Source organism: Opisthocomus hoazin, chromosome W, assembly GCF_030867145.1.
Source record: "Opisthocomus hoazin isolate bOpiHoa1 chromosome W, bOpiHoa1.hap1, whole genome shotgun sequence".
Lineage (NCBI taxonomy): Eukaryota > Metazoa > Chordata > Aves > Opisthocomiformes > Opisthocomidae > Opisthocomus > Opisthocomus hoazin.
The window spans coordinates 29,670,336-29,814,514 of record NC_134453.1 but is presented as its reverse complement, the minus strand read 5'-3'; the positions used below and the strand labels follow the sequence as shown (position 1 = coordinate 29,814,514).

At 45.8% G+C, this 144,179-nt stretch overlaps 1 protein-coding gene across 16 annotated transcripts; it reads right to left on the bottom strand.

Moving 5' to 3' along the window:
* Positions 1–53,108: 53,108 nt before the first annotated feature.
* Positions 53,109–104,420, bottom strand: LOC142365701 (AN1-type zinc finger protein 5-like). Of its 16 annotated transcripts, XM_075446763.1 has the most exons (6): positions 104,258–104,419; positions 103,834–103,918; positions 96,317–96,480; positions 95,804–95,915; positions 94,902–94,999; positions 66,074–66,823 (listed from the first exon to the last, which is right to left on the bottom strand). In XM_075446763.1, exons 3-6 carry the CDS (start codon positions 96,471–96,473, stop codon positions 66,681–66,683), a joined length of 510 nt encoding a protein of 169 aa, XP_075302878.1. In that variant the 5' UTR covers positions 96,474–96,480; positions 103,834–103,918; positions 104,258–104,419; the 3' UTR covers positions 66,074–66,680. The 16 variants fall into 16 exon arrangements, 14 of the variants coding, with proteins under 14 accessions (XP_075302874.1, XP_075302871.1, XP_075302876.1 ...); XM_075446759.1 differs by lacking the exons at positions 103,834–103,918; positions 104,258–104,419 and adding an exon at positions 53,109–54,026 and having other exon boundaries at positions 66,008–66,156; positions 96,323–98,966; XM_075446756.1 differs by lacking the exons at positions 103,834–103,918; positions 104,258–104,419 and adding an exon at positions 54,037–55,844 and having other exon boundaries at positions 66,008–66,156; positions 96,323–98,966.
* Between the last annotated feature and the right edge of the window lie 39,759 nt (positions 104,421–144,179).

Sequence of the window (144,179 nt, the reverse complement as noted above, 5' to 3'; positions counted from 1 at the left end):
AGAATGAAAAAGAACCTGGAGTTATTTAATTGGATATTTTGTGAATTTATTACATAGTCACATTGTGGGGTTTCTGGAAGAACAGGGACATATTGTGAGCAACCCAGACACTCTGAATATGGACTCGATCAGTTTGCTGCAGCACAGGCTTCAAGCAGCACAGGCCTCAAGGCCTTTCTCAGGCCGGCTGTGGGAAAACAGACCTTTCTCAGGCCGGCTGTGGGAAAACAGAACTTTCCCAGGCTGGCTGTGGGAAAGACAATCATTCTCAGGCCAGCTGCAGGTAAACAGTCATTCTACGAATACTGACCAATCATAGTTTGAGTATTGCTTATGTAACCGGGATGTTTTATTGATAGATGTTTTTATGTATAGTGACCAATCATAGCTGAGTGTTGTACCGAGTGTTTATGTATAGTGACTAACCATAATTGAGTGCTGTCTATATAATCCAGATTCTTTGCTAATAAAGTTGACTGTTATGGATCATATTGGTCGTGTCCTAGAACCTGCCGCAACAAATGGCGCCCAAACAGGGACCCTCAGATCGGCATTAGCATCTACGGGTGATTTTTCCAGGAAGACCGAACCCTGAGGGAGCAGACGCCGGCCGAAGGTGAGTGCTGCCCCGGCACTCGGGAGTCGCTAGCGCAAAAATCGGAAAGAGAGAGCCCGGGAAATCCTGCCCTGATCAAGCAGGTGGCCGGGGAGGAGATGGGGTCCACACTGACAAAGGAAGAGTCAGCAGTGGTTAAGATCCTCCAACACATCCTCTCCGTGAGAGGGTTACAATATGACTCGATACCTTGAAGTCTCTGTTGCTGTGGGCATGGAGAAAGGACTTAATCCCCTGTGTTAATGCTGCCTTTGATGTTCAGACATGGGCTGATATAGGAGCCAAACTGTGGGAAGAAATTAGGATGGGATCCAAGGAAGCGAGCCAATTCCCCACGTTGTGGAGGCTAATACATGAGACTTTAAAAGCTATGATAGCTGAGAGGGGAGCCGCCGCTTCTGCTTTCGATGCGTTAACACCCGAGGGAGGGTCCTGCTCAGCGACAAGTCTGCTGTTTCAGGGTCCTAGTATCCCTCTGCCACATGTGAAAGCAGGAGGGGGTCCGAGTCGGCGGCCCGTGGAGGCAGGGGAACCTGCGGTCCAGGAGCAGGAGCTCGCGCGGGGCAACCCGCTGGCGCAGGAGTTTCCACCCCCACCACTAGAGTCGTTGCCACCGCCACCGCGCCGCGGAGAGGGGTGTGCTGAGGCGCCACCGCCCGCAGATCGGCCGGGCGCCACCACCACCTCTCCCGATCGTCCCACGTCACCGGATCCTGTGCCGCGACTGTATCTTTCACTTCCTCCGCCTACGCCGCCATCTTCTGGATCTTCAGTGGCTCGTTGAGTAGACGAGAAAGCGGCCATCCGGGAGGTCTGAGAGGACCAACTCAGCGAACTGATATCTAAGCTAGAAAAACTGCAAATGTACCTGGACCAGTCTCCCAGGAAGGTTACGAAACTTTCCTTGCTGGAGCCACCAGTCCCCAGCCCACATAACCCATTTTCTCTTCCAGCCCCACCTTGCGCCGTGCCGTGGGATGAGGGGTTGGGAACTGGGGGAGGGTCGGGGGTACGGTGGAGAGGGATAGCTACTGTGATGGCAGTTGCAGTTGAGGTGGCGGTGCGACCACTGGTCGCAAAACAGAAAAGGGAAAATCAGGCCAGGAGTTGTTTTAATAGTGGAAAAAAGGGTCACTTTCGGAAGGAATGTAGAGTCAAAGGACCGGTTAGCCAAGGGGGAAGAAAGTGGTGTGTGAACTGTAAGCCGGATAACCACAATACCAGCGAATGCAGAAAATCGGGAAACAGATCAGTTGTTCGACTTGGATGTGTGGCAGAGAATCGTGGACTCTGTGCATGCAGGTCGGCAACAAAGAGGAGCGATAATTAGCTCCTGTTTTTTGAGCTGTTGTTAGCCTGACTCAGAAGTAATGGAGTGCTCGCGGAATCACCGCATGTTTTTGATGTTTTAACTTGGAAGGTGTCAGGAGAATTACCTTTTAAACATACTTCAAGGGGTCACGTGAATGCAAGTCGGGTATTAACAACTTGGCGTTTGGTTTATGAAGCGTTAAAAGATGTGCAAGCAGAGAAAAAAGTAGCCAGCGCCATTCAGAAAAGTCCTTTTGTTGCAAATGTACCACCTGAAGAAAGCCGTGATCCGGGGCTGGGTCCAAAAGACCCTGAGCAGGAATCGGGTCTGCCCCCCCTCGGCTTGCTGAAGGATGGGACATTCACCTAGAAAGGAGCGAAAGCTCCATCAAAAGATTTTACAGTGAATTTTGAAAGAACAAAGTCTTGCAGCTTACAATCCCTGAGGAAATCATTACTTGGAAATCAGTGCATACAGCTTTAAATGCTCTAAAACTCGCAGAAACTACCTTAGAAGCGGCTGCTACTCCTCCACCGTTATCTCAAAAGCAAGGACAGAGCTGCAGTCTTTTGAAATTTAACCCTACATACGATGAAATTCCTAACCCAACACGAGAAATGTGGGAGGTAAATCCACCAGAACCTGACAATCCTTTAAATCCAGAGAAATGGGAAGTGGGGTGCAAAATCCGGCATCCCGAAAGTGCACAACAGGGTCCCTCTACAGCAATTGGCATACCCGACCTGAGATCAAAACAAGGTGAATTCCAACATAAAACTGCACAGTCCCTCCGACGCAGTACAGCCACCGTGCCAGCAGCCACCGCATCGGACGGGTCAGCAAACCTTACACCTGCTTGGGTACATGGCCTCCCCCCGGGCAACTGGCGGCACGGCCCGCGCCGACGCGGCGAGAACCATCTTTCTGACATTCAACGCCTTGGTTGGGAAAAAGTGTGCATAATTCAGTTACTGCAGATGGTCTATCTAGATGATGTTATTCACTCTGTTGAAAGGTGAAAGTATTGAAATTATGACTGAAGAGCTGTCCCCTCTATTTACTTTGTTAAAAAGGACTCAGATTTATTATTTTACCGAATATCAATGCCAAAAGCAAAAGCTGTTTTACAAAAGATTTCAGATAGAATTGCAATTGCCTTTACCTCCAGAATTAATGTCAATTTGCCAACAAATTTGTATATAATTTGTGAGGTTTTTTGTTTTCCAGCCTTATCCTATTTAGGTCGGTGATGTGCATATGCGCAGGAGTTGAAGACTCTGGAATGGATCTTTTGGTATCGTATGGCCACGAAAATATTAACCACTTCTCGGAAATGTAATGATCATGTATGTTAACATGGCATAAATATCTAGTAAGAGTGTCTTTTCGGTACACACATTTGGGTAGAACTATTCCCTGTGCGTTCAGTACTGCAGTAAAGAATGCCTGCTTTCTAGAACTCCAAAATTAAGTTTTAGAAAGTTAATTATTTTGCTGCTTTCTAGTAATAGATTTTGGGTACCCAGGTAGGACCCTGCTCTTGAACATCAATGGTCCGAGGGATTGCAGGACCTCCAGCCGGCACAGAGGGATTCTCGGGGAGAGCCTCTGATCACTGGACCAAAAAGTTCTGAGCAAGGACCATTATTAAGACAAAGGCATTCTTCCAGTATTATTTCTTGTTGCCTACTTGTTAATCGTAGTGAAAGCTTCAACATTAGGTTATATCCCTGAGTAGAAGGGAAAACGCCCTTCCTAAAACAGAATTGAAAAGAGAGTACTCTTCCTGAAACTGAAGCTTGTTAATTTGTCTGTTAAATGTTGAATATTGTTGTAAGTCCTTTCTTTGCAATATTTGGATTTGTGCTGAAAACTTGGTGTGCCTGTGTGTGTGTGTGGTCATGACCATGAACGTGTGGTTTTATGTTACAGTGTTTGTATTTCTGTGATCTAATGGATTTGTCTGGACTAAGTAACAGGTTTTGTGTCTTCCGGTTTGGTAAGTTCTGTAGGTATTGATTATTTCCTGGTTTTCTTTTTCTTTGGCTTTAGACTCTTGTGTTTGGACTCTGATTTAGCAGGACTCTGCAAGAATTTGATGCAACAGGGGTTAGCTGTGCTGATGTTTGCAGCTTTGTGCTTTTATGTACATTAATTTTAGCCTATATAGTTAATGAGTCGCTAGGTGATTAATATGGTTAGCCAATACTGAATGTTAGAGACGTTTGTATGTGTGATAAGTATACCTATAACCCAAGTGCAAATTTACTGAGCTCATATTACTGATACACTGTAATTTCGATGCCTGACGCGGTGAGACGCATCCCCTCCAATTGACAATAATGATATGTAATGGTCAGGCGGTGCTTCGGTCCCACCATACACACAGAAAGAAAATTGGATGCAAGTAAATCAATCTACACCCATATGTTAGGTAACAAACTGGCCATCAGTACGTGTCTCATGACCCTGAAAGATCAGCGCGTCCTGCGCCTCCCTTCTCTGTTCTCAGGAGATAAGCTGTTTTCACACATCCAGCTGCAATAGATCCTGGAAAACAGCAACTGTGAACTGGCACTCGCAAAGCCACGAATCCAAAGCTGATTGGCTCTCGTAACTATTGTATTAGTATGTAAGGTATTCACTTGAGCAATATGTCCTCTTACTAACATTTGTGTTCTTATGTTTGTCTTTTCTATTACACTGTAACAGGGCTGTTACTGGACCATAATACCAACAGTGATGCTTACGCATGTCAGTTTAGTGCTTGCTTTAAATTCATTAAATAATAACAGGGGAGATGTAGAGGAATGGGACAAAAGCAGATTGCTGTAACAAACAGAAGAAAAAAAAATGCTGAAGTAAACAGGACTTGTGGATGTGCTGAAGGAGCCAAGCACATGATCAGGAGTTAAAAAAACAGCGATTGTGTACTGCCAGCCAGCGCATGGGCAGTGCAACCTCATCATCATCAGCAGCAGCAACCTCATCGGTTGACCTGGCGTGTGCTATGGCTACGGATTGGATAGAAGTAGAACAGAGACCCTCGTGCGAGTAGCTGCCTGATTGGGATAGAAAGTTCCCAGGAACTAATGTCCGGAATGCTGATATATGGACTAAGGCAAAGGTTCTGGCACGGGATTTGCAATCGGGAGCTTGGACAGGCCTGTGGGAACTATTAATGTGGGGGCGCAGGTATGCTTGTGTTTCCACAGATGTAGGACCTAAATGGTTCCCTGCAAAGTGCGTTAAGCTGGCGCTAGACAAGCAACAGACAACCACAAAAGACCCTGAAGCGCCTGCTGAACCGTCAGAAGACATTTTGAGTGATAACACACTGTTTGATGGGAAGTGATTTGTTTGAGACTGTAAGGAGTGGTGTATCAGGCCTCACTAGGCCGCAGGTGTCTATAGGTTTAGTCTGTAAGCGCTGTTATAGATATATTATTGCACATTGTATATTTCACAAAAGGTGTTTGATTTATTTTAATGGTAATCAACACATTTGTCTGAGTCGTGCCTTGACACCATTGTGCATTCGCTGTAAAAGAATCGATACCGTGAGTAAGATCTATTCAATCCGCTGTTTTGCTGTAACACAGACCGGTATATAAGATGGAAATAATAACGATCCTCTTAAGCTTGATTGGGTGTATACAAGCAGTATGGGTGCCACCACAACCAAAATGAGTGTGTGGGTCACGCTAGCAGACCTGACAAGACCAGATTCGATTTGCCTGTCCATAGCATCTCCAGGGAACCCTCTTTTCCACATGCCTTGTTGGTGTCCCTTTAGATGCATGGCCCATACCACCGGCACTGACCAGTGTGGTCCCTCCGAACAACGGCACAGTCACTAATATGTGGGACCTATGGACTGTTCAACTACCATTGGCCCAGTTAGAGCCTCAGGAGATAGAGTTACTTGACTCTATACCAAAGGACTTTTTTTTGGTTTTTAGCTGTACAAGGAGAAATCTAACACATGCATGGAGCGTTAATACAGTGAACATTATATAATGCAGTGCAAGCACTTGGCGCAACGATACCACAAGCGGCTTATCTAAATCGATTAATCAACCACTTACTTTACCCCATGGAGTATTTCTCATTTGTAGGGACCATACTTAGCTGTCCATCCCATCCCATATAAAGGAAGGTCCCTGTAGTCTAGGGAGATAAACACTTTTAACACCAAATCAGATCATGATAATTGGCCACCGAAATGCATGATACCAAAGGAAAAGAGCAATTCATGCTTTTACCTCAGATTGCAAAGACAACATCTAATTTTGGAATAGCAGTGAAATAACCACTGCATCATTTTTAGTTCCCAGGACTGCAGCCTTTGAGGCTATAGCTACCCCAAAGAAATTGGGATGTTGGTTAACCAAAAAGACTAATGCTGCTTCTCAGGCCTTAAGTAGTTTGTCCTTAGATGTTGATTTGGTTAGACACGCAACTTTACGAAGTCGTGTAGCAATTGATTTTTACTTTTAGCATAAAGACATGGGTGTGGAGATTTTGAAAGAATGTGTTGTATGAATTTGTATGACCACTCAAAATTGATACATCAACAATTGAGTGAGCTACGCAAAAATTTGAACATTATAAAGGTAGAGTCAAGATTGACAGAGTGGCTTAATCACTTAAGCATCCGTGGGTGTTTGGCGGTTTTCGTCAAACAGGGAACAGCGACGCTGGTTACGAATCTGATCATGCTATGCATTTTTAGATGTTTGATAAGTTGTGCCATAATGGTGGTTAAGAAGACGTTTAACGGTGTCTGGGTTGCTCAAAAACAAAAAGGGGGATTTGTGGGGTTTCTGGAAGAACAGGGACATATTGTGAGCAACCCAGACACTCTGAATATGGACTCGATCAGTTTGCTGCAGCACAGGCTTCAAGCAGCACAGGCCTCAAGGCCTTTCTCAGGCCGGCTGTGGGAAAACAGACCTTTCTCAGGCCGGCTGTGGGAAAACAGACCTTTCCCAGGCTGGCTGTGGGAAAGACAATCATTCTCAGGCCAGCTGCAGGTAAACAGTCGTTCTATGAATACTGACCAATCATAGTTTGAGTATTGCTTATGTAACCGGGATGTTTTATTGATAGATGTTTTTATGTATAGTGACCAATCATAGCTGAGTGTTGTACTGAGTGTTTACGTAGAGTGACTAATGATAATTGAGTGCTGTCTATATAATCCAGATTCTTTGCTAATAAAGTTGACTGTTATGGATCATATTGGTCGTGTCCTAGAACCCGCCGCAACATCACATGTTTGGAATTTTACAACTTTTTCCAAACAAATTGCCCTTACTAATTTTAAGAAATAGTCTTTGTGGTCTTTGTATAATTCAAACAATGAAATGTACAAAAATACATAGCCTTAAGAATGCATCATCAGTATATATTATTTAACTCTAAAATTCAGTTCATGACAAAATTAGGTATTGGATGGAATTCCACTGATGGAATGGATTGGAAATTACAGTTTCCATAGTGGTAGCATGGCCAGACAGCTATTCCTCTACCCTCATAAACAAACGTATAAATATTAGTAGATTTGTTGCTGACTTTCACTTAAATGCATTATTTGTACAGTTGTAGCTACAGTAAAACCAGACAAAACAATATAGTCCCATCTAATATAATGTTCATATTATTTATTTTTATGTGCTGATGCCGTGAAAAGCCGGAGTTGAAGACTCAATAGTCAGAGGGCTATTAAGCAGGTATTCTTTATTGCGGCGCCGGACACACGGGGGATCTCTCCTCCAAACGTGCGTGCCAAACACCCTGTCATTTCAGGTTAAATACAATCACAATATACATATTCATTATATTTCTGAGAAATGCTTAGCATATTCATGACTTTTCCAAGAACAAATTAGCATATGTTAATATCTTTCACGCATGTCGCCTGCTATAGGTGATCCTGCTTCGGCAGTAGGGTTGGACTAGATGACCCACAGAGGTCCCTTCCAACCCCTACCATTCTGTGATTCTGTGATTCTGTGATATGTCTGTTAGCGTCCTCGGGTGGTCTTTGGGGGTCTCAAGATGAAGGCTTATACTCCTCATCACAGTGTCCGCTGGTTGACCTTTGTTTCTGCGCAGACTCAGTTCTAAGATTACGTATACCGTGTCCTTCCAGGTTGTTTTGCTCCGGTCTTGTTGCCCTCTTGGTGCCTCTTTATCTCTGTAGCTTGGTACATCTGCCCTCCCAAGGCTGAGCTGTCTGGGGTAGAATTATTTAGGAGCCTCTCTATCTTAGAGCTTTCCTGTCTTCTGAAAACAGCAAGTCAAGTTTGTCTAAGTAGTGTTATTGAGGAGCCTCTTTATCTTAAAGCTTTCCTGTCTTCTCAAAACAGCAAGGATCTACTTTAGTTTAATTACAATCACTCTGGTAAGTGGAAATTTTACATTTACAGGTATCAGTGCTTTCACAAAGCGAAGAAATGGGAAAATAAATCATGAGATTAATATTGTTAAACATCTCATGCAATTTGTCTTTCAGAGCTTCTTACATTGATTATCCTTCCATCCAGAAACTGTTTTCTGTGATGGAATATTTTAAATTGCATTAGGTGAACCAAAAATGCAATTCTCCAAACAGCGAATATTTCTGAACTGAGTACTAAATGTACCTATAAATTTGCTTAGATACTGACATCTTAATAGCCCCCCTTGACTTAATGTGAACTTGCATGACTTTTCTAGATAGATAGATGACCTTGCTCTCATAAATGTTCTTCCTGATCATTGCAATTACAGCACTTGGATATCATATAATTTCCTCTCAAAGAACAGATATTCCTGAGTAGAAACAGATCTTTCTCTGCTTTTTGCAGAAATATGACATTATTCTGTTCCACTATTAATTAAGTCCCCTTGGCAATGCAGGACATTTTACAAACAGATGAATGAACAAATAGGTTTCTGTTTCTAAGACAGAAGAAAGAAGATATTACACAGTGAAAAGTTGCAAACAATGCACGTGCACAAGGAGGAAGAGTTGCTATGGATGGGTAAATGTGCTTAATGTCAGTTAACTTTTTTTAAATTTTTTTTTTCCTTTGATTTCTGAAAAGAAATTGACTATATCTATTCGGTTGATAAACTGAAGGCCAAAAGAGCTGGTAGTGATGAAAGGTTGAAAAAGGGAAGTGAGTCTTGTGAAAAACAGACAGAAAAGCACAGGGGTGCACAGACAGCAGACTCCAGCCTGATATTTTAGTTATATCAATGCTTAGAATTACTTGTGAGAAAAGAATAAAATGGAATATATTCCAGCGTACAGTGTATTCTAGCATGCAAGCTTTACCACTTGTGAATCATGTTCAGAGGAAGGGTTAATAACAAGACAGAGGCAAAAGCAGGTTTATTAAGGGGCCATGAAAGAAACAGAAGTTTCAACGTTAGAATCATAGAATCATAGAATGCTTTGGATTAGAAGGGATCTTTAGAGGTCATCTAGACCAAGCCCCTTGTAGTGAGTAGGGATATCTTCAACTAGACCAGGTTGCTCAGAGCCCAATCCAACCTGGCCTTGAATGTTTCCAGGGATGGGGCCTCCACTACCTCTCTGGGCATTCTGTTCCAGTGTTTCACTACCCTCATGGTAGCCAGGAGGGGACACAGCCGGGCGGGCTGAGCCAAACTGGACAAACAGAACAGGGTATTCGATACCATGTGACATCATGCTGGGTTCCGGTGGGGGGGAGCTGGCCGGGGGGGGAAGGCAGTAGCGGCTTGACTCGGGAGCACATGGGGCACCAGGCAGTGAGAGTTGCTGTGAGCATTTCACTGTTTGTTTTGTATATTCTCCTTATCTGTATTGTTGTTGTTACTGTTCCCTTCGTTGGCTGTTCTGTTAAACTGCCCTTACCCGACCCACGAGTTTTTTGCCTTTTTCATTCCATTCTCCTACCCACCCCAGTGGGGGAGGGGTGGCAGAGCGACCACGTGGCCCTTTGTTGCCGGCCGCAGCCAAACCATAACATCAAATTTGGCGCCCAACCGTGGGGCGGGGATAACAGCCGGGCTGAGCAGAGTGTGTTAAAACAAATTTCTTAGAATTTCTTAGAATTTGTTATACGCATTTATTGTGTTAGTTAAATAGTTGCTGGTAAAAAATGTTACTGTCTTTGGTCTAATGGTTATGGTATGTAAACCCTTACTTGCTGTATGTGTTCCCTGCAGTGTTGTTCATCATCGCTGGGAAAAGGATCAGGATTGTGATTCTGCTGTACTGTATAATACCGACTTATGATAACATCACTGTGCATGAAATTAGGCTTGTATTTGCGTGCAACACTGCAGTCATCTCCATATCTTGGATGCTATCTCTCGGATTTTATTAATAATCGAACACACTCTACGGGGAAAACCGGAGGGGATGCTTTCCCCCACTCTTTCACCCCTCCTCTTCCTTCAGGCTAGTCCTAACAGCTTTTGAGAATTTCAAGTATCCATGGGATGCTCAGGCCAGCATGCTCCTACTGCTATGCCTCCTGAATGAGTTTCAGGTCTTAAACAAGGTTCGGGTTAAACAACTAGTTAACAGCATCACCCAGAGATCTGCCCCGAGGCTGGATAGCTATGAGTGGCTGGGTGTGTGGGATAGCACAGGGAAGTATCTAGGAAAGTGGGCACCCCTGGTGTTTTTGAACCTCACCCCTGAACAAGTGCAGAATCCGGACAAACTAGTAACATTTGGAAGAAGTGTGTTGCCACCCTGGGAGTTCCAGGGAGAAACAAATCACAGCAATGTGCTGGGTTCTGGCCCACTCCTACCAAGCCCTGTTCAACACTATTCAGTGCTCTAAGGGGGTGGGGGGGGGAATGAAATGACAGGCACTGCGGCTGGCGCGGCCCTCCCAAGCAGCTCTGCAGTCGCTCTAGCCCAGGAGACAGTCCCAGTCCCCCCGACCGGCACTACGGCTGCCGCTGCCGCAACCGCAGGGGTTGCCCCAGCTTCCCAGGCGGGCATGGCAGCTGCTCCAGCTCCGGCAGCAGGCATCATGGCTGAGCCCAAAAACCAACCTGTGCCAGTAGCAGTCGCCCCTGTACACAAAAAGAAACATGCAAAGAAATCAGATCGCCCTGTGAGGGATATCAGTGAGCCACGGTCATTAAAAGAGCCAGAGACAGAGATCATCACCTGGTCCCTGTCCCTGAGCGAGCTGCGAGATATGCAGAAAGATTTCACCCGCCACCCAGGCAAGCACATTGAAATTCAGGATCCTGCATGGAGGAAGCAGGGCGATAAGTAGAATCAAAACCTTAGACTTCAGGAGGGCTAACTTTGGCTTCTTCAAGGACCTACTTGGCGGAATCCCGTGGGTAAGGGCTCTCAAAGGCAGGGGGGCCCAAGAGTGCTGGTCGCTGTTTAAACATCACCTCCTCCATGCTCAGGAGCAGTGCATCCCCCTGAGAAAGAAATCTGGCAAAGGAGGCAGGAGACCCGCATGGATGAGCAAGGAGCTTCTAGCGGAGATCAGGTGGAAGAGAAAGGTCCATGGAATGTGGAAAGAGGGACAGGCCACTTGGGAAGAATACAGGAATGTTGTCAGAGCATGCAGGGAAGCAACGAGGAAGGCCAAAGCCCAAATGGAATTGAAGCTGGCAAGGGATGTCAAAGACAACAAGAAGGGCTTCTTCAACTACATCAGCAGCAAAAGGAAGGCTAGGGACAATGTGGGGCCGCTGCTGAACGAGTTGGGTGTCCTGGTGACGGAGGATGCAGAGAAGGCAGAGCTACTGAATGCCTTCTTTGCTTCAGTCTTCAGTGCCAAGGCCGGCCCTCAGGAATCCCAGGCCCCGGAGGCAAAAGAGGAAGCCTACAGAGAGGATGACCATCCGTTGGTCGAGGAGGACTGTGTGAGGGATATCTTAAGCAATCTGGACGCCCACAAATCCATGGGCCCCAAAGGAATGCACCCATGAGTGCTGAGGGAGCTGGCGGATGTCATTGCTGAGCCACTCTCCATCATCTTTGAGAGGTCCTGGAGGACAGGAGAGGTGCCCGAGGACTGGAGGAAAGCCAATGTCACTCCAATCTTCAAAAAGGGCAAGAAGGAGGACCCAGGGAACTACAGGCTGGTCAGCCTCACATCCATCCCGGGAAAGGTGATGGAGCAGATCATGCCAGAGGTCATCATCAAGCAAGTGGAGGAAAAGAAGGTTATCAGGAGTAGTCAGCATGGATTCACCAAGGGGAAATCATGCCTGACCAATCTGATAGCTTTCTACAATGGCATAACTGGCTGGGTAGATGAGGGGAGAGCCGTGGATGTTGTCTACCTCAACTTCAGCAAGGCTGTTGACACAGTCTCCCATAACATCCTTCTAGGGACGCTCAGGAAGTGTGGGCTGGATGAGTGGTCGGTGAAGTGGATTGAGAACTGGCTGAATGGCAGAACTCAGAGGGTTGTCATCAGCGGCTCTGAGTCTAGTTGGAGGCCTGTAACTCGTGGTGTCCCCCAGGGGTCAGTACTTGGCCTAGTCTTGTTCAACTTCCTCATCAATGACCTGGATGAAGAGTCAGAGTGTACCCTCAGCAAGTTTGCTGATGACACCAAACTGGGAGGAGTGGTGGATACACCAGAAGGCTGTGCTGCCATTCAGCGTGACCTGGACAGGCTGGAGAGCTGGGCAGAGGGGAACCTGATGAAGTTCAACAATGCCAAATGCAGGGTCCTGCACCTGGGGAGGAACAACCCCATGCATCAGTACAGGCTTGGGGCGGACCTGCTGGAGAGCAGCTCTGTGGAGAGGGACCTGGGTGAGCTGGTGGACGACAGGTTAACCATGAGCCAGCAGTGTGCCCTGGTTGCCAAGAAGGCCAATGGGATCCTGGGATGCATTAGGAAGTGTGTGGCCAGCATGTTCAGGGAGGTTCTCCTTCCCTTCTACTCTGCCCTAGTGAGGCCCCATCTGGAGTGCTGTGTCCAGTTCCGGGCTCCTCAGTTCAAGAAATATGAGGAGCTACTGGAGAGAGTCCAGCGGAGGGCTACAAGGATGGTGAGGGGACTGGAACATCTCCCCTCTGAGGAGAGGCTGAGGGAGCTGGGCTTGTTTAGCCTGAAGAAGAGAAGGCTGAGAGGGGACCTAATATATACTTACAAATATCTGAAGGGTGGGTGTCAGGAGGATGGGGCCAAGCTCTTTTCAGTGATGCCCAGTGACAGGACAAGGGGCAATGGCCACAAACTGAAGCACAGGAAGTTCCGTCTGAACATGAGGAAGTGTCTAGGATGGAAACTTTTTACTTCACGACTGTCCCCACAACCATTGTGTATTGTTGACCAGGACACCACTCTTCATGATCTACAAAAATTATTAGGAACAATTAATTGGGTACGATCCCTTTTGCTGCTCTGTCCTTGCTTTTGAGATAAGGACAGAGGTATAGCAGCTGCTTCTGAGATAGTCTCTGTAAGTTTTAGAGCATTTAAAGCTGTATGCACTGATTTCCAAGTAATGATTTCCTCAGGTATTTTAAACTGCAAGACTTTGTTCTTTCAAACTTCACTGTAAAAAATTCTTTAATGGAGCCTTCGCTCCTTTTCTCAGTGACTGTCCCATTCTCCAGCGAGCTGGGGGGGGGGGGGGGGGGGGGAAACAGACCTGATTCCTGCTCGGGGTCTGTTAGACCCAGCCCCTGCTCATGGCTTTCTTCAGGTGGTAACTTAGTGGCCACTCCTCCGGCCAAAACCTGTACTTACGATTGTCATCCATTAACCTGTTCCACAGGACAGGCTAAGGCTTGTGTACCTCTGATAATGGTGGCAACGTTCCACTGTCCATCTAGGATGGCATCTCTTATAACACCACTCCAGCGGGTAGGTGTGATCCGTGCCAGAGGCCCAGCTAAACATCTCGGAGCGGAAGCCTCATTTTCCCGGTGGGGGGGTTGGTAACGATTGACATATGCTGGAACTGCAAGCTCTTGTCTTGAAGATGCTGCAAAACTGACTGCAACAGATCGCATGGTTTTTGTGTTTGTTTTTTTTTTTTCAATTCCTTCTGACTGGCATCAGAGGGCGTCGGGAGTGGAGATGCCTCGCTGGAACGTGGCAGAGGTGGATAGAGAGGAGGGGCCCATGTTGCAGGCCACGCCCCAGGAGGGGCCGATGTTGTGAGCCGCACCCCTTCTCCCTCCCCCTCTGGGGGTGGTACTAACCGCTCCTCCCCTCTTCCGAAAGACAGTTGCACTTCTGCACCCGACTCCTCCCCGTTCCCCGGGGGCGGTCGTACTACCGCGTCCGGCTCGCATTTCGAGTTGATGTCTCTGGCAGCAACTTCCGGTGGGCCACCCCCCTCTACGCCAAGACCGGAACCGCACGCTGCACTCGCTCGAATCTCGGCAATTGTGTTACAAGTGATCCCAGTCATCCCTCTAACAGCAGGTAGCCCGAAAACCTGTGATAATGTCCCAGGCTTAGGCGTGTGATCTTTCCCGGGCTCCGGAGCTAGCATCTGAGCTGCAGCACACGCCACCTCTCGTTCAGCTTTCATGGCTTTTAAGGTGTGTAATACTGTTCGCCAGAGCTCGCGGACGGCTTTTATCTCCTTTTCCTCCTTGTCCTCCCCCGTTATTGTCCTTTCCCACATCATCTCTCCTAACTCTTGCCATTCCGAGACGGAAAACAGTACCGGGGTATCCGCAAAGTGACCCCATCGTTGCCCCAGTTTAATCAACTTCATGAGTTGGTTTGCCGTTGCGTCTATTCCTCTCTTAGAGAGAATACCGACTAGCAACGTTGCCGCAGCATCCACCTCCATGTCTGCGACCCCGGCCTCCACGTTAAAATTTAGCTGCGCCAGGCAGCCCCAGTGTGGCTCAAAAATCCCTGGGAGTCGGCCGTCCGTGTCTGCCCTGCGCGTCCGCACCCAGGCAGGACCCTCCCAGCCGTTACTCCCACGCCCCCCTCTCTAGCTGCTCACCACAGACCGAGGGACTCCTGCAGGGAAACCGTCCATCCGCTGCTACCAAATGTAGGCGTGGGTTACAGACCCGTTGTAACGATGTGACCCCACCTTTATTAGTCAGCAAAACAAGGTTTATATAGCAAAACTATTACAGCATCTGAATGGTTAAAACCCCAACCCATATATAGGCAAAACTACTGCAACTCGTTGTGATTGGTGCAGAGCTGCATCTCGATGTGAAAACAGTACTGTGGCAGGAAACAACAACGTGGCAGGAAGGAAGCGACAGTGTGGCAGGAAACGGTGATGTTCCCCCTGCTCCAGTGTCCCGAGCTCGTTGCTCTGCCTTCCCAGCAGGGTTCCGTGTCAGCCGCTCCCAAGACTCACTTCCGGATCAGAACCTGGGTTGCTCAACGCACCAAACTATGTCCTCTCTCGTCCAGCCAGGACTCCACACACAAAGGTAAACATGATAGTGTCCTTAATAGCACAAGGTTGGAATCCCTGTCAGCAAATTGATACTATTTGCCTGCTGCTGGCTAAAGATGACTTTGTGGCTTTTAACAGTGAATCCTTATCACTGCAAGCCACTCTAGCTGATTATTTAAATAACATACGTTATACCCTTCCACAACATAAGCTGTTACATTCCCTCTCTTAAATTCCATTGCAGCCAAAAAAAACCAATGTGTTCCTGTTCCTATTAAAGGAGCACCAACAGTGTTTCTGGACGGATCAGGGAAAACACACAAAGCTGTGGTTGTGTGGAAAGAAACAGATTCATCAGATTGGCAATCATCTATTTTAATTGTTGAAGGATCCACACAAATTGTTGAACTATCAGCGGCCTTGCATGCCTTTGAATTGTTTTCGACTGAACCTCTCAGTGTTGTCACAGATTCTGCATATGTTGTGGCTATTGTTCAACGCATTGAAGATGCAATGATAAAAGAGGTCAATAACAAATAACTTTTTTCCTTGCTATTGAATTTAGCCACACTACTTAAAAATCGTGTACATGTATATTTCATAATGCGTATACGGTCACATACTACTCTACCAGGACCAATAACTGAAGGAAAGGCTGTAGCAGACAAACGGACAAGGGCAGCAGTACTGCCGTGTAGTTTTGAGCAAGCTTGATTATCTCACGACTTCTTTCATCAAAATGCCTCTTCCTTGCATAAACAATTTGCTTTGTCTCGAGGGCAAGCCACAGAAATTGTTCATGCATGCCCTGATTGTCAATGTATTACACCCGTATCATCATATACAGGAGTGAACCCTTGTGATTTACAAGCTAATGAGTTGTGGCAGAGTGATGTTACACATATATCAACATTTGGTCGATTGCGTTATGTACATTTTAGTGTGGATACTTTCTCAGGATTTCTGGTAGCCACTGCACATATGGGAGAAAAGGCACGCCATGTGAAACGTCACTGGCTAAGATGTTTTGCCACTATGGGCGTTCCAAAAACAATTAAAGCTGATAATGGTCCTGCTTATTTTTCACGGACAATTTCTATCTTCCTACAGGACTGGGGTATGCAACATGTTACAGGTATACCGCATTCTCCCAATGGACAAGCCATTGTTTAACGTGTCCATGGGACCCTCACGTTTTTAACATCTTGCCCTGACCGGACTGGAACAAGGGCTACGGCATGAACCATCTCCCGTTTAATTTGTTCAAATGCCTGTCGTTGCTCAGGGCCCCATTCAAAATCATTCTTCTTCCGGGTCACGTGGTACAGAGGGCTTATAATCTGGCTGTAATTTGGGATGTGCATCCTCCAAAAACCCACAGAACCTAAAAAGGCATGTGCTTCCTTTTTGCTGGTCTGGAGACATAGCTGCTATTTTGTTGATGACATCCATCGGGATTTGACAGCGCCCATCCTGCCATTTTATCCCCAAAAACTGGATCTCTTGCGCAGGTCCCTTGACTTTACTTCGCTTAATGGCAAAACCGGCTTTCAGAAGGATCTTAACTATTTTTTCCCCTTTCTCAAAAACTTCCTCCGCTGTGTCACCCCATACAATGATGTCATCGATGTACTGCAGATGTTCTGGAGCTTCACCCTTTTCCAGTGCAGTCTGGATTACAAGGGCTACAAGGATGGTGAGGGGACTGGAGAATCTCCACTACGAGGAGAGGTTGAGGGAACTGGGCTTGTTCAGCCTGAAGAAGAGAAGGCTGCGAGGGGACCTTATAAATGCCTACAAATATCTGAAGGGAGGGTGTCAGGAGGATGGGGCCAAGCTCTTTTCAGTGGTGCCCAGTGACAGGACAAGGGGCAATGGGCACAAACTGAGGCACAGGAAGTTCCGTCTGAACATGAGGAAGAACTTCTTCCCTCTGAGGGTGACGGAGCACTGGAACAGGCTGCCCAGGGAGGTTGTGGAGTCTCCTTCTCTGGAGATATTCAAGACCCGCCTGGACAAGATCCTGTGCAGCCTACTGTAGGTGACCCTGCTTCGGCAGAGGGGTTGGACTAGATGACCCACAGAGGTCCCTTCCAACCCCTACTATTCTGTGATTCTGTGATTCTGTGGATTAGTCCATGGCAAATGGTGGGACTGTGTTTCCACCCCTGGGGCAGACGATTCCAGGTGTACTGGACGCCCCTCCAGGTGAAGGCAAACTGTGGCCTGCACTCTGCTGCCAAAGGGATGGAGAAGAATGCATTAGCGATGTCAATTGTCGCATACCACTTGGCTGCCTTTGACTCCAGCTGATATTGAAGTTCTAGCATGTCCAGCACAGCAGCACACAGCGGTCGTGTGACTTGATTCAGGCCACGGTAGTCTATTTTTAGTCTCCACTCTCCAGTAGATTTTCTCACTGGCCATATGGGACTACTGAAGTGTGAGCGAGTTTTGCTGATCACTCCTTGACTCTCCAGCTGGCGGATCAGCTGATGAATGGGGAGAAGGGAGTCTCGGTTGGTACGATACTGTCGCCGGTGCACCGTAGTGGTCGCGATTGGCACCTGTTGTTCTTCCACCCTCAGCAACCCCACAACGGAAGGATCCTCCGAGGGACCAGGAAAAATGGACAGCTGTTTAATGTCTTCCGTCTCCACAGCAGCTATGCCAAAAGCCCACCGATACCCCTTTGGGTCCTTGAAATACCCTCTCCTAAGATAGTCTATCCCAAGGATGCACGGAGCTTCGGGGCCAGTTACAATGGGGTGCTTCTGCCAGTCCTGCCCAGTGAAGCTCACTTCAGCCTCCAATACACTCAGCTCTTGGGACCCCCCTGTCACGCCAGAAATGCAAATGGACTCTGACCCTTTGAAATCTGATGGCATTAAAGTACACTGTGCACCAGTGTCCACTAGAGCTTTATACTCTTGTGGATCTGACGTGCCAGGCCACCGAATCCACACCATCCAATAAACCCGGTTGTCCCTTTCCTCCACCTGGCTGGAGGCAGGGCCCCTCTAATCCTGGTCAGAGAAATTGCTGCTCACCTGCTGTAAAAATGACTTGGAGGTCCCTTCCAGAGGATCGGAATCAAGATCAAACTGCCTACCTGGTCTAGAGAGCTGGCTGCCGGAAACTGGAGCGGCATTTTTCCTAACAACAGAATCCCCTTTGGTGATTGTTTTACCTCGCAACTCACGCACTTGTGCCTCTAGACTTGAGGTGCGTTTTCCATCCCACTTCCTCATGTCCTCTCCGTGGTCACGCAGGTAAAACCACAGGGTGCCCCGTGGTGTGTAGCCTCTGTATTCTCTCTCCTGAGCAGAGGAACGCTTGCCCCTAATAGCTGAGATGCTGGCCCGTACAGGTGGGGAGTAGGACCTACTGTCTTTGATTTGCTGCACCTCCCGGGCCAGTTTCTCCACAGCTGAGACAAGGGAGGAAGAGAGACTTTCCTCATATTGCCGGAGTCTGACAGCCACCTCACCCACTGTTGGTGCCTCTTTACCTTTCCAGTCTACTATTGCCAGTGAGTTGGCATATGAGGATGGTGCGCTCCGCACAAACTTCCTCCACATATATTGTGTGCACTGGACTTCATCTGGGTCTGTGGGTAACTGCTCATCGTCTGTGTCATAGTAAACCAGCTCCCGCACAGCTAATTCCCTCAAGTACTGAATACCCCTTTCCATATTGGTCCACTTGCCAGGATAGCATACAAAATCCTCACTGAAGGGGTACCTCTCCCTCACGCCTGACAGAAGTCTCCTCCAGAGGCTGAGGACTTGTTCCTTCTTCCCAATGGCCTTGTCAATGCCCCCATCCCTGGCCAGTGATCCCAGCTGCTTGGCTTCCCTGCCCTCTAATTCCAAGCTGCTGGCCCCGTTATCCCAGCACCGCAGCAGCTACGTGACAATGTGCTCGCCTGGGTGGCAGCTGAAATCTTTCCGCATGTCTTGCAGCTCGCTCAGGGACGGGGAACGGGTGATGATCTCTGTCTCCATCTCCTGCGATGACCCTGGCTCACTGTCATCCCTCCCGGAGCGATCTGCTCTCTTTGCATCTTTCTTTAGTTTTACAGGGGCGACTGCTACCGACATAGGTTGGTCATTGGGCTCAGCCGTGATGCCTGCTGCCGGAGCTGGGGCTGGAGCCGCTGCCGTACCTGCTGGGGAAAGCGGGGCCGCCCCTGCGATCGTGGCAGCGGCAGTGGTGGTGCCGGTCGGGGGGGGCTGTGACTGCCTGCTGGGCTGGAGGGGCTGCAGGGCCGGCTGGGGGGGCAGCACCAGTCGCAGTGCCTGACTCTTCGTTTCCTTCCCCTTCCCCTTTAGGGCACTGAATCAGGTTGAACAGGGCAGCACGATAGGCGTGGACCAGACCCCAGCACATTGCTGTGATTGTGTCTCTCTGGAGTTCCCAGGGTGGCAGCACACTTTTGGCAGATATTTTACTAGACTGTCTGGATCCTGCACTTGTTCAGGGGTGAGTTTAAAAAACACCGGGGGTGCCCGCTGCCCTAGGTACTTGCCCATGCTGTCCCACACACCCAGCCACTCACAGCTATCCAGCCCCGAGGAAGGTCTCTGCGGGATGTTCTTAACTACTTGTTTAACCCTAAACAAAACCTGCAACCCATTCAGGAGGCATAACAATAGGAGAGTGCTTCCCTGAGCATCCCATGGGTACTCGAAATTCTCAAAAGGCGTTAGGACTGGCCTGAAGGAGAGAGGGGGGGCGAAAGATTGGGGGAAGGTATCCTCTCCGGTTTTCCCCACAGATTGGGTTCGATTATTAACAAATCCTAAGACGTAGGATCCGAGGTACGGAAATGACCGCAGTGCCGCATGCAAATACAAGCCTAATTTCATGCACAGTGATGTTATTATGTCATAAGTCGATATCATACAGTACAGGAGAATCGTCATCCTGAATTTTTCCCCGAGGTAATGAACAGCACGGCAACAAACACATACAGCAATTAAGGATTTATGTAGCAGAGACATTTGATCAAAGTCAGAAACATTTTTTACCGCTGATTATTTAACTAACAAAATAAATGCATATAACAAAATCTAAGAAAGCTGTTTCAACACCCTCTGCTCAGCCCTGCCGTTATCCCCACCCCACGCTTGGGCGCCAAATTAATGTTCGGGTTTGGCTGCAGCCGGCAACAAAAGCGCCACGCAGCCGCCCCTCCCCCTGCCGGGGTGCGGAGGAGAATGGAAAGAAACAGGCAGAAAACCGGTGGGTCGGGATAAGGGCAGTTCAACAGAACAGCAAACAAAGGGAACAGGAACAACAATGATACCGATCAGGAGAATACACAACACAAACCGCACGACTTAAAGAGCCGTTCTCCCATACCGGACCGGCACCGCGAGCTCCCGAGCCACGAGAGCATTTCCGCCGCCCCGCTCCCCCCCACCGGAACCCAGCATGATGGCACATGGTATGGAATACCCTGCTCTGTTTGGCCAGGTGGAGTCATCCCACCCGGCTGTGCCCCTTCATGGATTCCGGTGAAAATTAACCCTGTCCTGGCCGAACACAGGACAGGCTGGAATGTGCGCAAAAGTTAGATCGGGAGCAGCTGGCACTAGGTCACCTAGTACCATCTACCAGTCCATGGAACACCCCTATATTTGCCATTCCAAAAAGGTCTGGTAATTGGAGATTATTACAAGATCTGTGGGCTATAAATGCAGTAATGAGCCCAATGCAGCCACTACAGCCTGGTGTCCCTAAACCAACTATGATTCCAGAGGATTTGCCTCTTTTTGTTACTGATTTAAAGGACTGGTTTTTTACAATTTTTTTACACCCTGATGATTGTGCCCATTTTGCATTTTCTGTGCCTTCAATTAAGAACAGCAAACCTATGCAGCGATACCATTGGGTCGTTGTGCCACAAGGCATGATGAATAGCCCCATGATTTGCCAGATAGTCATGGATGCAGCGCTAAAAGAAGTACGGCAATCTTTCAATCATCAGATCTACTTATATCACTGTATGGACGACATCCTCCTTGCTGCTGAAACACAAAATGTGCTGCTCACTGCTTTCGCTAAATTAGAATCGTCATTAAAGATCTTCGGGTTACAGATAGCCCCAGAAAAGGTGCAGAGAGAACAGCCCTGGAAGTATCTAGGATGGAAACTTTTCACTTCACCAGTGTTCCCACAACCATTGCGTATTGTTGACCAGGCCACCACTCTTCATGATCTACAAAAATTATTAGGAACAATTAATCGGGTACGACCCCTTTTGGGTATCACGACTGAAGAGTTGTCCCCTCTATTTACCTTGTTGAAAGGGGACTCAGATTTGTTATTTTCCCGAAGACTGACACCAGAAGCAAAATCTGTCTTGCAGAAAGTTTCAGATAAAATTGCAACTTCCTTTGCCTCCAGAATCAATGTCAAGTTACCAAGAGATTTGTATATAATTTATGCTTTTTTCCAGCCCTATGCTCTTTTAGGTCAGTGGTGTGTTAGCATGCAGGAGTTGAAGGCTCTGGAATGGATCTTGTTTTCTCATACACCCATGAAAACATTAGCCACAAAGGTAGACATGATAGTGTCCTTAATAGCACAAGGTCGGAATTGTTGTCAGCAATTGACAGGACGTGATCCTGATACTATTTACCTGCCACTGGCTAAAGATGACTTTGTGGTATTAAACAGGGAATCCTTATCGCTGCAAGCCGCTCTAGCTGATTATTTCAATGAGATACGTTACATCCTTCCACAACATAAGCTGTTACATTCCCTCTCTCAAATTCCATTGCAGCCAAAGAACCGATGTGTTCCTGTTCCTATTAAAGGAGCACCAACAGTGTTTCTGGACAGATCAGGGAAAACACATAAAGCTGTGCTTGTGTGGAAACAGATTCATCAGTTTGGCAATCATCTATTTTAACTGTTGAAGGATCCACACAAATTGTTGAACTATCAGCGGCCTTGCATGCCTTTGAATTGTTTTCGACTGAACCTCTCAGTTTTGTCGCAGATTCTGCATGTGTTGTGGGTACTGTTCAGTGCATTGAAGATGCAATGATAAAAGAGGTCAATAACAAACAACTTTTTTCCTTGCTATTGAATTTAGCCACACTACTTAAAAATCATGTACATGTATATTTTATAATGCATATACGGTCACATACTACTCTACCAGGACCAATAACTGAAGGACATGCTGTAGCAGACAAATGGACAATGGCAGCAGTACTGCCGTGTAGTTTTGAGCAAGCCCGATTATCTCACGACTTCTTTCATCAAAATGCCTCTTCCTTGCATAAACAATTTGCTTTGTCCTGAGGGCAAGCCACAGAAACTGATCGTGCATGCCCTGATTGTCAACGTATTACACCCGTATCATCATATACAGGAGTGAACCCTTGTGATTTACAAGCTAATGAGTTGTGGCAGAGTGATGTTACACATATATAAACATTTGGTCAACTGCGTTATGTACATTTTAGTGTGGATACTTTCTCAGGATTTCTGGTAGCCACTGCACATATGGGAGAAAAGGCACGCCATGTGAAACGTCACTGGCTAAGATGTTTTGCCACTATGGGCGTTCCAAAAACAATTAAAGCTGATAATGGTCCTGCTTATGTTTCATGGACAATTTCTACCTTCCTTCAAGACTGGGATATACAACATGTTACAGGTATACTGCATTCTCCCACTGGACAAGCCATTGTCGAACGTGTCCATGGGACCCTCAAAGCTATGTTAAATAAACAAAAAAGGGGGAATCCTATGGGCAGTGTCACCCCACAGGAACAGTTAGACAAAGCATTGTATGTACTTAAGTTTTTAAATCGTTCTGATCATCAATTATTTACAACAGCAGCTGACCACCAATTCGGGATGGTCCCTCCATTTGTGGCTCGAGCAAAGGTATGGTATAAAGAATTTGGGGAATTGCAATGGACAGGTCCTGTAGAACTACAAACGTGGGGAAGAGGGTATGTGTGTGTTCTTCTTCCCGAAGTTCCTCATTTGTTACCAGTGAAAATGTAAAGTCTTACTTGACGACAGAGGAGTCACAGCCACAGGAGAATTCTGGACCAGCACAGGAGTCAAAAACCAACAGGCTGAGTGAATTATGAATCATTCCTAAACATTCAGTGCAGCAGGGAATTGATGCGGTGATGTTTGCAGATGTATGCTTTTATGTACATTGATTTTAACCTATATAGTTAATGAGTCATGCATCTAGATACATTGATCTTAGCCTAGATGATTAATATGGATACCCAATACCAAATGTTATGGATGTTTGTGTGTGTGATGAGTATACCTATAACCCAAGTGCAAATTTACTGGGCTCATATCATTGATCCGCCATTATTTCGACCCCTGACATGGTGGGATTCATCCCCTCCAATTGGCAATGATGATATGTTGTGGTCAGGCGGTGCTTGGATCCCACCATCCACACAGAAAGAACATTGGATGCAAGTAAATCCATCTACACCCATATGTTAGATAACAGATTTGCCATCAATATGTACCTTTCTCAGGCTAATTTGACCCTTCTTTACACCCAGCAGGTTATGGTATACACTTCACATCTATATGTCTTTTTATTAGCATTTGTGTTCTTGTGTTTGTTTTTAGTATTGTAGTTTGTGTGGGCCTCAATGAGAAGATTGTAGAAAGCTGAAGCCTGAATTATGACAGCTCTTATCATCAGCTCTTATCGTCAATGGTGCCCGGCTAAACAAAAAAGGGGGATATGTGGGAAACGGTATAACTTCAGACAAAAGAGCAGTGTCCCATGACCCTGAAGGATCAGCGCACCCTGTGCCTCCCTTTGCTGTTCTCATGAGATAAGCTGTTTTCACACATGCAGCTGCAAAAGATCTCGGAAAACAGCAACCGTGAACTGGCATCTGCAAAGCCAGGAATCCAAAGCTGATTTGCCCTAGTAGCCATTGTGTTAGTATATAAGGTATTCACTTGAGCAATAAAATGATTCTGATCAAGCACAGAATTCTTTTCTGTTTCACAGGCCTAGCTCCCAAGCTTACAGTTCCTAGGCTGGCAGGTATTTTCTCTGTTCAGTAATTCCAGTAGACATTTTCTTCTGTTCAGTAATTTTCCCCTTCTAACCAGGTCTTTCTGGCTGCACACATAACCTGTGCCTAGTGCAGGAGTATTTTGCAACTGATTTCTGTGAGCGTAAGATATATGAAGATATATGAAAAGAGGAAGGAGAGACATTAATAGCATATTTTCTGTCATGATGTCTCTGTACTCTGTTCAAATAGATCTAGAGGTAGATCCATTTCCAATTTCAAAAACAGAAAAACAGAGACATTCGGAGGCAAAGTGGCTCAGGCCTGTTCATCTGGCCAGTGGTCAAGGAAGCAGTAGAATCCTGGTCTTTTGCATTCTGTATCATTTGGTCGAGTTGATGAAAATAATTGCTGTTCAATCAACAAGGTGCAAGAAACAAGGTCATTTAAAAATTAAATGGTCCCACCTATTTCAGTGTCATAACCACACAACTGCAAATACAGTATTTAGCAGAATCAATAAGCAGTTCATTGGAATGAGGCTCTAAACAACGAGGGAAATGAAAGTAAAATAAATAACAACTTAAGAAAAATATCCTTCCTAAAATGGTGCTATTATCTTAAAAACAATACAATAATAAAGGTTAAACTGTATTATTTTGTTAATATTTAGCTTTGGGGTTACCTTTTTGTAAACATGAGTGAGATGCTACCTGACCTAAAGGGACAAAGTAAGAGCAGACAGCATTTTGTTAAGTAGTCATTTAACTTGCAGAGAAAAAGAGCTTTGAAACTTTGAAAGAAAAGTTAATAGCAAGTACTCATTCCACATGCCTGGAGTTGTTCTTCAGGAAAGACTATTGGGACCCTTGCAGAAGACTTTGTGTTCCAGGAGTCAGTGATATTGAGCAAGCCGTGTGTCCTGGTTTTGGCTGGGATAGAGTTAATTTTCCTCTCAGTAGCTGCTGTGTTCTGGATTCAGTGCGAGAAGAATGTTGATAACACTGATGTTTTCAGTTGTTGCTATAAATCAAGGATTTTTTCCAGTTTCTCATATTCAGCTAATGAGCAGGTGTGCAGGAGCAGGGAGGGAGCATAGCCAGACAGACAGCCAAGCTGGCTAATGGAAATATTCCATACCAAAAATGTCATGCTCAGTTTATGAATGGGTGCTGGCCAGGGAGCAGGAAGCTCTCGGCTTTTTGGTTTTCCAAGAGTTTGAATCCTCTCTTGGCTGGGAGTTCAAACTTTTTTTTCGGGCTGTGAATTGGTCATTGGGTTGTGAGAAAAATTGCACTGTATATAGTTCATTTTGCATATTCATTATTATAATTGTTATTATCATTATCATTATTAGTATTAGTATTTCCTTTGTTGAGAGTTGAGATAACAGCAAATCTGACCAGAACATGTTAAAATGAATTAGTGATAAGCATTCATTATGTCAGTTTGGTCGTCGCTGGTCACAATGTGGTTCTCAGAGTTATACTGTGTAACAACTTGCCCTATATACTGTTTATGGGTGCTTATGTGCCGTCTATAACCTCTGGGTGCTGGATTAAGAGTACCGCTTTGCTGTGCTGTGTGACACTGGTTTATTGTTTGATAAAATCATTGGTTACAGGACCAATTGTTTATCTGTGTTTAGCGGCAACGGGCAGCACGTAGGGCGAGGGGGTAGCAGCGGCTTTACCTCTGTACTTTGGGAGCCATCTAGCAGGAAATACTTGGGATGTTAAAGACAGCATGCTCCTATTGTTAGGCTTCCTGCTTGGGTGTCACCTCTTGCTTGGGATTAAAAAAGTATTTAAGAACATTGTGACAGTTACAACTACTTAAACCTCTGTGAAAAGACTCACTGCAGCCAATCAAACTTCTGTGACAGGCATTGCAGCTGAACAAGAGAACCAACCCATGCTGGTATCAGTCGCCCCTATACAGAAGAAGAAATACACACAAAAAAAATCAAAATACAAGGGTGAAGATGAACAAGGGTCACCACAGGAGGAAGAACCAGAGGTAAGCACCTGATCCTTATCTCTGGATGAGATGCAAGACATATGAAAAGATTTCAGCCATCATCCAAGCGAGAACATTGCCACCTGGCTATTCCAGTGATGGGATAACAGACCAGCTTGGAATTAGAGGGCAGGGAAGCCAAGCAGCTGGGATCCCTGTCTAGGGAAGGGGACATTGACAAGGCAATTGGAAGAGGGCACAAGTCCTCAGCCTTTGGAGGCGACTCCTGTCAGCCATGAAGAGCAGGTATCCTTTCAAGGAAGATATTACATGCCACCCAGGCAAATGGACCACCATGGAGAGAGGTATGCAGTACCTGAGGGAATTAGCTACGCAGAAGCTGATTTATTATGACCTGGACAACCCGCAGCCACCCACAGATCCAGATGAAGTCCTATGCGTGCGACCCATGTGGCAGAAGTTTGTACAAAGTGCACCATCGTCATATGCCAACTCATTGGCAACAATGAGTTAGAAAGAAGAGGCATCACCAACGGTGAATGAAGTGTCTGGCCACCTCCGGCAGTATAAAGACAATCTCTTCTTCCCTACAGGCCTATGTGGGAATCGGCTGGGCCGCGGGCAGCCTGGACGGTCTTGATGGATTAGAGCTATATCTATGAGCTAATTATTTTGTGCACCTGTGGTTGAAAAACAGGAGGAAAGGAACAAAGAAACAGGATGGGAAAATCCAACTCTTTGATAAGTGTGAAGGTCGTGTGAACGGACACATGATGACCAATCAGAAGAACAAAGGAGCTACATGCCAAAAGACCCTCACCAATGAGACTCTGGGGGTGGAGGACAAGGGGATATAAAAATGTTATGATTAACCATTAAAGTGCTTCTGCTGCTGCTTCTGCTTGCTTTCACTTGCTTTGTGACTGCCGGAACTTATTGTGGCGTGCTGCCACAAATGGTGACCCCGACGTGAGGAAATCTCACTGAGGCATCGACGGCAGATGGTGAGCGGTGACAGCAGAGCCCAATGAAGCTATTGGACGGACGAGGAGAGTCCGTAGCCGGCCAGCAATTTCGACACCTGGAGAGGTGAGCCGTTGGGAACACGGGCACGCAAATTTCCGTAGAATAAAGGTCTATCCTGAACATACTAATGCCTATACTCGAAAAGCGCAGCATTAAGTATTAAGAACGAGCTGTGCGCACGCTTTTGCTATGCTGTAAGCGTAATGAGCTGCCTGCTACTGCTAAAACTGCCTTTGATATACAGACATGGGAGGAAGCAGGAAAAAAACTGTTTGAGGCTGCTTCTAAAGGGGATCAGGTTGCAACCCAGTCTCTGACAACGTGGCGATTGGTTAAAGACTCACTAGCTCAGCTGCGGGCGGATAAAAAAGCAAAAGCTGCTGCTGCGAGTGCTACCGACCCCGAGCCTTCTCCTTGGCCACTGTCGCCTTCTACCTTCCCCCTGCCCACGGCACCACAACTCCCCCCTACTGAAAAGGCTAAACAGACTGCAGGATTACCGGTCGATGCTGCATCAATACCTCTCCCTGAATCTCGTCATTCCCCATGACCTGAGCCTCCGCTGATTGACTTGTCTGATACGGGGGGTACTGGGACGGGACGTACACGTTGTATTAATAGGGCCGGGGCACCTGAGTCTTCTGTTGCTACTGAGTTGTTTAGTGTCTACCCTGTGCATGTAACTATCGCTGGTCCTGATCCAGCTAAGTTCCGGAAACACCTATGCCAGCAGGCTTGGGACGATGGTGATGCTGAAACAGCTAACACAATGGGGGGGGAAATAGCCGCTTATCCGGTTTATCAGGCCGTAGGTGCAGCAGCAGAATGGGAACCTTTTCAGTGGGGAGTCATCAAGGAATTGTGTTCAACATGCATGCAACATGGCTTAGGATCCCTGTATGCTCAGTCACTATTACGCTCAATTTTTACAACTGAGCTCACACCACATGATTGCAAGGGTATCGCACAAACCATCTGGTTGAACAAGGAGCTTCTAGCAGAGATCAGGTGGAAGAGAAGGGTCCATGGAATGTGGAAAGAGGGGCAGGCCACTTGGGAAGAATACAGGAATGTGGTCAGAGCGTGCAAGGATGCAAAGAGGAAGGCCAAGGCCCACCTGGAACTGAAGCTGGCAAGGGATGTCAAAGACAACAAGGGCTTCTTCAACTACATCAGCAGCAAAAGGAAGGCTAGGGACAATGTGGGGCCGCTGCTGAATGAGGCGGGTGTCCTGGTGACGGAGGATGCGGAGAAGGCAGAACTACTGAATGCCTTCTTTGCTTCAGTCTTCAGTGCCAAGGCCGGCCCTCAGGAATCCCAGGCCCCGGAGGTAAGAGAGGAAGCCTACAGAGAGGATGACCTTCCGTTGGTCGAGGAGGACTGCGTGAGGGATATCTTAAGCAATCTGGATGCCCACAAATCCATGGGCCCCAATGGAATGCACCCACGAGTGCTGAGGGAGCTGGCGGATGTCATTGCTGAGCCACTCTCCATCATCTTTGAGAGGTCCAAAAGGACAGGAGAGGTGCCCGAGGACTGGAGAAAGCCAATGTCACTCCAATCTTCAAAAGAGGCAAGGAGGAGGACCCAGGGAACTACAGGCTGGTCGGCCTCACCTCCATCCCGGGAAAGATGATGGAGCAGATCATGCTAGAGGTCATCATCAAGCCAGTGGAGGAAAAGAAGGTTATCAGGACTAGTCAACATGGATTCACCAAGGGGAAATCATGCCTGACCAATGTGATAGCTTTCTACGATGGCATAACTGGCTGGGTAGATGAAGGGAGAGCCGTGGATGTTGTCTACCTCAACTTCAGCAAGGCTGTTGACACTGTCTCCCATAACATCCTTCTAGGGATGCTCAGGAAGTGTGGGCTGGATGAGTGGTCGGTGAAGTGGATTGAGAACTGGCTGAATGGCAGAACTCAGAGGGTTGTCATCAGCGGCTCTGACTCTAGTTGGAGGCCTGTAGTGGTGTCCCTCAGGGGTCAGTACTGGGCCCAGTCTTGTTTAACTTCTTCATCAACGACCTGGATGAAGAGTTAGAATGCACCCTCAGCAAGTTTGCTGATGACACCAAACTGGGAGGAGTGGTAGATACACCGGAAGGCTGTACTGCCATTCAGCGTGACCTGGACAGGCTGGAAAGTTGGGCAGAGAGGAATCTGATGAGGTTCAACAATGCCAAATGCAGGGTCCTGCACCTGGGGAGGAACAACCCCATGCATCAGTACAGGCTTGGGGCGGACCTCCTGGAGAGCAGCTCTGTGGAGAGGGACCTGGGTGTCCTAGTGGACAACGAGTTGACCATGAGCCAGCAGTGTGCCCTGGATGCCAAGAAGGCCAATGGGATCCTGGGGTGCATTAGGAAGAGGGCCAGTAGGTCGAGGGAGGTTCTCCTTCCCCTCTACACTGCCCTAGTGAGGCCCCATCTGGAGTGCTGTGTCCAGTTCTGGGCTCCCCAGTTCAAGAAAGAGGAGGAGCTACTGGAGAGAGTCCAGCGGAGGGCTACGAGGATGGTGAGGGGACTGGAACATCTCTCCTACGAGGAGAGGCTAAGGGAGCTGGGCTTGTTTAGCCTGAAGAAGAGAAGGCTGCGAGGGGACCTAATATATACTTACAAATATCTGAAGGGTGGGTGTCAGGAGGATGGGGCCAAGCTCTTTTCAGTGGTGCCCAGTGACAGGACAAGGGGCAATGGGCACAAGCTGAAGCATAGGAAGTCCCGTCTGAACATGAGGAAGAACTTCTTCCCTCTGAGGGTGACAGAGCACTGGAACAGGTTGCCCAGGGAGGTTGTGGAGTCTCCTTCTCTGGAGATATTGAAGACCCGCCTGGACAAGGTCCTCTGCGGCCTGCTGTAGGTGACCCTGCTTTGGCGGGAGGGTTGGACTAGATGACCCACAGAGGTCCTTCCAACCCCTACCATTCTGTGATTCTGTGATTCTGTGATCTTAACCAGGGGCCGGAGCCGTGAGCAGAAGCCCTGAGCAGGGGCCGGGGCCGCGAGCAGGGGCTGCGTCCAACAGACCCTGAGCAGGAATCAGGTCTGTCCTCCCTCGGCTTGCTGAAGGATGGGACAGTCAGCTACAAAGGAACGAAAGCTCCATTAAAAGATTTTACAGATAATTTTGAAAGAAAAAATTCTTGCAGCTTAAAATCCCTGAGGACATCATTACTTGGAAATCAGTGCATACAGCTTTAAATGCTCTAAAACCTGCAGAAACTCTCTTACAAGCAGCTGCTACTCCTCCACCGTTGTCATCTCAAAAGCAGGGACAGAGCCACAGTCTTTTGAAATATTTAACCCCACATACGATGAAATTCCTAACCCAACACGAGAAACGAGGGAGGTAAAACCGCCAGAACCTGATGATCCTTTTAATCCAGAGAAACGGGAAGTGGGGCACGAAACCGGGCACCCCGAAAGTGTACAACAGGGTCCCTCTACAGCAATCGGTGTACCCGACCCGGGATCAGAGCAGGGTGAATTCCAGCCCAAAGCCGTTTAGTCCCTCCGACGCAGCACAGCCCGCAGCGCCGGGCCGGCTCTGGCCGCAGCCCCAGCGGTCGCCACACCGGACGGATCAGCGAACCTGACACCTGCTGGGGCCTGTGGCCCTCCCCGTGTCGCGCCTGCCGCGCGCCGCCCCTTCCCGCCGGTGGGCTCCCCTCGCTCGGCAACCGGCGGTGCGGCCCGGCCCGGCCCGGCCCCCCCCATCCCCTTCCCCCCTCCGCCCCCGGCGCGGCCGCCCGGCCCACCCTGACACAGAAGCAGCGCGGCGAGAACCGTCTGCCTTGCAGTCCTTGATTGGAAGAAGTGTGTACAATTCAATTACTGCAGCAGAATTCCTTGTGGACAGCAGCTGGCATTAGGTCACCTGGTACCATCTGCTGGCCCATGGAACACCCCTAGATTTGTCATTCCAAAAAAGTCTGGTAAGTGGAGATTATTACAGGATCTGCGGGCTAGAAATGCAGTGATGAGCCCAATGGGGCCACTACAGCCTGGTGTCCCTAACCCAGCTATGATCCCAGAAGATTGGCCTCTTCTTGTTATTGATTTAAAGGACTGGTTTTTTACAATTTTTTTTTTTACACCCTGACGATTGTGCTCATTTTGCATTTTCTGTGCCTTCAATTAACAACAGCAAACCCATGCATCAATACTGTTAGGTCGTTCTGCCACAGGGCATGATGAATAGCCCCACCATTTGCCAGATATTCGTGGATGCAGCACAAAAGAAGTGTGGCAATCTTTTAAACAGATTTACTTATACCACTATATGGACGACATCCTCCTTGCTGCTGAAACACAAAATGTGCTGCTCACTGCTTTCGCTGAATTAGAATCGTCATTAAAGATCTACGGGTTACAGATAGCCTCAGAAAAGGTGCAGACAGAGCAGCCCTGGAAGTATCTAGGATGGAAACTTTTTACTTCACGACTGTTCCCACAAACATTGCGTATTGTTGACCAGGTCACCACTCTTAATGATTTACAAAAAATATTAGGAACAATTAATTGGGTACGACCCCTTTTGGGCATCACGACTGAAGAGTTGTCCCCTCTATTTACCTTGTTGAAAGGGGACTCAGATTTGTTATCTTCCCAAAGATCAACGCCAGAACCGAAAACTGTCTTACAAAAAGTTTCGGATAAAATTGCAACTGCCTTTACCTCCAGAATTAATGTCAATTTACCAACAAATTGGTATATAATTTATGTGGGGTTTTTTTCGCCAGCCCTATGCTCTTTTAGGTCAGTGGTGTGCTAATGCGCAGGAGTTGAAGACTCTGGAATGGATCTTTTTTTCTCATACACCCATGAAAACATTAACCACAAAGGCAGACATAATAGTGTCCTTAATAGCACAAGGTCAGAATCGTTGTCAGCAATTGACAGGACGTGATCCTGATGCTATTTACCTGCCACTGGCTAAAGATGACTTTGCAGTATTAACTACAGAATCCTTATCGCTGCAAACTGCTCTAGCTGATTATGATATAAATATATGCTAATGAGTTCTCGAGAGTGCCTGCTTTCTAGGGCTCCGGGGTTAAGTTTTGGAGAGTGAATTATTTTGCTCCTTTCTGGTAATGGAGTTGGGGTACCCAGGTAGGACCCTGCTCTTGAACATCAATGGTCCGAGGGATCGCAGGACCTCCAGCCGGCACCGAGGGATTCTCGGGGAGAACCTCTGATCCCTGGACGAAAAAATTATGAGCAGGAGCCATTAATAAGGCAAAGGCATTTTTCCAGTATTATTTCTTGTTGCCTGCCTGCTGGTCGTAGTGAAAGCTTCACAGCATTGGGCTATATCCCTGGGGAGAAGGGAAAGTGCCCTTCCTAAAACAGAATTGAAAAAAGAGAACTCTTCCTGAAACCGAGGCTTGGGAATTTGTCTGTTAAATGTTGAATATTATTGCAAGTCCTTGTCTGTTCATAAGTCTTTGTAATATTTGGATTTATGTTGAAAACGTGGTGTGCCTGTGTGTGTGTGGTCACGACTATGAATGTGTGATTTTATGTGTTTGTTGTCATAGTGTTTGAATTTCTGTGATCTGATGGATTTATTTGGTTTCTGTGATCTAACGGGTTTGTCTGGACTAAGTAATTGTTTTGTGTCTTCCGGTTTGGCGAGTTCTGCAGCTATTGATTATTTTCTGTTGGTTTTTTTTTTTTTTTTACTTTAGACTGTTGTATTTGGAGTCTGATTTATCAGGACTTCGGAAGCATTTGATGCAGCAGGGAATAGATGTGGTGATGTTTGCAGCTTTATGCTTTTCCGTACATTAATTTTAGCCTATATAGTTAATGAGTCATAGTTCTAGATACATTGATCTTAAGCTAGGTGATTAATACGGTTAGCCAATACTGAATGTTGTGGATGTTTGTATGTGTGATGAGTATACCTATAACCCAAGTGCAAATTTACTGAGCTCATATTATTGATACACCGTTATTTCGACGCTTGACATGGTGGGATGCATCCCCTCCAATTGGCAATAATGATATGTTGTGGTCAGGCGGTGCTTGGGTCCCAACATCCACACAGAAATAACATTGGATGTAAGTAAATCCATCTGCACCCATATGTTAGGTAACAGATTTGCCATCAATATGTACCATTCTCAGGCTAATATGACCCTTCTTTACACCCAGAAGGTTATGGTATGCACTTGACATCTATATGTCTTTATATTAGCATTTTTGTTCTTATGTTTGTTTTTAGTGTTGCACTGTAGTGGGGCTGTTACTGGACCATAATGCCAATAGTGATGCGTACACTTGTCAATGTAGCACTTGCTTTAAATTCACTAAATAAAAAAGAGGGAAATGTAGAGGAACGGAACAAGAGCAGATTGCTGTAACAAACAGAAGAGAAAAATGCTGAAGTAAAGAGGGCTTGTGGATGTGCTGAAGGAGCCAAGTACATGATCAGGAGTTAAAAAGCAGCGGCTGTGTACTGCCAGCCAGCGCATGGGCAGTGCGCGATCAGCAACGTCATCGGCTGACCTGGCATGTGATATGGCTACGGATTGGACAGAAGTAGGACAGAGACCCTCGTGCAAATCGCTTCCTGATTGGGACAGAAAGTTCCCAGGAAGTAACTTCCAGGTACATCACCATTTGCACGAAGCCGTGTTCACCTGGAACCATCTAAGGCTTCCGGCGTCTCGAGAATCGCCTCCTATCCTAACTCATTTTCTGTCTTTACAGAATGCTGACATACGGCCTCAGGCAAAGGTGCTGGCACGGGATTTGCAATCAGGAGCTTGGACAGGCCCATGGGAACTATTAATGTGGGGGCACAGGTATGCTTGTGTTTCCACAGATGTAGGACCTAAATGGTTCCCTGCAAAGTGCGTTAAGCCGGCGCTAGACAAGCAACAGGCAACCACAAAAGACCCTGAAGCGCCTGCTGAAGCATCAGAAGACATTTTGAGTGATAACACACTGTCTGATGGCAAGAGATTCGTTTGAGACTGTAAGAAGGTGTGTATCAGGCCTCACTAGGCCACAGGTGTCTAGATGTTTAGTCTGTAAGCACTGTTGTGGGTACATTATTGCACATGGCATATTTTGTAAAAGGCATTTGATTTATTTTAATGGTAATCAACACATTTATCAGAATCGTACCTTAACACCATTGTGCATTCGCTGTAAAAGAATCAATACTTTAAGTGAGATCTATTCAATCTGCTATTTGTGCTGTAACACAGACCGGTATATAGGATGGAAATGATAACGATCCTCTTAAGCTTGATTGGGTGTATACAAGCAGTATGGGTGCCACCACAACCAAAAACAAATGTGTGGGTCTCGCTAGTGAATCTAACAGGACAAGATTCAATTTGCCTGTCCATTGCATCTCCAGGGAACCCCCTTTTCAACATGCCTTGTTGGTGTCCCTTTGGATGCATGGCCCATACCACCGGCACTGACCAGTGTGGTCCCCCCAAACAATGGCACAGTCACAAATATGTGGGACCTATGGACTGTTCAGCTGCCATTGGCCCAGTTAGAGCCTCAAGAGTTAGTTACTTGACTCCATACGACTGGACTTTTGTTTGTTTTTTAAATATACAGGGAGAAATCGAACACATGCATGGAGCGTTAATACATCGAACATTATATATCACAATGCAAGCGCTTGGTGCAACTATACCACAAGCAACATATCTAAATCGACTAATCGACCACTTGCTTTACCCCATGGAGTATTTCTCATTTGTGGGGATCGTGCTTGGCCGGCCATCCCATCCCATATAAAGGGAGGTCCCTGTAGTCTAGGGAGATTAACGCTTTTAACACCAAATCAGACCATGATAATTGACCACCGAAATACACGATACCGAGGGAAAAGAGCAATTCTTGCTTTTACCTCAGATTGCAAAGGTAATAATCGGATTTTGAAATAGCAGTGAAATAATCTCTGCATCATTTTTAGCTCCCAGGATTGCAGCCTCCCAGGCTCTAGCTACCCTGAAGAAATTGGGATGTTGGCTAACCAAGAAGACTAATGCTACTTTTCAGGCCTTAAGTAGTTTGCTTTTAGATGTTGATTTGGTTAGACACGCGGCTTTACAAAATCGCGCAGCAATTGATGTTTTACTTTTAGCACAAGGGCACGGATGTGAAGAATCTGGCAGTATGTGTTGTATGAATCTCTCCGATCACTCGGAATCTATTCATCGTAGCCTTCAACGACTGAAAGAGGAAGTTAAAAAGCTGAAGATTGATGATGAATGGGGTTGGATAGAAAGTCTTTTTAGTGATTGGGGAATAGTGGTTGTCTTAAAGGTTTGATGAAGTTTGGGTTAATTCTATTGTGTGTTATCTGTGCCCTCCTTCTCATCATTCTGTGTTTGCTATCCTGTCTGCAAAGGGCCCTGCAGAGGATGGTAAACACTGCATTTTTGGTAGAAAAACAAAAAGGGGGAGATGTGGGAATCGGCTGGGCCGCGGGCAGCCTGGACGGTCTTGATGGATTAGAGCTATATCTATGAGCTAATTATTTTGTGCACCTGTGGTTGAAAAACAGGAGGAAAGGAACAAAGAAACAGGATGGGAAAATCCAACTCTTTGATAAGTGTGAAGGTCGTGTGAACGGACACATGATGACCAATCAGAAGAACAAAGGAGCTACATGCCAAAAGACCCTCACCAATGAGACTCTGGGGGTGGAGGACAAGGGGATATAAAAATGTTATGATTAACCATTAAAGTGCTTCTGCTGCTGCTTCTGCTTGCTTTCACTTGCTTTGTGACTGCCGTAACTTATTGTGGCGTGCTGCCACAGGCCTGCGTCTTGGCTACAGAAAGGCTGTCCAAAAAATCCATAAATCTGTTTGAAAAACTCTTTGAATAATTGGATAGATCCTACTCCCCACCTGTACAGACCAGTGTCTCAGCTATTAGGAGAAAGCGTGCCCCTAGTCAGGAGTACACACCACGAGACACCCTGTAGTCTTACCTGCGTGACCATGGAGAAGACATGAGGAGGCGGGATGGAAAACCTATCCCAGCACTAAAGGCACAATTGCACGAATTGCAAGGAAAACCAGTCACAGTGAGGGTTCTCGCAGGAAAATTGTTGCTCCATTTTACAGTGGGCAGTTCTCCAGACAAAGTAGAAGGGTTGGTTTTACTTCTGATCCTAGGAGATGAACTTCTGATTGGTTCTTACAAGACTTGAGTACCAAGGATGGGGCAACCTATGTGTGCAACAGAAACCCATTCCTTGTTAACAACTATCATGGTCAGAATTAGAGGGGTCCTGCCTCCAGCCAGGTGGAGGAGAGGCACAACCGGGTTTACTGGACTGTGGATTCGATGGCCTGACACATCAGATCCACAAGAGTATAAGGCTCTAGCAGACACCGGTGAACAGTGTACTTTAATGCCATCGAGCTATAAAGAGGCAGAACCCATTTGTATTTCTGGAAGGACAGGGAGATCCCAACAGCTAACTGCATTGCAGGCTGAAATTAGTCTAACTGGGAATGAGCAGCCAAAGCACCCCATTGTGCCTAGCCACAAGGCTCCGTGCATCCTTGGTATAGACTGTCTCAGAGAAGGGTATTTCAAGGACCCAAAGGGGTATCGGTGGGCTTTTGGTATAGCTGCCTTGAAGATGGAGGAAATTAAACAGCTATCAATCTACCTTGCCCAGTCTAGCAGAGGGCCCTTCTGTTGTGGGGTTAATAAAGGTCGAAGAACAAGTGCCAATCGCTGCCACAACAGCGCACTGGCAACAATATCGCACCAACTGAGACTCCCTTATCCCCATTCATCAGCTGATCCACCAGCTGGAGAGTCAAGGAGTGATCAGCAAAACTCGCTCACCCTTTAATAGTCCCATATGGCCAGTGAGAAAATCTACTGGAGAGTGGAAACTGACAATAGACTACCATGGCCTGAATGAAGTCACACCACCGCTGAGTGCTGCCGTGCCAGACATGCTAGAACTTCAATATCAGCTGGAGTTCAAAGGCAGCCAAGTGGTATGCCACCACTGACATCGCTAACGCATTCTTCTCCATCCCTTTGGCAGCAGAGTGCAGGCCACAGTTTGCTTTCGCCTGGAGGGGCATCCAGTACCCCTGGAATCGACTGCCCCAGGGGTGGAAACACAGCCCTACCATTTGCCATGGGCTGATCCAGACTGCACTGGAAAAGGGTGAAGCTCCAGAACACCTGCAATATATTGATGACATCATCATATGGGGCAACACAGCAGAAGAATTTTTTGACAAAGGGAAGAAAACAGTTTAAATCCTTCCGAAAGCTATTATTGCCATAAAATGAAGTAAGGTCAAGGGACCTGCACAGGACATCCAGGTTTTAGGAATAAAATGGCAAGAGAGGCATAATCAGATCCCAATGGATGTCATCAACACAATAGCAGCTATGTCTCCACCAACTAGCAAAAAAACAGCTTTCTTAGGCGTTGTGGGGTTTTCAAGGATGCATATCCCAAATTACAGTCCAGCTGTAAGCCCTCTCTATCAAGCGAGAATAAACTATGACAGGTACCTTCTGGAGTAATTAGCTGCCCTCAGTTATTCTTTCGCAAATGTTATGCTCACTACTTCAAGAACGAAGTCTAGGTCTGGGTAACTGTCACTATTTAGAGCAGGGTGGAAACAAACTGAGTGGCAGATGCTCTCTGTTAACCCCTGCTCTACCTACCAGGGGAAGGGAAAAAGGAGGAAAAGGGAGAAAGACTTACAGATTGAATACAAAAACAGCTTCACTAATAATACTAATTATACTAATAATACTAATACTAAGAGAAATAAGGCAAAATATACAAAACCAATTTTAACTTTCCAGGAGTTGTGTGCCACGAGGGCTGACATTGCACCAGAGGCTACCAGGCAGGCACCAGGAAGTCCTGGACTGGGCTCAACAGTAAACAGGAATTTGATTCAAGAATGCGTGGATCAGAATCTGGATCAGGATTGCAGGCAGGACAAGGAGCAAGGTCCTCTTCAGAAGCCGGCCTTGGACGAAGAGAGTGAGACCCTTGTGATCCCCCAGCTTTAAGCTGAGTATGATGTGCATGGCACGGAATACCTAGTTGGTCACCTGTTCTGTCCACTCCTCCCTGCAAGTGCAACCCTTTATGACTCCTCACTTGTGGGACCTAAGAGTTCTATCAGTGACTGTCCTGGGTTCGGCCAGGACAGGGTTAATTTTCACCAGAATCCAGGAAGGGGCACAGCCAGGTGGGCTGGCCCAACCCCAACCTGGCCAAACAGAGCCCGATATTCCATACCATGTGCCGTCATGCTGGGTTCCGGTGGGGGGGGCGGCGTGGCGGGAACTCACTTGCGGCTGGAGAGCGCGCGGCGCCGGTCCTGTTCGGGAGAGCAGCTCTGTAGCTCGTGCGGTTCGTGTCGTGATTTCTCGTTATCTGTATCGTTATTGTTCCTGTTCCCTCTGTTTGTGGTTCTGTTAAACTGCCCTTATCCCGACCCACCAGTTTCTGCCTGTTTCTTTCCATTCTCCTCCGCACCGCGGCGGGGGGGAGGGGTGGCCACATGGCGCTTTTTGTTGCTGGCGGCAGCTGAAACCAAAACATTAAATTGACGCCCAACGTGGGGCGGAGATAACGGCAGGGCTGAGCAGCGGGTGTTAAAACTGCTTTCTTAGATTTTGTTAAAATTTATTGCACGCATTTACTGTGTTAGTTAAACAGTCGCCGGTAAAAATGTTTTTGGCTTTCATAAAATGTCTCTGGTATTTAAACCCATATTTGCTTTATGTGTTCGTTGCCATGCTGTTCATCATCACTGGTAAAAAGATCAGGATGACGATTTTGCTGTACTGTATGATATCGACTTATGATATGATAACATCACTATGCATGAAATTAGGCTTGTATTTGCATGCGGCACTGCGGTCATTTCCGTACCTCAGATCCTATGTCTTAGAATTTGTTAATAATCGAACCCAATCTGTGGGGAAAACCGGAGAGGATACCTTCCCCCACTCTTTCGTCCCCCCTCTCTCCCTCAGGCTAGTCCTAACGGCTTTTGAGAATTTTGAGTACCCATGGGATGCTCAGGCCAGCACTCTCCTCTTGTTATGCTTCCTGAATGGGTTGCAGCTTTTGTTTAGGGTTAAACAAGTCGTGAAGAACATCATGCAGAGACCTGCCCTGGGGCTGGATAGCTGTGAGTGGCTGGGTGTGTGGGACAGCATGGGCAGGTGTCTAGAGCAGTGGGCACCTCCGGTGTCTTTTAAACTCACCCCTGAACAGGTGCAGAATCCGGACAGACTAGTAAAATATCTGCCAAAAGTGTGCTGCCACCCTGGGAACTCCAGAGAGACACAAATCACTGTGACGTGCTGGGGTCTGGCCCACGCCTACTGAGCCCTGTTCAACCTGATTCGGTGCTCTAAAGGGAAAAGGGGGGGGAACGAAGCGGCAGGCACTGCGGCTGGTGCTGCCCCCCAGCCGGCCCTGCAGCCCCTCCAGCCCAGCAAGCAGTCACAGCCCCCCCCGACCGGCACCATGGCTGCTACAGCCACTGGCATTATCCCAGCTCCCCCGGCGGGCACAGCAGCTGCTCCAGCCCCAGCTCCGGCAGCAGGCATCGTGACTGAGCCCAATGACCAACCTGTGCCGGTAGCAGTCGCCCCTGTAAAACTAAAGAAAGACGCAAAGAGAGCAGATCGCTCCGGGAGGGATGACAATGAGCCAGGGTCATAGCAGGAGATGGAGACAGAGATCATCACCCGGTCCCTGTCCCTGGGCAAGCTGCGAGACATGCGGAAAGATTTCAGCCGCCACCCAGGCGAACGCATTGTCACCTGGCTGCTGCGGTGCTGGGATAATGGGGCCAGCAGCTTGGAGTTAGAGGGCAGGGAAGCCAAGCAGCTGGGATCCCTGGCCAGGGAAGAGGGCATTGACAAGGCCATTGGGAAGAAGGAACAAGTCCTAAGCCTCTGGAGGAGACTTCTGTCAGGCGTGAGGGAGAGGTACCCCTTCAGTGAGGATTTTGTATGCTATCCTGGCAAGTGGACCAATATGGAGAGGGGTATTCAGTACTTGAGGGAATTAGCTGTGCGGGAGCTGGTTTACTGTGAACCAGACGATGAGCAGTTACCCACAGACCCAGATGAACTCCAGAGCACAGCATCTATGTGGAGGAAGTTTGTGCGTAGCGCACCCTCCTCATATGCCAGCTCACTGGCAGTTGTAAACTGGAAAGCTAAGGAGGCACCAACAGTGGATGAGGTGGCTGTCAGACTCCGGCAGTATGAGGAAAATCTCTCTTCCTCCCTTGTCTCAGCTGTGAATAAATTGTCCCAGCAGTTCTAGCAATTCAAAGAGGATATGTCCTACTCCCCACCTGTGCAGGCCAGCATCTCAGCTATTAGGGGCAAGCATTTCTCTGCTAAGCAGAGAGAGCACAGAGGCTACACACCATGGGGCACCCTGTGGTTTTACCTGCGTGACCACGGAGAGGACATATGGAAGTGGGATGGAAAACCCACCTCAACCCTAGAGGCACGAGTGCGTCAGTTGTGAGGTAAAACAATCACAAAAGGGGATTCTGTTAGGAAAAATGCCGCTCCAGTTTCCAGCAATCAGCTCTCCAGACCAGGTAGACAGTTTGATCTTGATTCCGATCCTCTGGAAGGGACCTCCAAGTCATTTTTACGGCAGGTGAGCAGCAATTTCTCTGACCAGGATTAGAGGGGCCCTGCCTCCAGCCAGGTGGAGGAAAGGGACAACCGCGTTTATTGGACTGTGTGAATTCGGTGGCCTGGCACGTCAGATCCACAAGAGTATAAAGCTCTAGTGGACACTGGTACACAATGTACTTTAATGTCATCAGATTTCAAAGGGTCAGAGTCCATTTGCATTTCTGGAGTGACAGGGGGGTCGCAAGAGCTGAGTCTACTGGAGGCTGAAGTGAGCCTCACTGGGCAGGAGTGGCAGAAGCACCCCATTGTAATTGGCCCCGAGGCTCCATGCATCCTTGGGATAGACTGTCTCAGGAGAGGGTATTTCCAGGACCCAAAGGGGTATCGGTGGGCTTTAGGCATAGCTGCTGTGGAGACGGAAGACATTAAACAGCTGTCCATCTTGCCTGGTCTCTCAGAGGATCCTTCCGTTGTGGGGTTGCTGAGGGTGGAAGAACAACAGGTGCCAATCGCGACCACAACGGTGCACCGGCGACAGTATCGTACCAACCGAGACTCCCTTCTCCCCATTCATCAGCTGATCCGCCAGCTGGAGAGTCAAGGAGTGATCAGCAAAACTCGCTCACCCTTTAATAGTCCCACATGGCCAGTGAGAAAATCTACTGGAGAGTGGAGACTAAAAGTAGACTACCGTGGCCTGAATGAAGCCACACCACCGCTGAGTGCTGCCGTGCCAGACATGCTAGAACTTCAATATCAGCTGGAGTCAAAGGCAGCCAAGTGGTATGCGACAATTGACATCGCTAATGCACTCTTCTCCATCCCTTTGGCAGCAGAGTGCAGGCCACAGTTTGCTTTCACCTAGAGGGGCATCCAGTACACCTGGAATCGACTGCCCCAGGGGTGCAAACACAGTCCCACCATTTGCCATGGACTAATCCAGACTGCACTGGAAAAGGGTGAAGCTCCAGAACATCTGCAGCACATCGATGACATCATTGTATGGGGTGACACAGCAGAGGAAGTTTTTGAGAAAGGGGAGAAAATAGTTCAGATCCTCCTGAAAGCCGGTTTCGCCATTAAGCGAAGTAAAGTCAAGGGACCTGCGCAAGACATTCAGCTTTTGGGGATAAAATGGCAGGATGGGCACCGTCAAATCCCAATGGATGTCATCAACAAAATAGCAGCTATGTCCCCACCAACCAGCAAAAAGGAAGCACAGGCCTTTTTAGGTGTTGTTGGTTTTTGGAGGATGCACATCCCAAATTACAGCCAGATTGTAAGCCCTCTGTACCACGTGACCCGGAAGAAGAATGATTTTGAATGGGGCCCTGAGCAACGCCAGGCATTTGAACAAATTAAACGGGAGATATTTCATGCCGTAGCCCTTGGTCCAGTCCAGTCAGGGCAAGATGTTAAAAACGTGCTCTACACCGCAGCCGGGGAGAATGGCCCAACCTGGAGTCTCTGGCAGAAAGCACCAGGGGAGACTCGAGGTCGACCCCTGGGGTTTTGGAGTCGGGGATACAAAGGATCCGAGACCCGCTATACTCCCACTGAAAAAGAGATTCTGGCAGCATATGAAGGCGTTCGAGCTGCGTCAGAAGTGGTCGGCACTGAAGCACAGCTCCTCCTAGCACCACAATTGCCGGTCCTGGGCTGGATGTTCAAAGAGAGGGTCCCTTCTACGCATCATGCCACCGATGCTGCATGGAGTAAGTGGGTGGCGCTGATCACACAGCGTGCCCGAATGGGAAACCCCAGTCGCCCAGGAATTCTGGAGGTAATCATGGACTCGCCAGAAGGCAAAGATTTTGGAGCATCGCCAGAGGAGGAGGTGACACGTGCTGAAGAGGCCCCACTGTATAACCAGTTGCCAGAAGATAAGAAACAGTATGCCCTGTTCACGGATGGGTCCTGTCGCATTGTATTGTTATTGTTCCTGTTCCCTCTGTTTGCTGTTCTGTTAAACTGCCCTTATCCCGACCCACCAGTTTCTGCCTGTTTCTTTCCATTCTCCTCCGCACCGCAGCAGGAGGAGGGGCGGCCGCATGGCGCTTTTTGTTGCCGGCGGCAGCTAAAACCAAAACAGTGACCTTGGCTGCTGTCGTAATAGTAAGACAGGACAAGGGGCAATGGGCACAAAATGAAGCATAAGAAGTTCCAGCTGAACATGAGGAAGAACTTCTTTGCTTCGAAGGTGACAGAGCGCTGGAACAGGCTGCCCAGAGGGGTTGTGGATTCTCCTTCTCTGGAGATATTCCAGACCCGCCTGGACAAGGTCCTGTGCAGCCTGCTCTAGGTGACCCTGCATCGGCAGAGGGGTTGGACTAGATGACCCACAGAGGTCCCTTCCAACGTCTGCCATTCTGTGACTCTGTGATAAACATGGGCCTTTTGTGCCTTCCAGTCCTACCATTAGCTCAGTATAACTACAAACATTAGGTGTTATCAGCTTTGGAGCTGACACTGTCTGAAAAATATGCAGCCAACTTCAGAAAAATGCAGCTATTTAGAAGAACTTAGCTATAAGGAAAATTCACTAAAAGAGAATTGATTGTGTTTTAACCAAAACCAGGACAGTAGCAGTTTCTAATTATTTTGCCTACATGTATATATTCTAATGTTCAGGACTTTGGAAGACAATCAGAAGTAGCATGCCTTCATTCAGTTTTATATTTTCAGTAGCCTTTTTTTAATTAACATGCAGTAAATATTCACAATAGAAGGCAATAACAATAAGCAAAATAACATGGATTGGCAGAATCAGAACTGCTGCTATATGAGTACAGTAAATTGCACATAGGGGCATAATTGGTGCTATAGTGAAAAGCCAGCACAAAGAAAGATTTAAGGCATTCTAATAGGCCAAGGAAATGAAGTAGAAGTATACTGAAATGGGATCATGGGTAAATTAAAAGAACAGCATGTCTCACTATTTTTTTCCCTTCATCTGCTTTTCTCTCTAGGGATGCCTTTGGGAACACAAACAGGTGTAGAAAGTGCTGAATGGGGGAAGAGGAATTTCTCTCCCTGTTCACTGAGATAAGCATATCAAGCTCTCTTTGCTCCATGATACATTATTCCCAGGGGTCGCTTCTTTTCAGTGACACAAGGAGGGGTAGGGAGCAGGAGAACACCAGGATGCAAGAAAAAGAATACAAAAGAATTTTCAGAAGTACTCCATACCTATAGACTCCAGGTTTCATTAAATGCTTTGGAAAAGTGACTAGGAATATTTCAGTGGGAGTGTGTGATAGATGAACTTTGGAAAATTTCTCCTTAGTTCTTGGGTCTAAGTCCTTGAAGCTGTGTCACTAACCTTTTATAAAAAGCTGGCTCAAACCTGTCTGGAAAAAAAGAACTCAGTTTTGTAAGAAATGTCAAAATTTTAGTTCTGCACTGGAAACAAAACTAGACCTTGGGTTTGGGGGGCTTTTTGTGAGGTTTTTTCGTGCTGTTTTGGTTTTCGTTTTTTTTTGTTTAGCTTTGCTTTGTTTCGTTGTTTGGTTTTGGTTTTTTTTGGGGGGGGGGGGGAAGCAGGAGAGATCCCATTATCATCTCTCGTAATTTGTTCCCATGCTCTGTCACCTACCCTTCACCCCCTTTCTCCAGAGAATGACTCATGAACTTAGGGCATTTAACTGCAATAAGGAGGACCCAGGTTCAAGTTCCTGTTCTGTCTGACCAAATTTGGTTTTAATTATCAGAGTATCAGTGGTCCTGGAAGGGTATGGCTGGTCATTTCCCAAAGTTTCACCCTGGATCTGCAACACCTCCCAACTTCATTCCATCGAAACACATACAGGCTTGTGGAAAGTTCCCATTTCAGTCAGAATTTCTTCACTGTAAAAAAATCATTCTGTCCAGCTCTAATTTGGCTCCAACAAGTGAGACATTGATTCTTGGTATTTCACAGTAATAAATGACAACAGGTGGTACATAAGAAAACAATAAGTTTTGTATTAAAAAAAAATTACTTAATTACCTTGATCCTGTTTTCATTTTGTCTTTTTTCTTACTGCCGTCAACATCACTGCCACCGGTGAAATGAAAATAAAGTCCAGTGCATATTAAATAGGGAGTAGTCATTAGTGATGTGGGGTTTTAAAGAAATGCTTAGCAATTATTGCATTGTGCTCCAATACACTATTTCATAAACCAAACTTTTTGGAACACCATAAATAAATTTCAACAAATAAGGTGAAGACAGGAAAAATACACTTATACACTCCTTCAGCACTCAAATAAGTAAGCCTGGAAGTGATGTCATGAAGAACTTCCTCATTACTTTATAGAAATAAGTAGGACTGAAGAAACCCCAGAAAGAAACACTATGAGCAGTGACATCTTATAATTTGGGGAAAAGAAAAGGGAGATGAAAAATACTTCTCAGACAATTATCAGATTTTCTTAAATATGTGCAGTGGCTTAAACATTAACAGTGGCTGAGGCTGTTTAAACCTTGCAAAGATTAAAACAATCATTTTCTGATCCGGCTGACTGGAAAGAACAAAGCTTTGTAACAGCAGCATGATTGAAGACCCCAATTCCGGAAGAAGAGGAGAGTTACTCTCAGTTGTACACAAAATATTTAATTAATACCCTCTCTGGAAAAATTTGTATGAGCACATGTCCTGGGTTCAGCCAGGACAGGGTTAATTTTCACCGGAATCCAGGAAGGGGCACAGCTGGGGGGGGGGGGGGGGCTGACCCCACCTGGCCAAACAGAGCAGGGTATTCCATACCATGTGCCGTCATGCTGGGTTGGGGGGGGGGGGGGGGGCGGAGCTGGGGTATGGGAACTGACTTGCGGCTCGGGAGGGCACAGCGGTGGTTCGGTCCGGGAGAGAGCGGCTGTGTTCTATGGGCTCTGTTCTGTCGGTTTGTTTTGTGTATTCCCCTTTTCTGTATCGTTGTTTTTCCTGTTCCCTTTGTTTGCTGTTCTGTTAAACTGCCCTTATCCCGACCCACCGGTTTCTGCCTGTTTCTTTCCATTCTCCTCTGCACCCCAGCGGGGGGAGGGGCGGCCACGTGGTGCTTTTGTTGCTGGCCGCAGCCAAACCAGAACAGCATATTACTTAAATCGTTACTACTGAAACTGCTATGGGTATTCACCAGTGACATTTTGTTAGAAGCAATCCAACTAACACCCGAGAAGCCAGAAGCTAATAGGCTTTCCTTAGGTATCTTTGTTTGAACTTGTAGATATGTGAGAGCACTTGAGGTACATTAGTGGAATATAGAGATGTACGTGGTAGTAGGAGATTAATGAGAACACTAAGAAATATTACCCTGAACACAAATAGGCAGCTGTCTTTCCATTTGTCATGGTTTAACCCTGGTAGGCAACTAAGCACCACATAGCTGCTCACTCACTGACCCCCACAATGGGATGGGGAAGACAATCGGAAGAATGAGGAAGGGAGGACATTTGGACTTATGGCCTTTGTCTTCTCAAATAACCGTTATGTGTGGTGGAGCCCTGCTTTCCTGGAGATGCTTAAATACGTGCCTGCTGATGGGACGTAGTGAATGAATTCCTTGGTTTGCTTTGTTTGCGTATGCAGCTTTTCCTTTACCTATTAATCTGTCTTTATCTCAACCCACGAGTTTCTTTCTCATTTTTACCCTTCCTATTCTGTCCCCCATCCTGTTGTGGGGGTGAGTGAGCAGATTCTCAAAAATTCTAGATGTCTGTAAGTTATCACTTCTGCTTTTTTCACTTACAGCGATTCACTGCATATTACTCTTTTTCATATCCAAACTTAGCATAGCAAAACAAAAATTTTGTTTATTTGGTTGAGGAAATCTCCAGCAGACATTTGGGCTCTGCCTAAAAATGGTAATTGGTAATGCCTTCTCTTTCTGTCAGTAAGAGAAGTTCAGAAATGAGCTAGAGTGAAAAACTACAAAAAATAAGTTTGCTCAAACAATTCATAGGAATAGACAGAAATGATGAAATGAGCTGTTTCGATCTTTGAGAAAACCTGCTAGGTTATCTATTTATGTATATGGACCTCAAATGCTTTTGGGAGTGACTGTGGCCTGCTGCATGGAATGCTACTGCTTAGGAGACTTGGGTCTAATGTGTTGGGTAGCTTTAGGTAAAACACCTCTCCTCTTTGCACTCTTGCTTCCAGTTTTGCTACATGGGATTATCACCACCTTGAGACCTAGTGATAGAAAATTGCATCTATATGAGCTTGATTGTAGTTCATGTGCTACAGGTAGCATTCCTCCTTTGGAGAATTTGCAGCCTAGCTACAGTGGTGAAGAGCAAGTAAGAGAATACTGCAATCCTTTTATAATTATTTCACAGTGGGGATTTTGGTATTAATTGAAGCACACAGTAACATAATGTGTCTTTTTCTGAGACTCTTTGTGAGCCCCCAGCATGTAATGAAAACATCAGACTTCTCATGAGTTACAACGAGCCATTCTGTGGCAGAGGTTGCTCAGATAACTAGTGGAGGCTCTGATTCAGGTGAACATCAAGTCACATGCTTATCTTTAAGCCTGTGTAAGGGTTTACATAGCAAGATTTTGGTAGTAGGAGGGGTTGCAAGGGTGGCGTCTGTGAGAAGAGACTAGGGGCTGACCCCCTCATGGGACAGAGCCAGTTCCAGCTGATTCCAAAATGGACCCACCACTGGTCAAAGCTGAGCTAATCAGTGACACTGATGGCACTTCTGTGATAACATATTTAAGAAAGGGTAAGAACACTGCACAGCAGTGTGACAGAGAGGAGTGAGGAAAAAAAAGTGTGAGAAACAACTATGCAGGCACCAAAGTCAGGAAGAAGGAGGGGGAGGAGGTGCTCCAGGTGCCAGAGCAGAGATTCCCTGCAGCCCATGGAGGGGAGCATGCTGGAGAAAATATCCACACTGCAGCCAATGGAGGACCCCATGCCAGAGCAGATGGATATGCCCTGAAGGAAAATGCAGCCCATAGAGAGCTCACGCTAGAGCAGGCTCCTGAGAAGAACTGGAGCCCGTGGAGAGAAGCCTACACAGGAATAGGTTTTCTGGCAGGAACTACAGCCCATGGGAGGGACCCACACTGGAGCAGTCTGTTCCTGAAGGTTTGCAGCCCATGGGAGGGACCCACGCTGGGGCAGGGGAAAAGTGTGAGGAGGAAGGAGCGGCAGAGAGGAACTGTTATGAACTGACCACAGCCCCCCATTCCCCATTCCCCCTGTGCTGCTCAGGGGGTGGAGAAGGTAGAAGAGTTGAGAATGAAGGAGTGAAGTTGAGCCTGGGAAGAAGGGGGTGGGGGAAGGTGTTTTAATTTTTGTCTTTGTTTCTCACTATCCAAAACTCTTTTAACTGGCAATAAATTAAATTAGTTTTCCTCAAGTCGAGTCTGTTTTTCCTGTGATGGTAATTGATGTCCCTGTCTTTATCTTGATCCCTTTTTCATCCTATTTTCTTATTTTGTCCCCTTGTCCTATTGAGGAGGGAAAGTAAGAGAGCAACTGGGTCTAGCGGCCAGTCAAGGTCAACACACCACAGCATGTGAGCAGTTTCATCCAGCAAAACATTTTGCCATTAGATGTTGAAGTGACTAATCTTGTCCCTACTTACCAAATGGCATAAACATGAGGTGTTTGATTCTCAGCAAAGGCAATGGCAAGCCCCTTGTGAAGAACAGACCTTGTCAAGGTCAGTGACTAGGGATCAACCTAACCACATGTTCCACTGAGTCCATGAATTAGACCCTGCATGTTCATGGGAGTCTTTCCACTGGCAGCAGGGCACCATTGTGATTCACCATTTCAATATTCTGTTTTCAGACATCTAACTCCACTGAAAACCAGTTTCATACCTATAAAAGTGAAATAATTCAGCAGTGGGCAAACCCCAAATCTTTTGTGGGAAATTGTTTTTCTTATCTTAACATTTCATTGATTAGAATTAATGATGAGACTAATATAAATTTCCCTCTTAACTTCTTCTTCAGCTTATTGGCTTAAAAGAGAGCGCTGTCTCTTTTGCTTCTTTTGTTTTCACTCATTTTTCTTGTCCTGATAATTTAATTTTTAAAAAATACTATATATATATCTCACATATTTTCAACCAAAAAGTCACATTGTTTTTTCAATTAGATGAAGTATGAATAGATTTCATTATTAAAAGATCTGAGGTAGTACCATAGTAGAGCCTGTTCAATCATAAAAAGCACCAAGAGAATTTTGAAAATGTGTAGTGCTGTGTTTTATGTATAAAGTTTAATGCATTTTCTCAGGCAGGATAATGGACATGAACAGAGAAATAACCAGATAAGTGTATGTTACTGTATCATCAGATGATTTTCACAGCTAGAATTTTAAACTGAGCCAGAATGGTACTCAAGAAACGTCAGTTTCTTATTAATATACTACTTATTTATAGGATTTAATTTGTAAAATCAAAATTTCATTGACATGTTTACATAATTTGGAAGTTAAAAAAATCATACAGAATGTAACTAGTGATAGGACGAGAGGAAATAGCCTCAAGTTGCTTTAAATTGGATATTAGGAAAAATTTCTTTACTGAAAGAGTTGTAAAGCATTGGAACAGGATGCCCAGGGAAGTGGTGGAGTCACCATCCCTGGAGGTGTTCAAAAAAAGTGTAGATATGGAATTTCAGGACGTGGTTTAGTAGGCATGGTGGTGATGGGTTGATGGTTGGACTTGATGGTCTTAGAGGTCTTTTCCAACCTTAATGATTCTATGAATCTATGAATAGCGTAGTGGCAAATCCCACTTCTGTGGATGACACTGTATATACTGTTATTATTCACATCATCCAAATTTTAGTATCTACATTAATGAACTAACATGATCAGTTAATCATAGAATGCTTTGGGTTGGAAGGGACCTTTAGAGGTCATCTAGCCCAACCCCCTGCAGTGAGCAGGGACATCTTCAACTAGACCAGGTTGCTCAGAGCACTGTCCAACCTGGCCTTGAATGTTTCTAGGGATGGGGCCTCCACTACCTCTCTGGGCAACCTGTTCCAGTGTTTCACCACCCTCATCGTAAAAAAATTCTTCCTTATATCTAGTCTACCCTGCACTTGGCCTTGTTGAACCTCATGAGGTTCACACAGGCCCACTTCTCCAGCTTGTCCAGGTCCCTCTGGATGGCATCCCGTCCTTCTGGTGTGTCAGCTGCACCACTCAGCTTGGTGTCATCTGCAAACTTGCTGAGGGTGCACTTGATCTTGCTAAGTCATTGATGAGAACATTGAACAGCACTGGTCCCAGTACAGACCACTGAGGGACACCATTTGTCACCAATCTCCATATGGATATTGAACTGTTGACCACTACCCCCTGGCTGCGACCTTCCAACCAATTCCTTATCCACTGAACAGTCCACCCATCAAATCCATATTTCTCCATTTTAGAGAGAAGGTTGTTGTGAGGGACTGTGTCGAAGGCTTTGCAGAAGTCCAGACAGATTACATCCATAGCTCTTCCCTTGTCCACTGATCTAGTCACTCCATCCTAGAAAGCCACCAGGTTGGTCAGGCAGGACTTGCCCTTGGTGAAGCCATGCTGGCTGTCTCGAATCACCTGCCTGTCCTCCATGTGCCTTAGCATAGCTTCTAGGAGGATCTGTTCCATCATCTTCCCAGGCACAGAGCTGAGGCTGACAGGTCGGTATTTCCCAGGGTCCTCCTTCCTACCCTTTTTAAAAATGGGCACAATCTTTCCCTTCCTCCAGTCACCAGGGACTTCTGATTGCCATGACTGCCATGACAAAGCAATGCCTTCCTAATTGGCGGAAAGTCATTTGGCCAAGTCTTAATCTACGCTTTCCTTCTTTTTTCTTTCAGTTCTTCTCTGCTTTACTTACATTGAAATAGACAATTCCTCTGTCACAGAGCTCTAATCTTGACATCTCTCTCCTCCAAGTCCAGCAAGTCTTTGTCACTTTCTTCTGTTCACCTGGTCAGTGTTTTTTGTGCAATGCTTGCAGATCCTTATGAGGAAAGGGGCAGAAGACACTGGAATCTCTCTGTGCACTCAGCAAACAGTTGCAATCATTTGTTTTAGGCAGCCCCTAAGGGAGAGCAGAACTATCAGTCCAGGGCCATATCCCAGAAAAGTGTAATTGCGTAAGTAGGTACATGCATGTGTACAAAATCAAGTTCCCTGCCTGTTTACATGCATGGATGCTGCAGCTCTGTGTGTCTTGAGGTCTCAAAACTCTTCTTTTTGAGAGCATCACTTCAGTGTTAAGCTGTCAGAGACTAATTCTACCTTTACATACACAGAAGCATGTCCCCGTTCAATGAGTCCTCTTACCTGTTGTAACTCCTCAAACCAAGTAGTCAATAATTCTGCATTTAATTTTAAATCTTGAGGAAGGAGTAACCTGGTGCTCAAATCTGGCTCAGAATTTGAAAATAAGTAATGAGCAATGTAAGACGACTCATTTGTGTTATTTGAGGGTTTTTCACTGGTGCAGTTGTATGAAGTAAACGAAAATAGAAAAAGAGGCCCAAAATGGTTTTGAATGACTTTTTAAACTCAGAGACAATATGAGTTTCTGCTGAGTCACCCCCAAAGCTGTCATCGCAGCTACACCTTGCAGTATCTCCCCAGCCAGTAAGAAACAGCACTCTTGAATCAGTTGCTTCAGCTTTCTGCTCTGGATTACTCAAGAAATTAATTATACTTACAATACTGTGGTTACAAAGCTAAAGAGTCATTTGTTCTTGGGAAAAAAAGAGCAGAAAGCTGAAACCAATAAATTACGTTAGCAGAGTAAGGACTTCCAGCCACTTTGCCAGTTTTTTGTTTTTCTTTCCCGGAAGGTATTCTGAGTAAGGCTGCCCAGAATAGCAAATATAGCAGTCAGGTAGACAAGGAAAAGTCAGGTTTCTTCCTGATCTATTTTTAAACAAAAGCTATGTCTTTCCCTGGAGTTGATATCAGATGATCAGGCATTGCATATTAAGTAAACATGAGAGGTGGAGGCACTCAAAGTGTCTACTTTCTGTTCTGCTAGACTGGATTCAAATGTATTACCTTAGTATAGCAGCCAAAATATTCCTATTTATGAATGACTACAAAAGCTATATGCTAGTGCTCCTCACCAAAGTCGTTACATATTTCTTTAAAGAGTGGGTGTGATTATATGTGTAAAGTTAAATATCCCACATTCCACTAAGCCTGGTCATGCAGTACAGGACACCACAGGTGATCAGAGTGCTGCTCAGGCACTAGGGCTCAGTCTCAATACTGGCCCACAGACCTGTATGGGACAACTGTGCCAGAAAAGTCTATGCTGTGAGAAGCCAGTTTTCAATTCCCTCCTTTTTAAGTATTCAGACTGAATATGGCTGATAAAACTGTGGTAGTTTGATATACCTTCAGTTCTCATGTTCTGTTTGGTGTGATCTTTTTAAACTACTCATTTTGCTTTGAAGGTCTGATACCATTTAATACATGCCTTTTATAATGTATGAAGAATCTTCTTGAAAATGTTGTCTCAATTTTCAAGAATAGTAAGAAGGAAGACGTGGTAATTACAGGTCTGTCAGTCTCACTTCAGTGCCTGGTAAAATTATGGAGAAGGTCATTCTGGGAGTTATTGAAAAACACTTGGGAGACAACACAGTCATTGGTCACAGCCAGCACAAGATCATGAGGGGAAAGTCCTGCTTAACTAACTTAATTTCCTTTTATGACAAGGTCACGAATCTAGTTGACCAAGGGATGCCAGTAGATGTGGTGGTTTTGGATTTTAGCAAAGCTTTTGATACAGTCTCTCACAGTATCCTTCTGGATAAACTGTCCAGCACACAGCTCCACAAGTCCATGATACGTTGGATGAGCAATTGGCTGACAGGTCAGGCTCAAAGAGTTATGATAAATGAGGTTACATCAGGCCAGCAGCCACTGTCATGGTTTAAACCCAGCTGGCAACTAAGCACCAGACAGCCGCTCGCTCACCTCCCCTCCCCCCCCATGGGATGGGGAGGAGAATGGGAAAAAGTAAAAACTCATGGGTTGAGAAAAAGACAATTTAATAGGAAAACAAAGGAAGAGATAATAATAATAATATGTACAAAACAAGTGATGCAGAAATGCAATTGCTCACCACTCAATGAACGATACTCAGCCCATCCCTGCCCCCCGGTCAACTCCCCCAGCTTATATACTGAGCATGATGTCACATGGAATAGAATATCCCTTTGGCCAGTTTGGGTTAGTTGTCCTAGCTTTGTCCCCTCCCAGCTTCCCGTGTACCTGGCAGGCCAGGCCAGTGTGAGAAGCTGGAAAGTCCTTGACTGCCTAGCAACAATTAAAAACATCAGTATGTTATCAACATTACTTTCATTCCAAATCCAAAACACAGCACTACACCAGCTACCAGAAAGAAAATTAACTCTATCCCAGTCGAAACCAGGACAGCCAGTCACCCATGGGGTTCCCCAGGGGTCAATTTTAGGGCCAATGCTCCTTAATGTTTTTATAAATGATGTGGATGCAGGAATCGAACGTACATTAAGTAAGGTTGCCAAGGATAATAAACTAGAAGGAGCTGTGGACTCCCTCGAGGGTAGAGAGGCCTTACAGAGAGATCTGGATAGGCTAGAGAGCTGGGCAATCACCAACCGTATGAAATTTAATAATAGCATAATATTCTTAAAATACTTTATACTTCCGCGGAGACAAAGCCCTTAATTCTTAAGCAGAAGACTAAATGCTTAGACTTTATACTGTGATGTTACATATAAGAAATCCCCACCTATACACTAGGTTAAAAAAAAAGCTGAGCGCTTTACCATAGTTTTGAAGTGCTGAGATATTATTTTGATGAAAAGGCTATAAACAGCCAAATAGACAAAATGATATGGGGTGCCCAGGCACAGGAGGGAGGGGCTCACAGGTGCTATAGATCTTTACAGCTCTAAATTCATCTTGTCCTTCAGACAATTTCCAGTTGTCCCTCATCAGCTGCGTGCAAAGGGCTGATTGTGAGAACGGCTGTCCACAAGCTATTGGTATTCCTGAGCCTAGAAAAAAGGACATTAGAGTTTCACTTCATTACGTCCTCCTCCTTGCCCTTCAATAAAAGCAAGAAAATATGGAAATTATCAGGCCATACTACTTTGAAACTTCAAAGCAGTAAACAGTTTCCACTGATAAATAGAGTGAGGGTTCTGCTTTCCTTTTATTCACTCACATCGTCCTCCTGAGGAAAGTCTTCCTCTTATTAGTCCAAAGCACTGTGCCCTTTTTGTGTCACGTCCTTAAACAAATTACCTGTATACAAAAGTGCTCCACCCACTGACTCAGATACCAGAGACCAAAGCTGTATCATTTTTTTCTTGTTTTTACCAATTTTCTTATTGCCTTTAGCCTGAGTTATACAGGAGAAATTATTCCCAAAATGTAACCCAATTTTAAAACTGTTTATAGCTGCAACTCACAGAATCCTCCATCATGCAAAATTATTCATACAAATGACTTCTCAGATGTCCCCAAAGCGGATTCCACTGAAATCATAGTAATCATTAAAGCTTTATCTATTTTATAATGGCATTCACACAAGGAGCACTTCACCAGAACACTGGTAGAGTAGCAAAGTGTTGGACGCTTTGATATTTGCAAAGCTGCATTTCATCAGTATAAATGCTCTTGTCCCCAAATGAAATAGATTGTACCAGTAAAGTTTTTCCAGTATAACAGGACTATACTACTTGTTTTGGCCTTTTCCATTACTTTGGGTAGATTTTTGAGACCTCTACCTTCTTCACAAAAACTCTCATGCTGGTAAAACTTGGTAAATGCAGCTTATTCTGCCTCTGACCTATGCCTGGATGCTTTTGAACTCGTTTAGAGAAAGTCTTGGAGATATTTATAAATATAAATAATGAGACATTTGGTCACAGTATTTCAGTGCCTAGATATCAGGGACAATTTCAGAAAATCAGATTTTATAGTGTATCTGTGGAACATTGAATCATAATTCCAAATTCAGAATATAGAAAAGGAAACATTTCATACCCTAACAGCATGCTTATTTAATATTAGCATCAAAATCTGTTCGCTATCATATTCTCATTAACAAAGCAGCTGTATCAAATGGGAGCCAAAACTACACATTTATTTTTACTGCATTAAAAAAATGAAATTACAATACTAGCATTACTTCTACAGAATGAAAAAGGTACTGTGAGAAGCTGCTAGAAGCTTCCCCTATGTCCAATAGAACCAATGCCAGCCAGCTCCAACACGGACCCGCTGCTGGCCAAGGCCGAGCCAATCAGCAACAGTGGTAGCGCCTCTGTGATAACATATTTAAGAAGGGGGGAAAAAAGCCTGCAGTGGAACAACAGCAGTGGAGAGAGGAGTGAGACTATATGAGAGAAACAACTCTGCAGGTACCAAGGTAAGCAAAGAAGGAGGGGGAGGAGGTGCTCGAGGCACTGCAGCAGAGATTCCCCTGCAGCCCATGGTGAAGACCATAGTGAGGCAGGCTGTCCTCCTGTAGTCCATGGACATCCACAGTGGCACAGATATCCACCTGCAGTCCATGGAAGACCACACACCGGAGCAGGTGGATGCGCCCAAAGGAGGCTATGACCCAGTGGGAAGCCAGCGCTAGAGCAGGCTCCTGGCAGGACCTGTGGCCCCATGAACAGAGGATCCCACGCTGGAGCAGGTTTTCTGGCAGGACTTGCGGCCCCATGGGGGATCCACGCTGGAGTAGTCTGTTCCTGAAGGACTGCAGTCCATGGGAAGGACTCACATTGGAGAAGTTCGTGGTGGACAGTCTTCCGTGGGAGGGACCCCACTGAAGCAGGGGAAGAGTGTGAGGAGTCCTCCCCCTGAGGAGGAAAGAGTGGCAGAGAAAACATGTGATGAACTGACTGCAACCCCCATTCCCCGTCCCCTTGTGCCACTCAGGGGGAGGAGGTAGAGAAAATTGGGAGTGAAGTTGAACCCAGGAAGGTGTTTTAAGATTTGGTTTTGTTTCTCATTACCCTATTCTGATTTGATTGATAAAAAATTAAACTAATTTCCCTGAGTCGAGTCTGTTTTGGCCATGATGGTAAATGGTGAGTGATGTCTCCCTGTCCTTATCTTGACCCACGAGCTTTTCATTATATTTTCTCTCTCCTGTCTAGTTGAGGAGGGGGGAGTGATGGAGTGGCTTGGTAGGCACCTGGCATCCAGACAGGGTCAACTCACCACAGTCCTTTTTGGCGCCCAATGTGGGGCCTGAGGAATTTGAGATAAGAATAGTAATTGGGAGAGGGAATGGGCAAAACACGGACTTAACACAGCTAGAGAGAAGAGAGCAGAATGATTATGGGGAATTTATGTTGTTGTAATTGTGTTGAATGGACAAGGGGTAGATTGTGTGTAAATTGTCCACTTTTGTTTGGTGTTGTGATTATGTTATTTTGATTTTGGTGTGGGGAATTCTTTTTGTTGATGTGAGGGAAGTTTGTGAAGATTGTGAATTTTAATGATGATTCTTAAATATGTGATTCACAGTGGCGAGGGGTGGAAAGTCACATACATATAAGAATACATGCAAGGGGTAGAATCCTCTAAGAAATGCACTTCTACTAAAAGAAATGTTAATCAATTTGCAGTTTAAATTTCCTTATCAAAGCTACCTTTCATTAATTTATACCTCTTCCTCAATTTCCAAGGACTATTTATGAAAAGTTTTTGGTATGTAAATGTACTCATGATCAACTGGTTAAAGGACTACATTATTTTTTCGTTGTTTACCTAAGGTTTATAAGAGATGGTATAAAAATCAATACAAAACTCCTTGAAATGTAATCTAATTATGTATCACGAGTGCAGTTATTTTATAATCATTTCTAATCAGCAGCCCTGCAAATCTGTCAGGATGCTTTGAAAAAAACGTATACAGGTTTTTCCAAGTGACAAAACTGAATATCCTTAAGGATTTTAAGGAAATTAGACTTTCTGAAATCACAAATTATTTTTTTTCACTTGAAAAAAACAGTAAGTTATTGGTAGTTTAAGCAATATTGCATATAGAACAGGAAGGGAAAACATAATCTCCAGGTGTTCTGTTATGTATTTACTCTGCAAAAAGAAAAATTAAAGAAACAGAGTGAGAATTACAATAGGAAAGCAATAAAGTGATGAATAGCAGTTTAGAGAGGAAAAAAAGCTGCACAAACTGACATTCAATTAATATTTATGTACCATTTGGAAACTGAACCAGAGAAAGTGGGCACTTCAATAACTGGTGACCCAGAAAATGTGAAAATGTAAATGAATTGTTTTCTATTGCCTGGCATCCAATGAAATCATCTACACCAGCTAAAAATGTCTTTGTGCCTTTTACGTGTATTTTTTCAACAAGATAACATCAAATAAAGAAGTTCTTTGATGAACCACCACCCTAATGTTGGTTGACTGAACAAACTTCTGAGAAAAGCTTAACAGATAACACAGGGAAAAGTAACAATTATCCTTTTTTTCTCCTTGTTGTGGTTTAACCCCAACTGGCAACTAAGCACCAGACAGCCACTCACTCACTCCCCCCACAGTGGGATGGGGGAGAGAATCAGAAGGGTAAAAGTGAGGAAACTTATGGGTTGAGCTAAAGACAGTTTAACAGGTAAAGCAAAAGCCACGTGCACAAGCAAAGCAAAATAAGGAATTCATTCACTACTTCCCATCAGCAGGCAGATGTTCAGCCATCTCCAGGAAAGCAGGGCTCCATCATGCGTAACAGTTACTTGGGAAGACAAACACCATAACTCCAAACATGTGTCTGCCCTTCCTCCTTCTTCCCTGCAGCTTTTATTGCTGAGCATGATGTCATATGGCATGGAATATCCCTTTGGTCAGTTGGGGTCACCTGTCCCAGCTGTGTCCCCTCTCAATTTCTTGTGCACCTCCAGCCTACTCACTGGCAGGGCAGTGTGAGAACCAGAAAAGGCCTTGATGCCATGTAAGCACTGTTCAGCAACAGCTGAAACATCTCTGTGTTACGAACACCATTATCAGCACAAATCCAAAACATAGCCCCATACAAGCTACTATGAAGAAAATTAACTCTGTTCCAGCCAAAACCAGCACACTCCTCCATGAAGTAACAAGCTAACTAATGTTTTTGTGTGGTAGTGGATTGCAACAATTATGATTATGGGATTTTTTTCCCCCAGTACTTTAAGAAATATTTTAAAATCAGAACAAAAATGTGTGGCGAAGCAGAAAAGAACAACAAATCTAAGCAGAATCAAACAGGCTAATATTAGTAAGGAAAGGCCATGCAATATACTGCACAGTGGAAGCATGGTTGTGACAGTCACTGGCCACATTTCCCTTTCTATTCTATGTGAATCATCTTTATCATCCTCATCTTTACACATGCCTTCTATAATATCTCCTTCTGATTATAGCCTGTTTATTAGGGCCATCTGGCAAGGCATTTGTTTATTAACACTGACAAGAGAAGCAATGGTATTAGAAAGAGCTGCAAGGTCAAGCTCAAAATGTTTGGTTTGGGTGCATATTGAAATTATTGTTTCTAATATTTGTTGCCCTGTCAGGACTCTCATCAAACCCAACCTTGACCTGCTTGACCTTGGTCCAGCCTTTGGAGTTTCATGGTCTTGTGTTAAGTGGCTGCCATATAAAAATATTTTATATGGCTCCATGTGTATTTGAGCTTTGTCACTCTGACATTCTAAGATTTCAAAGGCACAAATTATTAGCCTGCATTTAATTTATTGTTGACAAAGAAATTCGTCATGAAATACTGGAGAGTTTTACCTCAGGTTTCATTCTCAGTTTGTCTGAATATAGTAAATGTAATTAAATATAAATAAGTTGTCATGAAGACTGCAGGAAACACACATCATATTAGGATAAAAAACTTGGGAAACTTTGCTAATCAATTTTCATTCAAGTGCCGATAATTATTCAAGTGCAAGCTTCATTAATTTTCTGGTATACAGCAATAGAGAAGTAATGAGAGTATATTTTATGAAGCCTAGTTCATTTAGTGTCAGTTCAGCGTTCCAGTGTTATATATTCAACTATTATTTTGCAAGAGCTACCCTCTTGGGATCAATGCCTCTTATGTTGCATTTTTGTGAGAGCAGGACTGTGTAAAACATTTACCTCTTGAACAATGCTGAAAAGTATAACATAATCATATGTAAACACTCAATCCTATCGTCACCATCATTAAGCTCTAGACAGTCCAAACACTCCCTAACATACAGGACTATCCCACCGCCTCTCCTTCCTTGCCTATCCCTTCTGAAGAGCTTATAGCCATCCATTGCAGCACTCCCGTTGTGTGAGTCATCCCACGATGTTTCCATGATTGCAACTATATCATAGTCTTCCAACTGCACAATGGCTTCCAACTCCCCTTGTTTATTGCCCATGCTGTGTGCATTGGTGTAGATGCAATTCAGTTGGGCTATTGATCCCGCCATTTTTTTGGGGGAGAAGCCCTAATTCCTATGTGACCGTTCTTAGGTACTTTTATTGAGGTTTCTAACACCTCAACAGAAGCACCTCAACAACCATTGCACCTTTGCTACTGCATGGATCTCCATCCCCTACCTCCACTGAGATGGCAAACCAAAGGATCTTACTAGGACACCGTCCCTTGCACATTGGTGTGCCATCCCCAGGCTTATCTCTAGCGAGCCTATTATTGTCCCTTTCCCCCTTCAAATCCAGTTTAAAGCTCTTTCAACAAGCCCTGCTAACTCCTGCACAAAGATCCTTTTCTCCCTTAGAGACAGGTGAGCCCCATCTGTTGCCAGCAGGCCTGGTGTTGTGTAAACTGACCTATGATCAAAAAAAACCAAAATTCTGCCCATGACACCAGTCTCGGAGCCAGGTATAGATCAGCTGGGTCTGCCTGTTTCTTCCCTCATCATTCCCTGCTACTGAAAGGATAGAGGAGAACACTACCTATGCTCCTGATCCCTTAACCAGTTGCCCTAAGGCCTTGAAGTCTCTCTTGATGGCCCTCAGACGTCTGGTTGCCACTTCACTGCTGTCTACCTGAAAAATCAATAATGGGTAATAGTCCAGGGCCGTACCAGGATAGGAAGCTTTCTCTTCACATCTTTAACCTGGGCCCCAAGGAGGCAGCAGACTTCCCTAAGAAGTGGATCCGGTCTGCATATTGGGCCTTCTGTTCCCCTCAGAAGGCAGTCTCCTATGACAATGACCCATCTTTTTTTCTTTATGGGACCAATTTTGATGCAGGACATAGGCTGACTTAACCTTGGTGACACCTTTGAGCTAGATGAACCATTGTCCTCGTTATTGTTTGGTTCCACTTCCAGAGCTTTGTACCTATTATGCAAGGACACCTGGGAAGGTAGGGTAGTCAAAGAGGGGATGCGCCTGCTGCACCAGGCAGGAACTTGCTGCCATTCCCCCCTATCCCTTAAGTTACTGTGTTCAGCCAAGCAGAGAGAGGACAGGGAATCCTCTGTATCATGCATCCTGTCTGCCTGACAGGTCTGTCCCAGGGAAGGTAGGGTGCAATTCCAGCAGTCTATCTCTCTCTCAGACTCCCTGATACTCCTCAACCTAGTCACCTCCTCCCAGAACTCTGTCACTAAGCAGAGGAGTTCCTCTTGTTAAGGGAGAAGCCACTGCCTGAGAATTCACACACCATTCAAGAAGTCACACACACAGCACCCGAGACTTTAACTGCAGCAGGCGACTCCAGGGAGCCGACAGGTACCCCTTTTCGACTCCTCACACACACATACTCAGTCTCAGGTGCTTCCTCTTCCCTCAGGCTCGACCCTAGCTTTCCCGAAGCAGAGTCTCCGACACAACGTACGTCAGACGAATTTATTGAGTGGTACAGCAGTGTAAAACAGCTTGAGCTGGGTGCCTCCAGAGATGGACCCTGAACAAGAAAGCCCTGGGCAATTATACCCTTACAATCTAAGTTCCCACCCCATACGTGTTCTCCATGCACCAGCTGATCCAAAGGTGTGATTTGGGTCTGGGGTCTTTTTATTCCTCATTGAGGCCCTTCATTGTCTCTGGGCAGGCTGAAGATTCTTCCCTGATCTTCAAAGAGGCCCTGATGCTGTCAATGGATGACTTAACTTAGTGGCTGGAAAGCTTCCTGGAGGAAAAGGACCTGGGGGTGCTGGTCGACAGCCGGCTGAACATGAGCCAGCAGTGTGCCCAGGTGGCCAAGAAAGCCAATGGCATCCTGGCTTCTATCAGGAATAGTGTGGCCAGCAGGAGTAGGGAAGTGATCATGCCCCTGTACTTGGCACTGGTGAGGCCGCACCTCAAATACTGTGTTCAGATTTGAGCCCCTCACTACAAGAAGGACATAGAGGTGCTGGAGCATGTCCAAAGAAGGGCAACAAGGCTGGTGAAGGGCCTAAAGAACAAGTCTTATGAGGACTGTCTGTGTTGTGAATGAGTGGAGCAGTTAGGTCATTTAAGTGGTCACTCAAAGGTTTTGCGAGAAAAGATTTTACTGAAAATTCGGAAAATGTGATCTTACAAAGTTCATTGGCAAGGTTCACTCTATTACTTATTAAATAAATTGAATACAAAATCAGAAGAGGTTCTGTATAGAAAATGATTCATACAGAGTGTAAGAAAGTGTGTAAGGGGATAGAGAGACCTTCCCGTTGAGTCACCAAATTCAGACCAGACAGGCTGAGGGAACTGGTATTGTTTAGTCTGGAGAAGAGGAGGCTGAGGGGAGACCTCATCACTCGCTACAACTACCTGAAAGGAGGTTGTAGTGAGGCAGGTGGTGGTCTCTTCTCCCAGGTAACTAGCGACAGGACGAGAGGAAATGGCCTCAAGTTGCATCAGGGGAGGTTCAGATTGGATATTAGGAAAAATTTCTTTACTGAAGGAGTTGTAAAGCATTGGAACAGGCTGCCCAGGGAAGTAGGTGGAGTCACCATCCCTGGAGATGTTAAAAAAAACGTGTACATGTGGCACTTCAGGACATGGTTTAGCAGGCATGGTGGTGATGGGTTGACAGTTGGACCTGATTGTCTTAGAGGTCTTTTCCAGCCTTAATGATTCTATGATTCTATGATTCTGATGTCCCTGGGTGGGCTGAAGATTCTTCTCTTATCTTCAAAGAGGCCCTACTGCTGTACACCAACAATTTACAACTTTGTCTTCCAACTGCAACTAGATCCTTGGGGCCCTCCTTCACTAAGCTTGGCAGGGGTTCAAAAAAGTTCACCGAATCCAGGTGACAAATTCACAGTGTATGGCCTAAGGCTTCAGTGAAGTTAGCCACTAACGCTAAGCAAGTTAGCTATGAGAATATATATATATAAGTAGTATACCAGAACACAAACTAGCAACTCTTCTTATGACTAATTTTTTCTATAACACTCTACCTGGGTGCACCTCCCACAGGTGTGCTCACTACTGCTCTTCTGCGCAAACTGCTATGCCATGCCCTTGCTGATGCACCACGCCCTGGTCACTAGCGCTCGCCAAGGGCTTCTTTTATGCATGTGGCGGGGGCTTGGCTGCCATTATTCATGGCCCTGCGCAGGTCTTGTCAGCCGCTGTCGCATGAGCTGCAGGCTCCTGGAGGCTTTCTCCGCTCCCCCTGAGGTTGCCTTGGTTCAGGAAACTCCCCTGTGCACCACACTAGAGTGCTCTTCTGAGGATCATGGCGGCACCAGATCTGCTTGCCTTGGCGACTGATTCTACAATTATAAAAATCCAAGTTTTCTATGAAGACGTAGATAATTCTGGTGATGCCATATCAGTGTTGGTGTTCTAACGGTTGCTGCTACTGGTGGGACAGGACTGCAAAATGGAAATGTGAGTTACGGCACAGAATAAATGAAAGTGTAAGCTCTGCATGTTACGTTTTATTTGCTCTCCTGTATTTCCAATGTGCCTTCCTCTTCTTTGCTTAACTTCTCCCTCCTTCCTGAAATTATCTAACTGGTTTTTATTTTTCAAGATTTTATAAACATCTCTCCATTCATTGTCTTTCACATCTGTCGTAGTTTAACCCAGCAGCTAGCAACTAAGCACTAGACAGCCACTCGCTCACTCCTCCCCTTCCCCCTCAGCAGGATGGGGAGAAGAAAATAGACAAAAGGGAAAACTCATGGGTTGAGAGAAAGACAGTTTAATAAGGTAACAAAGGAAATACTAATACTAATAATAATACTAATATTAATGATAATAATAATGATAAAAATGAATAAGCAAAACAAACTATATACAGTAAAATTTTTCTCATCACCCGAATACCAATTTGCAGCCAATCCCCGAGCAGCGATCACAGAACCCTCAAACCATGAAATTCATGAAAACGTTCAAACTCCCGGACAAGAGAGGATTCGAACTCACAGAAAGAGAAGATCCCAGAGATTTCTGCCCTCCGGCCAACCCCCATTCATAAACTGAGCATGACTTCTATGGTATGGAATATTTCCATTGGCCAGCTTGGGCTTGCTGTCTGGCTATGCTCCCTCCCAGCTCCTGCACACCAGCTTATTAGCTGAACATGGGAGACTGGAAAAAGTCCTTGATTTCACACAAAAACTGAAAATATCAGTGTTATCAACATTCTTCTTGTACTAAATCCAAAACACAGCAGCTACTGAGAGGAAAATTAACTCTGTCCCAGCCGAAACCAAGACAACATCACACTGCGCCTCTAAACAGTCATTGTCTCTGCAACTGCCAGTTTCTCACATAGTCATTTCCATACCTTCTTCGATAGCTCCTCCCCATCCCATGCATGAATTCCTCCACAGTCCATTATCATTTCCATTTTTAATTCCATCTTCAAAATCCATCAGTACTGTTTTTTGTTTTTCTTGTGGTCAATCTGGTTTATTTCTATAGAAATTACCTTTTATTGTTCTACTTCTTTCTTCTTGATCATTTTGTCTTTCTTTTCAACTATGATTCCCTTACACTGGTGTGTTCCAAAAGCACCTAGCATGCTGTTATCACTGCTGCAAGCAAAAAATCTTAATTTATTCCCCATGCAGTATTGTGCCATGTTATTTCATGAAATTTATACAGTCATACAGTAACCTGCATATTATTAGACAACCTCTAAAACATTTCAGAGTACACATATGAAGGGCAACTTACATTTGTAATGAGATCTTTTTCCAAATCAATAAATAAAATCCAAGAGACAGTGAGTAACTTTATTCGGTGGAGACAGGGTAGGTGCTTCTCAGAATCAGAGGTGAGTTTGGTTTGGGGTTAGGAGGGTACTGTGGGCTGTCCATTTTGCTGAAATAAAAACCCCTTTGTCCTTACTGAAAGATTTGGATCACCCTTGGTATGAACAGTCCCTGCCAATAACAGATAGAAACACCCCAGCTCTCCATCCCCCCTACACTCTTTATTATTCTACTGCAGGGATGCTCTTTAGAAGAATTTCACTGCAAAGTTACCTGCTCTTCTAGCAACCTTTTTATGTGCCTGAATAAATCTCATTAGCTGTATGGACTTCTCAATCCTACACCAGGAAACGTGATAGCATCTGACTCTCCCACTCTTTGGCTTTGGCTGTGGTTCCCTAATGAGCATGTCTGCTTACCTGCCACATCTGTGCAATTTGCTTTTCCCTTTGGGGGTTTGAAATCAACAATGCATCCCCTCAGGCTTCTAAAAATTAAAATAGTTTCACCAGGAGAGAGAGATGAAACATTTTGAGAAAGAGAATCCTCAAAAAACAAAAAATCTACACTCATTTCTTTTCACCTAAATCTCTACTATCACTTTGGATTCATGGCTTTGCGAATGCGAGTTCACGGTTGCTGTTTTCCAGGATCTTTTGCAGCTGGATGTGTGAAAACAGCTTATCTCCTGAGAACAGAGAAGGGAGGCGCAGGATGCGCTGATCCTTCAGGGTCATGACACAGTACCGTTCTGTCTCAAGTTATATGGTTTCCCACATCTCCCCCTTTTTTGTTTAGCCAGACACTGTTGATGATAAGAGCTGACATAATTCGGCCTTAAGCTTTCTACCACTTTCTCAGAGGCCCACACAAACTACAATACTAAAAACAGACATAAGAACACAAATGCTAATAGAAGACATAGAGATATGAAGTGCATACCATAAACTGCTGGGTGTAAAGAAAGATCAAATTAGCCTGAGAATGATACATATTGATGGCAAATCTGTTATCTAACATATGGGTGTAGATGGATTTACTTGCATCTAATGTTCTTTCTCTGTGGATGGTGGGATCCAAGCACCGCCTGACCACAACATATCATTATTGCAATTGGAGGGGATGCATCCCACCATGTCAGGGGTCGAAATAATGGTGGATCAATGATATGAGGTCAGTAAATTTGCACTTGGGTTATAGGTATACTCATCACACATACAAACATCCATAACAGTTAGTATTGTATATTCATATTAATCACCTAGGCTAAGATCAATGTATTGAAGGGTATAACTCATTAACTGTATAAGCTAAAATCAATGTACATAAAAGCATACATCTGAAAAATTCACCCCATCTATTCCCTGCTGCATCAAATGCTTCCACAGCCCCGAGAAATCAGAATCCAGATACAACAATCCAAAGTCAAAAACCAGAAATAATCAATACCTGCAGAACTCACCAAACCGAAGACGCAAAAGCAGTTACTTAGTCCAGACAAATTCGTTAGATCACAGAAACCAAATAAATCCATCAGATCACATAAATACAAACACTATGACAACAAACACATAAAACCACACAATCATAGTTGTGACTGCACACGCACAAGCACACCAAGTTTTCAACATAAATCCAAATATTACAAATAGACAGAGACTTACAATAACAGTCAACATGTAACATACAAATTCCCAAGCCTCGGTTTCAGGAAGAGTTCTCTCTTTTTAGTTCTGTTTTAGGAAGGGCACTTTCCCTTCTCCCTGGGGATATAGCCCAATGCTGTGAAGCTTTCACTACGACTAGCAGGCAGGCAACAAGAAATAATACTAGAAGAATGGCTTTACCTTATTTATTATCCTTGCTCAGAACATCTCGGTCCAAGGATCGGAGGTTCTCCCCGAGAATCCCTCGGTGCCGGCTGGAGGTCCTGCGATCCTGCGATCCCTTGGATCATTGAGGTTCAGGAGCAGAGTCCCATCTGGGGTGCCAAAATCTGTTACCGGAAAGTGGCAAAATAATTAACTCTCTACAACTTAATTTTGGAGTTCTAGAAAGCAGACATTCTTTACTGCAGTACTGGACGCACAGGGGATAGTTCCACCCAAATGTGCGTACCGAAAAGACACTACTACTAGATATTTATGCCATGTTAACATACATAATCATTACATTTCCGAGAAGTGCTTATCATTTCCACCTTTTTTTTATATATATATATATATTAATATCCTTTCTACATGTCTGTTGGCACCTCTGGGCAGTTGTCAGGAGCCCTCAGGTGAAGGTTCATACTTTTCCTCACGGTGTCTGCTAGTTGACCTTTGCTTCTGTGCAAACTCAGTTCTAAAATCACGTATACCGTGTCCTCCAAGATTGCTTCGTTGTACAAGAGCTGTTGTGGGAGATAATTGCCAAATATGCAAGGAATGTATTAATCGGAGTGGGTGGTGCACCCACTGCAGCCATCAGAGTACTTGCATTTGCTGTATTTTTTTCAGTTTTCCCTGTGTAATAGGATCATCCAGGGTGGATCTCTTCTGCTTCCACGTCAGAGGTTGCTCCTTGAGAGTGAGCGTGGTCATCTCTGGCATCGGATTCTGCGTTGCGTTCATTCAGCTCATGATATGGTTTCACATATTTTGCTGGTAACCATCGAGGGCCTGTTGAAAGAAGAAAACACGCATACCCTCTTCCCCACGTTAGTAGTTCTACAGGACCTGTCCATTGCAATTCCCCAAATTCTTTATACCATACTTTTGGTCGAGCCACAAATGGAGGGACCGTCCCGAATTGACGGTCAGCTGCTGTTGTAAATAACTGATGATCAGAATGTGTAACATCACTGCCAAAACTCATTAGCTTGTAAACCACGAGGGTTCACTCCTGTATATGATGATACGGGTGTAATACGTTGACAATCAGGGCATGCACGAACAATTTCTGTGGCTTGCCCTCAGGACAAAGCAAATTGTTTATGCAAGGAAGAGGCATTTTGATGAAAGAAGTCGTGAGATAATCGGGCTTGCTCAAAACTGCGCGGCAGTACTGCTGCCATTGGCCATTTGTCTGCTACAGCATTTCCTTCAGTTATTGGTCCTGGTAGAGTAGTATGTGACCGTATATGCATTATAAAATACACATGTACATGATTTTTAAGTAGTGTGGCTAAATTCAATAGCAAGGAAAAAAGTTGTTTGTTATTGACCTCTTTTATCATTGCATCTTCAATGCACTGAACAGTACCCACAACACATGCAGAATCTGCGACAAAACTGAGAGGTTCAGTCGAAAACAATTCAAAGGCATGCAAGGCCGCTGATATTTCAACAATTTGTGTGGATCCTTCAACAATTAGAATAGATGATTGCCATTCTGACGAATCTGTTTGTTTCCACACAAGCACAGCTTTATGTGTTTTCCCTGATCTGTCCAGAAACACTGTTGGTGCTCCTTTAATAGGAACAGGAACACATCGGTTCTTTGTCTGCAATGGAATTTGAGAGAGGGAATGTGACAGCTTATGTTGTGGAAGGGTATAACGTATGGCATTCAAATAATCAGCTAGAGCGGCTTGCAGCGATAAGGATTCCCTGTTTAATACCACAAAGTCATCTTTAGCCAGCGGCAGGTAAATAGTATCAGGATCACGTCCTGTCAATTGCTGACAACAATTCCGACCTTGTGCTATTAAGGACGCTATCATGTCTACCTTTGTGGTTAATGTTTTCATGGGCGTATGAGACAAAAAGATCCATTCCAGAGCCTTCAACTCCTGTGCGTTAACACACCACTGACCTAAAAGAGCATAGGGCTGGAAAAAAGCATAAATTATATACAAATCTCTTGGTAACTTGACATTGATTCTGGAGGCAAAGAAAGTTGCAATTTTATCCGAAACTTTCTGCAAGACAGTTTTTGCTTCTGGTGTCAGTCTTCGGGAAAATAACAAATCTGAGTCCCCTTTCAACAAGGTAAATAGAGGGGACAACTCTTCAGTCGTGATGCCCAAAACGGGTCGTACCTAATTAATTGTTCCTAATAATTTTTGTAGATCATGAAGAGTGGTGACCTGGTCAAAAATACGCACTGGTTGTGGGGACACTCGTGAAGTAAAAAGTTTCCATCCTAGATACTTCCAGGGCTTCTCTGTCTGTACCTTTTCCGGGGTAACCCGAAGATCTTTAATGACGATTCTAATTTAGCGAAAGCAGTGAGCAGCACATTTTGTGTTTCAGCAGCAAGGAGGATGTCGTCCATATAGTGATATAAGTAGATCTGATTGAAAGATTGCCGTACTTCTTTTAGCGCTGCATCCACGAGTATCTGGCAAATCGTGGGGCTATTCATCGTGTCTTGTGGCAGATTTACCAGACTTTTTTTGGAATGACAAATATAGGGGTGTTCCATGGACTAGTAGATGGTACCAGGTGACCTAATGCCAGCTGTTTGTCCACAAGGAATTCTACTGCAGTAATTGAACTGTACACACTTTTTCCAACCAAGGGCTTGAACAGAAGGAAAACGGTTCTCGCCGCACCGCTTCTGGGTCAGGCCAGGATGGGCGGACGTGCCAGGGGTGGGGAAGGGGGGGCCGAGCTGGGCCTGCACCAACGGTTGCCGATCGAGGGCAGCCCGCCGGCTCGGCGGGAAGGGGCGGCGCGCGGGGGGCCGTGTGCCCCAGCAGGTGTACATTTTGCTGACCCGACTGGTGTGGTGACTGCTGGCGCTGCGGGCTGTGCTCTGTTGGAGGGACTGCACGGTTTCAGGCTGGAATTCACCCTGCTTTGATCTCAGGTCAGATACATCGACTGTTATAGAGGGACCCTGTTGTACTTCTTTGGTTGCAAGCTCAAATAGCGAGATCTCAGCAACTTCCTCTTGTTCAACTTGTCTCATAGTCGCAGTTCGTAACCGATCTAAAATCTGAACATAGGGTTCGTGAGATCCCTGTCGAATTGATACGAAAGACATTTCTCACTGGCCAAGATCTGGCACCTTTCGCAAGGCCTTGAGAATTAAATCCACAGCTTGCGTAAATACTGCTCTTGGTAGCGCTGCTTGCGCTCCCCCCATGGCGTAATTATCGTGCCCCAGCAACTCGTTTTCTCCAATACCTAATCCAGCAGCAATATTCTCCATAACTTGCACAATTACAGAATCACAGAATCACAGAATGGTAGGGGTTGGATGGGACCTCTGTGGGTCATCTAGTCCAACCCTCCTGCCGAAGCAGGGTCACCTACAGCAGGCTGCATAGGACCTTGTCCAGGCGGGTCTTGAATATCTCCAGAGAAGGAGACTCCACAACCTCCCTGGGCAGCCTGTTCCAGTGCTCCGTCACCCTCAGAGGGAAGAAATTCTTCCTCATGTTCAGACGGAACTTCCTATGCTTCAAATTGTGCCCATTGCCCCTTGTCCTGTCACTGGGCACTACTGAAAAGAGCTTGGCCCCATCCTCCTGACACCCACCCTTCAGATATTTGTAAGCATATATTAGGTCCCCTCGCAGACTTCTCTTCTTCAGGCTGAACAAGCCCAGCTCCCTCAGCCTATCCTCGTAGGAGAGATGTTCCAGTCCCCTCACCATCCTTGTAGCCCTCCGCTGGACTCTCTCCAGTAGCTCCTCATCTTTCTTGAACTGGTGAGTCCAGAACTGGACAGAGTACTCCAGATGGGGCCTCACTAGGGCAGTGTAGAGGGGAAGGAGAACCTCCCTCGTCCTGCTGGCCACACTCTTCCTAATGCACCCCAGGATCCCATTGGCCTTCTTGGCAGCCAGGGCACACTGCTGGCTCATGGTTAACCTGTCGTCCACCAGGACACCCAGGTCCCTCTCTTATGGTAAATAAGCACACTCTGGGGCCTGGTTAGGCTTATATACTACAGGCATAGCTTGAAGGATAGAAACATCTCCTTTGCAAAGCACATCAGTCCTACATTTGTCTAACAATATGTTCGACTGTCTGACAACATTCAGTGGTCCCGTACAAGTCAGAGGCTGTGTAGGAGCCAAAGGGGGGGGGTGTAGGAGCAGAAGGGAGCGGTTTAGAAACAAAAGGCGGGGGTTTGAGAAGTGACATATGCGATATTTTTTTTTATCGTTGTGCCTGTAAAATTTCATCTGCTATGGGGGCAGGGAGGTGCCATAAACTTAACGGGTGTTAGTGATCACAGAATCACAGAATGGTAGGGGTTGGAAGGGACCTCTGTGGGTCATCTAGTCCAACCCTCCTGCCGAAGCAGGGTCACCTACAGTAGGCTGTAGAGGACCTTGTCCAGGTGGGTCTTCAATATCTCCAGAGAAGGAGACTCCACAACCTCCCTGGGCAGCCTGTTCCAGTGCTCCGTCACCCTCAGAGGGAAGAAATTCTTCCTCATGTTCAGATGGAACTTCCTGTGCTTCATTTTGTGCCCATTGCCCCTTGTCCTGTCACTGGGCACCACTGAAAAGAGCTTGGCCCCATCCTCCTGACACCCACCCTTCAGATATTTGTAAGTATATATTAGGTCCCCTCGCAGCCTTCCCTTCTTCAGGCTAAACAACCCCAGCTCCCTCAGCCTCTCCTCGTAGGAGAGATGTTTCAGTCCCCTCACCATCCTTGTAGCCCTCCGTTGGACTCTCTCCAGTAGCTCTTCATCTTTCTTGAAGTGGGGAGCCCAGAACTGGAGATGGTACTCCGCATGAGGCCTCACTAGGGCAGTGTAGAGGGGAAGGAGAACCTCCCTCGACCTGCTGGCCACACTCCTCCAAACGCATCCAAGGATCCCATTAGCTTTCTTGGCAGCCAGGGCACACTGCTGGCTCATGGTTAACCTGTCGTCCACCAGGACACCCAGGTCCCTCTCCACAGAGCTGCTCTCCAGCAGGTCCACCCCAAGCCTGTACTGATGCATGGGGTTGTTCCTCCCCAGGTGCAGGACCCTGCATTTGGCATTGTTGAACTTCATCAGGTTCCCCTCTGCCTAGCTCTCCAGCCTGTCCAGGTCACGCTGAATGGCAGCACAGCCTTCTGGTGTATCCACCACTCCTCCCAGTTTGGTGTCATCAGCAAACTTGCTGAGGGTGCATTCTAACTCTTCATCCAGGTCGTTGATGAAGAAGTTAAACAAGACTGGGCCCAGTACTGACCCCTGGGGGACACCACTAGTTACAGGCCTCCAACTAGAGTCAGCACTGCTGACGACAACCCTCTGAGTTCTGCCATTCAGCCAGGTCTCAATCCACTTCACCGACCACTCATCCAGCCCACACTTCCTGAGCTTCCCTAGGAGGATGTTATGGGAGACAGTGTCAACAGCCTTGCTGAAGTCGAGGTAGACAACATCCACGGCTCTCCCTTCGTCTACCCAGCCAGTCATGTCATTGTAGAAAGCTATTAGATTGGTCAGGCATGATTTCCCCTTGGTGAATCCATGCTGACTACTCCTGATAACCTTCTTTTCCTCCACTTGCTTAATGATGACATTCCATCACCTTTCCTGGGATGGAGGTGAGGCTGACCGGCCTGTAGTTCCCTGGGTCGTCCTTCTTGCCCTTTTTGAAGATTGGAGTGACATTGGCCTTTCTCCAGTCCTCGGGCACCTCTCCTGTCCTCCAGGACCTCTCAAAAATGATGGAGAGTGGCTCAGCAATTACATCCGCCAGCTCCCTCAGCACTCGTGGGTGCATTCCATCGGGGCCCATGGATTTGTGGGCGTCCAGATCGCTTAAGATATCCCTCACGCCGTCCTCCTCGACCAAGGGAAAGTCGTCCTCTCTGTAGGCTTCTCTTACCTCCAGAGCCTGGGATTCCTGAGGGCCGGCCTTGGCACTGAAGACTGAAGCAAAGAAGGCATTCAGTAGCTCTGCCTTCTCTGCATCCTCCATCACCAGGACACTCGCCTCATTCAGCAACGGCCCCACATTGTCACTAGTCTTCCTTTTGCTGCTTATGTAGTTGAAGAAGTCCTTCTTGTTGTCTTTGACATCCCTTGCCAGCTTCAGTTCCAGATGGGCCTTGGCCTTCCTCGTTGCATCCCTGCACGCTCTGACCACATTCCTGTACTCTTCCCAAGTGGCCTGCCCCTCTTTCCACATTCCATGGACCTTTCTCTTCCACCTGATCTCCGCTAGAAGCTCCTTGTTCAACCATGCAGGTCTCCTGCCTCCTTTGCTAGATTTCTTTCTCAGGGGGATGCACCGCTCCTGAGCATGGAGGAAGTGACGTTTAAACAGTGACCAGCACTCTTGGACCCCCCTGCCTTTGAGAGCCCTGGCCCATGGGATTCCTCCCAGTAGCTCCCTGAAGAGGCCAAAGTTAGCCCTCCTGAGGTCCAAGGTTTTGATCCTGCTTATCGCCCTGCTTCCTCCACGCAGGATCCTGAACTCGACCATTTCATGGTCACTGCAGCCGAGTCTACCTCCGACCTTCACATCCTCCACCAGTCCCTCCTTGTTTGTTAATACAAGGTCCAGCAGAGCGCCTTTCCTTGTTGGTTCCTCCACCACTTGCATCAGAAAGTTGTCATCAGTGCTCTGTAGGAACCTCCTGGATTGCATCTGCCTAGCGGTGGTGGGTATAAATCAGGTCCGTCCTCGGTGTCTGTTTCTCCAGGATCAAAAAGATCGTGAGATTCTGGCATATCTACCCCCTGCATTCCCTGTGTTGAGTTAGGGGTTTCATTGTATGTAGGACTAAATGTTTCAAAAGACTGCAGCTCCGTCTGTTCCTGCTTTTGCGAGAACGGAGGAGGGGCAGCCGACACTTGTAAGAGAGTTTCTGCGGGTTTTAGAGCATTTAAAGCTGTATACACTGTTTTCCAAGTCATAATGATTACCGCAGGGACTTCAAGCCACAAGTCCTTTTTTGTCTGCAATTCCTCCCCAACCTTTGCCCACAATGAACTATCTTATGAACCTGAGGAAGGGTACCACGAGCAACAGTCTCTTATCCAAACTAGCAATTTAACCAACTTTGTAACTGATACTGCAAAACCTTGTTCTTTCAAAATTCTCTGTAAAATGTCTTGGTGGAGCTTTTGCTCCTGTGTAGCTGACTGTGCCATCTTATAAATCCGCAGCTGCTCACCTTAATCATTCCAGCAAAGGGTGATGTGTCCTCTTGTGTGTGCGCACGCATGCATATGTGTCTCCTCTTGGTCCCAGCTGCGGTTCACTACCGGTAATAATCTCTAACTCTGAATATCTTCATGTCCAAATATCTTTATATCCAAATATCTTTATATCCAAATATCTTTATGTCCGAATATCTTCATGTCCAAGTACCCACGTTCGGGCGTCATTTGTGGTGAATGACTTCACGGACCCCAATCTTGTGCTCGATCAGAATCGTTTTATTGCTCAAGTGAATACCATATATACTAATACAATAGTTACTAGAACCAATCAGCTTTGGATTCATGGCTTTGCGAATGCCAGTTCACGGTTGCTGTTTTCCAGGATCTTTTGCAGCTGGATGTGTGAAAACAGCTTATCTCCTGAGAACAGAGAAGGGAGGCACAGGATGCGCTGATCCTTCAGGGTCATGAGACAGTGCTGTTCTGTCTCAAGTTATACGGTTTCCCACGCCTACTCCTCTCTAACATGAAAAAGAGTCCTTTTATTGCTATCAAGTACCCTTGTTCCTACCAGTTCTCAAGCTAGTACCTGCTAGCTTGAAATAGTCCTAAGGGCTTGTAATGATGTCACATTGTACTCCTAGCAGTAAGGAGCTCTACCACTGCCCTGTAACAACTCTCAAGTGGTTATCATGAGGTGGCTCATTGCAAACTTCTGTTTACTGTTACTGCTTGTTTTCCTAACAGCTTTGTTCATTTAACCCAATATAGTCACAGAGCAAACATCCCTATAAACAAGTACTCAGTAATTATAACTGTACTACAAGGCAACTGCACATCTGCCACCAACCTCAATGTGGTATTCCTTTGGAGCACTAAGGGCTCATGACACATGTTCAGTTGCAACCTGTAGCAGGTTACAGTGACCACCCAGTGCCTCCTATAATGTCATTTATGTCAAGAATTTTTTGAGCAGCTCACACAGACTAACTTTAGCTTGAAAATACTGAGAGGATCGTGTGGGATGCCCATGGGGAAGAGAACCTGTCCTACTTGGTGTCACCCCTCACACACCTACTGTTGAAGAAGATTCACTCAAGAGTTCAGCAAAAAGTTACTTATGGATGACTCCATCCAATATGTACATAATGATATTTAATGGTATTTAGTATCTGTTTGTAGGAAAAAAACCTTCATCTTTCTGTATGCAATGTGTGATAACTGGAGGAAGAATGTGCTGGGCAAGGATCCAGACTCACACAGATGACTACATTCAGTCCAGTGTGGGTAGGTCTTATCCTTGTCACAAACCTAAAAAACCACTGTGACTGATAAAGACTTTTTTTTTTTTTTTTAAATAATGCCTCAGAATAGAAAAGGCAAAAACTCCCTGAACAATTTGTTCTGTATCTGGAAACAATCTGGCCCTCAGCAGCAGCATGTGCTATTTTTACTTTAGCACATTACGTGGTAGAAGATGTACTTGCTTTGCTTTTAAACATGTGGAAGTTAATGGAGGAAGTCTTAAAAAAAAAAAGATATTTTAAATGCTAGTTGAAACATACAAACAAGCAGCAAAATTCTTTCCACTGACAAGGGAAATACTCTCCAGCCTGTCGAGGTCACGCTGAATGGCAGCACAGCCTTCTGGTGCATCCACCACTCCTCCCAGTTTTGTGTCATCAGCAAACTTGCTGAGGGTACATTCTAACTCTTCATCCAGGTCATTGATGAAGAAGTTAAACAAGACTGGGCCCAATACTGACCCCTGGGGGACACCACTAGTTACAGGCCTCCAACTAGACTCGGTGCTGCTGACGACAACCCTCTGAGTTCTGCCATTCAGCCAGTTGTCAGTCCACCTCACTGACCTCTCATCCAGCCCACACTTCCTGAGTTTCCCTAGGAGGATGTTATGGGAGACCGTGTCGAAAGCCTTGCTGAAGTCAAGGTAGACAACATCCACAGCTCTCCCCTCATCTACCCAGCCAGTCACGCCATCGTAGAAAGCTATCAGATTGGTCAAGCATGATTTCCCTTTGGTGAATCCATGTTGACTACTCCTGATAACCTTCTTTTCTTCCACTTGCTTGATGATGGCCTCTAGCATGAGCTGGTCCATCATCTTTCCCGGGATGGAGGTGAGGCTGACCGGCCTGTAGTTCCCTGGGTCCTCCTTCTTGCCCTTTTGGAAGATTGGAGTGACATTGGCCTTTCTCCAGTCCTCGGGCACGTCTCCTGTCCTCCAGGACCTCTCAAAGATGATGGAGAGTGGCTCAGCAATGACATCCGCCAGCTCCCTCAGCACTCATGGGTGCATTCCTTCGGGGCCCATGGATTTGTGGGCGTCCAGATCACTTAAGCGATCCCTGACGCATTCCTCCTCAACCGAGGGAAGGTAATCCTTTCAGCAGGCTTCTTCTCTTGCCTCCGGGGCCTGGGATTCCTGAGGGCCTGCCTTGGCACTGAAGACTGAAGCAAAGAAGGCATTCAGTAACTCTGCCTTCTCTGCATCCTTTATCGCCAGGACACCCACCTCATCCAGCAGTGGACCTAATTTGTAAAGGGACGTTGCCGCCTGTTGGCATTACCCGAAGCCTACAGTCCATAAGCGGTATGCCTATCTGGAAATCATCAGTGAGATTATGCCTTATTACAGAGGGCAGCACTAAGGTGTCTGAACTAAAAAAAGATATACACAGTACTTCGCTGTTCCAAGCTCCTCCAAGCAAACCATCTCTGATTCGGGAGGCACTTCCTCTAACAGAAACCAGCAATCTCGAAGGGGTATGGTTCACTGATACATCATCCTACAGGGAAAACAATGAGTGGAATTATAACACCGTGGTGCTGGAAGTAGCCATGGGAGAACAGGTCAGCAGAACAGGCAAAGGAAGTGCACAAGTAGGGGAGCTTAGGGTGGTCGTATTAGCTGCACAACAGGATGCTGACTATATTTACACTGACTCATATGCCGTTTTTAAAGGAGCTACTGAGTGGGTGTAATCGATGGCCTTGCTGGACTTGTCGAATGCAAGATGAAGGACAAACGGACTGAGGCATCAAGAGCCAAAGAGTTAACAAAGGAAGTAAATAACTGGTGCTTATCTTATCAGGTAAAAGTAAGGGGGGATAGCCCATCACTGTAAACTCAGTGATCTGTGGGGCGCCGTGGAGGCTGCGCAGCCAGAGATTGCTTCAGAGATTGCTTTGGATAAAGCACAGACAGCCCCCGAATACACATACCAAGATGTCCGCTCCGAAGGCATGTCACACTGCTGAGTCCCGCTTCTGACGACACGACATTCCATGCCAAGAGCCAATCGATACACAATAATTGACTTAGTCCCACCTCGCAAAAAGATTTCCAAACATATAAAAATTGGCACTTGAAAACTCTCTTTGGGAGGAGGAGCCAAGCGAGAACTTCACCTGACGGATGGGTCGACGGGCCTGAACCTTTCTTCCCCTCCCAAGAAGGGACGCCTTTTTGGTAAGAGTCGCGCCTCTGACTTTGTCAGACGTATCCCCGGGAACACATAGATAACTAAAGCGCTAAACTATTACTTGGAGCTCAACTTTTGTAGACAGTGAATTTATCAACGGCAATTCCAAATCTGTGATAACTGTCGCTTGAATTAACTACCTGTTGTTTCAACTTCGCGAAACTGTTTCAGTGAAAGTCCTTGGAAGGGCTCTGGCAGGCAAGTTGAATATCAGACTCCCCTTACCCCCCTCCCTTTAACGCGACAGTGGGTAAGCCACTGGGCATCCAATGACTGGCAGGTAAATAGAGTCCCAGTCTTGCAAACTGACAGCTGGAAACAATTGCTAAAAATAGGAGAACAAAGGATACTGCACATTGGTTGGGTGAAAGGGCATGATCGATCAGCTTCTATTGCTGCCCAGTTCAATCAACAAGTTGATAGCCTCACACGGCTACATAAAATTGACATTGTAAGTGATGATCTAGAATGGGAACATTTACTCAAATGGTTACATGTAAAATGAAGCCACACAGACTGAGCTGATTTGTATCGGGAAGGCATAGCCTGTGTCAACAAAACTGTGTGAACAAGTGGTCACTGCCTGTTCACAGTGTCGCCTGCGACTTAACAAAGATCATCCAAGTAAGGCACCTCCCATGCACATCCGAAATAAAAAAACACTGTGGCACACCTGGCAAATTGATTACATAAGTCCATTGCGACCCTCAGGGGGTAAAAAACATATTAGTAGGGGTGGAAGTTGTTTCAGGAATTACCATGGCAACAGCTGTCCCGGCTGCAACTGGAGATAACACAGTTTACAGCCTGAAGGAATGGTTCAGCACCCTCCCCCTTCCTGAGGAGATTCAAAGTGACAACGGATGACACTTTACAGCTACAGTGGTACAAGACTGGGCAAAAGAAGAAGCAATTCGATGGGTATTCCATACTCCGTACTACCCCCAAGCAAATGGTATTGTTAGCCAAACAAACGGGTTAGTTAAACGATTTGCTAAAACCCATGAATCTGGGTGGTATCTGCGACTATCCAATGCCATCTATCAATTAAATAATAGATGGACCGGAGACGGCTGTCCCAAAATGAAAGCCTTCTCTGCTTATGCCAGAACTTTGGTGCCAAAGGCAGATGTAAAACCCGGAGAACACCCTACTGGCTTTTACGCAGGCCAGCCAGTGCTGGTTAAAATGCCTCAGACTGGAACAGTGGCACTAGTATTAACAAAACCAAAAAATCTTTACGCTTGGGAAGCGAAAGATAGCTCTGGAAAACTGCACCGAATCAGTACTAGATGGATAGTACCTACCTCTTAATCTATTATATGCCGGTTTCAATGACAACCGAGCACTTTATTTTCTGTTTGCAGGTATTTCAAACGCTGGGAAACTATGCCTAAGATCACAGACTGTCGTGTCAAAACAGACTGCCCCCAAGGACTGCTGATTTTTATCTGTGGGATACTTCTAGTCCTAATCCATGAAATCATCTGTAAACCGAAGTTCCCAGAAACTCCAAACAATCTGACAAAGAAGGTAATATTTATTTAATTCTGATAGGAATACTGATTTCTAGTTTTACTTGTATATTATGTGACTTGGTTTTTTTACCTTTTGCTTTATTGTTTAGGTTACTGGTTTTTAATGCCCAATAGTTTGCTTTTCTTGTGGTTTTGATAGTTATAGAACTGTCAATATGAATGTACTATCATGCATTAGCAGTGGTAGACAAATATGTGTAAGTTCAACATGTGTTTACATATTAGGTGTAATGATTGTGCATGTGTTCCATAGAGATTATAATAAAAAAACAAAGAAGTCTTTGGGTATGATAGAGGAAAACACAGCCTTTAAGTTGTTACAAGGATTTCTTAGAATGATGAATTGGACTCAGGGAACCACTTGTCTTATGTTGCCAACGACCCCTGCAGAGGGACTCCCTTTTATGGTTATTCCCCTTGACTTAAAAGGAGCACTGCTGGATTTATGGGAAACGAAAGACAATACCATCTCCATACCATGGGGAAGTGGAATTACCTACAAACATTATACTTATCCTTCACATCTTAACTATACCAACATATGGTCTAATTCTAACTGCACTCGAGAGCTTGACAAAAATTTCCTGAATTTAAACAACAAGATAAAATTGTCTATTGACTGTATGGAGGTACCCTGGTTTGACCAGCCTCCTCAACCATTCTGGGATGTACCCATTACCTTTAAATATAGTATCCCAGTACCAGCTGAATGGTGTATCGAATTTCCCTCAAACTGTGGATCTAAATGTAGTCCACAATCTAACGACGTACCTTGTATGTGGAATATTGCTGATCATAGAACTCGTTTTACACAATAGGGAGAAAATCCTCCAAATACCATGCCGCTAGGGCCAGTCCAATTATGGAATTGTACCAACAAGATAACTTGTTCTAATATTGATGAGTACCCATGGATATGGATGGTTGCAGACCTTTACCACGCTTTAAGAAGTGTATGTTTGTGTCATAATTATAGTGATCCAATCCCTAAGACAAGGCCACATTGTATGATAAAAGTAGATCCCAAAGAGGCTAACAAATGGGCATATCATATAGTTTCTAACAATGCTGAGCCACAGGCCAAAAGATGTCGAGTTCCTTTCCAACATTATCTAAATGGACATAATAGCCTCGATGAACTTGAAAATGGTATGTGTCGCACTTTAATGCTACCTGCAACACCTGAAACTGTATGGGTGTGTTCTAACGTGACAGGGACACAGCTGGGACAGCTGACCTCAACTGATCAAAGGGATATTCCATGCCATATGACTTCACGCTCAGCATATAAAGCTGGGGAAGAAGAAGGAAAGGGGTAAATTTGGAGTGATGGCACAGACAATCGAGGAGGTTCCTGCAGAGCATTGATGATAGCTTTTTGACACAGGTGGTGGAGGAGCCAATGAGGAGAGGTGTGCTGCTGGACCTTGTAATGACAAACAAAGAAGGACTGGTTGAGCATGTGAAGGTTGGGGGCAGCCTTGGCTGCAGTGACCATGAGATGGTGGAGTTCAGGATCCTGTGTGGAGGAAGCAGGGCAATAAGTAGGATCACAACCTTGGACTTCAGGAGAGCTAACTTTGGCCTCTTCAAGGATCTACTTTTAATTTGAGAAATCATACATTTTCTTGTTATGCTAATCTGACTTTGCCAGAGTTTGTGAGTTCGGATATTCTTGGGACTACCAAAACATCTTTCTATATTATTTGGCTGCTTGGCATGTTCTTCAGGTGTGGTGTAAGATTAAACTTTGGTGGTGCCCAGTGACAGGACAAGGGGCAATGGGCACAAAATGAAGCACAGGAAGTTCCAGCTGAACATGAGGAAGAACTTCTTCCCTCTGAGGGTGACGGAGCACTGGAACAGGCTGCCCAGGGAGGTTGTGGAGTCTCCTTCTCTGGAGATATTCAAGACCCGCCTGGACAAGGTCCTGTGCAGCTTGCTGTAGGTGACCCTGCTTCGGCAGGAGGGTTGGACTAGATGACCCACAGAGGTCCCTTCCAACCCCTACCATTCTGTGATTCTGTGATTCTGTGGTGCTGGCGTAAGTGCCATGGAATTTTAGCTTTTTCAAGATATCCCAATGCAAGGTGTGGCGATTGCAACCTCCTCCCCCACAGCAGATACTGCAGCCTCTGCAACAAGTGCTGCCAATATTGCTGCTCCTGCTACAGTCCCTGCAGACACTCCACCTCCAATGACAGATACCTCAGGCACTCCACCTCTGACCACAGTCCCTGTGGCCACTGCACCTCCAGTAACATCCCCTGCAGCCACTCCACCTCCAGTAATGGGCTCTGCAGCCACTTTGACCCTGACAACTGGCACTGCAGCTACACCAACCTTAGTGATTGCCCCTGCAGCCATTCAAACCCCCATGGCAGGTACTGTGATTACTCAGGCACCAGCAGTGTCAGTCGCCCCTGCAGCCAAGAGGAAATACAAAGGAAAACCAGAGCAGGGAGATGGCGCATCATCATCATCAGAAACAGAGATAATTATCCACTCCTTGTCCCTGGAGGAGTTGCAAGGTATAAATAAAAATTTTAGCCATCATGAAGGTGAGTCACTTACCACCTGGTTGGTTTGATGCTGGGATAACGGGACTGATAGTTTGGACTTAGCAGAGAAACCATGCAGTTAGAATCCCTGGCCAGAGATGGTGGCATTGATAAGGCGACTGGGGGAAAGGCAGAAAATCAAAGCCTCTGGAGGTGAATCTTGTGGGCAGTGAAGAGCAGGTATCCCTTTAAGAGTGATATCGTACGCCGCCTAAGCAAATGGACCACCATGGAGAAAGGTATTAAGTATCTGAGAGAATTAGCTGTGCGAGAGATAATTCACAGTGACCCACAGACAGTTATAAATCCTGACGAAGTGCCATGCACTCAACATTTATTGCAGAAGGTTGTGCACAATGCACCATCGACATATGCCCACTCATTGGCAAAATTTACCTTAATACAAGAGGATGAGGAAGCAGCTGTGGGTGAAGTGGCCAACAAATTGCGATGGTTAGAAGACAGTATCTCTTCCCCCTTACAGACCTGATTCTCGACTGTGGAAAAGCTGAGTCAAAAAGTGTCCAATATGAAGGACAAACTAGACAATCTCAACTTTCTATGTACAGTGACATTTTAAATAGGGGAAAAAAAAAGCAACGAAGAGAACAATATTTCTTTCTGAGATCTCAGACTCTCCATTAATTTTGCAGAGTTTTATATTAAAAAATTAAAATATGGAGTAGCAGGATATAAGATTCCAGTTAGTATCTGCGTATTATTCAGATACTGGTATGTTTACACAAAAAGACCTAACGGACTTTTAAAGAGACTGGTCCGAACCAAGAAATGGAAGAGTCAATTAGCTCATAAAGCATTTTTTACAGCCTCAAGTGCTTCTAAATTTGTTGAAGTTCGCAACACATCAAGCCAGGCAAAATTTCATAACACTGACTTGCACTTCCTGTTTTCTTCTATTTTGATTACTAAAGTAAAATGTATGCCATTTTAGCAGAGAAAAGAAACTTGACAACACTTAATCACTAAATTCTATATATCAGTTAAAGCTGATATACCACACTGTTCAAATTTAAAGAAATAGGTTCCATTCAAATAGTGATTTTTGAGATAACCTACTTGCACTTTAATTTGTTCACACTTTACCAAGTGTTATCAGGAACAACTTGTGATTAAGATCAATCTTATATTTACCACAATGAGGAAATGAGGCTTTGTACCACCTAGAAACTAATATATCTGTCAAGCCACCTTTAGGTTAGATGTTTGTTTTAAGATCTCTGGATTTCATCAGCCTACGTCAACTCCAAAGCTTAATACCAGGATGATGACGATTATTATTAGGTCACTGTTTAGACTGAAACAGCTTGATGCTTAAACAAAAAACACCCCAGAGTGCGTGAACGACAACTGATTTTAACTCATTTTTGTACCATTTGTCTCTTCCTAAACTTCCCACACCTCAGTTTATGCTTGCATTCAGGAAGTGTTGGATAGCTGCAAGTTTTTCTACATATCACTCAAATGATGGGAAGAAGTTCTTGTCCACTCATTTGTCAATATATGCTATTATGTCTAATGTTTTAACTTTTTTGTTGCTTGGTTGTTGATTTGTTTCGAGAAAAGTAGAACAGAGTTTGCTACTCGATCACAGAACAAGCACAGTACCTAAGCATGAAGAACCTTAACATACATACAAACAGGCTGTTCAGTTTGATTTGTGAAGAAATTTACACTTAAGTATTTAGCATGACTTCTGCTCTATAACCTTTCTATACAAGGAAAACTTCTATTTAAGGCCATTTCAGGATTATTCTAAGTGATCTAGAAAGAAAGCTGGTATGTGTCTAACACAGCAAGGATAAGAATTCATCTGATGCCTTCAGATTCTGTATGTGTGCAAACAAACAGACCACGTCTTTAACATCACAGGCTGTAAGTTTTGTCTCTGTAAAATAGAGTTAAAAAGCAAAGATTGTAACAAAGCTCTACTTTTGGATCCAGATTATACCTCTCTGTTGGGGTCAATGTAGCTTGAGAATTAGCACGACTAGGCTGCTTAAGCAAAACAGTGTGATTTAACAGGCTTGCTGGAAAAGACAGCTAAGAATAGCCATTGAGAAAGTTCTGATAGCACACATGGTGTGGGTTAGCAAAATAAGACGTGTTCAAGGACGTGGAGGCAGTCTGTTGCTATTAGCGTTAGTGCATAGTTGCCAATTATAAGGGAATGTGGGGCGTGTGAACAGTGTGTGATTTATGTCTGTAGCCTATCCGATGTAAGCGTAATCGTGTGTACAGATATGGTAAATGTATATAACCGCACAAGCGGGAGAATAAAGTGTTCCGACTGTGTATCTTAGCAATGCGTGTGAGAGTCGTTCCTGTCCTTTCACGGATGCTGAGACCTGGCATTTTGGTGACCCTACGGATTTATTATCGCAGCCAGAAAAAAAAAAAGGCACGGGACTGCCAGCTGGTGAGGTAAGCCGGGCTGCCCGAGAAAGGCAGGAGCGGATCCGCGGCACGCTGGGGGGGGCATGAACATCGGCAGTATGGGTTCCACTGTATCAGCATCGGAAAACACAGCGCTGAAAAGCCTGTTGGAATTGGCAGATCGAGCCGACGCTAAGTTAACTAAAGGAGACATATCGGGACTATTATTATGATGCCGCCGCCGAAAGCTGATAACAATGGATCAGCTGTTCGATCCAGATGCATGGCATAGAGTTGGGATGGACTTGTGGGACTCTGTGCAGGTCGGAAACAAAGAGGCACGGCAATTAGCCCCTGTTTTCCGAACTGTTAAAAATACGATTGCCAATATGAAGCACGATGCTACTGTGGCTGCAGCCGCCGCGAGAGCTGTTTCTGCAATCAGTCAACCCACAGGAGAGTGTCAAGATCCCTGTACGGCGCCACCCACAGCCCCACCACTGCCGGAGAATGTGCCGCTCCCGGACTCCGATTCTCAAGAAATGGATACTGACTTGCCCGAAGGAGCAACATCGCTATCATACCCAAAGATTCATAAAAGTGAACCTATGGACACATTGAGAAAGCAACAGGATCAAATGACAAAGCTGCTGGACGAGATGCAACGACTAGATGAAGGATCACGTAACGCCACGATTAAACAGGCATATCGAAAGGCTCACCAAGCCATAACGGACGGTTTGCGAGCGGTCGAGCAGCAGATATGTGGGGAGTCGGACAGGATGGGGGAGGTGATTTCAGGGGGGTCAGATAATGGAAGCATTAACAAAAGCTCACCGCCAGAGCATTTGCAGCGGCGCTGGGTTAGGCTCTTGTTGGAAGATGGGGAAATGAGCTTAGCTGACGCTGATCACTATTTATGCAGTAAATACGGTAAGGGGGTGGGGGATGACGAACGTGAGGCGTGGAAGAGGGGCGTGAAGTGGAGAGAGCAAGGAGGGGGGGCATCCGGTGTTCAAAAGCCTGATTGCGCGCACGGTGGGTGTGGTTTGCAGGGACCCGGCGGTACAGAGGGGGGTGGTGTGGCCGCTGGAGGTCGGAGTGGAGACGGGACGCCCCCGATACGTGACCCTAATTTTAATATGGGACAACGATGGAGGGGGGTAATAGAAAATGCTGTAATTGAAGGACAAATGCTACCAAACAGTTTAACAGCATTCCCGGTGTTTACGCAGGGGAATCAACGGATATGGGCTCCTTTTGACTGGAAAACAGTGAGTCAGATACAAAAAACCGTAATGAACTATGGTTTGGATAACAAGCAAGTTATGACGCTGGTTACCACCTGTTTCAAAAATCACATATTAGTGCCAGCTGATGCCCGAGCATTGTTAGAATTGGTGTTGCCCCCCACTGCCTTTATGTTGTGGAAGGATAAGTGGCGGGATAAATGTGAGGTTGCAATGACGCAAAACCTTCAGCTAGGTGCTGATGATCCTTTACGTGTAGTTACACTGGACCAACTCATGGGTACTGGTGCTTTCCGTGACGGGGCGGCTCAAGCAGCGCTACACCCTCCAATATTGCAACAGTCACAGAGCTTAGCCCTGGCCGCTTTAACTGAGTTACCACAGATTGGGAAGCCTGTATTACCTTATACGCAGATTCGTCAGGGTCCTGATGAGCCGTACATGCACTCTATAGACCGATTAAAGGAAGCATTAGATGCGGCACCAAATCTGCCAAGTGAACCAAAAGGTGCAGTAGGAAAGGATTTAGCTTTTCAAAATGCCAGCACTCAATGTCAACAGATAATTGCATCCCTGCCTAGTGGGTCTACCCTTAGTCGGTACGTGGAGGCTTGTTCCCGATTACCTCGCTTAGCGGAGGAAAGAGAGAAGGCCAGAATACATGCGGCTGCTATGGCCACTGTTTTACGACCTGCCATGCAAACGGGGAAACGGCATCGAGGTGTTAAAGCAAAAACTGGTTGTTTTATTTGCGGAGAGGAAGACCATTACAAAAGAAACTGTCCTCAGATCAAGAAGCAAAAGGTGGTGGCTGACGAATTTGTAGGGACATGCCATAGATGTGACAAGTTCGGGCATAAAGCAGCTCAATGCAGGTCGCAGTTTAAGAAGGATGGTACCCCCTTGTCGGGAAACAGGCAGAGCAGCGCCAGGATGGGGGGGCGCGAGGACAAGAAAGTTCCCCACAGCTATGGCTGTCTCGACCAGTTCCGAGCCGCCACAAGCGGCTCCGCAGGAGTTGATCTGGCCGTGGGACAAGACATCACTATAGAAGATGATAAGGTGCATGTCGTTCCCTCGGTAGCCACAGGACCTTTAGGTCATGGGCTGAGTGCATTGTTGGTGGGGCGATCCTCGGCATCTAGTCAGGGAATTTTTGTCCTACCAGGGGTAATTGATGCAGATTTCACAGGCCCAATAGGGATTATGTTAAAGGTATTCACGCCACCATTAACCATCAAACGAGGCAGCAAGGTTGCCCAACTGATTCCTTTTATTGCTCAGGTCCCCCTAACTGACCCTAACTATAGGGGAAGTGACACCTTTGGCTCAAGTGGACCCCCTTGGTGGCATTCGTACAACCTCTTTCCACAGAACAGCCCATAAGAAAGATCACTATTAAAGGACCGAACGGCATTGTACTAAAAGACCAGAAAATGTTGTTAGACTCCGGAGTGGATGTTACTATAATCCCGAGGGCCCAATGGCCAGAGTCATGGCCATTCACGGTAGTGTCGGGCATGGTGACAGGAATCGGTGGTGCAGCAGCGACACAAATGAGTACTGAGTTCATTACCTTTGTAGACCAAGATGATAAGTTGCTGGCACAAGCACGCCCTTATGTCTTGAATACTACTATTTGTCTATTAGGCAGAGACGTATTATCACAATGGGGTTGTGTCATTCAGATGCCTTTTTGACAGCGGCCATTGAAGCGAGCGCATCCAGGCCTACACTGAAGCTCACGTGGTTGACAAAAAAGCCGATCTGGGTGGACCAATGGCCTCTGTCTACTGAAAAGCTCGCTCATCTCCAAGAATTGGTGGATGAACAAGTGAAGTTGGGGCACTTGGTCCCGTCCACTAGTCCTTGGAATACTCCTGTGTTTACCATTCAGAAAAAGTCCGGAAAATGGAGACTCTTACAAGACCTAAGAGCAACCACTGTGCGGACCAACTAGTGACAGCCACTCCCGTACAACTGTCCACGAGCTTTGATGCTGCACGAGCAGCGCATGATTTTTTCCATCAGTCTGCGGCGGCGCTGAAACGACAGTTTTCATTATCTAAAGCAGATGCGCGTGCTATTGTTGCAGCCTGCCCTGACTGTGCGAGACTCACTCCTATACAGGATGGTGGTGTAAATCCTCAAGCTCTACAGCCCAGACAACTTTGGCAAACCTATGTGACTGAGTTCCCCCAGTTTGGGCATTTGAAGTACATTCATGTCTCTGTTGATACATGTTCGACTGCCATCTGGGCAACAGCAGCTACTTCTACCAATGCCAAAGCAACCCAACGACATTGGGCGCAAGCCTTTGCTGTGTTGGGAGTACCTGAACAAATTAAAACTGATAACGGCCCAGCCTACAGGTCTCAGGTGGTGGCCCGTTTCCTTCAGCGGTGGGGTGTTAAGCATGTACGGGGCATCCCATGCAACTCCACCGGTCAAGCTATTGTTGAGTGTTCCCATCACTTACTAAAAGATCATTTAAATATTTTAAAAAAGGGGGGAGAGCGGTCCCCGATAGACTGTCTACACAAAACCCTTTTTGTCCTGAATTGGTTGAATGTTAGAGGAGGTCATAGTGACCCCCCAGTTGTTCGGCACAGGGGAACAAACAAAAATGTCTATGACAATGATGTGGTGTTAGTAACGGTATTCCGCCCGGACAAAGGGGTTTGGGAAGGTCCAGTACGACTACTCACTTGGGGGAGGGGATATGCTTGCATTTCTACAGATAATGGACAGACGGAGTGGGTGCTGGCAAAGTGGATCAAACCCATCTTGAATGAACATGGAAGAAGAAGGGGAGGCGATAAAAAGACAGTGGGCCCGGTTAACAAAGATGCTACATCCTAACGATATATAGCTGTTATCTGTACTATCTGACGAGTGTCAATATGAGTGCCTGCTTTCTAGGGCTCCGGGGTTAAGTTTTGGAGAGTGAATTATCTTGCTCCTTTCTGGTAGTAGACTTTGGGTACCCAGGTAGGACCCTGCTCTTGAACATCAATGGTCCCAGGGATCACAATACCTCCAGCCAGCACCGAGGGATTCTCGAGGAGAACCTCTGATCACTGGACCAAAAAGTTCTGAGCAGGGACTATTAATAAGACAAAGGCATTCTTCCAGTATCACTTTTGTTGCCTGCCTGCTGTCTGTTCATAAGTCTTTGTAATATTTGGATTTATGTTGAAAACTTGGTGTGCCTGCATGTGTGTCTGTGTGCGTGTGGTCGCGACCATGATTGTATGATTTTATGTGTTTGTTGTCATAGTGTTTGTATTTCTCTGTTCTGATGGATTTATTTGGGTTTTGTGATCTAATGGATTTGTCTAGACTAAGTAACTGCCTATGCATCTTCCGGTTTGGTAAGTTTTCCGGGTTCTGCCTTTAGACTATTGTATCTGCATTCTGATTTATTGGGGCTGCGGAAGTATTTGATGCAGCAGAAAACAGATGGGGAATTTCTGGCTGGTTAATGTCACTAATCAAAATGTTATTGCTTATTGTTGTAATGATTATGGCAGTGATTATGTTAGTCCCATGTATAATATGCATAACACAAGAGGCACTAGAGGTAACTGTGAAGAAAATTTTTGTGATGCAACTAACACAAATTGAGCAAATGTTTTTAAGGTAATGATAAGATAGCTTAGCCTTTTTGAAAAGAAAAAGGGGGAGATGTTGGGGTCGATGTAGCTTGAGAATTAGCACGACTAGGCTGCTTAAGCAAAACAGTGTGATTTAACAGGCTTGCTGGAAAAGACAGCTAAGAATAGCCATTGAGAAAGTTCTGATAGCGCACATGGTGTGGGTTAGCAAAACAAGATGTGTTCAAGGACGTGGATGCAGTCTGTTGCTATTAGCATTAGTGCATAGTTGCCAATTATAAGGGAATGTGGGGTGTGTGAACAGTGTGTGATTTATGTCTGTAGCCTATCCAATGTAAGCGTAATCATGTGTACAGATATGGTAAATGTATATAACCGCACAAGCGGGAGAATAAAGTGTTCCGACTGTGTATCTTAGCAATGCGTGTGAGAGTCGTTCCCGTCCTTTCACGGATGCTGAGACCCGGCACCTCTCCATTAAATTCAGGCTTTGTTTCATTGGGAAAGTTTTTAAACTCACAGCATCAAGCAAGTAGAAGTATTTTATTTTCAAACTTATTTTGCATTCTCAAAAATGTTCTTTTTCTTGCAGTTTTAATGAAGACTAATCACTGTATGGGTTACCTAACCTGAAAGTTCACTTGGCTATGCATACAGAAATACTCAAGATAAGCCACATTTTTTGACCATCGGGTAAACCCCCAGTGGAGACGCAGAAGTGACATGAAAAGAGTTTTCAAATAAATAATTTGTTTTAAATCCCCCATTCTCATTTCTGCTTAAAATATGATCTTTGATAACGTATTTTTGGAAAACTGTTTCCATCAAACATATACACCAACCTGTAGAAATTTTGGAATCTTGTTTCCAGTTGTATTAAAATATTAGAAACAGCATAGCAATGCTATCATAGCTCTTCTCAGCTTCTCACTCTGCACAACAGAGCATTACAGTAACATATGTACTGATCACTGTAGCAGAGCTATCCTTTTTATAGGTAGCTCAAAAATCCTCTTCTCAGCTCTACATTTTACTGTACAGAAATGTCCTGCAGTAATTGCTAATATTTAGATGTAATTATAATAAACTGTTTCCATTGCATATGACACCAAGTTGAGTGGTGCAGCTGACACACCAGAACGACAGGATACCATCCAGAGGGACCTGGACAGGCTGGAGAGGTGAGCCTGTGCAAACCTCATGAGGTTCAACAAGGCCAAGTGCAAGGTCCTGCACCGGGGTCGGTGCAACCCCCGCTATCGATACAGGCTAGGGGATGAAGGGATTGAGAGCAGCCCTGCCAAGAAGGACTTCGGGGTACTGGTCGATGAAAAGCTGGACATGAGCCACCAATGTGCGCTCACAGCCCAGAAGGCCAACCATATCCTGGGCTGCATCAAGAGAAGAGTGGCCAGCAGGTCGAGGGAGGTGATTCTGCCCCTCTGCTCTGCTCTCGTGATACCCCACCTGGAGTACGGCGACCAGCTCTGGAGCCCTCAGCACAAGAAGGACATGGACCTGTTGGAGCGGGTCCAGAGGAGGGTCACAAAGACGATCCGAGGGCTGGAGCACCTCTCCTATGAGGAAAGGCTGAGAGAGTTGGGGCTGTTCAGCCTGGAGAAGAGAAGGCTGCGGGAAGACCTTATAACAGCCTTTCAGTATCTGAAAGGGGCCTATAGGAAAGACGGGGAAAATATTTTCAGCAGGGCTTGCTGCGATAGGACAAGGAGTAAGGGCTTTAAACTAAGGGAGGGCAGATTTAGACTGGATATAAGGAAGAAATTTTTTACCATGAGGGTGGTGAAACACTGGAACAGAATGCCCAGAGAGGTAGTGGAGGCCCCATCCCTAGAAACATTCAAGGCCAGGTTGGACAGGGCTCTGAGCAACCTGGTCCACTTGAATATATCCCTGCTCACTGCAAGGGGCTTGGGCTAGATGACCTCTAAAGGTCCCTTTCAACCCAAAGCATTCTATGATGGGATTGAGATTTTTAGTTTTGTCTTTGTTTCTTACCATCCTCCTCTATTTTTTTAATTGGCAATAAATTACTTTTCCCCCAGTTGAGTCTCTTTTGCCTGTGACTCTAATTGGTAATCGATCTCCCTGTCCTTATCTCGACCCATGAGCTTTTCCATCTTATTTTCTTCCCCTGTCCTGCTGAGGAGTGAGAGAACAGCTGGGTGGGCATCTAGCAGTCAGCCAAGGTCAACCCGCTACACCTCCCCCTATTTAAAGCAACCAGAAAGGGCTACCAAAGTAATACCAAGAAGGTTTTTAGAAGTTTCCTCTATACCCAAACAAAGTATCCAAAATAGGACCCTAGCAGTTTAACAGACTGCGTTGACTTCCACAGTACTAGGAAGCAGTAAGCATGCTAGCGAAGAGTGAAATGCTTGAGAGCATAAAAAAAAAAATGTTTTAAGCATTCTAAGTACTTTTACATGAAGATAATCCCCAACTCACACCATGGAAGGACTAGGAAAATTAAAGCAGAAGGAGGAATAAAAGTAACAGGCAAAGAGCACTCAAAAGTCATCAGAAAGACATACTGCACTTCTGCAGTACCAGAACTGAAAACTATACTACAGATTACATAATCCTTACGCTGCACATTAATGCAACTGACTTGTATATAAAGTTTGAGTCATTGAAAATAAGATGGACAGTATTTATTATGCTTTATCAAGCTTGAGAATAAATATTTTATTCTTCAGAAACTGCAATTGCTAGGCTGATCTAGGTGCCCATGATAAAAAGCTAAAGAATAAACTGCATTTTTAATTTGACGCCAAAGAACTGGGATAAAACTATTCTGCAGCATGTAACTAATCTCCCACATGCCCAACTCTAACAGGCACACTGAATATTTTTACTCTTACATCAGTATAACAGATACCCCTGTTTAAGTATCACACTGAAATAAGGTTTAATTTGGTTACCATCAAGATTTGATGTCTGTTGCACATCTCAAAAAGATACAATAGCATCCTATCAGCAACAAGCACAGGACCAGCAGTTGGGTCCTCATTTCCCCCCCCCCCCCCCCCCCCCCGAGGTAGACAACTTCAAGACTTAGAAGAGATTATTAGTTCCATTTCAGAACTGTTTCAGTCAGGGACATCTACTCAAGCTACAGCAGACATGGGAAATGGGAAGATAATTTTGAACACAAGACAAAGTTGATATATCTGATGATTTTATCGACAGCCAAGAAGGAACTGTCTACAGATAACACCCACAGTTAAATGCTATAGCCATGTTGAAAACAAATCACAATCAGTTATTAAAATAAGAACCAAGCAATATAATCTATTTATCATCTTGAACCTTCAATATCTCATAAGACAGCTGTCTATTCAGCATCTTACTCAGAATATTATCTGCAACACACACTGTATATATCATAGCTACTGGTTTTATCTGTAAGTGAGGGCAACCCATAACAGGGGCTCAACCTGCATGTAGGACAGCTGTGGCATTTAACATTAAAATAATTCATCATATTGGCTTGGTACAGAGCCAAAAGACAAGTGAGCTAACCATCATCTCATCAATTTCATTAAATGTCAACTTTCAGGAATGGAAAGGTTAACCTACAGTGTGGATGGAATAAGGCTGTAAGTTAACAATATTTGGGGAAGACTTTTTAACCCTTATTTTACACAAGACCATATGCATTTCAAGTTCCACTTTCTTTACAGGCAGAACTATTCCACAGCTGTGGCTTCAGAGTGATAGCTCACCACACTGCTCCCTAAATCAAAGCTATTACTGGGTTAAGAACAATAAAGTTTTATATGCATGCTGATACTAATTAAGCCTGGAAACACTGACAGACCTGACGGGAGATTCATTCAGAAAGCAAATAATGCCAGAAATATGCTATGACTTCATACAATATGATTATTTAAACATACTTGTTTTCAGAACAGTTTGGTTTTAGTGCTCAATATGTAAGTCAGCTCTCTTGTATGGATCTTTTATTGCCACTTAAAAACCTGCTAAAACAAAACAGGTTTCTTAAAGGCCTCTACTATGCCTCACCAACTTGGTAATGGTATTGCTCTGATGTAATAATCAACAAAAGGAAAGTAAAGGAGTTCAATAAGGTTTTTTGCATTTAGTTCCTGTAACCACAAATATGAACAGTATCTCTAGAATGCTTCAGGTATATTCTGACTTTGGTCAAGACTGGAAGCATATCAAAAGCCTATAAAATGCATGATATAACTAATGCCCAGTTATGAGTTGGAGTTTTGATATAAAGGTCTTCACTGACTTGTGAACAGTTCATCAGATAAGCAACTGGACTGAACACGTCACAACTCAATTACAAAACTACAACAAGCAAGAAAGTTGAACTAAGAAATTACAAGTTACAACAAAATATAGCATGTTAAACATCTGAATTACAACCAACTAGGCCAGTTACATCTGTCATGCCTTTCTTCCTTCAAATGCTAACATATGATTAATTGCCTTCAGACCTGATTTGTTCTGAATGAGAATCCAGGTTACAACCTCAACCTGGGAAAAACAAAAGACAAAACAAGCCTGTTAAGCTTCATTTTTGTCAACTTCAGAGCCTTCTAGAATCAGATGCTTAAATCCCAACAGCAAGAAAGTATACTTTCAGTCCACAGACTTAAAGACAATTGCCCAGACCTAACTATTTAGAACTTTCTGGCTTGCAGAAGAGAATGAGCCTTCATAACATTGCAGACATAAAAAGAGGCCTACTTTGCTTGAAGGCTACATTGTTTGTTCCTGACCTACCATCTGATAGACAGTTATGAAATTCAATTGCCAGGGTTAGACTACAGATAAAACTAAACAGTCTTTTCATTAGCAACATTATGACAGGCATTATCTTAGAGAATTACATCTCACAGAAAGTATTATCTTTGTTGTTATGAGGCGACATGAATTATCTACTCTGCTATCATTTCAGCTCCTCCTCAAGAGAGACCAGCACATATTGGATGCTGCTGGAAAAGCAAAAGAAAAAAAATAAATATGGAACTAGCCCAAACACAAAAGGAATTTATAAAAAGTTGAGGCCAGCTTTTCTTGACTGCAAGACACAGGATCAATATACTAGTGAATACAGCAAACAACTGGTATATCTTAAATGTTCAATAACCCCTTTGAAATCTAAGAACAGTATATAAGGACATGTATAAGGACACTGTTCTGTGCTGTCTAAAATCTGCCCCCAACCTGATGAACTTCTACTTTTAGAACAGCTGAAGACTGTTTCAAGAATTTATGGATTAAGGAAGACAATTTTGTTACAGAACCTTTTTTCCAAACATTTAAATTCCATGGTAGTTTTCCCAATGATCTCTACACAAGCTTTAACAGAGCTTTGACTGGTTTCAATTGAGTTTCAAGCTGCAAGATTGTCTTGAGTTGCTTTTAGGAATTTTTTTCACCTATTCTAATCAATTAAGAGTGCTGTGTGACGCTATTATTTAGTTGCCTTATTATTAGAAAATGGATATTGAGTCAGAAACAGAAGATTGCCCTTTACGGTTGACAAAATGACAAACCCCTATTGGCAGTTTTAGTAAGATAAAATTCAGCTATTACTTGACCACTTCTACCATTTTATGTATTTCTTTCCTGCCTGTCACTTTTTCAGGTAGCAATTCATAACAAGACAATATGGATTTATTAATATTGTAACAAAGTATAAAATTTTAAGTTACATACAATAAACCTCTTTAGATAATAAGTTGCAGGAAGCTGAAACATGTAAAAATCTCCTCAATCTGTACGTAACAAAAAATGAATATAGTAAAAGCAATTGTAATTTAGTTCGTGTCAAAATTTTAACTTAACATGACCTAATTAAAATAGTAAAAACCTCTTTACAAACACCAAGCAATTAACCATCAGCTCTAACAGCAGTCTTATTGACAAAGATGCTGAGTGGTACCTGTCGGAATTTTCAACTCAGATTTCTCAAAACAAAAAAATCAGTTTATCTTCAGTTGTAGTGAACAGATTTTCCTATTAAATAACAGCTTTTAATGGTTTAAGACTGTTTCAGAACTTTTAAAGTTAACAAGTGTTAATACCTATAGATATCAAACAAGTACATTAAGACACCTATTTGAATAAACTGCTATATAATAAAATATTAATTCAATCACTCACTAGTAGGTATGGAAGCAGTCCCTCCCACCAAGAAATACTTTACACTCCAAAGTTTAAATACTACAGCTACAGCCTTCCTGAACAGGAGTAAAACTTTTAAATTTAACATTCTCGCTAAGCAATTAATGCCATAAGTATTCTATATCCACAGAACAATGTTTTGGTTAGATCTACTGATTACTCAATTAGTCCAAGAATCTTTAGTAGTCTTCGTTAGTATTTTAAATCAAGTATTCCCTTCTCCCCCACTTTCATCCTTCTGTAGATTATTAAGAACACTGTTCTTCAAATGCAACAAAGCATTTTGATTGCCACAAGTCAGCAGGATTTTAAACAGAAATCAATGCTGCCTTCAAAATTGAACATCTGGCACCCAGACACAATTTAAGTACCTCATTTTTAAAAATGAAGGTTTGATAGCCAAAATGCTCCTCAAGTGTCAAATTATGTACTAGAATTGAACATGTGTCTGAAAACTATATTCTGGAACTAATAATTTTTCTTGATTCTGAGGGTACTAATACTCAAGAAGCATCTATAACAGTTCCTCAAGACCATCACCACAAAGGGATATGTCTACTTAAGAGAAAGTAAATAAATTGTCAGCTTCTGTTAAGTCAGTTGTACCCAGTGTTACTCTGCAAACATACCTGGCTCAGTCTCTGTTTTCAGTGATACTTTTTCCTCTCTTGAAATGCTCATTTCTGTCATTTGCTGCATTACAGGCAAAGCGGCAACAGGCACATTTCTGTTTACATACAGTGAAATGGGTAATTACATTAGTTTTGAGTTCATAATAACAGCTTAAACCGTCAAAATTCATCAACAGACTACCTGATCAGTTATTATTGATACACATTCCTGACCTGTACTTCTGTCTCTCTTCCCTAGAAGAAACTAGGCAATCTGTATCAAATATTTCCCCAGATGAACCAGAAACGTCCTTGTAAATGCAGTAGTCCAACACCAACCACTAATTAGTTCTCACTTACAAAGATTCATAAAGCACTGTCATGTGCACTGTCCCTTTTTCCTCTGCAGAAACTCACTGTAAATTGGGCAAGGTTACTGCAATGTTACTTTAACTTGCTATAGACTCACAGTTCATTCAAACCTCAAAATAACACCTTCATCTAGTGAAGGGTCTAAAGAACAAGTCTTATGAGGAGAGGGTGAGGGAGCTGGGATTGTTTAGTCTGGAGAAAAAGAAGCTTATCACTTTCTATAACTACCTGAAAGGAGGTTGTACAAGGTGGGTGTCGGTATCTTTTCCCATATAACAAGTGATAGTACGAGAGGAAACGGCCTCAAGTTGCACCAGGGGAGGTTTAGATTGGATATTAGGAAAAATTTATTCACCAAAAGGTTTGTCAAGCATTGGAAGAGGCTGCCCAGGGAAGTGGTTGAGTCACCATTCCTGGAGATATTTAAAAGACGTGTAGATGTGGTGCTTCGGGACATGGCTTAGTGGTGGACTTGGCAGTGTTAAGTTTACGGTTGGACTTGATGATTTTAAGGGTCTTCTCCAATCTAAATGATTCTATAATCTTACCTTGATTTTTCAGATGTGCTAATAGCAGTACCTTCACAGTTGCTTAAGCTAGTATCTGCTCGCTGTACAGATGCAGAGTCTGAGGTAGGACTGTTTGAACCACTAGCTGTCCCTGTATAACACAAATTTGAGAAGTTACTTATAAGCAAAGTATAGAATACATGTTAGTCAAGTAGTTTTGCATAGTTATGAACCATTTCCAAGCATTCCTTATTCTACTGCATCTTCTTAAAGATAGACAATATTGTTAATGACCAAAATACAGGGACTGTATAAGAACACACTTATAGCAGAATGTAAGTAGAAATGCAAATTAAGGCTCAGCACCAGATGGGCCAGAATATATTACACAAAAACCCATTTTTATTTTTTAGTGTGATTTAAATTATTATTCCCTTTGACGTTCATAGTTGTCACATGCAGCTATCAAAAGATGCCTGAAATACATTCTGCAATTCCTCTCACCACCTATATATTATATTTTCAAGACACACACACAAAAAAAACTCAAACCTTTACCCATTGGGCTGATTCTACCACTATTCTGCTGTCGCTGAAGATGCTCTTTGTAGCAAACAGAACACATCCCATTTGTCCTAGGATTTCCATAAAATCCACATCCTGTACTACACAGCATGGGCCCTGGGGTCTGGTTTGTCTCCTGAGCCATTTCAATGCTGTAAATAAAATCAAGATCTGCATTAGAAACTGACATTTCACCAATATCGATTACAGGGTTATAGAATTACAGTAGGTCTGCTTACCTTGCCCACAAAAAAGTGACATCAGCATTTTTAAAGATGGCTATATAGCTGTTAATATATAACTCAATACTTCAACTATATTGATAAGTAACATCATTATGAACCTCAGAGAGGTAAAAAGGGTTATCATAGTGTAGTGGGTTGACCCTAGCTGGATGCCAGATGCCCACCAAAGCCACTCTATCACTGCCCCTCCTCAACTGGACACAGGGAGAAAAATACAATGAAAGCCTTCAGGTACAACATGATTTGGCCAATCACTACTTAACACACAGACACACTACTATTTTGAAAAGCAACTATAATTCTATGGTGTTGTCATCCATCTGCTTCTTTCTTGATCTAGGTATCCCTGGAGTCGGTCTTGCTACAGTTATTTATCTATGATGCCAGATAATGGGAGGGTTTCACAGAGGTGTTTGGAGGGGCTAAGATGCTGGCATTCTCTCGGTAGTCCAGAGGTGTACTTTCTTCTTTGTGGATGGCTTTAAGATTATGAGAAACAAAAGGTCCCTATCTTCAAGGTGGGGGCTGTCCTTCTCCTTGCAGTGAGCTGGGGCCCTTCAGTTATGCTGACTTAACCATGTTTATGCAATATACAATGTAAAATATAGATCTCTTAAAAAGCTAATACAATTTCATGCTATTAGGAAAGTTCATACAATTTCATACTATAAAGTCTAATTGGTACAATCATTAGGGAATGTGATTTTCCTAACAAAGCTCTTCCTGTTGCTCTTGGCATTCCTTGCAAGTCTCAACACCAACTGAGCTAAATCTTTCCTGATACCATCCCTATATGCCTGGGCAATGTTTCTCAATTCCACGTCTGTAGCCTATCTCTGCTTTCATGCTCTGCATGCTGCCTTTATGTGTTGGAGCTCCATTGTTCATGCCCTATACTTCTGCAGTGATTTCTGCCCTTCAGCACAGTATAATTCCATTTACATGCAAGTTTTATCTGTCTCTGATAGAAGCTTTTGGGTCTCAGGAGATATCCCTCTGACAAACAAGGAAAGAGATCAGCTCTAGAAGGCATGTCAAGCAAAATGAGTTTTTTTCTAATAATTTCAGTGGTGTACTTCCTGTAAAGCCATACCTTTCATTTATAGCTGTTTCATTCAGATTAAATCATTTAAAAAGGCCCATAAATAAATGCCCCAATATACTGTAGCCTCAGAAAATCAACAGAATATGAGAGAAACTGCATTTAAGCGAAGTTTAATTATCTAGACCATTTATCTAAAGCAGCTTTGAATTTTACAGATCCTCTGTTCCTAAGATACATGTATTCATGTAGCATGTGTCCTCGGTCCAGCTGGGATAGGGTTAATTTTCACAAGAAGCTGGTTGGGTTGACTGTGACTAATGACAATTAAATCCAACTCAAGGAATCAGAAAAAAGGGAAGGCACTGCCATGTGCTCAAAGAATGGTACTTTCCAGTCGCCTTTCACACACACACACCCCCCCCAGGACACCGGAACAAAAAAGACCAGGAGGCTGTCAGGATAAGGAGTAAAGAAAAAAAAAAAACAAAAAAACAAACAGAAGATGCCAAGCCGGAAATAGGGGTTACGGTCAGTTCATCACACATTGTCTCTGCCACTCCTTCCTCCTCACACTTGCTGTCTTTCACGCATGTCTGTTAGCGTCCCCGAGTGGTCGTCAGGGGGTCTTCAGATGAAGGCTTGTATTCTTCATCACAGTGTCTGCTGGTTGACCTTTGTTTCTGCGCAAACTCAGTTCTAAGATGACGTATACCGTGTCCTTCCAGGTTGTTTTCCTCTGGTCTTGTTGCCCTCTTGGTGCCTCTTTATCTCTGTAGCTTGGTGCATCTGCCCTCCCAAGGCCGAGCTGTCTAAATAACGTTATTTAGGAGTCTATCTTAGAGCTTTCTTGTCCCCCCCAAAACAGCAAGTCAAGTTTGTCTAAGTAGCATTATTTAGGAGCCTCTTTATCTTAGAGCTTTCCTGTCTCCTCAAAAGAGCAAGGATCTACTTTAGTTTCATTACAATCACTCTAGTAAGTGAAAATTTTACATTTATACGTATCGCACTCTTCCCCTGCTCCAGCGTGGGGTCCCTCCCACAGGAGACAGTCCTCCACAAACTTCTCTAAAGTGAGTCCTTCCCACGGGCTACAGTTCTTCACTAAACTGCTCCAGCGTGGGTCCCCCACGGGGTCACAAGTCCTGCCAGCAAACCTGCTCCAGCACGGGCTCTTCACAGCATCACAACCTCCTTCGGACACATCCACCTGCTCCACCATGGACCTCCATGAACTGCAGGGGGACAGCCTGCCTCACCATGGTCTTCACCACGGGCTGCAGGGGAATCTCTGCTGCGGTGCCTGGAGCACCTCCTCCCCCTCCTCCTTCACTGACCTTGGTGTCTGCAGAGTTGTTTCTCTCACATATTCTCACTCCTCTCTTCTGGCTGCTGTTGCACAGGTTTCCCCCCCCCCCCCCCCCCCCCCCTTTTAAATATGTTATCACAGAGGCTCTAACACCATTGCTGATTGGCTCGGCCTTGGCCAGTGGCAGATCCATCTTGGAGCCATCTGGCATTGGCTCTATCGGACATAGGGGAAGCTTCTAGCAGCTGCTCACAGAAGCCACCCCTGTAGCCCCTCCTGCTACCAAAACCTTGCTACACAAACCCAATACACGTGGTAATACTGAAATAATATACTTCTCAGACACTGACCTGTGTGTGCAAATTACAACCAAATTGAATTCATCGGCCAATAAAAACTTTATTACCAACCTCTGAGCACTTACAGGATAGAAAAAACACACAGCTAGATGGGTAGAATAATCAAGACCAAGTTTGGGTCTACTAAACAATTCTGGTAATTCACATAGCTCAAAAAAAAAAAAACAACACACCACTCCACTTTTTTCAGTAGTGTCGATCTTGCATCATTCTGATGCTAATCTCATTATTAGCAGCTCGTACTTTCACAACACATTTTTAAACAGAACAAAAATCTCTGAAGTATGGGCAACAGTCATTTTAAAACTGTATTTTATATCTTTAGGAGAAGTTCCCACAACAAGATCTTTAACTCTGCTTAAATTACAGCCCAATACTGAATATTAACTGACGACAACATGCATACACCAGGCCCTCAAAACAGATGATCAAAAAGCATTTGATATAAGCTTAGACCAGATCTTACTCTTCCAAGAAAACTAAAATTTAGACTGCATTTCCAAAAAGCCAGTTTAATCTTTCATCTTAAAGACTAGGCAGACTTTTGTACCTCGCAAAGGTAGATAACGCTAACCCTCATCTCTGCCATCAACTGCAAAAGTTAGGAATAAAAATACTTCACCTTCACTGGTAGTTAACCTCTGCAAAACAAGGCTAGTAGAAAAACTAACATAGTAACCAAATCTTTAGTTCCCAATAGCAATAAAACTGGAATATAGTAACCAAGCGATCTATTACAAATTGAGGACACATAATAATATTGCGCTTGTCCTCCAAAAATTTACATTTAGTGGAAGTACTACCTACGGCACTTGGACACATTTTAGTGAAAACTCTAGATTACTGCCTTCCTCTTTAATGGCAGCCACAATAAGGGATATTTGTCTGCTGATGCTCATAAGAACTCAAACATACCAAATGCTAACTCTAACTCTAGTGTATAAAGAAATACTTTTTATAACTTAAAAAAAGCCACATTACAAGCTGCAACCATACATCTCAACAGTATGACAACTGTAATTGACAGCAGCATTTGTCTAGTTAATCTAAACTTCTGGGATCAACAGAAATCAATAGCAGCAGAAGAGAGTAAAATTCATCTGCCTGTCTGCTGGTGATCACAGAACTTCAACAATTTATACCTTTGTTTCAGTACTACAAAGCAAACTCACACTTATTCTGATATACCTCTCAATAGATTGCAGTTTTACAGCCATACACCAGTCAGTGGCCGCAACAGAAAATCTCAGACCTAAAAAAAAAATTAAAAAAATATTCTCACCTTTATTATAGCTCTATGTTATTATAATACAAATAAAGACTGTACTTCTGCCCTTATGCAGGTACGCTCAAAGTGCTGTCACATACACTGTCATCATCAATCTCAATTGACTTGCTCTGCTTTCAAATTAGCATGTTTCACCACTTACTAAGTTTAGCTTTAGGTATTAATGCTGATATTAACATTACAAACAAGAGTCTTCATGGCTCCTTCGTCAGCACAATCTTTCCCTACTTGAAATACACGCTCCTAATTGAAAGATCAAGTTGTTATCCAACACCTAAGAAATTGTGCTTTTTCACACTCTTTAAGGTCCAGGTATCACCTGACTAGGTTATAATACACTTTCCAAAACTTAATCTACTAACCAGAACACTGAAATATGCCATTTAATCTTTTGAACCAACAGTGAAAGTGAAGTTTTCAGAAGAGACGGGTTACAGACAGACTTCTCCAATTTTTCCCATGAGCTTTTCTACTAAGATCAGTAACTAGCTAAGGCCTTACAAATCCAGTTCTATTTCCCTGGAAAACTCGCTAATACCATCACGTATCTGCTTTCCTGAACTTTTCTCAAACTTGGGTCACATGAGTGAGCATATTAGCTTCCACCTGTCACAAGGCTGCAGTGTGACAGGCTAAGCTAAAGGCTCGGACACAAAACCTTGTCAACAGGGGCCTCCGAAATCAGCTTCTATTTATATCTCTGAAGGCTGCCAACTCCAACAACCCACAGAACTGAAGCGGCCAAGCATACACTCACTTTAAGAAGAAAATATAAGATTTGATTAACACAACTACAACTTCTTTTCTAGAGGAAAAGGGAATGCAGACACTTAAATTCAGTCAAGAAAATGCAGCATCATGAGGTAGTCATCTCAAACAGACATTTTAATCTCTATTTCATAGCAAGAACAGAAAACAACTGGCTACGATCAGACACCTAAGAGATGATTACTCTCTCATGGCCTTACAAATAAAATTCCCCAACCTTTTGGTTGGGTGGTTACAACCAAACCTTTGCAAAAAATATAAAGATCTCTTCTACCCCCAAAAAGAGAAAGTCTTAACCCTCAGAGATGTCCCAGTTTAACCCTGACCTCCCAATACAAAAAGGAGCTATTTTATTCAGCGCGTTAACTCAAACAGTAATTTACATCACTGACCTTCACAGTTACTGGCAAATTTATCCAGCTAAACTAAAAGGGGAACATAAACACTTTATTATTATTAAAGTTAACAAAGTCCCATAACTAAGACTTTTTTTAGTTCCAAGTTACAACTAAGCTGAGGCATAATCAACTTTAATAATCGCAGATATTTAGATTATTATCTACCTGGACTTCAGCAGGGCCTTTGGTATTGTTTCCCACAGCATTCTACTAGAGAAGCTAGCAACTCATGGCTTAGACAGGTGCACTCTTTGCTGGGTAAAAAAAATGGCTGGATGGCCGAGCGCAGAAAGTGGTGGTGAATGGAGTTAAATCCAGCTGTAGGCCAGTCACAAGTGGTGTTCCCCAGGGCTCAGTTTTGGGGCCAGTCTTGTTTAATATCTTTATCAATAATCTGGATGAGGGGATTGAGTGCTCCCTCAGGAAGTTTGCAGAAGACACCAAGTTGGGCGGGAGTGTTGATCTGCTGGAGGGTAGGAAGGCTCTGCAGAGGGATCTGGACAGGCTGCATCGATGGGCCGAGGTCAGTCATAGGAGGTTCAACAAGGCCAAGTGCCGGGTCCTGCACTTGGGGCACAACAACCCCATGCAATGCTACAGGCTTGGGGAAGAGTGGCTGGAAAGCTGCCCGGAGGAAAAGGACCTGGGGTTACTGGTCAACAATCGGCTGAACGTGAGCCAGCAGTGTGCCCAGGTGGCCAAGAAGGCCAATGGCATCCTGGCTTGTATCAGGAATAGTGTGCCCATCAGGTGTAGGGAGGTGATCGTACCCCTGTATTCGGCACTGGTGAGGCCTCACCTGGAGTACTGTGTTCAGTTTTGGGCCCCTCACTACAAGAAGGACATTGAGGTGCTGGAGTATGTCCAAGGAAGAGCAACGAGGCTGGTGAAGGGCCTGGAGAACAAGTCTTATGAGGAGCGACTGAGGGAACTGGGGCTGTTTAGTCTGGAGAAGAGGAGGCTGAGGGGGGACCTTATTGCTCTCTACAACTACCTGAAAGGCGGTTGTAGTGAGGCAGGTGTTGGTCTCTTCTCTCAGGTAACTAGCGACAGGACGAGAGGAAATGGCCTCAAGTTGCATCAGGGGAGGTTTAGGTTGGATATTAGGAAAAAGTTCTTTACTGAAAGAGTGGTCAGGTATTGGAACAGGCTGCTCAGGGAAGTGGTGGAGTCCCCATCCCTGGAGGTGTTCAAAAAACATGTAGACATGGCACTTCAGGACATGGTTTAGTAGGCATGGTGGTGATGGGTTGACAGTTGGACTTGATAATCTTAGAGGTCTTTTCCAACCTTAATGATTCTATGATTATTTGAATGATCAATATAACTAAACTTTCTTGCACACCAAGTGCACTTCCAAGAAACTGCAACTGAATCCTAACAGTTATGCACTGCACGAAGCGCATAATAAATGCACTTAAAGTTATCCTAATACTTAATTTAATACAAGGAAGGGAATACAAACTAATTTTAAATTAATAATAAAACCTTGGAATTGAGTCAGTGATGGGGCTAAACTGACTGGTTAAATACTTATTTATCTGAATATCCTCAGCTACAAAATGGACCACAAACACCCTCCCCCCCCCCCCCCCCCCCCCGGACACCGGAACACAAAAAGACCCGGAGGCTGCCGGGATAAGGAGCAAAGAAAAAAAAATAGAAGGGGATGCCAAGCCGGAAATGTGGAGTCCGGGGCGCTCCCCTCCGCACCGGGGCCTCTCAGAAACCCCTGAATCATGTTCGGCACCGGCTGCCGCGCGGCTCCCCTCACCCCCCACCGCCCCTCTCCCAACGAGAACAGAGGAAGCCTCGTTGTCTCGCTTTCCTTTGTCTGCTCACTAAGGGGGGAGTGGGGTGTGCGCCAGCCCGGCCTGCGGCCTCCCTCCGTAGCACCCGCCGCGTCAGTGAGAAGGAGACCGCCGGGGGAGACGAGAGACGTCCTGCCACCCCTCGCCTCGCAGAAGGCAGCAGAAACGCCGCGGAAAGGCCCAAGCGCCCCCCGCGCCGCTCCTCTGCGCGCACCGCCACCGCGCTAACAGCTCTCAGCAACGGAGCCCGCATCCACCCCCAGCCGCCCCTCAGCGCCCGCGTACCTGCTCCTGGGGAAGGCAGGGGGAGGGCAGAGCGAGAAACCCCACGGCCGATATCGGAGACGCTGCAGGTGACTCCAGACCGTTTCTGGGAGAGTAGAGGGCAAGAGGGCGTAGGGCACGAAGCTAGCGGCGCCACCACCGCTTCCCTTCTGCGGCAGCAGCGCAGAACGAGACGCGCGACGCGCAGGAGAAGGACGAAAGGAAGGCGCAAGAAAGAGAAAGAGCTGAGGAAGAAGGGTGGAGGGAGGAAGGAAGGACCCGAACCCGCCGGTCCACCCGCGTCAGCTCCACTTCCTCCTGGCTGCTGCTGAGGCCTGCACGTCCGCGCGCTCCCAGACGGAGGCGGTTAGGGAGAGGGAAGAGAGAACGAGGCACACGCGAGGTGTCTCACGGTACCGCCGCTATCGCAAGCAGAGTTACCAACCTCCCCCTCCCCGAGACTGGGGACTATACAGGAATGGACAGAGACTCCGCACGTAGTCAGAGAACCTCGTCTGCCCTCCAGGGGAGCGGGGAAGCGGAAGGAGCCGTGTCCAGAGCAGTGACGATTGTCTCGCGCGGCTTCACCCCGCCCACACGAATGGGACGGGGCTACGTGCAAGGAGATAGAGGAAATAAAGCCTTTCCCGATCTACTTGTCTTAATTACAGACACCTCCGCCCCTAGTTAACTGTTCCATTTAAACTTGCACGTGCAACGGTGTCACAGGCGAATTAAGAGAAGTCATCGCGTGGGGTTAACTAAAAGGGTTTTATTAACGATTAAACGGTGATCAAATGATAGTTAATTGATAATTGAATTAAAATTGAATGGTAATCAAATGGTGATTAAGCAATAATCGAATGGTAATTAAACAGTGATTTGACAATTATTTAAATTATGAATTAAACAATAATTTAGACAGTGGTTATGTCACCGAAATCCAGAGTAAGACTTCTTAACACCAATGTAGCAGCATTAAAAAACAGGCATTCTTTATTACGGCACCGGATGCACAGGGCATCGCTCCGCCTAACGTGCATACTGTATGTTGTCTCACCCCAAGCTTATAGCACCCTGTTACGTACATGTGCATTAAGTTTCCTGGAATGTTCATACATATTTATTCTCTTTCCTGGACCTAATTATCATATTTGCATAGTCATTGCGCATGCGGCCTGGATCTCTGTGGGGCTTCCATGGGGTCCTCAATGGTCTCTGGTGGTCCCTGGTGGCTGTAGAAGTGGTACTTCCTAGTGTCCTTTCCATGAATTCTGAGTCTTTCTGATTCCAAGATCCGGTAGGAAAAACCTAACAGTACAATGTATACTGTTAAGCAGGTATTCTTTATTGCGGCGCTGGGCACACGGGGGATTTCTCCTCCAAACGTGCGCGCCAGACACCCTGTTGCTTCAGGTTAAATACAATCACACATGTAAATATTCATTATATTTCTAGGAACTAATTAGCATATGTAAATATCTTTCACGCATGTCTGTTAGTATCTTTGGGTGGTCTTCGGGGGTCCCAAGATGAAGGCCCATCCTCTGCATCACGCTGTTCACTGATTGACATTTGTTTCTGCGCAAACTCAGTTCTAGGATCACGTATATCGTGTCCTTCAGGTTGTTTGGCTCTAGTCTTGTTGCTCTCTTGGTGCCTCCTTATCTCGGTAGCTTGGTGCATTTGTCCTCCCAAGGCCAAGCTGTCTGGAGCAGAATTATTTAGGAGTCTCTTTTATCCCACAATTATCCCAATTATTTGCTGAGAACCAAGACCACTTTTGTTTCACTTAATTATTTTGTCTAATGACTAAGTGATAGCTTGTGCCCATGTCCTTCCACTACATTCCTTAATGAGAAAACAGGGATTAGTGTAACAGTTACATCGTTAGATCACTATGCATGCAGAAATACAAGTTACAGTACTGAAGACTACTAAAAACTAGAAAATATTAAGGCTTTTTGTTATAGTTTCACATTTCTTACAATCCCCTCTATCATTTCCTTCCATATATGGTCGTGAGTTGGCTCACTGAGCAGTTTGTGCATTTCTCAGGTTCCTTATGTTGGTGTCTGCTGGTTTATCTGCACTTCTTTAGGATGCGCTTGTTACATGTCCTTTGGTGCATTCTTGCCTGAGGCCTCTAATAGTCAGTCCTTTGTTTTCTGCTTAATCTTCGTGAAGTTCCCCACCACTCCCACACACCACGTACCCCCCCTGTACACCACATCATGTACCCTATTTCACAACAGTTAGACAATGATTTAGACAGTGGTCAAACACTCTAATATCTATCATTACACTTCTAATAATTAAGCTATAGCTGGATATATAAATGTTACCAGCATACAATATACTTTTAGGCCTAACATAAAATGTTGCTTACCTCATAGATGTCAGATGCCTGGTAAGGGGATGGGGTGTCTGTCAACCTCGTGGAATAACCTTAAGAGGCATCCCTGCTCAAAGGGGAGATCACCACTGCACAGCCTGCTGCCATACAGGGGAGCTCAATGGGCTTGGAGGGCTACAAATATTTATAGCATATTTGGTGTATGTGCAGGAGTGCAGCTGTAGCAGTTTTAGTCTTGTCTAGTCCTAGCTTGGGCTGGTACTGTTGGCTCGTGATAAGACACGACCTGGATTCCTTAGTTCCTGAGAAGATATGGCCTAGCACAATTCTCAAGGTTTGCACGTCAAGGATGATTTCAGTCAGGCCTACTTGTTGGTGATGCCTGAACCAAAGTACTGTTCACTCAGAGTGGGTGCATCCATCACAAGGAGCCATTTGTGTTTTTTTTAACCTTGCACTCCCTTTTTAGCTATCTTCTGGATTCATTGGCTACTGTCTACTTACACTTTTATACCTAAACAGCTATTAAGGCACTAGTTGGCTACTTTTTTTTTTTTCAAATAGGTTATCATCTGACTTAATGAATTGTTTGCAACGATAAGTCAGTTTTAAAAGAAATGGGGTAATTCTGTGCTTGATGGTGGATTTTTTTTCTGTGAGATTATAGTATAAAGAAATGCTATTTCTTGTGAGTTTTACTGATTTAAAATTCTTAAATTTTGAGGGTTTATAAACTGTATTTACTAAAAGTAAAGAAATCTCTATAGTATACAAAGATATCAGATTAAAACATATGTTTTCCAGACAACTGAGACAGGAAGGGATTTGTTGTATATGGGATAAAATCTCTTAGTTTTATAGTCTACCTGAAGGTTTGCTGTCTTTCTCACAGACTTTATTGGTTGTGACCACCTATAAACACAGGGTGAACTTGAAATCCAAACCTTGACTTGCATTCAGATTTGCAAATTTATGGGTCATGGAACCTCAAGATTAAATATTCATATATTTTTGCATGTCCAAACTTTAGGTCAGACTTTATGTCTATTGAATGTTGATAAAACTGCATGTTCAGAGGGTGTAACACTGACCTAGATAGGTAAGAGAGACAGAAAGGTTACATCACCATGGAGAGAGGGAGTTAGAAGGGCATGCGAGCCTGGAGAGCATGGGAAGAAGAAAAAGATATCAAAGGAAAGAATAAAGCTTGTTATTTCAGACTTCTTGCTCACTGTGGGAGCAGCACAGGGTAGCTTATAGTTTCAAAACACCATTAGGTATAGGAGAATTACTACTTCATCATAGTAAATTAAAGGCAATTAAAATATTTGTAAGGTAGTATTTCTAGGAAACTGAAGATAAACATACAACGCTGTTGTGGTTTAACCTCAGTTGGCAACAAAGAACCACGAAGTTGCTCTCTCACTCCTCCCCCCTCCCCAGTGGGATGGGGAGGAGAATCAGAAGGAAAAGGCAAAACTCGTGGGTTGGGACAAAAACAGTTTAACAGAATGGCAAAGGGAAAAGAAAGCAACAACAATAATACCAATAAAAAGAATATACAGCACACAATTTTCTCACCACCCAATGCTCAGCTTGCACCTGAGTAGCAAATCCCCTTCCTTCAGCCAGCTCCCCACTTAAATACAGAGCATGATGTCACATGGTGTCGAATATCCCATTTGACTAGGTGGTTTGGGTCAGCCCAACCAGCTTCTTGTGAAAATTAACCCTATCCCAGCTGAACCCAGGACATTATCCAATCCTTATTCTATACCATCTACGTCATGCCCAGGGTGAGGAGATTGATGACACGGACTCCGATATCCAAATCGAAGACTCTTTATTTATCAGAAAGCTGCGTTTTATTCCCGTACAAATCTGTCCGTGCGCTCCAGCCCCAATGCTTATTCCCTAACATCCATTGTTCACGTGCCTATTCTCCACATTCAGTTGGCTAGCTTAACAGTGTATGATTTCTCCTTCGTTAGCTCTGGGCGTTCTGCCAAAGTCCTCTGTTGCAACTGATAAAGTCCTTATTTTTCTCTTGTTCAGAAACTCTCAAGGACATCATAACCTTCATTAATTTAGTATGTTCCCACAATTCCCCCTTTTTTGTTTTCAATGACCAAGGCATGTAGTTGTTGATATTGTCGTTGAATCATTCCCTGAATACGCTGCAAGAAACAAGGTAATATCATAACAACAATCAAAATCATCAATAATACCATTCCTCCCCTGAGGATTAATTCTTGTAACCACCCTGTAATCCCCCATCCTGACAAGACTCCTCTCAACCAATCTGGGACCTTTTCGCATTTCAAATGCTTAGCCCAATCCTTTAATTGTTTTAATTGTTTGTGAATGGACTCCGAATGATCTGACAAATTCATACAACACATTCCTTCAAAATCCTCACATCCATGTCCCCGAGCTAACAACAAGAAATCTATGGCTGCTCTATTCTGAAACATTGTGTGCCTCACTGAATTTACATCTATTGGTAATTCTGATATTAACGCTCACATTAAATACATTTGCTTTGCCACCCAACGTGACAACCTATCTATACTACCTAAAGCTTTACCGACACCTACATGTGGAGAAAACATAGCTACCAATACTCTCGTTGCTTCACCCCAATTATCTACCTCTGAGTTTTTAAAATGCCAGTGACATTCATATAGAATCACAGAATCACCGAATCACCGAACGGTAGGGGTTGGAAGGGACCTCTGTGGGTCATCTAGTCCAACCCTCCTGCCAAAGCAGGGTCACCTACAGCAGGCCGCAGAGGAACTTGTCCAGGCAGGTCTTGAATATCTCCAGAGAAGGAGACTCCACAACCTCCCTGGGCAGCCTGTTCCAGGGCTCCGTCACCCTCAGAGGGAAGAAGTTCTTCCTCATGTTCAGACAGAACTTCCTGTGCTTCAATTTGTGCCCATTGCCCCTTGTCCTGTCGCTGGGCACTACTGAAAAGAGTTTGGCCCCATCCTCCTGACACCCACCCTTCACATATTTGTAAGCATTTATTAGGTCCCCTCGCAGCCTTCTCTTCTTCAGGCTGAACAAGCCCAGCTCCCTCAGCCTCTCCTCGTAGGAGAGATGCTCCAGTCCCCTCACAATCCTCGTAGCCCTCCGCTGGACTCTCTCCAGTAGCTCCTCATCTTTCTTGAACTGGGGAGCCCAGAACTGGACAGAGTACTCCAGATGGGGCCTCACTAGGGCAGTGTAGAGGGGAAGGAGAATCTCCCTCGACCTGCTGGCCACACTCTTCTTAATGCACCCCAGGATCCCATTGGCCTTCTTGGCAGCCAGGGCACACTGCTGGCTCATGGTCCACCTGTCATCCACTAGGACACCCAGGTCCACAGAGCTGCTCTCCAGCAGGTCCGCCCCAAGCCTGTACTGATGCATGAGGTTGTTCCTCCCCAGGTGCAGGACCCTGCACTTGCCTTTGTTGAACCTCATCAGGTTCCTCTCTGCGCAACTTTCCAGCCTGTCGAGGTCACGCTGAATGGCAGCACAGCCTTCTGGTGTATCTACCACACCTCCCAGTTTGGTGTCATCAGCAAACTTGCTGAGGGTACACTCTAACTCTTCATCCAGGTCATTGATGAAGAAGTTAAACAAGACTGGGCCCAGTACTGACCCCTGGGGGACACCACGAGTTACCAGCCTCCAACTAGACTCAGTGCCGCTGATGACAACCCTCTGAGCTCTGCCATTCAGCCAGTTCTCAATCCACTTCACCGACCACTCATCCAGCCCACACTTCCTGAGCTTCCCTAGGAGGATGTTATGGGAGTCTGTGTCAAAAGCCTTGCTGAAGTCGAGGTAGACAACATCCACGGCTCTCCCCTCACCTATTCAGCCAGTCATGCCATCGTAGAAAGCTATCAGATTGGTCAGGTATGATTTCCCCTTGGTGAATCCATGCTGACTACTCCTGATAACCTTCTTTTCCTCCACTTGCTTGATGATGACCTCCAGGATAAGCTGCTGAATCACCTTTCCCGGGATGGAGGTGAGGCTGACCGGCCTGTAGTTCCCTGGGTCGTCCTTCTTGCCCTTTTTGAAGATTGGAGTGACATTGGCCTTTCTCCAGTCCTTGGGCACCTCTCCTGTCCTCCAGGACCTCTCAAAGATGATGGCGAGTGGCTCAGCAATGACATCCGCCAGCTCCCTCAGCACTCGTGGGTGCATTCCATCGGGGCCCATGGATTTGTGGGCATCCAGATTGCTTAAGCGATCCCTAAATACTCCATAAGATCTCTAAAATCATTCGCTGCCTTTCCAATAAGACATGTTGTAAATGGATCTCCGGATGTGGCTGATGATAAACACAATGAGTCTTGCCCTGTTAGATTTGCAAAAGGCACCCATAAGTTTCGCCTTGTTTGGATGTTCCATGGTCCTGCTGCCATTGTCGTGATGATCACTGCTCCAAAGATGATCCATTCAACAACGTTTCCTTTTTTACCGCCAGTTTTACCCATTTTGCCAGGATCCACGTAGGTCCACTATCTGTAATGACACAAGCATAGCCTCTTCCCCATGTTACTAATTGAAACGGTCCTTCCCATTTTCCTTCCTTGTTTTTCACTAACACTTTAAGTTGCTCTTTGTATGTTGACATTCCTGTTGACATAGCTTGCATATGTTTCACAATAGGAGAAATAACATCTTCCCCTGCTAATCGTAAAAAGTTCGTCACATATTGTACTGTCATTAATCTGTTTACTGGTGTCTCCCCAGATTCCCCCTGTTTTTGTTTCTGCAAATAATGTTTTAAAGTTTGGTGTGTACGTTCTATAATTGCCTGGCCTGTTGGAGAGTGCGGAATGCCAGTAACATGTTGCACTCCCCATTTTCTAAAAAATTGTCCCATTGATTTTGAAGCATATGCTGGGCCATTATCTGTTTACCTTTCATGATTAACTGTGCAAATACTTCTGGTCTGGTTTGTATACAAATTTGTTGGTAAATTGACATTAATTCTGGAGGTAAAGGCAATTGCAATTTTTTCCGAAACTTTCTGTAAAACAGTTTTCGCTTCTGGTGTCAGTCTTCTGGAAAATAACAAATCTGAGTCCCTTTTAACAAGGTAAATAGAGGGGACAACTCTTCAGTCATGATGCCAATATTTTTACCTTTCAAACAGAGTGAACAACATCATCTAGAAAGGCCATCTGAACCCTGGAAAAATAATAAAGTCCAGCTGTTTGTCCACAAGGAGTTCTACTGCAGTAATTGAATTATACATACTTTTTCCAACCAAGGCCTTGAATGTCAGGAAAACGGTTCTCGCCGCGCTGCTTCTATTTTGGGCCCGGCTGGGCAGGCGCGCCAGGAGCGGGGGAGGGGCTGGGCTGTGCTGCTGGTTGCCGGGGGGGGGCCGTGTGCCCCGCCAGGTGTAAGGTTTGCTGATTCGTCTGGCGTGGTGGCTGCTGGCGCTGCGGACTGTGCTGTGTCTGAGGGACTGCGCGGCTTTACGCTGGAATTCACCCTGCTGCTGATTAATGGGATTGCCATCCTTATCTGTTGGGGTCGATGTAGCTTGAGAGTTAGCATGACTAGGCCGCTTAAGCAAAACAGCATAACTGAACAGGCCGCTGAAAAGGGAAGCTAAGAATAACAATTGAGAAAGTTCTGATAGTGCACATGATGTGGGTCAGCAAAAACAAGATGTGTTCAAGGACGTGGAGGCAGTCTGTTGCTATTGGTGTTAGTGCATAGTTACCAATCATAAGGGAATATGGGGTGCGTGAACAGCGCGTGATTTATGTCTGTAGCCTATCCGAATATGCATGATCACGTGTACAGATATGGAAAATGTATATAACCACGCAAGCGGAGCAATAAAGTGAACTGACTGTGCATTGTATCAATGTGTGAGAGTCGTTCCTGTCCCTGCATGGATGCTGAAACTCGGCACTTATCAAAGCGTGATCGACACTGATTGGCGTAATGACGTCCTTTGTGGCAACATGGGCACATTCCTGGCATACGACCTCCTTGAGGTCCGCTCTGCCACCTTCCTTGACCTTTATTACATTGATAACTCAAATGTCCTTGCTGTCCACAGGTATAACACCTTCTTGATTCTAAGGGCTTCATCGCGGCTGCAAAAGCTCCTGCTAACATTGTAGCTTGTTGTTCCAAATTCCCTACACGACTGGCTGCTTCTACCATTTCTACTAAGGTGGCATTTTGTGGTAGGGTGATCAATACCTTTTTACAATCGGCGTTCGCATTTTCTAAGGCCAATTTTATTAATAATGATTCTCTGGCTTCCGGATGTTCAATTTGCTTTTCTACCGCATCGCGCAGCCTGTCTATAAAAGTCATATAAGGTTCAGAAACCCCTTGTTTGATAGAGGTAAATGAAATTGGTTGTTTGCCGGCTTCAGGCAAGGTTAAAAATGCCTGTAAAGCCATCCGAGCTGACTCTCTTAAAACCTCCAGCAATATTCTCGATTGCAATTCAGGGTCCGCAAATCGTCCTGCACCAGTATAATGATCCACGCCAACTCCTGACAAGGGATCTCCTTGTTGGCGTCCCAGGTTCTCCACTGCCTTTATTTCACAATACTCAACAAATTTGTCTTTCCATAATAGCTTTTGTGTTGGTGTTAAAATCAACGAAGCCAATTGCTGACAATCGTAAGGAGTAACTAATTTTCCACACAGCACATTCTCCAATAGCGTTTGTGAGAATGGAGATTGTAATCCATTCTGCACAACAGCCTTCCTTAGTTCCTTTATCAGTTGCCAGTCAAAAGCTTGATATTAAGGCGGCTGGTTTGGTCTAAAAGTAACTGGAAACACCACATCTATCTTCTCTCCATCCTTTAAGCCATCCATTCTTATTTTTCTCCATCTCTCCCTAATAGACTCCCTCTTTTTGCATCCCGTTTTTCCAGCCCTTTGAAGTGATTCCTGTTCACTGCTGCTATCACTATCCGTTTTTCATAAAAAGCGCTTAATATGTTTTTTTTCTCGATCTTAATAATTTGCTACTTTGTCGTGAAACCACAGTCTCACCTTCAGATTCTTTACTGGATCGCGACTCCTTATGGTCATCATCGCTATTATCTGTCTGAGTGCCTGTTGACACAAGGCTTCTTGCAGATATCTGTGTAGGCGGATCATCATAAACAACCCCTGGCAAGCGTTCCTCAGATGGTACATTTGCATCAACAAAACTTTTCTGAATGGCGCTGGCTACTTTTTTCTCTGCTCGTGCATCTTTTAACGCTTCATAAACCAAACGCCAAGTTGTTAAAACTCGACTCGCATTCACATCTCCCCTTGAAGCATGTTCAAAAAGTAATTCTCCTGCCTCCTTCCAAGTTAAAACATCAAAAACACACGGTGATTCCACGGGCACTCCTTTACTTCTGAGCCAAGCTAACAACAGCTCTAAAGTCTGTTCCTCATACTTAATCCCTCTCTTCCTTAAAATTTGTTTAAACATCTTAACAATCCCTTTCTCCTCAGCTGACATACTCACTCCCATCACATTTCTCAGCTGCTCACCTGATCCTGATCACGGTGTTAATGGAAAAGGTGTCTGTATAGTCCTGGGGTCTTTGTCCGCTCGGTCCAGCCGGCAAGACGATCGTTCAGCCGAGACGTCTCCTCCCAGACGCTGCTACTCTGGAGCGCGCTTTATCAATCCTTGAATCCGTCCCTGGGTCCTGGATAGCATCCTAAACTCATCCTGGATCACGTAGGGATCACGTCGGGGTCACCATTTGCAGAGACTGATGACATGGACTCCAATATCCAAATCGAAGACTCTTTATTTATCAGAAAGCTGCGTTTTATTCCCATACAAATCTGTCCATGCACTCCAGCCCCAATGCTTATTCCCTAACATCCATTGTTCACGCGCCTATTCTCCACATTCAGTTGGCTAGCTTAACAGTGTATGATTTCTCCTTCGTTAGCTCTGGGCGTTCTGCCAAAGTCCTCTGTTGCAACTGATAAAGTCCTTATTTTAGTCTTGTTCAGAAACTCTCAAGGACATCATGACCTTCGTTAATATAGTATGTTCTCACACCAGGGTCCACACTTTCAAATTTACTGCTATCACTTTTTCTGTTTTTAATGTATATATATACACACAGACACACAGAGATATCATTCCCTTAGTCTACGGACCATCCCTCTAAAATGTCCATAGAGTTCATAAAGTGCATGATGATGATGTTGGGCTCCATCTGTTTGTGGTGGTGCAAACCTCCCCCCCCACCTGGCAATCCCAGAACTAGCCAACCTTGCATTCTTGCTCATAATGAGCAGGAAGGACTATTAAATCCCATTAAATGGCAACGAAGTCAATGGATTTTGGGGTCCTGGTGTCTTTCTAAACGCTGGCCCTGAACCCCGAAAAGATCCTCACTTGATAACCAGCAGAGTGGCATACTGGGCTGGTGGAATAGATTTATTGGAGAGAAGAGAGCCTCTGTTACAGAATCACAGAATCACAGAATGATAGGGGTTGGAAGGGACTGTGGTGAATGACTTCACGGACCCCAATAGTGTGCTCAATCAGAATCATTTTATTGCTCAAGTGAATACCTTATATACTAATGCAATAGTTACTAGAACCAATCAGCTTTGGATTCATGGCTTTGCAAATGCCAGTTCACAGTTACTGTTTTCCAGGATCTTTTGCAGCTGGATGTGTGAAAACAGCTTATCTCCTGAGAACAGAGGAGGGAGGCACAGGATACGCTAATGCTTCAGGGTCATGAGACAGTGCTGTTCTGTCTCAAATTATACGGTTTCCCACATCTCCCCCTTTTTTGTTTAGCCAGACACCGTTGATGATAAGAGCTGACATAATTCGGCCTTCAGCTTTCTACCACTTTCTCAGAGGCCCACACAAACTACAATACTACAAACAAACAGAAGAACACAAATGCTAATAAAAAGACATATGGATGTGAAGTGCATACCATAACCTGCTGGGTGTAAAGAAAGGTCAGATTAGCCTGAGAATGATACATATTGATGGCAAATCTGTTACCTAACATATGGGTGCAGATGGATTTGCTTGCATCCAATGTTCTTTCTGTGTGGATGGTGGGATCCAAGCACTGCCTGACTACAACATATCACAGGGGATAGTTCTAGTCAAATGTGCATACCGAAAAGACACTACTACTAGATATTTATGCCATGTTAACATACATATTCATTACATTTCTGAGAAGTGCTTATCATTTCCTCCTTTTTTTAATATACATATATAGATATCCTTTGTATATGTCTATTGGCACCTCTGGGCAGTTGTCGGGAGCCCTCAGATGAAGGTTCATACTTTTCCTCACGGTGTCTGCTAGTTGACCTTTGCTCTTGTGCAGACGCAGTTCTAAAATCACGTATACAGTGTCCTCCAAGATTGCTTCGTTATAAAAAAGCTGTTGTGGGAGATAGTTGCCAAATATGCAAGGAATGTATTAATTGGTGTGGGTGGTGCACCCACTGCAGCCATCAGAGTACTTGCATTTGCTGTAATTTTTTCAGTTTTCCCTGTGTAATAGGATCATCCAGGGTGGATCTCTTCTGCTTCCACGTCAGAGGTTGCTCCTTGAGAGTGAGCGTGGTCACCTCTGGCATCGGATTCTGCGTTACGTTCTTTCAGCTCATGATATGGTTTCACATATTTTGCTGGTAACCATCGAGGGCCTGTTGAAAGAAGAACACACGCATACCCTCTTCCCCACGTTAGTAGTTCTACAGGACCTGTCCATTGCAATTCCCCAAATTCTTTATACCATACCTTTGGTCGAGCAACAAATGGAGGGACCATCCTGAATTGACGGTCAGCTGCTGTTGTAAATAATTGATGATCAGAACGATTTAAAAAATTAAGTACATATAATGCTTTGTCTAACTGTTCCTGTGGGGTGACACTGCCCATAGGATTCCCCCTTTTTTGTTTATTTAACATAGCTTTGAGGGTCCCATGGACACGTTCGACAATGGCTTGTCCAGTGGGAGAATGCAGTATACCTGTAACATGTTGTATATCCCAGTCTTGAAGGAAGGTAGAAATTGTCCATGAAACATAAGCAGGACCATTATCAGCTTTAATTGTTTTTGGAACGCCCATAGTGGCAAAACATCTTAGCCAGTGACGTTTCACATGGCGTGCCTTTTCTCCCATATGTGCAGTGGCTACCAGAAATCCTGAGAAAGTATCCACACTAAAATGTACATAACGCAGTTGACCAAATGTTTATATATGTGTAACATCACTCTGCCACAACTCATTAGCTTGTAAATCACAAGGGTTCACTCCTGTATATGATGATACGGGTGTAATACGTTGACAATCAGGGCATGCACGAACAGTTTCTGTGGCTTGCCCTCAGGACAAAGCAAATTGTTTATGCAAGGAAGAGGCATTTTGATGAAAGAAGTCGTGAGATAATCGGGCTTGCTCAAAACTACACGGCAGTACTGCTGCCATTGTCCATTTGTCTGCTACAGCATGTCCTTCAGTTATTGGTCCTGGTAGAGTAGTATGTGACTGTATATGCATTATAAAATATACATGTACATGATTTTTAAGTAGTGTGGCTAAATTCAATAGCAAGGAAAAAAGTTGTTTGTTATTGACCTCTTTTATCATTGCATCTTCAATGCACTGAACAGTACCCACAACACATGCAGAATCTGCGACAAAACTGAGAGGTTCAGTCGAAAACAATTCAAAGGCATGCAAGGCCGCTGATAGTTCAACAATTTGTGTGGATCCTTCAACAGTTAAAATAGATGATTGCCAAACTGATGAATCTGTTTCCACACAAGCACAGCTTTATGTGTTTTCCCTGATCTGTCCAGAAACACTGTTGGTGCTCCTTTAATAGGAACAGGAACACATCGGTTCTTTGGCTGCAATGGAATTTGAGAGAGGGAATGTAACAGCTTATGTTGTGGAAGGATGTAACGTATCTCATTGAAATAATCAGCTAGAGCGGCTTGCAGCGATAAGGATTCCCTGTTTAATACCACAAAGTCATCTTTAGCCAGCGGCAGGTAAATAGTATCAGGATCACGTCCTGTCAATTGCTGACAACAATTCCGACCTTGTGCTATTAAGGACACTATCATGTCTACCTTTGTGGTTAATGTTTTCATGGGCGTATGAGACAAAAAGATCCATTCCAGAGCCTTCAACTCCTGCATGCTAACACACCACTGACCTAAAAGAGCATAGGGCTGGAAAAAAGCATAAATTATATACAAATCTCTTGGTAACTTGATATTGATTCTGGAGGCAAAGGAAGTTGCAATTTTATCTGAAACTTTCTGCAAGACAGTTTTTGCTTCTGGTGTCAGTCTTCGGGAAAATAACAAATCTGAGTCCCCTTTCAACAAGGTAAATAGAGGGGACAACTCTTCAGTCGTGATACCCAAAAGGGGTCGTACCCAATTAATTGTTCCTAATAATTTTTGTAGATCATGAAGAGTGGTGGCCCGGTCAACAATACGCACTGGTTGTGGGAACACTGGTGAAGTGAAAAGTTTCCATCCTAGATACTTCCAGGGCTGTTCTCTCTGCACCTTTTCCGGGGCTATCTGTAACCCGTAGATCTTTAATGACGATTCTAATTTAGCGAAAGCAGTGAGCAGCACATTTTGTGTTTCAGCAGCAAGGAGGATGTCGTCCATACAGTGATATAAGTAGATCTGATGATTGAAAGATTGCCGTACTTCTTTTAGCGCTGCATCCATGACTATCTGGCAAATCATGGGGCTATTCATCATGCCTTGTGGCACAACGACCCAATGGTATCGCTGCATAGGTTTGCTGTTCTTAATTGAAGGCACAGAAAATGCAAAATGGGCACAATCATCAGGGTGTAAAAAAATTGTAAAAAACCAGTCCTTTAAATCAGTAACAAAAAGAGGCAAATCCTCTGGAATCATAGTGGGGTTAGGGACACCAGGCTGTAGTGGCTGCATTGGGCTCATTACTGCATTTATAGCCCACAGATCTTGTAATAATCTCCAATTACCAGACCTTTTTGGAATGGCAAATATAGGGGTGTTCCATGGACTGGTAGATGGTACTAGGTGACCTAGTGCCAGCTGCTCCCGATCTAACTTTTGCGCACATTCCAGCCTGTCCTGTGTTCGGCCAGGACAGGGTTAATTTTCACCGGAATCCATGAAGGGGCACAGCCGGGTGGGATGACTCCACCTGGCCAAACAGAGCAGGGTATTCCATACCATGTGCCATCATGCTGGGTTCCGGTGGGGGGGAGCGGGGCGGCGGAAATGCTCTCGTGGCTCGGGAGCTCGCGGTGCCGGTCCGGTATGGGAGAACGGCTCTTTAAGTCGTGTGGTTTGTGTTGTGTATTCTCCTGATCGGTATCATTGTTGTTCCTGTTCCCTTTGTTTGCTGTTCTGTTGAACTGCCCTTATCCCGACCCACCGGTTTTCTGCCTGTTTCTTTCCATTCTCCTCCGCACCCCGGCAGGGGGAGGGGCGGCTGCGTGGCGCTTTTGTTGCCGGCTGCAGCCAAACCCGAACATTAATTTGGCGCCCAAGCGTGGGGTGGGGATAACGGCAGGGCTGAGCAGAGGGTGTTGAAACAGCTTTCTTAGATTTTGTTATATGCATTTATTTTGTTAGTTAAATAATCAGTGGTAAAAAATGTTTCTGACTTTGATCAAATGTCTCTGCTACATAAATCCTTACTTGCTGTATGTGTTTGTTGCCGTGCTGTTCATTACCTCGGGGAAAAAAATCAGGATGACGATTCTCCTGTACTGTATGATATCGACTTATGACATAATAACATCACTGTGCATGAAATTAGGCTTGTATTTGCATGCGGCACTGCGGTCATTTCCGTACCTCGGATCCTACGTCTTAGGATTTGTTAATAATCGAACCCAATCTGTGGGGAAAACCGGAGAGGATACCTTCCCCCAATCTTTCGCCCCCCCTCTCTCCTTCAGGCCAGTCCTAACGCCTTTTGAGAATTTCGAGTACCCATGGGATGCTCAGGGAAGCACTCTCCTATTGTTATGCCTCCTGAATGGGTTGCAGGTTTTGTTTAGGGTTAAACAAGTAGTTAAGAACATCCCGCAGAGACCTTCCTCGGGGCTGGATAGCTGTGAGTGGCTGGGTGTGTGGGACAGCATGGGCAAGTACCTAGGGCAGCGGGCACCCCCGATGTTTTTTAAACTCACCCCTGAACAAGTGCAGGATCCAGACAGTCTAGTAAAATATCTGCCAAAAGTGCGCTGCCACCCTGGGAACTCCAGAGAGACACAAATCACAGCAATGTGCTGGGGTCTGGTCCACGCCTATCGTGCTGCCCTGTTCAACCAGATTCAGTGCCCTAAAGGGGAAGGGGAATCACAGAATCACAGAATCACAGAATCACAGAATAGTAGGGGTTGGAAGGGACCTCTGTGGGTCATCTAGTCCAACCCCCCCGCCGAAGCAGGGTCACCTACAGCAGGCTGCACAGGACCTTGTCCAGGCGGGTCTTGAATATCTCCAGAGAAGGAGACTCCACAACCTCCCTGGGCAGCCTGTTCCAGTGCTCCGTCACCCTCAGAGAGAAGAAGTTCCTCCTCATGTTCAGACGGAACTTCCTGTGCCTCAGTTTGTGTCCATTACCCCTTGTCCTGTCACTGGGCACCACTGAAAAGAGCTTGGCCCCATCCTCCTGACACCCACCCTTCAGATATTTATAGGCATTTATAAGGTCCCCTCGCAGCCTTCTCTTCTTCAGGCTGAACAAGCCCAGTTCCCTCAACCTCTCCTCGTAGTGGAGATGCTCCAGTCCCCTCACCATCCTTGTAGCCCTCCGCTGGACTCTCTCCAGTAGCTCTTCATCCTTCTTGAACTGGGGAGCCCAGAACTGGACACAGTACTCCAGATGAGGCCTCACCAGGGTAGTGTAGAGGGGAAGGAGAACCTCCCTTGTCCTGCTGGCCACACTCTTCTTGATGCACCCCAGGATCCCATTGGCCTTCTTGGCAGCCAGGGTACACTGCTGGCTCATAGTTAACCTGTCGTCCACCAGGACACCCAGGTCCCTCTCCGCAGAGCTGCTCTCCAGCAGGTCCACCCCAAGCCTGTACTGGTGCATGAGGTTGTTCCTCCCCAGGTGCAGGACCCTGCACTTGCCCTTGTTGAACCTCATCCGGTTCCTCTCTGCCCAGCTCTCCAGCCTATCCAGGTCACGCTGAATGGCAGCACAGCCTTCCGGTGTATCTACCACACCTCCCAGTTTGGTGTCGTCAGCAAACTTGCTGAGGGTACATTCCAACTCTTCATCCAGGTCGTTGATGAAGAAGTTAAACAAGACTGGGCCCAGTACTGACCCCTGAGGGACACCACTTGTTACCAGCCTCCAACTAGACTCAGTGCCGCTGATGACAACCCTCTGAGTTCTGCCATTCAGCCAGTTCTCTATCCACTTCACCGACCACTCATCCAGCCCACACTTCCTCAGCTTCCCCAGGAGGATATCATGGGAGACTGTGTCAAAAGCCTTGCTGAAGTCAAGGTAGATAACATCCACAGCTCTCCCTTCGTCTACCCAGCCAGTCATGTCATCGTAGAAAGCTATCAGATTGGTCAGGCATGATTTCCCCTTGGTGAATCCATGCTGACTACTCCTGATAACCTTCTTTTCTTCCACTTGCTTGATGATGGCCTCCAGGATAAGCTGCTCCATCACCTTTCCCGGGATGGAGGTGAGGCTGACCGGCCTGTAGTTCCCTGGGTCCTCCTTCTTGCCCTTTTTGAAGATTGGAGTGACATTGGCCTTTCTCCAGTCCTCGGGCACCTCTCCAGTCCTCCAGGACCTCTCAAAGATGATGGAGAGTGGCTCAGCAATGACATCCGCCAGCTCCCTCAGCACTCGTGGGTGCATTCCGTCGGGGCCCATGGATTTGTGGACATCCAGATCGCTTAAGCAATCCCTCACACAGTCCTCCTCGACCAAGGGAAAGTCGTCCTCTCTGTAGGCTTCTTCTCTTACCTCCGGGGCCTGGGATTCCTGAGGGCCAGTCTTAGCACTGAAGACTGAAGCAAAGAAGGCATTCATTAGCTCTGCCTTCTCCGCATCCTCCGTCACCAGGACACCCGCCTCATTCAGCAACGGCCCCACGTTGTCCCTAGCCTTCCTTTTGCTGCTGATGTAGTTGAAGAAGCCCTTCTTGTTGTTTTTGACATCCCTTGCCAGCTTCAATTCCAGGTGAGCCTTGGCCTTCCTCGTCGCATCCCTGCATGCTCTCACTACGTTTCTGTACTCTTCCCAAGTGGCCTGTCCCTCTTTCCACATGCCATGCACCTTTCTCTTCTGCCTGATCTCCGCTAGAAGCTCCTTGTTTAACCATGCAGGTCTCCTGCCTCCTTTGCTAAATTTCTTTCTCAGGGGGATGCATTGCTCCTGTGCATGGAAGAAGTGTTGTTTAAAAAGCGACCAGCACTCATGGACCCCCCTGCCTTCGAGAGCCCTGGCCCACGGGATTCCTCCCAGTAGCTCCTTGAAGAGGGCAAAGTCAGCCCTCCTGAGGTCCAGGGTTTTGATCCTGCTTATCGCCCTGCTTCCTCCACGCAGGATCCTGAACTCGACCATTTCATGGTCACTGCAGCCGAGTCTACCTCCGACCTTCACATCCTCCACCAGTCCCTCCTTGTTTGTTAACACAAGGTCCAGCAGCGCGCCTTTCCTTGTTGGTTCCTCCACCACTTGCATCAGAAAGTTATCATCGATGCTCTGTAGGAACCTCCTGGATTGCGCCTGCCTAGCTGTATGGTCTTCCCAGCTGATGTCAGGGTGGTTGAAGTCCCCCATGAGAACCAGAGCCTGTGACTGTGAGGCTGCTTGCAGCTGCCTGTAGAAGGCTTCATCAACCTCCTCCTCCTGGTCAGGTGGCCTGTAGTATACACCCACCGTAATGTCACCCGTGTGAGCCTGTCCCTTAATTCTAACCCACAAGCTTTCAACTCCTTCTTCACTTGCCCCCAGGCCAAGCTCAATGCATTCCAGTTGCTCCCTCACATATAGAGCAACTCCCCCACCTCTCCTTGTTGACCTGTCTTTCCTAAAGAGTCTGTAGCCATCTATGACAGCATGCCAGTCATGCGAGTTGTCCCACCACGTTTCTGTGATGGCGACCAAGTCGTAGCCGTCCTGCTGTATAATGGCTTCCAGCTCCTCCTGTTTATTGGCCATACTACGTGCATTGGTGTAAACACACTTGAGCTGGGCTGTCAATCTCACCCCTGGCCTTGGCACTCCAAGCCTAGGCTCATCCCTAGTGAGCTGGGCAATATCCCCTTCCCCCTTTGAACCTAGTTTAAAGCCCTCTCAATGAGCCCCGCCAGCTCGTGGCCAAGAATTCTTTTCCCCCTTTGTGATAGCTGAGCTCCACTTGTTGCCAGCAGGCCCGGTGCTGTGTATACCTCCCCATGATCAAAAAAGCCAAAATTTGACCGATGGCACCAGTCCCTGAGCCACCTGTTAACCAGGTGAGTTTTCCTGCCCCTTTCAGTGCTGTCCCCTGCCACTGATGGGATGGAGGAAAACACCACCTGCGCCCCTGATCCCTCAACCAGTCGCCCTAGTGCCCTGAAGTCCCTTTTGATGGCCTTGGGACTTCTTTCTGCTACCTCGTCCCCGCCAACCTGCATTACCAAGAGGGGGTAGTAATCAGAAGGCCGCACCAGACCAGGGAGTTTCTTCGCAACATCCCTAACCCGGGCCCCAGGGAGGCAGCAGACTTCCCTGTGGGATGGGTCCGGTCGGCAGATCGGGCCCTCTGTTCCCCTCAGAAGGGAATCGCCTATGACAATGACCCTCCTTTTTTTCTTAGTTGAGGCAGTTGTAATACGTAGGGCTGTCTGACTCGTTCTAGGCAACCCCCTGGATGGAGCCTCACCTTCACCCACATCCTCTGTGGCCAGTCCCTCACATTCCAGAGCCCCATACCTGTTGCTTAAGGGCAACCGGGCAGGTGAGGGAGGTCGGGGGGAAATTCGCTTGCCCCCCCGAGCAGGGACCTGTTTCCATTCCCCCCCATCTCTTAGGCCCCCTCTTTCTGCTCGGTGGCAAGAGGGATGGGGGTTCTCTGCTTTCTGTGGAGCCGCCTCCTGCTGCCTCGGCCTCAGGGAGGGCAGGGTGCGGCTCCACCAGTCGATCTCCCTCTCACACTCCCGGATGCTCCTCAGCCTCTCCACTTCCTCCTTCAGTTCTGCCACCAGGCTGAGCAGGTCATTCACCTGCTCGCACCGAACACAGCCGTTGTCTCTGCTGTCCTCCGGTACGAGCGCCAGGCTCAGGCACTCCCTGCAGCCAGAGACCTGGACACCCGCGTTCTTGCGTGGGGCCTCCATCTGGGTCCCCACACTCCTTCGAGCAACAGCTTTACCACGGGTGGTAACCATGGCTACAATATCTCCTGGAAGAGCGATGCCCACTACTTGAGTTGCCAGAAGGGGCGGCTGTACCCTGCCAGTCGCCTTCCCCGCTCGCCCTGCCCGCGCAAACTGCTGCGCCGGCTCTGTTCGCCCGCGCTCCTGGTCGCTCGCGCTCCCTGGGGGCTGCTCTTATCCCTGAGGGGGTTTGGCCGCTGTCACACTCGACTCCGCCCCCGCTGAGTCAGAGCTGCTGCTCGTTGGCACTTCCCGCTTTCCCGCTGAGGGGGGGGGGCTGGGGTCTCCTCTCTCTCTCGGCGCTTTTTGCCGCCTCGCCGCTGCGGTTTTGCCACCGGAGAAAGGGTCCCTCGGCGCGAGCCTCTGCTCCAGAACCCTTCACCTTCAGTAGCTTCGCCAAAATGGAAAATTGATGGAAGGAAACGAAGAGTCAGGCACTGCGACTGGTGCTGCCCCCCCAGCCGGCCCTGCAGCCCCTCCAGCCCAGCAGGCAGTCACAGCCCCCCCGACCGGCACCACCACTGCCGCTGCCACGATCGCAGGGGCGGCCCCGCTTTCCCCAGCAGGCACGGCAGCGGCTCCAGCCCCAGCTCCGGCAGCAGGCATCACGGCTGAGCCCAATGACCAACCTATGCCGGTAGCAGTCGCCCCTGTAAAACTAAAGAAAGATGCAAAGAGAGCAGATCGCTCCGGGAGGGATGACAGTGAGCCAGGGTCATCGCAGGAGATGGAGACAGAGATCATCACCCGTTCCCTGTCCCTGAGCGAGCTGCAAGACATGCGGAAAGATTTCAGCTGCCACCCAGGCGAGCACATTGTCACGTAGCTGCTGCGGTGCTGGGATAACGGGGCCAGCAGCTTGGAATTAGAGGGCAGGGAAGCCAAGCAGCTGGGATCCCTGGCCAGGGAAGGGGGCATTGACAAGGCCATTGGGAAGAAGGAACAAGTCCTCAGCCTCTGGAGGAGACTTCTGTCAGGCGTGAGGGAGAGGTACCCCTTCAGTGAGGATTTTGTATGCTACCCTGGCAAGTGGACCAATATGGAAAGGGGTATTCAGTACTTGAGGGAATTAGCTGTGCGGGAGCTGGTTTACTATGACACAGACGATGAGCAGTTACCCACAGACCCAGATGAAGTCCAGTGCACACAATATATGTGGAGGAAGTTTGTGCGGAGCGCACCATCCTCATATGCCAACTCACTGGCAATAGTAGACTGGAAAGGTAAAGAGGCACCAACAGTGGGTGAGGTGGCTGTCAGACTCCGGCAATATGAGGAAAGTCTCTCTTCCTCCCTTGTCTCAGCTGTGGAGAAACTGGCCCGGGAGGTGCGGCAAATCAAAGAGAACATGTCCTACTCCCCACCTGTACGGGCCAGCATCTCAGCTATTAGGGGCAAGCGTTCCTCTGCTCAGGAGAGAGAATACAGAGGCTACACACCACGGGGCACCCTGTGGTTTTACCTGCGTGACCACGGAGAGGACATGAGGAAGTGAGATGGAAAACACACCTCAAATCTAGAGGCACAAGTGCGTGAGTTGCGAGGTAAAACAATCACAAAAGGGGATTCTGTTGTTAGGAAAAATGCCGCTCCAGTTTCCGGCAGCCAGCTCTCTAGACCAGGTAGACAGTTTGATCTTGATTCCGATCCTCTGGAAGGGACCTCCAAGTCATTTTTACAGCAGGTGAGCAGCGATTTCTCTGATCAGGATTAGAGGGGCCCTGCCTCCAGCCAGGTGGAGGAAAGGGACAACCGGGTTTATTGGACGGTGTGGATTCGGTGGCCTGGCACGTCAGATCCACAAGAGTATAAAGCTCTAGTGGACACTGGTGCACAGTGTACTTTAATGCCATCAGATTTCAAAGGGTCAGAGTCCATTTGCATTTCTGGCGTGACAGGGGGGTCGCAAGAGCTGAGTGTATTGGAGGCTGAAGTGAGCCTCACTGGGCAGGAGTGGCAGAAGCACCCCATTGTAACTGGCCCCGAGGCTCCATGCATCCTTGGGATAGACTATCTTAGGAGAGGCTATTTCAAGGACCTAAGGGGTATCGGTGGGCTTTTGGCATAGCTGCTTTGGAGACGGAAGACATTAAACAGCTGTCCATTTTTCCTGGTCCCTCGGAGGATCCTTCTGTTGTGGGGATGCTGAGGGTTGAAGAACAACAGGTGCCAATCGCGACCACTACGGTGCACCGGCGACAGTATCGTACCAACCGAGACTCCCTTCTCCCCATTCATCAGCTGATCCGCCAGCTGGAGAGTCAAGGAGTGATCAGCAAAACTCGCTCACCCTTTAATAGTCCCATATGGCCAGTGAGAAAATCTACTGGAGAGTGGAGACTAAAAATAGACTACCGTGGCCTGAATGAAGTCACACCACCGCTGAGTGCTGCTGTGCTGGACATGCTAGAACTTCACTATCAGCTGGAGTCAAAGGCAGCCAAGTGGTATGCGACAATTGACATGGCTAATGCATTCTTCTCCACCCCTTTGGCAGCAGAGTGCAGGCCACAGTTTGCTTTCACCTGGAGGGGCATCCAGTACACCTGGAATCGACTGCCCCAGGGGTGGAAACACAGTCCCACCATTTGCCATGGACTAATCCAGGCTGCACTGGAAAAGGGTGAAGCTCCAGAACATCTGCAGGACATCGATGACATCATTGTATGGGGTGACACAGCGGAGGAAGTTTTTGAGAAAGGGGAGAAAACAGTTGAGATCCTTCTGAAAGCCGGTTTCGCCATTAAGCGAAGTGAAGTCAAGGGACCTGCGCAAGAGATCCAGTTTTTGGGGATAAAATGGCAGGATGGGCGCTGTCAAATCCCAATGGATGTCATCAACAAAATAGCAGCTATGTCTCCACCAACCAGCAAAAAGGAAGCACAGGCCTTTTTAGGTTCTGTGGGTTTTTGGAGGATGCACATCCCAAATTACAGCCAGATTATAAGCCCTCTGTACCACGTGACCCGGAAGAAAAATGATTTTGAATTGGGCCCTGAGCAACGACAGGCATTTGAACAAATTAAACGGGAGATGGTTCATGCCGTAGCCCTTGGTCCAGTCCGGTCAGGGCAAGATGTTAAAAACGTGCTCTACACCGCAGCCGGGGAGAATGGCCCAACCTGGAGTCTCTGGCAGAAAGCACCAGGGGAGACTCGAGGTCGACTCCTGGGGTTTTGGAGCCGGGGATACAAAGGATCCGAGGCCCGCTCTACTCCCACAGAAAAAGAGATTCTGGCAGCATATGAAGGCGTTCGAGCTGCTTCAGAAGTGGTCGGCACTGAAGCACAGCTCCTCCTAGCACCACGATTGCCGGTGCTGGGCTGGATGTTCAAAGAGAGGGTCCCCTTTATGCATCATGCCACCGATGCTGTGTGGAGTAAGTGGGTGGCGCTGATTACCCAGCGTGCCCGAATGGGAAACCCCAGTCGCCCAGGAATTCTGGAGGTAATCATGGACTGACCATAAGGCAAAGATTTTGGAGCATCGCCAGAGGAGGAGGTGACACGTGCTGAAGAGGCACCACTGTATAACCAGCTGCCAGAAGACAAGAAACAGTATGCCCTGTTCACGGATGGGTCCTGTCGCATTGTGGGGAAGCAGCGGAGGTGGAAGGTTGCTGTATGGAGCCCTACACGACAAGTCGCGGATACTGCCGAGGGAGAAGGTGAGTCCAGCCAGTTTGCAGAGGTGAAAACCATCCAGCTGGCTTTACACATTGCCGGTCGAGAGAAGTGGCCAGTGCTCTATCTTTACACTGACTCCTGGATGGTGGCCAATGCCTTGTGGGGGTGGCTGCAGCAATGGAAGAAGAACAACTGGCAGCACAGAGGCAAACCTATCTGGGCTGCCCCATTGTGGCAAGATATTGCTGCCCGGCTGGAGCAGTTGGTTGCAAAAGTCCGTCACGTGGATGCCCACGTCCCTAAGAGTCAGGCCACTGAGGAACATCAAAACAACCAGCAGGTGGATCAGGCTGCCAAGACTGAAGTGGCTCAGGTGGATCTGGACTGGCAACAGAAGGGTGAACTCTTTATGTCTCGGTGGGCCCATGACACCTCAGGCCACCAAGGAAGAGACGCGACATACAGATGGGCTCGTGACCAAGGGGTGGACTTGGCCATGGACACCATCGCACAGGTTATCCATGAATGTGAAACATGCGCTGCAATCAAGCAAGCCAAGCAGGTAAAGCCTCAGTGGTATGGAGGACGATGGCTAAAATATAAATATGGGGAGGCTTGGCAGATTGACTACATCACACTGCCACAAACCCACCAAGGCAAGCGCTATGTGTTCACAATGGTGGAGGCCACCACCGGATGGCTGGAAACCTACCCTGTGCCCCATGCCACTGCCCGGAATACCATCCTGGGCCTTGAAAAACAAGTCCTGTGGCGACATGGCACCCCCAAAAGAATTGAGTCGGATAACAGGACTCACTTTCTTAACAGCCTCATAGACACCTGGGCCAAAGAACACGGTACTGAGTGGGTGTATCACATCCCTTACCAGGCACCAGCCTCTGGAAAGATCGAGTGGTACAATGGGCTGCTAAAAATCACTTTGAGGGCAATGGGGGGTGGGACTTTCAAAAGTCGGGATACTCATTTTTAAAAAGGCCACCTGGTTGGTTAACACCAGGGAATCCACCAACCGGGCTGGTCCTGCCCAGTCAAAACCTCAGCGCCCCGTAGAAGGGGATAAAGTCCCCATAGTGCACATGCAGAACATGTTAGGGAAGACAGTCTGGGTGAGTCCTGCCTCGGGCAAAGGCAAGCCCGTCCGCGGGATTGCTTTTGCTCAAGGACCTGGGTGTATCTGGTGGGTAAATGCGGAAGGATGGGGAAGTCCGATGTGTACCTCATGGGGATTTGATTTTGGGTGAGAATAGTCCATAAACAAATTGTATAAAGTTAATTGTTAAATAACTCTGTCACTGTCTGTTATCACTGTTATAATTGTTATATGTTATACCAGGAGTATAATAGTAAGAATCGTCCAGATTAAAGGATGGACTTTTTTGATGAAACCTAGCAGAGCTCAGCGATGATGGGACTGGACCTGGTTTTCAACAACTGGCACCCAGCAACTTCATCAAGATCGACGTCTCCAATCTGCAGACTGTGGGCACGGGCTGCACCAGATAACATCAGCCGTGAGCTCCGGATGCAGCAAGTGACTGCCCATCACCACACATCACCTCCCCTGCCACGGAAGACCATAACGACAGATGGAGCCGGAAGTCATGGATTAAATGAACTCAACGGACACTTTAGAGTGATGATCCATAGACTAAGGGAATGATATCTGGAGACAGGAGAAGTGGTGGTGATCAACTGGGCAATGGGGGACCTGGGCATGACGTAGATGGTATGGAATAAGGAGTGGATGATGTCCTGGGTTTGGCCAGGGCAGGGTTAATTTTCACTGGAATCCAGGAAGGGACACAGCCAGGCGGGCTGACCCAATCTGGCGAAACAGAGCCGGGTATTCCATACCATGTGCCGTCATGCTGGGTTCCGGTGGGGGGGGAGCGGGGCGGCGGAAATGCTCTAGCGGCTCGGGAGCTCGCGGTGCCAGTTCGGTCCGGGAGAACGGCTCTGTAGGTCGTGCGGTTTGTGTTGTGTTTTCTCCTTATCTGTATAATTGTTGTTACTGTTCCCTTTGTTTGCTGTTCTGTTGAACTGCCCTTATCCTGACCCACCAGTTTTCTGCCTGTTTCTTTCCATTCTCCTCCGCACCCCGGCAGGGGGAGGGGCGTCTGCGTGGCGCTTTTGTTGCCGGCTGCAGCCAAACCAGAACACAGCCATTCTCCCTTTAACGGCCACTGATGGACCCAAACAGGCTTATCTGTTAGCCAGGTGAGTTTGAGTCGGGGATGAACATCAGCAACCCTTTGTGAAAATTTGTCGTTAATGTAACATTCCACTGTGATAATAAATCTCGTCCCCAAAGACTGCAAGGCACTGCAAGAACATATGGTTTTAATACAGCTTGTTTTTTATTGGGGCCTTCCACTAACAATGTTTGCGCGCTTTGTAGTGGAATCTGTAATCCTCCAACCCCAGTTACTGCCGCAGACACTTGCTTTAAAGGCCAGGTCACTGGCCATTCATGTTCATTAAGAACAGAAACGTCGGCGCCAGTATCCACCAGTCCTGTAAAAGGTTTGCCATTTATCAGGATTGTTAACATGGGTTGCCCTGTTAATATCTTCTGTGTCCAAAAGATAGTCGGTGCTCCTGTACGCCCAAATGCTCCTTCTTGTCTTTGTCTAATGTCTGCTGCAACGGCATGGTACGGTAATAGAATCAACTGCACATTGCGCTCCCCTTTCGGGATAGTATAGGGAGGATTTGCAGTCCAGACCACTATTTTAATTTCTCCATTAAAATCAGAATCGATAACTCCAGGTAATACGAAAAGTCCTGACTTGGTGGTTGAAGAACGTCCAATTAATAGATCACACACGTTGTGAGGTAGGGGGCCACATACCCCAGTAGATATAAGGTTTACTGATCCATCTGTTTCTGTGACTGTTGTTGCTGTGGCCAGATCCAACCCGGCACTGTGGGCTGTGCTGTGTCGGAGGGACTGCACGGTTTTATGCTGGAATTCACCCTGCTTTGATCCCAGGTCGGATACGTCGACTGTTGTAGAGGGACCCTGTTGTACTTTTCTGGGGCGCCGCATCTCGCGCCCCACTTCCTGTTTCCCTGGATCAGGTTTCCTTGCTTATCAAATATTGAGTAATATTGATTGTCCAGTGATACCCCCTTTTTCACTTTGGGCACAGCTGTGTAGATGGTTGTCTCATATCTCGGTTCTGTTTACTGTTCTAGGGACAATCCCGCTTTATATGCCCCTCTTGGCTGCACTGAAAGCATTTAAATGTGGCCCGTGCCACTACCATCTGCTGAGCTAGGGCAGTGGCGAGCATTTCTGCTTTATGTTGTTCCAATCTGACATTTTGACAGGCCCTTAGAAGGTCAGCAATCGTTTTTGCTGAATTACGTACAGGATCAATTGCTCTTTTACAGTCTACATTTGCATTTTCAATTGCAAGCTGAAATAGCAAAACATCAGCGACTTCCTCTTGTTCAACTTGCCTCATAGTCGCAGTTTGTAACCGATCTAAAAACTGAACATAGGGTTCCTGAGATCCCTGTCGAATTGATACAAAAGACATTTCTCGCCGGCCAAGATCTGGCACCTTTCGCAAGGCCTTGAGATTTAAATCCACAGCTTGCGTAAATACTGCTCTTGGTAGCGCCGCTTGCGCTCCCCCCCATGGCATAATTATCTTGACCCAGCAACTCGTTTTCTCCAATACCTAATCCAGCAGCAATATTCTCCATAACTTGCACAATCACAAGTTCCTTATATTCTGATGCCCAGATGGTATATTGTGCAGATGACAGAACCTTGCTAAGTACTGATCGCCAATCAGAAGGGGTCATGACATAAGATTCTCCTATAGCCTGTATAAGGTTCCTAGTAACAAAGCCTGGAGACCATATTCTTGTATGGATTTCCGAACTTCCTTAATAACCTCGTATGGTAAGTAAACATACTCTGAGGCTTGGTTAGGCTTATATACTACAGTCATAGCTTGAAGGATAGAAACATCTCCTTTGCAGAGCGCATCCATCCTACATTTATCTAACAGTACATTCGACTGTCCAACAACATTCAATGGTCGCTTACGAGTCAGAGGCTGCGTAGGAGCCAAAGGGAGCAGTTTAGGAGCAAAAGGGGGGGAGGGCTTAACATGTGACATATGCGATATTGATTTTTGTTGTTGCGCCTGTAAAATTTCATCTGCTGTGGGGGCGGGGGTTGCTGTAACCTTCACTCGAGTTAGTGATGGGTATAAATCAGGTCCGTCCTCGGTGTCTATTTCCCCAGGATCAAAAAGATCGTCAGATTCTGGCGGATCTACCCCCCGCATTCCTTGTGTTGGGTTAGGGGTTTCATCATATGCAGGACTAAATATTTCCAAAGACTGCAGCTCGATCTGTTCTGTAATAATGATTTCCTCAGGGACTTCAAGACGCAAGTCCTTTTTTGTCTGAAATTCCTCCCCCACCTTTGCCCACAACGAGCTATCATATGACCCTGAGGAAGGGTACCACGAGCAGTAGTCTCTTATCCAAACTAACAATTTAACTAACTTTGTAACTGCTACTGCAAAACCTTGTTCTTTCAAAATTCTCTGTAAAATCTCTTGATGGAGCTTTTGCTCCTGTGTAGCTGACTGTCCCATCTTATAAATCTGCAGCTGCTCACCTTAATCGATCCAGCGAAGGGTGATGTGTCCTCTTGTGTGTGCGCACGCATGCATATGTGTCTCCTCTTGGTCCCAGCTGCGGTTCACTACCGGTAATAATCTCCAGCTCTGAATATCTTCATGTCCAAATATCTTTATATCCAAATATCTTTATGTCTGAATATCTTCATGTCCAAGTACCCACGTTCGGGTGCCATTTGTGGTGAAGGACTTCACAGACCCCAGTCTTGTGCTCGATCAGAATCATTTTATTGCTCAAGTGAATACCATATATAATAATACAATAGTTACTAGAACCAATCAGCTTTGAATTCGTGGCTTTGCGAATGCCAGTTCACAGTTGCTGTTTTCCAGGATCTTTTGCAGCTGGATGTGTGAAAACAGCTTATCTCCTGAGAACAGAGAAGGGAGGCACAGGATGCGCTGATCCTTCAGGGTCATGAGACAGTGCTGTTCTGTCTCAAGTTACACGGTTTCCCACAAGGGACCTCTATGGATCATCTAGTCCAACCCCCCTGCCCAAGCAGGGTCACCTAGAGCAGATTGCACAGGACCTCGTCCAGGCGGGTTTTGAATATCTCCAGAGAAGGAGACTCCACAACCTCCCTGGGCAACCTGTTCCAGTGCTCTGTCACCCTCAGAGGGAAGAAGTTCTTCCTCATGTTCAGGTGGACCTTTCTGTGCTTTGATTTGCGCACCACTGAAAAGAGTCTGGCCCCATCCTCCTGACACCCACCCTTCAGATATTTGTAAGTATATATTAGGTCCCCTCTCAGCCTTCTCTTCTTCAGGCTGAACAAGCCCAGCTCCCTCAGCCTTTCCTCATAGGACAGATGCTCCAGTCCCCTCATCATCCTCGTAGCCGTGTGCTGGACTCTCTTGAACTGGGGAGCCCAGAACTAGACAGAGTGATGGGGCTTCACTAGGGCAGAGTAGAGGGGGAGGAGAACCTCCCTCGACCTGCTGGCCACACTCTTCTTGATGCACCCCAGGATCCCATTGGCCTTCTTGGCAGCCAGGGCACACTGCTGGCTCATGGTCAACTTGTCGTCCACTAGGACACCCAGGTCCCTCTCCGCAGAGCTGCTCTCCAGCAGGTCCTCCCCAAGCCTGTACTGATACATGGGGTTGTTCCTCCCCAGGTGCAGGACCCTGCACTTGCCCTTGTTGAACCTCATCAGGTTCCTCTCTGCGCAACTTTCCAGCCTGTCCAGGTCACGCTGAATGGCAGCACAGCCTTCTGGTGTGTCTACCACTCCTCCCAGTTTGGTGTCATCAGCAAACTTGCTGAGGGTGCATTCTAACTCTTCATCCAGGTCGTTGATGAAGAAGTTAAACAAGACTGGGCCCAGTACTGACCCCTGGGGGACACCACTAGTTACAGGCCTCCAACTAGAGTCAGCACTGCTGACGACAACCCTCTGAGTTCTGCCATTCAGCCAGTTCTCAATCCACTTCACCGACCACTCATCCAGCCCACACTTCCTGAGCTTCCCTAGGAGGATGTTATGGGAGACAGTGTCAACAGCCTTGCTGAAGTCGAGGTAGACAACATCCACGGCTCTCCCCTCATCTATTCAGCCAGTCATGCCGTCGTAGAAAGCTATCAGATTGGTAAGGCATGATTTCCCCTTGGTGAATCCATGCTGACTACTCCTGATAACCTTCTTTTCCTCCACTTGCTTAGTGATGACCTCTAGAATGAGCTGCTCCATCACCTTTCCTGGGATGGAGGTGAGGCTGACCGGCCTGTAGTTCCCTGGGTCGTCCTTCTTGCCTTTTTTGAAGATTGGAGTGACATTGGCCTTTCTCCAGTCCTCGGGCACCTCTCCTGTCCTCCAGGACCTTTCAAAGATGATGGCGAGTGGCTCAGCAATGACATCTGCCAGCTGCCTCAGCACTCGTGGGTGCATTCCATCGGCGCCCGTGGATTTGTGGGCATCCAGATTGCTTAAGTGATCTCTCACACAGTCCTCGACCAAGGGAAAGTCATCCTCTCTGTAGGCTTCCTCTCTTGCCTCTAGGGCCTGGGATTCCTGAGGGCCAGCCTGTAGGGTTTCTGGAAGAACAGGGACATATTGTGAGCAACCCAGACACTCTGAATATGAACTCAATCGGTTTGTAGCAGCACAGGCCTCAAGGCCATTCTCAGGCCGGTTGCGGGAAAACAGACCTTTCTCAGGCTGGCTGTGGGAAAGACAGTCGTTCTTAGGCCAGCTGCAGGTAAACAGTCGTTGTATGAATAATGACCAATCATAGTTTGAGTACTGCTTATGTAACTGGGGTGTTTTATTGATAGATGTTTTATGCATAGTGACCAATCATAACCGAGTGCTATATAGAGTGTTTATGTATAGTGACTAATCATAACCGAGTGCTGTCTATATAATCCAGATTCTCTGCTAATAAAGTTGACTGTTATGGATCATATTGGTCGAGTCTTTGAGCCCATGCCACAACAAATGGCGCCCGAACAGGGACCCTCAGATCGGCATTAGCATCGATGGCTGATTTCTCCAGGGAGACCGAAGACTGAGGGAGCGGAGGCCGGCCGAAGGTGAGTGCTGCCCCGGCACTCGGGAGTCGCTAGCGCACTATTAGGGAAAAGAAATCCCGGAAACCCTGCCCTGATCAAGCAGGCGGCCATGGAGGAGATGGGGTCCACGCTGACAAAGGAAGAGTCAGCAGTGGTTAAACTTCTCCAACACATCCTTTCCGTGAGAGGGTTACAATATAACTCAGCTACCTTGAAGTCTCTGCTGCTTTGGGCACGGAGAAAGGACTTAATCCCCTCAGTTAACGCTGCCTTTGAAGTTCAGATATGGGCGGATATAGGAACGAAAATGTAGGGGAGAAATTAGGATGGGATCCAAGGAAGCGAGCCAATTCTTCACTTTGTGGAGGTTGAACTATGAGACTTTAAAAGCTATGAGAGCTGAGAGGGGAGCTGCTGCCTCTGCTTTCGCTGCGTTAACACCCAAGGGAGGGTCCTGCTCGGTGATTAGTTTGCTGTTCGCAAATCCCAGCACCCTCACACCGCCTGTGAAAGCAGGAGTGGGTCAGAGTCGGCGGTCCGCGGATGCAGGGGAACCTGCGGTCCAGGAGAAGGAGCACGCACGGGACGACCCGCTGGCACAGGAATTTCCACCCCCACTGCTAGAATCACTGCCACCGCCACTGTGCCGCGGAGAGGGGTGCGCTGAGGCGCCGCTGCCCGCAGACCGGCCGCGCGCCGCCGCTGCCCCTTCCGATCGTCCCATGTCCCTGAATCCTGTACCGCAGTATCCTCCACTTCCTCCGCCTACGCCGCTGTCTCCCGAGACTCCAGTGACTCGTTGCACAGACGAGAAGGCTGCCGCCCAAGAAGTGCGGGAGGACCAATTCAGAGAGCTGATAACTAAGTTAGAGAGACTGCAGGCGCACCTGGACCAGTCTCCCGGGAAGGTTACGGACATTTCACTGCCAGAGCCACCAGTCCCTAACCCATATAACCCGTTTTCTCTTCCAGCCCCACCTTGAGCCGTGCCGTGGGATGGGGGGTTGGGAACCAGGGGAGGGTCGGGGGTACGGTGGAGAGGGATAGCAACAGTGATGGCAGCTGCAGTTGGGGTGGCGGTGCGACTGTTGGTCGAAAAACAGAAAAGGAAAAAACAGGACAGGAGTTGTGTTAATTGTGGAAAAAAAGGTCACTTTCAGAAGGAATGTGGAGTCAAAGGACCGGTTAGCCAGGGAGGAAGAAAGTGGTGTGTGAACTGTAAGCGAGATAACCACAGTACCAGCGAACGAAGAAAATCAGGAAACAGATCAGTTGTTCGACTTGGATATGTGGCAGAGAATTGTGGACTCTGTGCATGCAGGTCAGCAACAAAGAGGAGCGATAATTAGCTCCTGTTTTTTGAGCTGTTGTTAGCCTGACTCAGAAGTAATGGAGTGCCCGCGGAATCACTGCGTGTTTTTGATGTTTTAACTTGGAAGGTGTCAGGAAAATTACCTTTTAAACATACTTCAAGGGGTGACGTGAATGCGAGTCGAGTATTAACAACTTGGCGTTTGGTTTATGAAGCGTTAAAAGATGTGTTAGCAGAGACAAAAGTAGCCAGTGCCATTCAGAAAAGTTTTGTTGATGCAAATGTACCACCTGAAGAAAGCCGTGAGCAGGGGCTGGGTCCAACAGATCCTGAGCAGGAATTGAGTCTGCCCCCCCCGGCTCGCTGGAGGATGGGACAGTCACCTAGAAAGGAGCGAAAGCTCCATCAAAAGATTTTACAGTGAATTTTGAAAGAACAAAGTCTTGCAGCTTACAATCCCTGAGGAAATCATTACTTGGAAATCAGTGCATATAGCTTTAAATGCTCTAAAACTCGCAGAAACTACCTTAGAAGCAGCTGCTACTCCTCCACCGTTATCTCAAAAGCAAGGACAGAGCCGCAGTCTTTTGAAATATTTAACCCTACATACGATGAAATTCCTAACCCAACACGAGAAATGCGGGAGGTAAATCTGCCAGAACCTGACGATCCTTTAAATCCAGAGAAATGGGAAGTGGGGTGCAAAATCCGGCATCCCGAAAGTGTATGACAAGGTCCCTCTACAGCAATTGGCATACCCGACCTGAGATCAAAACAAGGTGAATTCCGACATAAAACTGCACAGTCCCTCAGACGCAGTACAGTCGCCGCACCAGCAGCCACCGCATCGGACGGGTCAGCAAACCTTACACCTGCTTGGGCACATGGCCACCCCCCGGGCAACCGGCAGCGCGGCCCATGCCGGCGCGGCGAGAACCATCTTTCTGACATTCAACGCCTTAGTTGGGAAAAAGTGTGTATAATTCAATTACTGCGGATTGTCTTTCTAGATGGTGTTATTCACTCTGTTGAGAGGTGAAAATATTGACATTATGACTGAAGAGTTGTCCCCTCTATTTACTTTGTTCGAAAGGACTCAGATTTGTTATTTTCCCGAACATCGACGCTAAAAGCAATCGCCTTTACCTCCACAATTAATATCAATTTACCAACAAACTTGTATATAACTTATGAGTTGTTTTTTCTCCCAACCTTATACTCTTTTAGGTCGGTGGTGTGTTAATACACAGGAGTTGAAGACTCTGGAATGGATATTTGGTATCATATGGCCACGAAAATATTAACCACTTCTCGGAAATGTAATGATTATATATGTTAACATGGCATAAATATCTAGTAGGAGTGTCTTTTCGGTACACACATTTGGGTAGAACTATACTATCCCCTGTGCGTTCACTACTGCAGTAAAGAATGCCTGCTTTCTAGAACTCCAACATTAAGTTTTAGGAAGTTAATTATTTTGCTACTTTCTGGTAATAGATTTTGGGTACCCAGGTAGGACCCTGCTCTAGAACATCAATGGTCCGAGGGATTGCAGGACCTCCAGCCGGCACCGAGGGATTCTCGGGGACAACCTCTGATCCCTGGACCAAAAAGGTTCTGAGCACGGATCATTAATAAGACAAAGGCATTCCTCCAGTATTGTTTCTTGTTGTCTACCTGATTAGTTGTAGTAAAAGCTTCAATATTAAGCTATATCCCTGAGGAGAAGGGAAAACGCCCTTCCTAAAACAGAATTGAAAAGAGAGTACTCTTCCTGAAACTGAGGCTTGGGAATTTGTCTGTTAAATGTTGACTGTTATTGTAAGTCCTGTCTCTGCAATATTTGGATTTATGCTGAAAACTTGGTGTGTCTGTGTGTGTGGTCGTGACCATGAATGTGTGGTTTTATGTTACAGTGTTTGTATTTCTGTGATCTGATGGATTGATTTGGTTTTTGCAATCTAATGGATTTGTCTGGACTAAGTAACAGGTTTTGTGTCTTCCGGTTTGGAATAAGTTCTGCAGGTACTGATTATTTTCTGGTTTTCCTTTTTCTTTGGCTTTAGACTCTTGTGTTTGGACTCTGATTTAGCAGGACTCTGCAAGAATTTGATGCAACAGGGGTTAGCTGTGCTGATGTTTGCAGCTTTGTGCTTTTATGTACATTAATTTTAGCCTATATAGTTAATGAGTCGCTAGGTGATTAATATGGTTAGCCAATACTGAATGTTAGGGATGTTTGTATGTGTGATAAGTATACCTATAACCCAAGTGCAAATTTACTGAGCTCATATTATTGATACACTGTTATTTCGACGCCTGACGCGGTGAGATGCATCCCCTCCAATTGGCAATAACGATATGTTGTGGTCAGGCGGTGCTTCGGGTCCCACCATCCACACAGAAAGAAAATTGGATGCAAATAAATCAATCTATCCCCATACATTAGGTAACAGATTTGCTATCAGTATGTACCATTCTCAGGTTAATTTGATCTTTCTTTCTACCCAGCAGGTTATGGTATGCACTTCACATCCATATGTCTTTTTATTAGCATTTGTGTTCTTCTGTTTGTTTTTAGTATTGTAGTTTGTGTGGGCCTCTGAGAAAGTGGTAGCAAGCTGAAGGCCAAAATTATGTCAGCTCTCATCATCATCAACAACCTCATCGGGTGACCTGGCGTGTAATTTGGCTACGGACTAAACAAAAGTAGAACAGAGACCCTTGTGCAAGTAGCTGCCTGATCGGGATAAAAAGTTCCCAGGAACTAACGTCCGGGTACATGACCATTTGCACAAAGCACCTGGAACCACCTAACACTTCCGGCATCTCGAAAATTGCATCCTATCCTAACTCATTTTCTGTCATTACAGAATGCTGATATACGGCCTAAGGCAAAGGTGCTGGCACGGGATTTGCAATCGGGAGCTTGGACAGTGCCATGGGAACTATTAATGTGGGGGCACAGGTATGCTTGTGTTTCCACAGATGTAGGACCTAAATGATTCCCAGCGAAGTGCATTAAGCCGACGCTAGACAAGCAACAGACAACCACAAAAGACTCTGAAGCGCCTGCTGAACTGTTAGAAGACATTTTGAGTGATAACACACTGTTTGATGGCGATTCGTTTGAGACTGTAAGGAGTGGTGTGTCAGGCCTCACTAGGCCGCAGGTGTCTATACATTTAGTCTGTAAGCGCTGTTATGGATATATTATTGCACATTGTATATTTTGTAAAAGGCATTTGATTTATTTTAATGGTAACCAACACATTTATCTGAATCGTGCCTTGACACCATTGTGCATTCGCTGTAAAAGAATCGATACCATAGGTGAGATCTATTCAATCCGCTGTTTTGCTGTAACGCAGATCGGTATACAAAATGGAAATAATAATGATCCTCTTAAGCTTGATGGGGTGCATGCAAGCAGTATGGGTGCCACCGCAACCAAAATGAGTGTGTGGGTCACGCTAGCAGACCTGACAAGACCAGATTCGATTTGCCTGTCCATAGCATCTCCAGGGAACCCCCTTTTCCACATGCCTTGTTGGTGTCCCTTTAGATGCATGGCCCATACCACCGGCACTGACCAGTGTGGTCCCCCCGACCCCCGAACAACGGCACAGTCACTAATATGTGGGACCTATGGACTGTTCAACTGCCATTGGCCCAGTTAGAGCCTCAAGAGTTAGAGTTACTTGACTCCGTACAAATGGACTTTTGTTTGTTTTTTAGCTGTACAAGGAGAAATCTAACACATGCATGGAGCATTAATACATTAAACATTATACATCGCAATGCAAGTGCCTGGTGCAACTATACCACAAGCAGCTTATCTAAATTGATTAATCAATCACTTGCCTTACCCCATGGAGTATTTATCATTTGTAGGAACCATGCTTAGCCGTCCATCCCATCCCATATAAAGGGAGGTCCCTGTAGTCTAGGGAGATGAACGCTTTTAACACCAAATCAGATCATGATAATTGGCCACCGAAATACACGATACCGAGGGAAAAAAAACAATTCATGCTTTTACCTCAGATTGCAAAGACAATATCGGATTTTGGAATAGCGGTGAAATAATCACTGCATCATTTTTAGCCCACAGGATTGCAGCCTTTCAGGCTCTAGTTGCCCCGATGAAATTGGGATATGGGTTAACCAAGAAGACTAATGCTACTTCTCAGGCCTTAAGTAGTTTGTCTTTAGATGTTGATTTGGTTAGACACGCGACTTTACAAAATCATGTGGCAATTGATTTTTACTTTTAGCACAAGGACGTGAGTGTGGAGATTTTGAAAGAATGTGTTGTATGAATTTGTATGACCACTCAAAATTGATACATCAACAATTGAGTGAGCTACGCAAAAATTTGAACATTATAAAGGTAGAGTCAAGATTGACAGACTGGCTCAGTCACCTGGCATCAGTGGGTGTTGGATCTGGTCAAACAGGGAATAGCGATGCTGGTTACGATTCTGACCATGCTATGCATTTTTGGATGTTTGATAAGTTGTGTCATAAAGGTAGTTAAGAAGACGTCTAACAGTATCTGGATTGCTCAAAAACAAAAAGGGGGATTTGTGGGGTTTCTGGAAGAACAGGGACATATTGTGAGCAACCCAGACACTCTGAATATGAACTCAATCGGTTTGTAGCAGCACAGGCTTCAAGCAGCACAGGCCTCAAGGCCTTTCTCAGGCCGGTTGCGGGAAAACAGACCTTTCTCAGGCTGGCTGTGGGAAAGACAGTCGTTCTTAGGCCAGCTGCAGGTAAACAGTCGTTGTATGAATAATAACCAATCATAGTTTGAGTACTGCTTATGTAACCGGGGTGTTTTATTGATAGATGTTTTATGCATAGTGACCAATCATAACCGAGTGCTATATAGAGTGTTTATAGTGACTAATCATAACCGAGTGCTGTCTATATAATCCAGATTCTCTGCTAATAAAGTTGACTGTTATGGATCATATTGGTCGAGTCCTTGAGCCCGTGCCACAACACCAGCCTTAGCACTGAAGACTGAAGCAAAGAAGGCATTCAGTAGCTCTGCCTTCTCTGCATCCTCTGTCACCAGGACACCCACCTCATTCAGCAGCAGCCCCACATTGTCCCTAGTCTTCAGTTTGCTGCAGATGTAGTTGGAGAAGCCCTTCTTTTTTTTTTTGATATCCCTTGCCAGCTTCAATTCCAGGTGGACCTTAGCCTTCCTCGTTGCATCCCTGCATGCTCTGACAATATTCCTGTACTCCTCCCAAGTGGCCTGTGCCTGTCCCTCTTTCCACATCCCATAGACCTTTCTCTTCTGTCTGAGTTCTTCTAGAAGCTCCTATTAATACCTGTTAGATCCTTGGATGAGCTCTCTACCTCTATCACAAAAGCTGCCTGTATTCAGGCCATGCATGAACGTCGTCCCATTGATGTTCCCATATTGGCAACTGTGAATTATGACATGCTAAAGCCATTAATTAAAGGAGCTCCTGCTATACTTAAACCCTACCTCATCACTAAGTGTGATGAAATCAGGAGAGACAGAGACTATAATGCTCTACTGGCCGTAAGAGAAGTTGCCAGTGACCAGGATGAAATTCTAGCAGAAAGAGATCTCCCCACCTGGGCAACATTAATGCATGACATCGTAAATTATGGGCGAGAAATGGGATGGGGTTATCTATCTAATGAGACCAAAAATACAAGCCATAATATTAGGCAAATTAAACAAACAGTCCAAAATTATTCCCAGGAACCACAACCCACTAATTGACCCAACAACACTGATCCAGGACCCAAAGGTGGGGAGAATTATTCAATCAGGCATTAGCATTGGGCATTCTGAGAGTTGCAGTTCAAAGACAACCTTTGTTGTGGTTTGGCCATGGCCAGGCTTTATCGCCCCTCCCCTCGCTGGGGTGGGGAGGAGAATGGAAAGAAAAAGGCAAAACTCATGGGTCGGGATAAGGGCAGTTTAACAGAACAGCAAACAAAGGGAACAGTAACAACAACAATACTGATAAGGAGAATACACAAAACAAACAGCAAAATGCACAGAGCAACTCTCACCGCCTGATGCCCAGCGCACTCCCGAGCCGCGACTGACTTCCCGCCGCCCAGCTCCCCCCAACTGGAACCCAGCATGACGGCACATGGTATCGAATGCCCTGTTTTGTTTGGCCAGTTTGGGTCAGCAGGCCTGGCTGTGTCCCCTCCTGGCTTCTGGTGAAAATTAACCCTGTCCTGGCCAAACCCAGGACAACCTGCTAATCAGAGTTTGATTAATGCCTTCCAGAAAGATGGCCATGGAGGAAACATTCCAAACACTCAACACCACTACCACCTCCGAGAGAGAATGGTAACCTTTTCCTTTCTCGGTCAAAAAACGAATAGCGCCTAGACGACAATTGGGTCTGTCTGTACGGCAAGTGGAATCCTATCAATGGATACATGATAATGGCCCATACATTTTAATCCCAGTTGGATCTCAACAACAATTAACAAAATTTATGATAGATACAGGAGCACAAATTTCAGTACTAACACAACAAGATGCCGGGAAGCTGGGTATACGACCCTGGCGGCCAAAGGTTAAAATTACTGGAGTGAATGGAACAAGTGCTATTTGCCAAACTTCAAAAGTTAATTTATGGCTCCCCGGCAAGAAGCATATGTTGTCTACTGACTTCACAGTTAGAGATCACAATGAAAACATTTTAGGATTCGATGTTTTAAGCGGACGAACCTGATGCTTGCCGGATGGCAGCGTGTGGTCTTTCGCTTCAAATATCAATCCTAGCCCTAACAAAAACCAGGAAGCTACAGTGCATGTTCTCTGCACAGCTCCCCCACTCCCTGATTCAAAGATCACTTATGTCTCACAGTATCCAATTTCTGCTGCAGCACGATCTGGAATTTCTGAAGTAATAGCTGACCTGGAAAAAGGACAGATTATTTCCAGAACCCATTCCCCATATAATTCACCGGTCTGGCCAGTCCAAAAACTGGGCGGAAGGTGGCATTTAACCATTGATTATTGGTGCCTAAATGCTAATACAGCTCCACTAACAGCCGCTGTACCAAACACTGCAAACTTAACAGCTACTTTACGAGCAGCTGCACACCCCTGGATGGTGACATTAGATGTAAAAGATATGTTCTTTATGGTCCCCTTACAAGAAAAGCATAAAGAGAAATTTGCTTTTAACATTTCATCCAGGACAGCCTGTTATGGTTAATTTACCACAAATTGCAAATATACCCATGACTCTAACTCGTGGCCCACTTGCTTGGAAGCCACTGATAATAGTGGAATAAAACACAGAATAACTACTAGGTGGATTTATCCTGTATCATGAAGGGGTAAACCGTTCAGCCTTCCCCACCGAAACTTTTCTTTCTTCTCTTTTTACAGGAAAAGAAAAAAAGAATCTACATCTATGGCAATGGCGATGACAGCAGTGTATCCCCAGCTCACCATTGTTCTTCCTCTTAATTGGGGTAAGTATAACCCTTCCGGTGCAGACACAAAATCCTTGGACAATCCACACACAAGACCCTTGGGACCATGCACTAGTAAATCATACTGGAAGTGCTGGGATCCCACCAAAAGACAAAACCCACACGAACCTTGCTACTTTAGTTATGCACGGAGATGAGGCATACCTAAAGGAGGAATGGAAATAGGAGACACTAGCCAACAAAGGAATTGGAATATCCCACAGTAATAACAGCATTCACCAAATTCTGTCACTCCAAGCCACACCGGGGGAAGAAGTAAAAATAGGGTGTCGAATAATCAATGGATCTACCCACGGCAAACCCACTGAAATCAGAATATATTACACCGATTTTTCCAAACCCAGAGACAATGAAAAAACTTGTTACTATATATCAGAACCAGATTGTTGGGACAATTTCACTTTTACGCAGCCTGTACTGGCACTCTGCCTCTGGGGTAAACGTGGTGTAGAAATATTGTTTAATTTCATAATTACTGAACGACAAATGTGGAACCTGTGCTCCATGGGGTGACCATGGTATGATGCGTGAATATGTACTTTGTGATGTACCTATACCTAATCTAAATTTATCTACAATAGTGCTGCACAATAACATCACCTTTCATAGACAAGATTGGAACATTAAAAATGACAATGAAAATTCACCAGTCCCATCTCTAAAAGGAACTGAAGGAGATACTATCTTGGTAGGATGTCAAATTGAAAATCACACCGAATGCATGACAACAGATTTACATATTGTCATGCACTATGTTTGGGGGAGAACAACATGTACACACTTGTCCTTTCAAACATGAATGCTGGTATACATTTATTATACCACATCCGACACTCATAACGTGCCTTTGGACAGACACCAACTCTCACTCCAGCTTAGGTTTTCATTTCAAAATTGATGTCGAACATCCACCGAC

Coding starts and splice junctions, on each gene's coding strand:
- LOC142365701 (XM_075446753.1), bottom strand. CDS start 96,518: ATGTCAGTTTCTAATGCAGATCTTGATTTTATTTACAGCATTGAAATG. Junction 95,000..95,803: donor AGCACATCTGAAAAATCAAG/GTAAGATTATAG, acceptor GTATGTAAACAG/AAATGTGCCTGTTGCCGCTT. Junction 66,824..94,901: donor GAAAACAGAGACTGAGCCAG/GTATGTTTGCAG, acceptor TTCTTTCAACAG/GCCCTCGATGGTTACCAGCA.